The 144,179-nt window shown below is 40.4% G+C and overlaps 5 protein-coding genes across 6 annotated transcripts in view; 2 read left to right on the top strand and 3 right to left on the bottom strand.

The window, feature by feature from the left end:
- Positions 1-10,669: 10,669 nt before the first annotated feature.
- Positions 10,670-82,422, bottom strand: LOC140368304 (RIMS-binding protein 2-like). The gene is given in 23 exon segments (XM_072455281.1): positions 10,670-11,419; positions 14,025-14,195; positions 14,974-15,045; positions 15,200-15,300; positions 15,379-15,547; positions 24,849-25,015; positions 25,836-25,958; positions 26,247-26,337; positions 27,155-27,301; positions 27,516-27,674; positions 28,138-29,337; positions 29,899-30,050; positions 30,989-31,012; positions 31,132-31,947; positions 32,731-32,840; positions 32,910-32,989; positions 33,077-33,184; positions 33,186-33,232; positions 33,856-34,012; positions 40,044-40,136; positions 43,976-44,069; positions 51,487-51,567; positions 82,217-82,422. Coding segments are annotated over 20 exon segments (4,209 nt in total). The 5' UTR covers positions 40,134-40,136; positions 43,976-44,069; positions 51,487-51,567; positions 82,217-82,422; the 3' UTR covers positions 10,670-11,194.
- A 1,243-nt stretch (positions 82,423-83,665) lies between these two features.
- noc4l (nucleolar complex associated 4 homolog) lies at positions 83,666-87,768 on the bottom strand. Its single transcript, XM_072455282.1, has 15 exons — positions 87,543-87,768; positions 87,345-87,465; positions 86,548-86,654; positions 86,335-86,442; positions 86,114-86,263; positions 85,936-86,038; positions 85,815-85,849; positions 85,690-85,740; positions 85,488-85,599; positions 85,332-85,392; positions 85,149-85,259; positions 84,903-85,066; positions 84,731-84,813; positions 84,005-84,118; positions 83,666-83,914 (listed from the first exon to the last, which is right to left on the bottom strand). The coding sequence occupies exons 1-15, from the start codon at positions 87,693-87,695 to the stop codon at positions 83,798-83,800; spliced, it is 1,590 nt and encodes a 529-aa protein (XP_072311383.1). The 5' UTR covers positions 87,696-87,768; the 3' UTR covers positions 83,666-83,797.
- Positions 87,769-88,582: 814 nt separating this feature from the next.
- Positions 88,583-90,567, bottom strand: pus1 (pseudouridine synthase 1). The gene is made up of 6 exons (XM_072455283.1): positions 90,297-90,567; positions 90,016-90,227; positions 89,805-89,942; positions 89,629-89,731; positions 88,850-89,550; positions 88,583-88,773 (listed from the first exon to the last, which is right to left on the bottom strand). The coding sequence occupies exons 1-6, from the start codon at positions 90,343-90,345 to the stop codon at positions 88,741-88,743; spliced, it is 1,236 nt and encodes a 411-aa protein (XP_072311384.1). The 5' UTR covers positions 90,346-90,567; the 3' UTR covers positions 88,583-88,740.
- Positions 90,568-93,153: 2,586 nt separating this feature from the next.
- On the top strand, positions 93,154-112,484 carry atp2a2b (ATPase sarcoplasmic/endoplasmic reticulum Ca2+ transporting 2b). Its single transcript, XM_072455292.1, has 23 exons — positions 93,154-93,749; positions 94,433-94,450; positions 94,533-94,615; positions 95,488-95,592; positions 96,567-96,705; positions 102,260-102,340; positions 102,966-103,051; positions 103,129-103,284; positions 107,578-107,719; positions 107,792-107,958; positions 109,017-109,105; positions 109,286-109,388; positions 109,464-109,595; positions 109,683-109,802; positions 109,888-110,106; positions 110,255-110,378; positions 110,474-110,685; positions 110,779-110,999; positions 111,079-111,281; positions 111,356-111,441; positions 111,517-111,650; positions 111,754-111,871; positions 112,025-112,484. Exons 1-23 carry the CDS (start codon positions 93,632-93,634, stop codon positions 112,295-112,297), a joined length of 3,129 nt encoding a protein of 1,042 aa, XP_072311393.1. The 5' UTR covers positions 93,154-93,631; the 3' UTR covers positions 112,298-112,484.
- A 3,579-nt stretch (positions 112,485-116,063) lies between these two features.
- Positions 116,064-144,179, top strand: part of bcr (BCR activator of RhoGEF and GTPase) — a 107,614-nt gene continuing 79,498 nt past the window's right edge. For both annotated transcript variants that reach the window (XM_072455289.1, XM_072455290.1), the window contains exon 1: positions 116,064-118,439. In XM_072455289.1, the coding sequence (XP_072311390.1) occupies positions 116,828-118,439 (1,612 nt within the window). In that variant the 5' untranslated portion in view covers positions 116,064-116,827. The remainder of the gene's footprint in view (positions 118,440-144,179) is intronic.

Consider the following 144,179-nt stretch of genomic DNA (forward strand, 5'->3'; position numbering starts at 1 on the left):
GCGCCTGACTAGAATCATGGGTCAAGCTCTGGAAAGTGGTTTCCAGCTGCTGCATTGCAGTTTCCGATGCTTCTGATGAAGTCACGGCATATAATCTAACATCTTTCAACCAAAACTTCACATGTTGAACTCAACTTGGGGCTCAAAGTCTCAAATATAAACCACATACAACATGCATAACAAAACACGTCTGTCAATGTCAAAACTAGCATGCCATTGATATTTTGTTTGCAGAGGACATTTTATAACATTTTAGGTGGCACAAACCTCATAAAAATGACTGGAAGGCAAAGGCAACACATTTTGAAAAGGATGTGACAAGTGCAAAGTGCCTGTTGCAGTTGCAAATTGCGACCGATCAAATTGCATTTTGCTGCCCTAACATGGTCTGAGGCTCAACTTTTCATAACTTCATCAATTTTTTCCGCATCTTGGTCGTGCTCTCCATTGTCTCTATGACTGAGCAACTATGACAATAATCTGAATGGCAAGGTGAGTGCCAGTGGCTGTTGAGAGGAAGGTCACTCTCTTTAGTGACAAATGTGCTTTAATGAGCAAGAGTCCGAGAGTCAGCTCCATCCTGCGCTGTGTCCACTGTTTTATTACCACAGCCAAGGTGACAAGGTATTATGCATGCAGGCATTACCAGACAATAAACACTCCCTCATGGCAGCACAGCCTAATGAAACTAAATAGGCTCCTTAGAGAAATATTTAGGCAGCTCTAAATGCCAATAAAACTTTCAAGGACTAATAGAATATGTATCCACTCTAGCGACTAATCTGATTTTACTGTACACCGCAGCTAGTGTTTTCAGTGCTGCTTATTATACCTGCATTTTTATTTATTTTTTTCATTTTGGGCACTTTGTGTTTTGTTTGTTGTGTTGTTTTTTTGGCTAGCTCTGCATATTAGAGCTGACAAAGGCAGAGGCCACCAACTATTGAGTCTGGGAACCTGCCCAGACATGCAACCTGCTGCTGGCACCATTAGTCAAAGAGAGCAGACATGACAGAGAGGAAATGCTCTGGAATTACACTGTCAGGAGCTCACAAGCTTAGGAGGGCGTTTATGAGAACCGAACAGGTTAACCTAAATCAGTTTAATGATTTATTGATTCAATTTATAGAGGAAGCGGTTCTTCGATGTGTGGCAAACAGATTAATAGCCGGATGAAATACAAATATGAACCAAGCCAAAGTAAAGAATCCACACAGCAGATAATATATGCTCTGCAGTTGCCAAACATCCTCTACTTATGTGAATCTAACAGGCAGAATGGAGGCTCACTGTGTTTGTGTACGATTAACGTAATGACTGGCAACTTTAAAATCATAACTATCTGGAACTAAGACTACTTTCACACTATACTTTATCGTTGTAAAAGTCCAACTGAACTTAACAGACTGGTTTACCGAATGCCTTATAATGCACATTAGTGATGATCGTGTTTTTTTCGAGGGTCCCACTGTTTTGGTGTTGTCTGACCTGCCCCAGCTCGCCCCCTCATCCAGGCCTATTAAAGGTTAGGCTGCGTATTGATATGCAATGTATCACCTGAAAGCTCTTAACTGGTGACGTGTAGGATCTGCACCTGAGCAATGAGACGGTTCAACAAAATGAATCAGCACGAATACCGTAATAATGATTTTTACAAGGAAGTGAGAGTTTGCGCCCTTCCTTCGCACCCCTTCTCTCTCTCCCGCTCGTTCGCTCACACGGTGCAGTGTCCCGGAGCAGAGCCAGATGTGAAGGAAGGCAGACACAGGTAAATCAGCTCACACAGAGATCTCACAAACAGTGGGGACAGAGATGAGTGGACATGTTCTCGATACGTGTTTTATTACAATCTGACTCAAATTCACGGAGAAACAAATAGACATGACTAAATGCAAAGGCACATGTGGACGTGCGTTACCGCGGTCAGCAGTCTATAACCGACCCATTAAAGTATAATTTCTTGCCCCGCCCCAACCTGATAACTCATGCACATGTACTGATACCCTTTTATAATATTCGTTAGACGTGCATAATATATGGTAATAAAGTCGGAATCGCAATTTGAGCCGGTGTTATCAGATACTACTAATGCTACAAATATTTGGATAATAGACTGCCCTCAGCAAAGCCCAAAATATGACTGTAGGTCTTTTTATAGAATAATCTTGTCGTACCTGTAGTTTAGAAAGAACTCTATAATTCACTTGTTTTTGTGTTAGTTCATATTTCACTTTTCTTTCAAATCTTACTTTTACAAATCCAATCGCAATGCTTTAAGTCTTGCAATGTGTTTATTACTTTTTATTATTTTTTTACTTTCATCCTTGCAGTAATGCTCATTTTACTTGTGCCCTATATACATAAAGCTTAATACTACTATACCAGTATTCATTTCTCACCAATATGAATGCATGTTCTCTGTACCATCTCCAGATTCAAGAGAGATTGCTGACAGACTAATTTTCTCTGCATACCACGTTGCACACTTCTTAGGACATGAAAAGAATAGCATCATTAAGCACGCGTGGTTTGAAGGGAAGTCCGGACAAATGTAGGTCACGGTTTTACTGAGGAGATGAGGGAAGAAGTGTTCAGATAACGCTGTACATGTGATGACTGTTCCAACAAGTCTTTGTTAAAACCTGGAAGTTGTGGATGACTCTTGACCCAGAGAGGCCATAGTGTGGGTCAGTGTGTGATTAGTGGAACTGTTAACCTTCACACTGTAATCCTTCTCACAGCTGGACTCAACTGTAGATGTGTCCGCTTTTTAATTGTCCATCAGCCTAACACTTACTAAACTGACCTTATCTGTCTATAAGTAACAACTAGGGGTGTCGAGATTGTTCGGTTAATCGATGATCGTGATTAAAATAGTTGTGAGAATCCTGTGCAACTGTGACTCATTTCAGTTCTATCTATATATGGCATGTAAAGTACTTTTTATCTGGCTGGTTATGTAACAATACAAGAATTAAACTGTGATGTTTCTTTTCACAGTCATTGTAACAATAACAACTGATATTGTGGCATCCTTACACTAATCAAACAGACTTCATCTGTCTATAATTGACAATACTGCTACAAGTACATTGTAGGAAACAAGCAGCATCATAGTGGAGGAGAGTGAGATATATTATATTTTAACATTGCATCATAAATGTGCTCAAATGTGCCTGTAAATGTCACAGTTCAGGTTCAAGTCATAAAGTGAACCGCAAAAGGGCAGAAATATTGTATAACTGTGTTTGGAAAATTACACTTGACGTTTCTGTTCTTTTTTTTTCCTTCTAAATCATGATCTCCTTGTGGTCATTTTTAAAATATACACTCAATATTATAATATTGCATATTACCGAAACAAGAAGGGTTTGGTTTATCTTTTGCGTTGTGGAATTTAATGACCTAAACTTTGTCAGTAAAGAAAATTGCAAGATCGTTACACTTAGATTTTGAAATGAGTTCTAACGGCAGCTGAGCTGGAGGTTTGTTCATCTGTTTACTGTTGCAAACAGGACACGCAAGTTGTTACTGAAGCTTCCAATTATTTCAGAAAACTATCCTTCCCTAGATCTACATAAGATGAGGTTGTACAACTTTTCTTTGTAAATCTCCGAATCATTATTTCTCATGGCGCCTTCTGCTTATTTATAACCATTTTAACCTTCATAGAGGAAATGGTGTCCAGAACATTCAACAGAGTTCAACAAATCATTTACAGTAGAACTTGAGACATTTTCAAAGTTTATCATTTCCATAAACAGTGCACGCTATTCCAGGCAACAAAACGGACCCACATTTTCATAGGGTGTTTTGGATGGTGATAAAGGAGATGAGAGACATAATAAGAATCTGAAGACTTATGCATTCCCAAGGCATTCTGTTTTGTGGTCATATAACTGCATTTCACTTGGGTAATACCATTTAGCGCTGCTGCTCGCCATGAGGCAGCCAGCCAGTCCTCTCACACCCCCAGCCAAGTCCTACCCTGCGGACACGCTCTTGCACTCACCGGCCAGAGATGAATCACCAGCTCACAGATTCTGGCCTCTGTTCCCTCCCTTTGCTGACATCGGCCAATGTTCTAGCACTGATGAAGAATGGATGCTCTTTGGGAAACGCCGCCGCCATAAACATCAGTTTTCTTCCCAGTGGGGCGCCTCTGATGAGTTAGGAGCCAGGTGGTATATTCTCCCACTGACAACGTGGCCTCAGAGCGCCGTGATGGACAGGGAAGAGCTGTGGTGGCACCTGCCTGCTGGGAAACACATTAATGTTGTACTGAAAAGGTAGAGACAGCCGTGAACTGCTCACTGTGTGATTTATACTTTTGTATGGACTATTACTCTCACCTGAGCAGCAAGTACGACTCCGAACACAAATGCAGGTGACAAGTCCAGTTAGGGTTCAACAGCATCGTATTTGATTAACTTTAGGCAAGGCAAGTTTATTGGTAGAGACTAATAGGTACACAAAGTAAGTGTTTTATAATACAAGAAAAGATGCAGCCAAACATCAACACTGACTTTGGCTATTTTTTGTATTAATGGGGAACTGATTTAAAGTCTTGTTTAAGTTCATAAAATCAACACTGAAAACTGGTTTGATTTTATTTTTTAAAAGACCAATTATAATCAAATACAAAATTTAATAAATCAGTATGAGGGAATAAAAATCTGCCACATCGTCCAGTTCTGCAGCTAAACAGAACTATTTTGAGCCCACATTTGAACCTTATCAACCTAGAGGCCTTTCTCACGTCTTCAGGAAGACTGTTCCAGATTTCAGCTGAAATGCTGATTCCTGACTCTGGCACCAGCAGGAGGCCGGTCCATGTTTAGTCCTGACTCTGGCACCAGCAGGAGGCCGCTCCATGTTTAGTCCTGACTCTGGCACCAGCAGGAGGCCGGTCCATGTTTAGTCCTGACTCTGGCACCAGCAGGAGGCCGCTCCATGTTTAGTCCTGACTCATGTGTGTTGTGCTAACATAGGGCAGCCTCGCCACCCAGATCCATTCACCTTCAAAAATGGGACTAAACTTTGACTAAACTCAAACTTAAACCTGGGCTGGACCAGGACTAAAGTAGGACTAGTGTAGGACAAATCTACATCATTCAAGGCTATGCACTCTCTGGAACAGTTCTCATTTAATTTGCACCAAAGTGGTCTTGTCAAATCAGTCGAGACCCTTCACCAGCAACAGTAGTTTTAATAAGATTTGGTTTTGATCTCTCACAGTACACAGTTGCATTCAGTGCTGACTTTGTTTCTATGTTTTCCACTCTATAGAATTCAAATTAGTATCCTTACAGCTGAACTGAGCTGTTGTGGAAGGAAGTAGTTAGCATTCAAACCTCACAGACAGAAAGTTGACCTGACCCGTGGGTTGGCTGTGCTTTTTGTGTGACTATTCTCTTCTTGCTGTGGGCTGTTATCGGGCAATGCAGCTTTCTCCTACTGTCCAGACACCTGCATGTGTGGAAGAGACTGCTGCCCAAAGTGAATGAATGTTAGAGGGAAGGCTTTTCTGTCAATCAATATTAGCTGGAAATGTCAAAGCTTTAGCCAAAGCAGCTGAAGTAGTTTCTATGGAGTACGAGGGAACCATCACATTTAATTGTTGAAATTTAAAATGGTGTTTTGTTCAGATGATTGTGATCGGATTCCTGTAACAATGTGTTTTAAGTAGTTCTGTCATTGTGTCATTCTCTGTTTCATGCAAACAGACACTTTTCAATATGAATTGTGATTAAAATGTGAAGTATTATTTTACTTATCAAAGAAAGTATGTGGATCTAAATGCAATTAGAATCTAAAAAGGGCCAAATTATGATCGCATAGAGCTTTAACTGCACATATACTTCGATAAAAGCTATTAAAATATGCAAATGTCTTGAGACTTAAACACAAAGTGCATTTAAAGGTTGCTGTACAGGTGTAAAATGTGCAGTGGGAATATTTCTGGGTCCACTGCTCATTTTTGCCCTGGAGCCACCAAAAAACACATTCCTTTTAAATGCCTTAACTCAGTACATGTGTGCACTGCCATATTCCAGCTTGCTGGACGACCGCAGTTTCAAAAGCGGTACAAATCCTTAGAGACTTCAAAAGGACACCTCCAGTTCATTCACTGGATTAGAATATTTCTACCTGGAAGATCCCCGCTGTGATGTGCTGTGAGGAACACGCGGGTCAAATGGACACAGAGCGTTAACTAGAGCTTTGAGGTTTTGTGTGAAATATTCAGGAAGGCCTGGCAGAGATGGATGGTGCTTTATGCGCCTTCTGGTGGAGCGGCAGGCAGGGCCAAGGCCAGTGATAAAGAGGTTACAAGTGGCAAGAAATTTAAACATCCACTGCTCCTAAGGGACTGTGCAGATGTACAGCTTGATATAGATGTGGCAGAGGGGAAATAGGGCCACAGAGGGGGTGTTTGGAGGGATGGACAGGCAAATGGGTGGTAAAGGGAGTGCCTCGAAACAGGTGCATTGATTTACAATTGGAGCCTTGTCTCCAGACTTGAATTTGAATATTTGGTTTTCTAGCATACATTTAAACACTGGAGACTTTTGCCTCTATCTCCTCAATCTGCCTGCTTCTTTTCTCTCATTTATGTCAACTTCAGGCAAATGCCATAAAACAAGGCATATGCTAGTGATGAGGAGTGTGCTGCCTCTACTCTTCCTGATTTGGGCGGTTTGAACGTGACACTGAGGTCTTGGCGTAGACAGTGGGTGTGCATCAATGCGTCAACATATCCTCAATCAGACAGCTGAAGACGCTGATGAATGCTTGACAATGAATACATTATACTTACACATATTTCATCCTGAATCCTTTTAGCACTGGCACCACAGCCCAGCACTCGTCATTCACGGGAAACTGAGAGTCACTGCTGCCCTCCAGTGGACTGTGGGGAATCTGCAGAGTCAAAAAGTCCTCAGTGTCTTTATGTTTTGTTTATCGTCATTTTTGTATTTTTTGTATTTTTTGTTGGACATCATCAGTGTGGAAATAAATTTTACTCCAGTTCTTGGTTGATAAACAATTATTACAACGATATTAATTAAACCAAAGATTAGCTTTCGAAAAGTTGTATTTCGACTGATTCATGCATGTTTCAGAAAATGCTCTTTTCCACGTCCCCTATCAACGCCCATATCCTTGTACTTTCTTGTGATTACATTATATTCAGAAAATACAGTCTTGTCACAAAGCAATTTTTCAGTTTTTCTTAAATGAAAATCTGATGTTTATTACAATGAAGTCACTTATTACAATGTCAGTTGTGTAGTTTTGAACAGCACGTCAATAGACCCGTTTCTGCTAAGCCATTTTAGATCAATATTGCGGTTTACAATTAACAAAACGTAACCATAGCTCAGAGTAAGCCTTAAACTTTAAATGTTTAATGTGGAATGATTTATTCACTGACTATATTAATCAATCTACATATTCTTTTTCTTTCATGATTTCTACATCAGAGGAAAATGTGCTAAAGCAGGACAATGTGACCTCAGAAGTTGCTGCAGAAGCTGAAAATCATTTGGAGGCTCTGTTCCAAAGTGTATTTGAACACAACGTCATAATGAGCCAATTATGCCTCATCACATAATTGACTTCATTTTTGCAGTCAATCAATCATGCTGTTTATACAGAGTGGAGTGTGAACCAGCGCTGTGTGACTGCACTGCATAATCAGCCTGCCATTACCGCTTTGCTAATTAATTTACTTCTGGTATAAAATGAAGTTCCAAATTGATGTTATTTTCACTTGATTTCTTTTCTTTTTTTTGTTTAGCTGACAACAAATATAAATTCAGCTGATTAGAATCATTAAATCGTTAAATTGTTCCTGAAGACTGAGCACCTTTGTGAATAGAATTGTAAGATACAGTAAACCGAATGAATAAAAATAGATGAAAACAAAATAATGAATAGCAGATAAGCCGAGACAAAATTAGCTTTTATATGACATTTAAAACGTTGGATTACCATAGAATGACATTTTAGTGACAGTGTGAAATGTGTGCCAAGTAACAAAACAAGCAGAGATCAGGCCTTTAAAAAATATCAAATTTTAATTTTGTTTATAAAAGTTGTATTTTCACATGCACACCCACACATATTGAATCACCATAAATACTGTCCTGTGATTTCTCTCTTCATATATATATTTTTTAGAACTGGATTCACAAAGCAAGCACATACGGTGGAGCGATACAGTTGATCTCAAAAGACACTATGGACAAACGTGTACAAGGAGAGGATTCAGTGCACAAAAAGGCTGCCGTAAAATCAAGTACAAACAATTAGAAAGTATATACAAAAAAGTAGTACAAAAGAGCTACGGCCAAACTCTCACTGCTGACTGAATGACGTATCGAGACGTTTACATTTTTCTTACTTTTATGACAAACTGATGTGGAAACAACAAAAAAGCTTTGGAAGAAATGACTTAAATACAAACCATTTGGCATCTGCGCACCATGTACATTCTCCACTGACTAAATCTTTCACTTAATTTCTATCTGAAAGAGGTTAACCCTGTTTTATCTTTACATACACTGTGATTCATCTTCTCTGTGCAATTTAACACATGGGTCAGCCCTAGATTACACACTCCACAGATTCCCAAAATGATTAAAGCTATGACTCAAGCTATTCCCTTGGCTATTTCACTCTCTCCTAAAAACGTCTTAAACCATACAGTTTTCACTTTACAATAGATTGCGCCTTTTCTTTATAAAATAAACATTTGCTTTTCACAGTTATGCCTGTATAATCTTACACGTCAAAAGAAAAAGTACAAATTCTTCAAGTGAATGAATGTTTGGGCAGTGTTTTAAGACTTGACGTCGCTGAGGTGACGTTTATTTCACATATTATTTTTATTTTTTCATTGGCACTGTATGACATCGACGGTAAAAACAATGAATGCGGATTTTAAGTTGCTAAAGGCTGAATTTTAAACCTTGGTTAATTGTTTCCTAAATGATGCAATTAAATACCACTAACTTTGACACTATTATGATTGTTGTCCCTCTTTTTTTCTCCACATATATTATTCATTTAACAATAAGCCATAAGCATCACTGGCAAAGTGCTGTTGTTATGGCTCACTTTCCCCATTCTTTTGCTCTTTAAAAGTTAGTCAGTGTTTGCGATCAGTGATTTAATATGAAAAATTGAACAAATTCATGAAATTTCCAGAAGCTGACATGGACTTTGACTGTAAGCTCTGCGGCCTTCGTCTGCTGCAGCATCTCGCCAAGGAAAAGAACGAGAGCGGGTCAACTCCGCTCCCATCCACCATGTCAGCCGAGTCACCTCTCATATTTCCATAGCCACGAAAAAATAAAATAACGCACACACATCTACCAAACTTGATCCAACTCAAATTTGACTTTAGGAGACACTTCGGGGGGAAAAAAAGCGCAGACACAACCCTTTTGACATCTGTGGTTTCTTCGAGGACTTACAGGCTCTGACTTGAACTAGAGTCAACAAAAGATGCCTGTGGAGGTAGCAGCGCGTCACTACTAACAGTGGCCTCTCCACCTCCGTGGCCTCTCAGAAAGGTGCGCGACATGAACTTACATAAGACACGGCAAACAAATTCCCACCAATCAACGCCCACCTTTGTGCGATAGGAAGATAGATGCACAGTTAAGTCTGGAACTAGGCGTTTGATGACAGCTCTGACAGCGACAGACATTTAGGCGGAGAGCGAGAGAGTGCGGGGGAGAGCGAGGCGACCCGTCACTGGAGGGGAAGGAGAAGATGCGGTAAATCAACACTGTCAACTGCAATTAGATGAGGAATGTCACCATCTTTTTTCTTTTCTTTTTTTCATAAAGGCCACAGAGACAGACTGAGCTTGTCTGGCGTTCTGCTCCTGCTTGAGGTTAATGCCCAATTTTCCCCTTGTTTACATCAAAAAGCTCTCTTATAACCACATAGACGTACACATTCCCTCCGTCCACAATGCTACCTATTGCATCAAATAAAGCCTTTGTGTAATGTTAGCAGCCAGCATTACTTATGAAATGCCTTGAAATAACTGAACTTCGATTTTCTTTGCTCCAACATTTCATTTAAAACTGTCTTTGTATTTATAACTAGGTAATTACCCTGATTCAAATAAATTATACAGTAAAAAGAATATAATGGAGGGGAAAATGCAAACTCAATTGACAAAAAGTTTGGACTTTATAAAAAGAGGTAAATAAATTGAAACACTCCCAGTAGACAAAGAACAAAACCGTTCTCGTAAATGTTTACAATGTTTTGTACTTCAGTCAAGTCATTTTATAGTAGATACTTTTCACTTTTCCTTCAGTACATTTGAGCACAGGTATCGGTACTACTGCACTTATTGTTTTGACTGGACAGAAAAGTGTAAAGTTTTGTATTATTTCTTTTTTTAGTCTGCCTAAAGGTCTTATGTTCAAGCCCCAGCTTTGAGCAAACAAAAATAAATACATACAATTCACTAGGATTGATTCTTATTGACTTGACAAGAAATCAGTACAATTCTTTGTCAAAATCCCCACATTTAAAGCTTTTAACAGTTTTCCAAATCTTTCTTATATTTTTACTCTAAATGTTTTAAATGGGTACTTCAAAACACTTACATAGGACATTTTTTTACAACTTTTACTTGCTCTTGTAAATGTACTTTTACTTAAGTAACACAATTGAGTACTTCTTTCACCACTAATTGCTTGAAAGTTGTTCTTGTCATGTCTATGTGCAAAAGTATGGTCATTAAGACACAAACGTTTATCTGCAGTGTTATTAAAACAATATCTATATTTTATTGTTCTGATTATGATCTAATGTGACTGAAATAATCTTTTCTTTTAAACTCCCTTTCCTTTCCTTTAAACTTTCTCCAAACCTTTTGTAATTGAGTTTGTTTCTAGTATGTCATGAAAATCCTAGTTATTTATCTTTTATCCTTTTTAAGTCACTCACATCACAGTAACATGTTCTTCTGTCTAATTGCAACTTCTGAGGGAGAACTTCATCGAGTTTGGCACGCTTCTGTACAGAATCGATTGATATCCGTCACCACCACATATGAAGAATTGGTTATATTGTAATAATTCACTCCATGAGACGACTACACTCTGCTGTACTGATTGTGTCAATGCAATGTACAGAGCCCATAGAAGTGCAGCGTCTTCTCTCATTTCACAGGGGACAGTCTCTTGAGCAGCTTCTTCCCTTTAGACAGCAGTCCTTTCTTCTTCCTGTTCAGATCTTGCGGGTCTCTGGGGTCCATGGGGAGGTGGCGGCCCCGGGTTGGGCTCAGGGGCCTCATGGTGCCCGGCAGAAGGGGGCGCACTATGGGGGACGGCGCTCGGACGGGTGTCGTGTCGTTGGTGACTGTGTCGGTGGCTTCGGTGGGAACCTGAGGAGAGAAGCAGTGGGGAGGTGCGGAGGCAGAGCAGGCGGGGATTACAAAGGAAACGAGATTCACAAGGGTTTCCTCATCAAAAATTATACTCTTCCCAAAGATAGTGTTCAAACCTTTTGTTTAAACTGCCCAGTCGTACATCAATGTTTGAGTTTTACAGCTCATATGGATTCTCATAAATGGGCCTTGAAGGTGAAAAAGTACTATAGAAATACACTATAATCATAAATAATGATAATAGTAATAATAACTAACTCTTATGGACCTAATAGGCCTCTCGCCAGCTTGTGGTTCTCAGGCCTAATATAATAATAAATGTAATGAGACGTTATGCTCTAATGTACCCTATGATAGGGCTGCACAATTTCAGAACATTATTTAATCGCAATTGCAGTTAGATTTTCAATTATATTTGAACAGTATCTCATTATTAAAAGTTCACATTTTAAACATTTTAACAAAAAACACTGGAATAGACTCTCCTGTATCTTAAAATATGTTTGTACAGATCTAAACTACAGATTTAGCAGATTTTATGCAGAATAAGACATAAAGGATAGTTTGTCGTTTGGGAATGAAATTATGGTACGTTTTGCATCAATTCAAATTTCGATTAATCTTACACGTCTTCTGTTCCTACAAACCTTGTAATGTTGAGCTACAGGATAATGGCTATAAAAATAGTTTGTTCCTTTAAGAGACGAGGCATATAAAACAATTGAAACGATGATTGCACTTTTGGCCGGTTCAGAATAATTATCTGATGCTTGTACATTTCTAAAACCACAGTGGCTCTGCATTTTTCATTTGTAATCTTTACACATGAATTCACTACCCTGTCTTTAATTACATTCATAAACAAGTGCTTTAGTTCAATTGTAATAAGTCTACACAGATAAATGTGAGAAACTATTCTACACTTAAAAATCAATGACATCAAACCGCTTATTCCAAATAGGGCTGCACAATATGTCCAATTTCATGAACTGCAAAATCCAGATTAGAACAAAACAAGCAGTTTACTATTCATTTGGTGTAATCCCTCATTCATCCAGACGTGGTCCACAGCAGAAAAGCTTCAGAGGTAATCATCTGGACAATATTTATATAAGCAAGACCTACCTCTGAAGCCTTTCCCCCTATCTACAATATGGATTATTGCATCACAGTTGTCAAATATTATAGACATAAAGATGAAAGAACAAAAGAGTGCAACTAAAAAGAGTAGGCAGCCCTCATTGTATGTTTTTTAGCAAGGTAGTCAACATAGATGTATTTAATATCTCTGTATAAACAGTATTAGTGGTGTGTCCATCGTTATGGGTAAGGAGAAATATCATCACTCACAGACACTGTACATAACGCCAAAGAAGAGAGAAAAGTCAAACACTGCACATCACAGAGCCGGAGACTTTTACCATTGTTTAGCCACAAAGGGAACATAAAGTACAGTCAATTACAAAACAACACCTAGCAACACAACTGTAGATACCAGTCTTTTCTTCTAATGCATGAGCTAGATGTATACAGTAGATCATTCGAAATAGGCGTTTAAATTTTGCTTAAACAAAAACACAATCACTTATTGCAATGGTGTTTTACAGGACGTTTGTGACCACCAGCCGTGTGCATTAGAGCGAGTCGAGTTTGGTATCTCAAGTTGCAGACAGAGCCACTTATGGTGTGAAATGAACAATCTTCCTCTTTTTTTTTTCTTTTTCTTTTTTTTGCCAAGCAGGTGGGGAAAAACCAAAAAATAAATAAATCAGATGTGGCAGCGTAGTCACTGTCGGTAAAAAACCCACACCACTATGAGAACTCAAAATAACCACGAAAACAGCAACAACACCAACACAAGGACACGGAGAACAAAGAGAGAGCTTTTAGTATCCAATTCTCCTTCCTTTATTGTTCTCTTATAACAATACAGAATGGATGCCTCAGCGCTGCGGTTAGTTTAGTCTGTCGAGCTCAGAGCAAACATGGCAAATCCACTGACAACAGGGCTGAAAAATAGATTGTTTGACGTGTGTGCTATCTACATCAAGAAAGAAAGCCTTTTTTTTTTTTTTTAAGGAAATACAGCCAAGAAAGATATAAAACGTATCAAGTTGTACTTTTGAAAAAGGCATGCTTCCTCTTTGATTTGTGTTACTGGATAGCAATCTGTGATAAATAATAATAAATAACTTATACACAATAACCACAATTCAATTTTGTGTTTCAGTGCAAATTCTCTCGCGTCAGAGCCTTTTTTTTTCCAAGTCCTCCTTAACCAGTGCTACATGCAAAACTCATCCACAAAGCGTCTCTCTGTCCGTGTCAGGCTTTGCTTCGTCCTTGTCTGAGACTCAGAAAGGGTTTTGATTGGATTTTCGTCCCTCTCTTTCCGAAGGGGGCCGGAGGGGGAGGGGAGCGGGTAGAAGTAGTAGCAGTAGTAGGGAGAGGTTGTTAGTTTGTAAGACGAGTCACCACTGTCACCACATGGACAAACAAACACAATGAACAGCACACAGAAGCGAGAGACGCAAATCAAGAGAGAGGGCGGAAGATGGATGGACACAGGGCCCTAGCGCTGAGAGCGGCGATGATGATGTACCCGTTTGCCCTCCGGGACCGTGCTGCTGAACGAGTTGTTTGGGGGCCGGTTGTTGGCAGGCTCTTCCTGGGGGTAGTGGGACGGAGTATCGGTCAAATACACCTCCACGTCATCAGGCACTTCTTCCAGGAAGTTAGAAGGAACCAAACCACGGTGGCCATTCATCTCGCCCTGGAAATACAGTTTACATGAGTCCATTTTGGTTGAGCATAATGGCATTGTAATATATTTCAACATAAATCTTCTACTGAAAGTGTTTTTCAAACTTCCTATAAGTGATCTGTTCTTTTCTTCTGTATCTACCTCTGTATCTACCTGCGTTGCATCAATGAAATTTCACCATGTGGGACAATAAAGGAATATCTTATCTTATCTTATCTTATAATGTCCAAATAATTGTGTTGTTAAACGTTACTATAAAAGTCTATGGGAAAAACAAATGTGTACTTCTTCTCGCGGTGGGCGGCCACTGTTGAGCTCTCTACAGAATGCAAAATGTGTTAAACAACTTATCAAAAATAATGAATGTATTCGAGTATGTTAATAGCATATAGTCAATTACAAGTCATAGGGAGAAACATAAAAAAATCATTTCTCAAAAAGGGAAGTGGGAAGAAGTATAAACCTATTGAATGCCACCCCTTTTCCGAGTTCAAAACTCAACTAAAATCATCCAGATTCCAATTCATTCATATCAAAACTGTTAAAGTTAGGTACACTTTACACCCTGCATTTGACCCATCCTTTAAAGCCACTGGCTGGTGCATTCTACGAACATGTGGAAACTCAATCATTATTTGAGGAGCAACACAGATGTAAAAAAAAAAAACTGCATGAAGAGTTCCTTTAGCTCCCAGAGGCAACTCGTCAACAAGGACAGCTTTCAGTGCAAGAATGAAATAAATCTCTCTTATCTAAACAAATTCAACTCACGCAACACTTTACTTACATAATAAAAGCCATCTTCATCAATGTCTCCATACACAGCAAGGATATCACCAGCACAGAAGGTCAGCTCAGCCTATCAGAAAACAAGAGGATAGGATTTATTGACTAAATAAATAAGCCTTGACTGTATAGAATTGTTACTAATAAACATTTGAGCTTTGCTGCAGTATACGTTTCTATATGATAAATGGAAAAAGGAAATGTCTGATTAAAGTACAGAGTATTACCTCAACATCAACATTAGGGGAGCTCTCTCTGGGGTCATAATCATACAATGCTACCATTCTTCTTGACGCCTGGTCGCGGCGAAGGCCTTTTCTGTTGTGCTCTTTAGTAGCAAAACACACATAAATATATATTCATAACTGAATTTAGCTGCATCTGTACAGTATGACTTGATTGGTACCTATTCGATCGACAGGGGTGCTGAGAGGGAGGAAGCCCTGTTTGATAAGCTGGTCCATGGTCTCCTCGTCTTCGGCGCGGATCTCTGACACCATGTTACAAGGAATGAGCCCCATTCGGCCCCTCACCTCTCCTCTGTAGAACCCATCCGTGTCTTTATCACCATAGATCTGGGAAACGTTTGAAAAATGATCAGACAATACTTAAGATTTTCCTTTTCTTGGCCATGCCCAGTGAGGTAGATAAGATGAAGGTTAACAAATCTAACACATCTAAACATAATTTGATAGACCTGAAACAAATCAGTGGGTTGTGCTAAAATAGAGTGATCAGCTTCATTATTATGTACAAATGGTGTATTTGCCCAGCCCAACATTAAATAATGTACATTCTCTGGTATACATCAACATTATGAAAAATAAAGCATTCTGGTGTCTGTGAACGGCACGTTCATTCTTTTTTAATTTTGTTCAATAAAGTGTCAGATTTCTAGAGACTTCCAGGTGAAAAACACACCGTTGTGTTGCCCATCCAGAGCTTATGTCTGGCAAGTGTGAGAGCTCTGAAGTTGTAGAGGTCGATAGCGCAGACAGAGATTTCGCATGTCGCACCGCACTGCGCATGCGCATTAAAACAAAAAGCAGCATGAACGCGACAGCAACAGAGTCACAAGAGTCGCCCTACGACCAGTTACGTTACCTGTGGGGAAGTCTGTCCCTTCAGTGTGAATGTAAATCCTGGGTAAGGATTCAAAATTGGATATGTAGATGAAATCTGACACATAGTTTCAGCATTAAACTAATACAATAATTGCTGCCTTTAACCAAAGGCAGCATATGGCCAGTATATGGGCTGTGGAAATAATTTAGAAACATTATAGCATAATATTGAAAAAAATAACTGAACTAGTTCATTTTTTGGAGCTGTGAAGTTAGTTAAAAATTTTGAATTATGAACTATGAACTGAACTAGTTCATTTTAAAATGTGTGAACTATGAACTGAACTAGTTCATGTAGAAAGTGAACTTTCCCAACACTGTGTTTAGAAGTGACACCGAGGAAGAAGAATTCAATGGATTTAGTGATTTGGGGTAAAACTGATGCTTTGGTAAACTTGTTAGCATGTTCTTTATGCTATAGTTATCTGAATAACTGTTAATATGTTACGTTAACATACCAGACACTTACCACAGTTCTGTCTGTGCCTCATGTAGCTGAAGGTGTTACGTTAGCATACGTACACCTATTCACCATGTTCTCTAATCTGTTAATATTTAGGCCCGAGCCCCAGCAGGGCGGAGGGCCTATTACTCCCGCAACTGTCTGACCAAACATGCGGGCGCAGCCCGCATGTTTGGTACCCCGTCGCCCCTGGCAAGTACAGTGAACTAGCCCATGCCGAAGGCATGGATCATGCATACTTACTCCTGCTATGACAGAAATAGTCAACAATGAGTGAATGGGCGTAGCCCATTCACTCATTGTTGACAAGAGCAGCGCGAAGGATTCCATGGCGGCATCGGGAAGGCTTAGAGCTTTCAAACGATGTATAATTTGTTGTTATAGTGGAAACGGCTATATTGTTTTTGCTAAAAATATTATTAGGCCCGAGCGCCACAAGCTGGCGAGAGGCCTATTAATCTCGTAAGGCCGTGCGAAGCACGGCTGCGAAAGTGCGCACGTAGTGCGCACGAAATCGAGCGCGAAGCGCTCGCCCACTTCCACACACTCACTAACGCACTCCTTCACTCATGCACGCCCCGTGCATACTAATTAGTAGTAGGAAAATGGAACATTACCGTTGTAAACGGGCGAAGCCCGTGCAAAAGTGCGCACTAAACGAGCACTTTACATTGAGTGCTAAACGAGCACTAAACGAGCACTTTACATTGGGATATCCCCATATAAAGCACTCATTTGCGCTAAGTAGCTCACGAATACGTTCCCCATCTCTTGCATGTTCCGTGCATATAAGCATGTAATGCAAAAATTGAACATTATTACTGTATAGAGGGCCAAAAACACAAAGTGGGCGGAGCCCACTCAAAATTAACGAAAGTACCCGTCAGTGACCAGGGACCCACACCATGAGGTAGGAAAGCGCGAGCGCTTTCCGAAAATGTATAGTTTATGATATTTGAAAAATGGGAAACATTGTTTTCGCATCGGAATATTATTAGGCCCGAGCCCCAGCAGGGCGGAGGGCCTATTGCTCCCGCAACGCTGCCGAAGGCAGCGTTGCAACTGTCTGACCAAACATGCGGGCACAGCCCGCATGTTTGGTGCCCCGTCGCCCCTGGCAAGTACAGTGAACTAGCCCATGCCGAAGGCATGGATCATGCATACTTACTCCTGCTATGACAGAAATAGTCAACAATTAGTGAATGGGCGTAGCCCATTCACTAATTGTTGAAGCGCTGCATTCCTTCAAAAACCCTCCTGGCATTGTCCCGTATGCGAGAATCCATGCCGCAGGCATGGGCCATGCTTGTATCTGCTCAAATCAATGGAAGTCCATGGGGAGTGGGCGGGGCATCCCGACGGAATAGGGAGTGACGAGCGCGTAAGCGCTCGTAATGATGATTCCACCCCATGGCGGCATCGGGAAGGCTTAGAGCTTTCAAACGATGTATAATTTGTTGTTATAGTGGAAACGGCTATATTGTTTTTGCTAAAAATATTATTATTTTTTTTCTTGTTCTTCTTCAGCGCTTTGATCTCTAATTTGACCCCCTGAACATGCTCAAAAACTCACCAAACTTTGCCCAAAATTCAGAATCGGCGAAAAATTTTGTTTTTTCTGGGCCATTTTTTTTTTCGTCAAAAAATGGCGCGACAGCGCCACCGACAAAAGTCAAAATACATTGCGCCTATGGGAGACGCCCCGAGGTCAACTTTGTCGTAAAGCTACGAAATTCGGGACACGCATTCCTCTTGTGAGGACAAAAAAAAAAAATCATTGTGACCACACCCCCAGACTTACCCTATGGCCGCCATCTTCCTTAGAAAATGAAAACACGCTGTGTTAGCCATTTTGTTCACGTCAAACTTTGACGAACTCCTCCTAGGGCGTTTTGCCCACCAACTTCAAAATTGGCGTACGTCCTCTGGACAAGTGGGGCATCTAAAGTTATCCAATTTTTGGAGATACCTTTTACGGTCTGTGTGCGGCGCAGCCGCAAAGTTGGACAACTTATTTAAGAATATTGCAGGTCTAAAAATTGCTCCCATTTGATCAAAACCAGTCCGATTATGACCAAATTTGAATCAGTTGTTCAACTTTCTAGTTTGGACAAGTTTATGATGACAAAATTGAAATGGGCGCGATAGCGCCCCCTACAGAGTGACCTTTAAATTAACATTGAAGGTCAAAAATTAGTTTTACCAAAATATTCTAAACTTTACCCAAAATTCTATTTTGGCGTCCCGATCAAAAAAGCCAATCAGACAAATGCCTTAATTTTTACGGCGTAGTCGTAGCGATGACATAAACTTCCCATGTTATCCCTATGGGAATACCGCTAAATCTCTCGAATATCAACATTTTTCTGTTTCACACTTTAACGAACTCCTCCTAGTGCGTTTTGCCCACCAACCTCAAAATCGGTGTACGTCCTCTAGACAAGTGGGGCATCTAAAGTTATCCACATTTTAAGGATAGCTTTTACGGTCTCTGTGCGACGGAGCCGCAAACGTTTCCCAGAATTCGGACTATTTGGCCTTCAGAGTGGCCTATAAGCAATAGAGTTTTTCCAAATGACATGATATTTTGAACAAAATTCTAATTTGCCATCCTGATCATGAAAGTATGAGAGCCAAAGTCATATTTTGTACGGCGTAACCGTAGCGATGACAGAAACATCCCATGTTATCCTTATGGGAAAATCGTTGAATCGCTCAAATCACCACATTTTTACGCTTCACACTTTAACGAACTCCTCCTAGGGCGATTGTCCGATCAAGTTCATATTTGGAGAATATCATCTACACAAGCGGGGCATCAAAACGTATCCATATTTTGATTCTAAGTGCTACGGTCTCTGTGTGGCGGACCCGCAAATATATGTCAGAAATGGGAAAACAGCAAAATCTCTAAAATGACCACATTTTTACGCTTCACACTTTAACGAACTCCTCCCAGGCCGATTGCCCGATCAAGCTCATATTTGGGGAAAATCATCTACACAAACGGGGCATCAAAAGTTATCCATATTTTGATTTTAAGTGGTACGGTCTCTGTGCCGTGGAGCTGCAAATATACTGTCACAAATGGGAAAAACGCCAAATCCTTGAAATGTTCACATTTACGCTTCACACTTTAACAAACTCCTCCTAGTGCGTTTGGCCCACCAATCTCAAAATCAGTGTACCTCCTCTAGACAAGTGGGGCATCAAAAGTTATTCAAATTTTATGGATAACATTTACGGTCTCTGTGCAGCTGAGCCGCAAACTTTTCGCAGAATTTGGACTATTTGGCCTTCAGAGTGGCCTATAAACAAGAGTTTTTCCAAATGACATGACATTTTGCACACAATTCTCATTTGCCATCCCCAAAATAAAAGTATGGGAGCCAAAGTCATATTTGGTAAAGCGTAGCCGTAGCGATGACAGAAACATCCCATGTTATCCCTATGGGGAAACCGCAAAATCTCTAAAATGACCACATTTTTACACTTCACACTTTAACAAACTCCTCCTAGGGCGATTATCCGATCAAGCTCATATTTGGGGAAAATCATCTACACAAACGGGGCATCAAAAGTTATCCATATTTTGATTTTAAGTGGTACGGTCTCTGTGCCGTGGAGCTGCAAATATACTGTCACAAATGGGAAAAACGCCAAATCCTTGAAATGTTCACATTTACGCTTCACACTTTAACAAACTCCTCCTAGTGCGTTTGGCCCACCAATCTCAAAATCAGTGTACCTCCTCTAGACAAGTGGGGCATCAAAAGTTATTCAAATTTTATGGATAACATTTACGGTCTCTGTGCAGCTGAGCCGCAAACTTTTCGCAGAATTTGGACTATTTGGCCTTCAGAGTGGCCTATAAACAAGAGTTTTTCCAAATGACATGACATTTTGCACACAATTCTCATTTGCCATCCCCAAAATAAAAGTATGGGAGCCAAAGTCATATTTGGTAAAGCGTAGCCGTAGCGATGACAGAAACATCCCATGTTATCCCTATGGGGAAACCGCAAAATCTCTAAAATGACCACATTTTTACACTTCACACTTTAACAAACTCCTCCTAGGGCGATTATCCGATCAAGTTCATATTTGGGGAGAATCATCTACACAAGCGGAGCATCAAAAGTTATCCATATTTTTATTCCAAGTGTCACGGTCTCTGTGCGCTGGAGCTGCACATTTGACCGATATTTGTCTTCATTTGCACTGGTTAAGCACAGCATTGTACATGTCCAATGTGTCACTGTCTTAGTTCTTAGACAATTGCGTTAGCGCCAACTCTGTAAAATGCAGAGAGAAGAGTCGGAAGGCCGGCGGCCCGCGAGGGCCGTTGTATGCCGCTTGCGGCTTTAATTTTTCTTGTTCTTCTTCAGCGCTTTGATCTCTAATTTGACCCCCTGAACATGCTCAAAAACTCACCAAACTTTGCCCAAAATTCAGAATCGGCGAAAAAAAAATTTTTTTCTGGGCCATTTTTTTTTTTGTCAAAAAATGGCGCGACAGCGCCACCGACAAAAGTCAAAATACATTGCGCCTATGGGAGACGCCCCGAGGTCAACTTTGTCGTAAAGCTACGAAATTCGGGACACGCATTCCTCTCGTGAGGACAAAAAAAAAAAATCATTGTGACCACACCCCCAGACTTACCCTATGGCCGCCATCTTCCTTAGAAAATGAAAACACGCTGTGTTAGCCATTTTGTTCACGTCAAACTTTGACGAACTCCTCCTAGGGCGTTTTGCCCACCAACTTCAAAATTGGCGTACGTCCTCTGGACAAGTGGGGCATCTAAAGTTATCCAATTTTTTGAGATACCTTTTACGGTCTGTGTGCGGCGCGGCCGCAAAGTTGGACAACTTATTTTGGGATATTGCAGATCTAAAAATTGTTCCCATTTGATCAAAACAAGTCCGATTAGGACCAAATTTGAATCAGTTGTTCAACTTTCTAGTTTGGACCAGTTTATGATGACAAAATTGAAATGGGCGCGATAGCGCCCCCTACAGAGTTACCTTTAAATTAACATTGAAGGTCAAAAATTTGTTTTACCAAAATTTTCTAAAATTTACCCAAAATTCTATTTTGGCGTCGCAATCAAAAAAGCCAATCAGACAAATGCCTTAATTTTTACGGCGTAGTCGTAGCGATGACATAAACCTCCCATGTTATCCCTATGGGAAAACCGCTAAATCTCTCGAATATCCACATTTTTATGTTTTACACTTTAACGAAGTCCTCCTAGTGCGTTTTGCCCACCGACCTCAAAATCGGTGTACGTCCTCTAGACAAGTGGGGCATCTAAAGTTATCCAAATTTTAAGGATAGCTTTTACGGTCTCTGTGCGACGGAGCCGCAAACGTTTCCCAGAATTCTGACTATTTGGCCTTCAGAGTGGCCTATAAACAATAGTTTTTCCAAATGACATGATATTTTGAACAAAATTCTAATTTGCCATCCTGATCATACAAGTATGAGAGCCAAAGTCATATTTTGTACGGCGTAACCGTAGCGATGACAGAAACATCCCATGTTATCCTTATGGGAAAATCATAGAATTGCTCAAATCACCACATTTTTACGCTTCACACTTTAACGAACTCCTCCTAGGGCGATTGTCCGATCAAGTTCATATTTGGAGAATATCATCTACACAAGCGGGGCATCAAAACTTATCCATATTTTTATTCCAAGTGCTACGGTCTCTGTGCGGCGGCGCAGCAAATTTGACTGACACTTGTGTTCATTTGCACTGGATTGGCCATGTCCAATGTGTCGCCGTCTGTCAAGTTCTTTTTTTATTCAACACACAATAAGGGCGCCATCTTTATCAAGTCGAAAGCGCAGAGCCGGAAGGCCGGCGGCCCGCGAGGGCCGTTGGATGCCGCTTGCGGCTTTAATTCTTTCTTCTTCTTCTTCTCGGGACCAACCCCCCCTATTTTTCACCCAGTGAACATTGACGAAAAGTCACAAAAATGTTCACACCTCTAAAAATCGTGCCTCTCTACATTCTGGCTATTTCCCTTTTATAAAATAAAAAAAATTGGCGCGTCCCCAAATGTACCCCAAATGTACCAAAAATGCATTGAGAGATGGGAAATGACCCAAAAAAAATCTGATCGTAGAATCATGAAATTTGGCGCAGAGGTAGATGGTGACAAGAGAAGTAAAAAATATTATTACGGCAACGCCGTCCGCCCAACCAAATGTCGGCCATATTGCTTCAAAAATGGCTAAACATGACTTCGGAGTTTTTCCAAACGTCGTACTTTTACGAACTCCTCCCAGGGCGTTGGCCCTAAAAAGCTGAAATTTTGTGAAAATGCTACTGAGGAGTGGGACATCAAAAGTTATCCAAATTACATTGATACCTCTCACGGTCTCTGTGCGGCGAAGCCGCAAACTGTAGCTAGAATTTCAGAAATCTCCCATATTTTAAATTTCTGCCGTTTGCGCAGATAAAGTCCGAATTGCGTCAAATTAGAATCAGTTGTTAAACTCTTTGCCCTAAACCTACTTGAAGTGAAATAAATTCATTTGGCGCCACAGTGCCCCCTACAGATTTTATATGGAGGTTAAATGTTTAGTTTTGCGAAATTATATGAAATTTGACACACAACTCAATTTTGGCATCCCCATCAAAAAAGTCAATGAGACCCATGTCATAATTGTTATGGCGTTGCCGTAACGATGACCGAAACCTTTCATGTTATTCCAATGGGGAAATCGCCAGAACATGTTTACACTTTAGACCTTCACAAACTCCTCCCAGGGCATCAGCCCTATTAACCTGAAATTTGGTGAGACTCATCTTCAGGGGTGGACCATCAAAAGTTATCCACATTTTCATTCAAAGAGTCACGGTGTCTGTGCGGCAAAGCCGCACATTTTGCCAAGAATTCAAAATAAAATAGCTTTTTGATGGTAAAACAAAGGGGAGAAGATGTGACAGCGTCACAGATTCAGCAGTAGGCGTAACAAAAGGACAATTGGGGCGCGTTAGCGCCCCCTCCTCTTGCGGCGTGGCGGCGGTGTGGCGGCGGCGTGGCGAGGGCCGATCATTGCCGCTTGCGGCTATATTTCTTCTTCTTCTTCTTCTCGGGACCAACCCCCCTATTTTTCACCCAGTGAACATTGACGAAAAGTCACAAAAATGTTCACACCTCTAAAAATCGTGCCTCTCTACATTCTGGCTATTTCCCTTTTCTAAAATAAAAAAAATTGGCGCGTCAGCGCCCCCAAATGTACCAAAAATGCATTGAGAGATGGGAAATGACCCAAAAAAAATCTGATCGTAGAATCATGAAATTTGGCGCAGAAGTAGATGGTGACAAGAGAAGTAAAAAATATTATTACGGCAACGCCGTCCGCCCAACCAAATGTCGGCCATATTGCTTCAAAAATGGCTAAACATGATTTTGGAGTTTTTCCAAACGTCGTACTTTTACGAACTCCTCCCAGGGCGTTGGCTCTAAAAAGCTGAAATTTGGTGAAAATGCTACTGAGGAGTGGGACATCAAAAGTTATCCAAATTACATTGATACCTGTCACGGTCTCTGTGCGGCAAAGCCGCAAACTGTAGCAAGAATTTCAGAAATCTCCCAAATTTAACATTTCTGCCGTTTGCGCAGATAAAGTCCGAATTGCGTCAAATTAGAATCAGTTGTTAAACTCTTTGCCCTAAACCTACTTGAAGTGAAATAAATTAATTTGGAGCCACAGCGCCCCCTACAGATTTTATATGGAGGTTAAATATTTAGTTTTGCGAAATTATATGAAATTTGACACACAACTCAATTTTGGCATCCCCATCAGAAAAGTCAATGAGACCCATGTCATAATTGTTATGGCTTTGCCTTAACGATGACCGAAACCTTCCATGTTATTCCAATGGGGAAATCGCCAGAACATGTTTACACTTTAGACTTTCACAAACTCCTCCCCCTCAGGGCGTCAGCCCTATTAACCTGAAATTTGGTGAGACTCATCTTCAGGGGTGGACCATCAAAAGTTATCCACATTTTTATTCAAAGAGTCACGGTGTCTGTGCGGCAAAGCCGCACATTTTGCCAAGAATTCAAAATAAAATTGCTTTTTGATGGTAAAACAAAGGCTTTTCTTCTCTATTATGCATGTTTTGGCTGGTGCGACATATACTCCGGAAAATACGGGTACTTCAATCTAAATATTACTCAAGTAAAGGTGAAAGTATGATTGATTGATTGACAAAACAAAATAAAGAAAATATAATAAGAGATGGGAAGGATTGTATTGTACCCTGATGATCTGTCCCTCTTTAAAGGGCAGCTCCTCATCAGCGGCGTCTGGATTTGGCGACATAGACAGAGGATCATAGTCAAAGAGGGCCACAAATATCCGAAATGGCTCCTCAGGTTCAGACTCGTCATAATAAGGTGAGCGGCGATCCCGGTCCCTATAGCCATCTGAAACATGATACAAAACAATGACTGAACAACTCTTTGAAAACTTGAAAACTTTTGTCAATTTCAGTTTATTCGTATATTATATATGCATGCAAAGTCATCACTATTATAATCATTTTAAAAAACATAACTAAATGCAACTTCTACAGTATAAAAGGCACTTGATTACCAAGAAACGTCTTTACATTCAATACAAAACAAATGAGCAATCAGACAAACAGTGGTGCACACTATTAACATATTTAACTGTATTATGGGGACAATATCAGCAACACGCAAGACACATGCAAGTGACACAAGGAATCTACTGATAAAAATATATAACTGTGTCACTTGCAAATAAACAAGCGAAACGTGAAACTAGATGTTTTATTGTGATGCTTCAATTACATTAAAAGCAGTAGATGTCTTCTGCATCACCAATAAACATCATAAGTATACTCCTTCCTTATAGATTCTCTGTGAATGCTGGGTATTGTCTATTGCCAGTATATTTCCAAAGCATGCATGACTGATCCAGTCACAGGTGTGGTGCAGTTGTACCACCAGGGAATGGGTTAAGCAGGCATCTGGAGTTTTAGTGCAGTGAGGCATTCTTTGTGCATGTTTCATCCACAACTGTGGAAAATTCATCCTAAACCACAGGACTAGCTTGCCAGTGGCTCTATCAGTTCAGTGCAGTGTAGTCATGCTGTAACTGGAAGCATAATAATACTATTTATTATTCATTTGAGGCAGGCACTGGCATGTGCCCACAGCTCCTGGCCTCTACTCGCTGTGCTGCAGTGCTTAAATCAGGACTGTGGGCAGTAGGACGTACCATGGGAAGACCTGGCACTGCCCTTGTGCCTGCGGGAGGAGTTTGTCCTGTTGCGGCCTTTGCCATAGTAAACATCGTCAGTGATGGGAGTCAGAGTGCCCTCACTATTCTCAGAGGTAACCTCTACAGGAAACACCAATCACAGTGTGATTACGTCACAGAGAAAACTTCAAACTTCCGACCAAAATATGCTAATGTTTTGTGTTAACTCTAAAGAATCTTGACTTGGACTTCTGAGTATGTAAGTACTTGTTTGTGTTCACCATTTTGACTGCATAATTTTCTGCATAGCAATGGTATGAGCATGGTTCATAAACACACAAAAAGACAAAAGGGTTTATGAGAGTTTACACACAGTACAACACTATGGAAGACATGTTTATCTGATCTGTCCAAATTGTCAGTACTGACCAATGGAGGGCACCATGAGAGGCCGCCTCTGAGGACCAGTGGGATGGACTCTTCTGCCCGGCTCCCGGTCGTGTCGACCTGCATTGTTTCCCTGGAAGAGAGTTAATCAAGAGAAACATTCACAACCACACACATGTCACTAAGGACTGTGGACATTCAGTAGCTGCACAGTGTGTGTGAAGAAGCACTTTGAGACAAACTTGTACATACAGTGTTTAAACAAACCATGCAGCGCATACAGGCAGGCACACTGAAACACAGACGCATACGGCAGACACAAACACAAGCACGAGCCTGCAGGAAATTATAGCAACAGTCAAATACTAAAATGTTTGCAATATTGTAAATGAATAAAATAGTGACAGTCGGCTGTGTTTGATGTGAAAATCCATGTGTCTCCTCTGTTCTTTTGCCAGAAAATGTATCACTGTAAGAGAGCCATGTCCACACTATTTTTTCATGTAACACTTTTCAATTAATAAATCAAATAGTAAGTATATGAGGAACAGTGAAATAGTTCCGTGCACAATGTGGACATGGCCATAATCTAATTAAGCATGTTCATCTCCTCTGAACTTCTGGAAAAGCATGCAAATAAAGCATTCACTTTTCTATTGCAAGTATATTATCACCACCTAATCCATCTGCCTTCTTAATTGTATGGTATATGTTCCATCAATGGAACAATCGCACTAAAAGAGATAACTCAAACTAGAATCTATCTCAAGCCTTTCAACCCGTTTTTAGCAACCAATTAATATGCTACTTCTTCTTGATAGAAGTACTTGGTTCCCAAAGCTTCATAAATCAATACATCTAAGTATTAGTCAGGGCAGCAGTTTATAGTTAAGAGTCTGTGCCATCACAGTAAAGACTGTTGGGTTGAGAGTAAGTGCAAACAACAGCACCTTGGGCGTGTTGTGCGAGTTGCGCCGGCGTCCCTCCTCCAGCTGCATCTCAGAGTATAGCTCCTCCTCATCCTCTTCCATGATGTCAGACAGGTCAGAGCCCCGGCTGCTCTCGCTGTGATACTCCTCATTGTGACTATAGTGAGGCTTTTGGCAGTCACACAAACAAACACAAACACACAGACATCATTGTGTAAGTCCACAGAAAACCATGCACACAATAATATGAGCGCACACACAGATGGATACAGGAGAGACGCACAGAGACAGAGGGTGAAATCATGCACTACCCTGACATGCACATGCCCACACTCAAACACAGGAACGCTGCACAGACAAAGTGCATCAGTACTTCTCTTACCGGCCTGCCCAGCTCTGATCCTCTCAAGAACTCATCCACTGAGGGCCCCCTCCTGCGGCCACGTCCAAAGCCTTCCTCATCCTCCTCCTCTTCATCAGAGTGGTGCGGATGAAATGACTGACCCTGCTCTCCGAATCTGCCAGGCCTTCTCTCCCCCTGCTTACATAATACAGAAAGAAAAAGGTACTTTTTAATATTTCGATTTTCAGAAAGAAAGAGGCACTTTTTTATATGTTTAATTTAATTTTTCATCAGATATCATGTATTGCAGCTTGGCTTTCCACAGCTTAGATAAGTAAGTATTAAGGATTTCATGTGAAGATAAAGGAGAGGGGAAAGAGGGGTCAGAAAAACATTTCACCCCTGTGTACATTGTTTATCCCTGTCACCATGAGACTTTAGATTAGCAACAGAGAGTTTACATTTCTATGACATATTTATGCCTATGACATAGGCCTGATATATATATATATATATATATATATATATAACTATATGTTTTTTGTAAGCTGTGAACTAACCAATAACAAAGCAAGTTAAAGATTTCCTTCAGTAATTTCAGTATATTTGATAAACCCTAATTGCATGTTTTCGTTTTATGCCATTCATATTTAATTCCAACCTTGCCACTTTCAGCTGCCACTCTTTGTGCTGCTTCTCTGGCAATAGCTTTGGCAACCGTGTCTGGGATAAGAGTCCCACGTGGCTGTGGTAATATCCGCTGTGGAGAGGGCGATCGAGGATTTGGGTGGGGAGGGGCTTCCAGTGTGTGGCCTTGGAGTGGAAGAGGCTGAGAGGAGCGTTGTGGATCCCAGCAAGACTGACCAGGTGGAATAGCTCCTCTGTGGTGAGCTGCCGGATCTTTGGCATCCAGGTCTCTGGCACTTACTGGTCTCTGAGGTACAGGATGAGGCGGGTGCTGGGGGAGCAGAGGCAGTTGGTGCTGGGGTCTAGGACCTTGGTGCGTAGGGTGTGGCTGCAGATGCACTGGCTGGGGATGTGGTGGTCGCATCTGGACATGTGGGTGGCCTCCGGGATGAGGAAGCCTGGGATGTGGTTGTGTGTGGGGAGGGTGAGGTCCCTGCGGTGGAGGGTGTGGGCCTTGAGGTGGAGGGTGAAGACCTTGGGGCAGTGGTTGAGGGCCCTGGTGATGGGGGTGAGGGCCCTGAGGTGGTGGGTGCGGCCCCTGGTGTGGCGGGTGAGGTCCTTGGGGTTGTGGGTGAGGGCCTTGGGGCGGAGGGTGAGGGCCTTGGTGAGGGGAGCCCTGTGGTGGAGGATGAGGACCTTGGGGCGGAGGGTGAGGGCCTTGGTGAGGGGAGCCCTGTGGTGGAGGATGAGGGCCTTGGGGCGGAGGGTGAGGGCCTTGGGGCGGAGGGTGAGGGCCTTGGTGAGGGGAGCCCTGTGGTGGAGGATGAGGACCTTGGGGCGGAGGGTGAGGGCCTTGGGGCGGAGGATGAGGGCCTTGGGGCGGAGGGTGAGGGCCTTGGTGAGGGGAGCCCTGTAGTGGAGGATGAAGGCCTTGAGGTTGTTGTCCATGTGGCATAGGAGGTCCGGGAAGTTGGGGCTGGGGGTGAGGGAGGTGTGGTGATTGGAGGTGGGGTGGGGCGTGTGGTGGAGGGCCTGGGTGGGGGTGTATGGGTGGTGGCAGGGCCAGTTGAGGGGGAGGCACGAGTAAGTTGTTTGGAATGACAGCGACTTGGGAGTCCAGGGACTCTCCCTGTAAAGACAGTGTCCGGACGATGACTTCCCGCGCCTCCAGGCACTGGATCCTATTGAGCTCAACAGCGACATAGTCGGCCATTGGGAACATGACCTCAGCAATCTGAGAGGGAAAAAAAAAATAGTATATATATATATATATATATATATATATATATATATAAACAACAAAAAGCATATAACTAAATCATTCTGATGTTCAAGATATCAAGATGTGGATTTTTGATCTTTCTAAAAAATAAAAAAAGATTCTGTCCACTAGAGGGTGTAAAAGGGTTTTCTATTTTTTTTACACACATGAGTTGTACAGATGAGGAACCGCCAGCAGGAGGCAGTGCACATTTAAAAATCTGGTAACATGCCATTCATACTGTGTGTGTGTGTGTGTGTGTGTGTGTGTGCTTTAAAGCATCTTCTGCTTTCACTGATGTAATATCATGTTGAATCTTTTCTTGTTTTATCAATGTTGTTTTTAGGTAGACAAACTTAACATGAAAATAGCCTTGACTAATTCTGGTACATTTACAGTGGTGTTTATTAATGTACACTGTCTTAGTCAAATAGAAAAATAAATACATAAAATAAACCATGGCCATGGGTGTACAACCTGCTAATAAAGAATATTTTAATACTTCTTCCTACCTGCAGACTCTTGCTCACTAACCTTCTGTCCTTTTGTGCAGACAACGTAACCAATGACATTTGCCCCATTGGAAGTGCCAGTGGGGGAGAGGATTGGGGGCTTCCAGCAGACTTGCAGGACCCCTGGAGCTTGTCCACAGTGCACTTGGACGTCCTGGGGTGGCAGAGGGGGGCCTGCACAGTCAGACAGCACCCATCAAACATACATATTTCAGGAGCTGTTTTAATTGTCCTAACACATATCGAGACCCCAACTATTGGGTGACATGTTCATCCAAAGAACAATTGGGGGGATAAAACCATGCACAGGACAACTTAATGAGTTACTTTATGGGTATAACATGTACAACAAACATGAATATCAACAAAACAATACATGCTGCCTTTTGAGTTAAGATCTAATGTTGAGCTTCACAATGGGTCTAATTACATTTCATGAAAACTTTGTAATTTTGTCACCAGTAATTAGTAGATTATTGCGTAGTAGGTAAAATAAAACTGTGTTAGTAGCAGCTGTTTACAGAAGTGCACATTCAGATTTACTGCTGTACCAATTGAGCTTTAGTGCTGAATTGCATCCTCAGATTTCTGAACAATGAGGTCTCAAGGCTACACTGAAAAAACACTGTTGTCACTGCATGCAGGACACAATCCAGTTAGACTAACTAGAGCCTGTGCTTTGTCTCCAAGTCTCCTGGGTCACTGGATAAAACATGCACATCAGCATTCATGCAGAAGCTAATGCACACAGATACAAAATAGTCATTACTGTGTTTTAAGGTTGAAGATTGAAATGACACTTTTTTCTTTTTCTTTTTTTCTTTTGGTGTTTGCTCATTGCAAATACAACATTTGTAAAAAAGTAGCAGACCAATTTGAACAAATCATTATTTATCAAGATAACTATTTGTACATGCATTAGTTTTTTAGTGTGCCACTTTGCACAAATGTGTTCTACATGTGTTGAAGCAAAAGAATGGCCAAATCACAATATACAAGGAGAGGGACCTCTGTTGCAAGCAATACACCACACTAAAATCATACTACTTGCTATGTTTATTAGAAAATAATCTAGTGCTTAACCCAGGATAAAATGTATGATTTATTCTGACCTGTTCTGCAAAATACAATAGGACCTAGACAGAATACACAACATACATGACAAAGTAAGACAATGTTCTGTGAATGTACTCCAACACTATAAAGCAGTACACTGCACCCACCATAACTATTTTATGTTTGGATCATGACAAACCTGCTGCTTGTGTGCAGAACTCCACTCCAGCTTCTTTCCTCTCTCTCTGCTCCAGAGGCAGTTGCCATGGCACCTGGTGCGGCTGTGCCACCACAATCACTTTGTAGACTGTGTGGGGCTTCAAGTTGTGAAAACGTAATCTATATTTTCCAGCCTTTACCACTGCATGCTCCACCCCATCTAAGAACACTGTGTGGGCATAGTTACTGTTGCTGGGCAACCAAGAGAGCTCAGCAGTGTCCCGCTGGATGTCGTCCACCCTCAGACCAGAAGGCGCCACCACAACGTTGGCCCCGACCAGCAAAGTGCAGCGCAACTCATCTGAGAAGCCTCTGTCAGTGACACACTGCACACATACACGATGAACACAGCCATCAAGGTCTAACTTCTCCAGAAGAGACTTGGTCCTGCCGCCATATTGGATACTAGCACGAAGTTCCCCATCAACCAACACGTTGTAGCCAGAGATATTCCCCCAGCCAAAAGGCACTATCGGAGGTTCCCAGGCCACTATGACGCTACGTGCTAACTGCTTTATCAAATTAATCTTTCGGGGATAAGGCACTACATCTTCTGCCAGGTCCTCAGGGTCCAGGGCCTCTCCTGTCCCATTGCTACAGGGGACCAAGGCTTTGCACGAGCTCAGGAGGCCCTCCTGTGAAGCACAACTGTCCACTGCAGTAAGACAGAGGGCTGAGGTATTGTCCAGTGATCCCAGATCCTCTCCTCCTTCCCCCGTTGCTGGTTTATCTTTGTCCTGGACAAACTCCACAAAGTTGGAGGGGACCAGTCCACGTTGGCCGTCCAGCAGCTCTCCTAAATAGGTAAAAATACTTCTTTAAAAACATTCATTATATGTCATCTTACTTGGTTTAAGTGTATATATATTTTGTAAATATAAGCAATATAGATTGTTGTCAATGTTATGTTACATAATTTACCCTATCTAGACAATTCAAACTTTAAACATTTTCCTAAAAGGGCAATAGACCAAAATGTTTGTTTGGGAGGGAATGAGCTGGGATTGCCTTGCATATTGTAGCCAAAGTGAGCATGTCCCAGTAAAAATCATTCTTGTCTATCACTGTTATTTTGCCTGGAGCCACAGAAGGCATCTGTGTGTGCCTATGTCTTTGCAGTGTGTTCCGTATATGTGTACACATGATTAAACTGTGCCCCGCTGGATTAGTCATCAGGCTAAAAGCGACCAAGCTCCCATCTTGACAACAGCTTGGGCTGAAGTCTGCTTCTCTCTCCTTCGTCATGACACAAGGCTCCTCCACAATGCCATGCTACCTCAACGCCCACGGCTAATGAATCACTGCAGATGAGTTGTATTATGTCTTCAGCACAAATTGACGTCTGGATTGCTGGCTGTAGGGATTAGGATTGATTGTGACGGAGAAGCACTCATAACTCAAAGAGATAACTCAGATAGCACATCCATCACCATTTACAAAGGAGTAAATTAACAAGGACTATATTTATAAATTATGAAATGTGTAAGCGATTAAATAAATCAGGATTAATATTGTCTACCAGACTTATAGACCAGAAATCCAATTTCTAATCAAATTTACAAATACCTCTTATTCCTACCTTCATAAAAGCCATCATCATCCATGTTGCCATAAATATACAAATACTTCCCAGCCCCAAGTGGGAGTTCAGCTTCAGGGTGCTCATTTGGTCCATCGTATGGGTTATAGCTGAAAAAGCCACAGTAAATATTAAAAGATGAGTCTGTTTTTCAGGTAAACTAAAATGTTGGTCTTTACCTGTAACGGGCAGTGCAAAGGCGGACCTGTCCAGTGTAGCGAGGTTTGGACCTGGGTGCTGGTCTCGCCTCCTCCTCCATCTTCATATAAATGTACAGTACATGTTGAACAATGAAAGGGATCTAGAATCTAGAACATTCCTCATTTTAAAGAGATATTAAACTGACCTCGGAGGAGGAGGGTTGTCTTGGGCTGCTGGGCCGAGCCGTGGTCACGGTGCGCTCTTTGACAGACAGCAGATCTGGTCTTTGTCTGTCTCCAGTCTGAACAGCTCTTTGAGACAGGGGAGATCAGTAGTGGCGTGGCTGCCACACTCTCATTTCCTACAAAGCATGTTTCAGTCAGTCCGTATGCTTTAGTCAGTGTACACCTTTCCTCTTCAGTCAAATTGCAGTAAGCTTCCATCCTCAGAAGTTCCAAGCGTATACTATTCAATATGAACCAGAAATAAGCATTCAGAATACATACACGGTACACCAATGTTTATGTAACCCATAGCTGTGTAGCTTGCACCATGTGCTGATAGAATACTAATGTGTTAAATAGAACGCATGCCATACATCTGGCCAGTGATCTATTAGGAAAATATTGATCATGAATTAGTGGCAATCCTTTAATGGGGTCCAGCCCTGGTCAGAAGAGGCCAGATGCTGCTGTTATGTGAGGCACTGGAGGATTAGTTCATTTTCGTCATAAGCCTTGTGATCAGATGTGATTAGGGATGCTCTTTCATCTTTGAGGGTCTTTAAAAGACTGCATACATTCTGCAGGTATATGACAACAGATCAGGAGGATACAATTACAGTAATAGTAATACTACCGTGTGCATCCAATGATATTTCAGTTAAAGTCAGACCCATGGCTTGTTTCCTCTTTTTATCGAAGTGAAGTGTCTGTAACAGGAATAGTGAACACAGGTCTATAACAGTCTTCTTGTGCAACTCACCAGTTTCTAGCTGCTGTTCCAGTGATGGGTATGTGGGATTTAATTTGAGCAGAACTGTGATTTCTTCTCGCAAACACAATTCTAGTAGCTCTTTGGTCAACTGCAGCTTTGTTTCACTCTGTAGGTGACATTTGTGCTTCGGGACATGTAACTTGACCTATGACACACAACAAGAAAACAAACATTAGATATTTGCTGATGTGAGTTTATCTTGATGCTGATTAAAGATAACTGCAGTGGGAATGAGATTCCTGCAGGGATATTTTAGCTTAGGACAGCATGTCGGAGGGAAGTGGGTTAATCCTAACATAGACTTGTACCTACAGTTGGTAATTTATAACACAGCTAAAACATGGTAACACAGCAAAATGTTAATGGGAATCGAGTATCTCTTAATCAAAGAACTGCAGCAAAGGGGTCAAGGAATTAGACTAGAGTTATAGTTACAAACCCAGTCGTATTAAATAGAAAAAATATCTTAAAATGGAAGTCCTAGTTTTTTGGACCTTCTGTGACAAAATGATACCCAAGTGACTGGGGAAGAGTTATAAAGGTAGTTAATTTGCTTTGATTATTTGCTTTGATTGAAGAAACATTCAAATGTTCCTGGTTCGGTGCATGCAGCATTTACTCGCACACCAAACCGGCACGCAAAGGAAAAAAAAACATTGATTCTGTCATTTTAGTTTAAGGCCATTTTAAACAGTGGCTACTGTGTTGGTGACATTGATGTTTACATGCACACCAAAATCTGATCATTATTGGGACCATGATCAGGAAGAAACCAGAGGATTTTGCTGTTTACACATCGTCTTAATCATTTTAAAACTCCAAAAATCTCTAGCCATCGCTGTAGCCAATGTATAGCATACTTAAACTGATTAAAAAGTAAAAGCTGGGATGTAATACAAATGAACACCGAGGCATAGACACTGCGTAAAAGAAATACCTGAGACATCCTGTCCTTAAAGTTCTTTCCAGAGCAAAGAAAAGAAAAAGTAAGGAAAAAATAAATAAATATGAATCACACAAATAAATTAAAACATTTAACATTTATACAGGGAAAGGGTCAACGTAAAAACAACAATAAAATTGAAAATCTGAATTAACTTATAATGGACAAATAACAGCCATAAACTGGATCTTAATCAAATGCTTGAGAAGGATAATGGCTTGACCTCACTTGACTTCACCAAAACACATCCTACAGCCATGAGAAAAGGAAAACTAAAAAGTAAAAAATTACAAGATTGAATGAAGAAGACATGGGCATGTTTGAAATTACACTGTTATGCTGCAATAAGTAAATATCTGAGTATCAGAGTAATGTGATGAGTTTTAAGGGAGCTTCTGTTTTTCACAAAAGGTCAAAGGCATAGTTCACAATTCAACCAGTCTGGTATATCAAACACTATCTATAATAAGACTTAGGACTGGGTTTATCATATCCCTGGTGCTATACTGTGATATACATAGGGATGTGCACTGCAGCAGATTTTCCTCTCAGTTGTGACAGAGATCACGGCTAAATGCCAAAGTGACATAAACCCACTGACTATGAAAGATAGTCGTGAGCACAAACAGAATTTATAACTATAACAGCCTGAAACAAGTACCGGGGTAAGTAAAAATACAGTCAAGCAGCCTTGGGTAAATCTCAGAAAAATATTCAGTTGTCGTCATCTGGTTTCATTTATAAAGCATGCGTACAGACAAAGATGCTATGTACGTTACTGTCCACGTTACGTTTGTGATCTATAAAAAGACAACTTGCCATAAAATGAGTGGTTCTGTCCAACAATGCTGAACTTTGTGCATTGGAGCTTTCAGAGATGAGGCAGAAGGTGATCTATGCTCAGAGAAGTTAAAGTTTTGTGATTTTGAGGCAGTTTCTGTGTCTGTGCGCACACTGTCAGTGAGAATTGCACATTAAGGTGCAGAGTTTGAGGACACAGCCTCACAATCCCATGTCAAGTTGTCTTTTTATAAATCCCGAACTTAACGTGGAAAATAAATCTACGTTACTTTTGGACCCCATTTTGTCCGTACCTTTATAAATGAGACCCTAGATGACGATAATAGAACACTCCTGGACGAATGAGGGATTAGGACAGTTTGGGTATAATTGTTAGCGCAACTTTGCTCTTTTATATCGTGATACAAATTTTAGGCAATATTGTCTAATGTGCATTGTCCCATTCAAATGTGTCCAATAAGATAAGATATTCCTTTATTGTCCCACATGGGGAAATTTCATAAATAAATCAATAAAATGATAAATAATAATAATAGTCTTGTCATGCCCTAATCAGACTAAATTGTCTGTACTGTACGACATTGCATGACTTACTTCTGGTTTGGATTGATACAATACATTGCCCAAGATTCTTTCGCCAGAACATCTTAGTAGAGTAGGTTTGGTAATATGATTAATATACTGTGGTAACTAAACAACTAAACGTGTAATCATGAAACTTGTGGTAATCTACTTCATTTCATGATGTAATGTTTTCTAAGACTTGGTTAGAAACCACCATATTACCATGAAGACAATTATCTAATATATTAGTTACTAGGCCATTTCCATCCTATTACTTTGTTGTAAAGTCAAGTGTGACCAATGTTAAATTAAAATGAATAACAGGGCAAGAAGTATGTCGTTGTAATCCCTCATTCGTCCAGGCGTGTTCCATAGTAGAAAAAGCTTCAGTTGTAGTCATCTGGACTCAGTTTGAGTCCAGATGTTCAAACTGAGTCCAGATGACTACAACTGAAGCTTTTTCTACAACAGGGCAAGAATACATTTATAGTGAATGTTTTTAAACTGCAAAATCCCTGGTTTTGATACCACAAAGATAATTAAAGTCACTTACCATGCCAATGAAATGTAATTTTCAACACAAGGTTTCTTTCAAATTAAATGAAGCAGTTGCACTCTCCAATATCTGTATAGAGGCACTAATGCATGAGCACCTGGGCTTGAAACCCTTTAATGTGGTCAAAAGAAAAATCATCTGATAAAGGCTATTTGCCAAAACGTAATCTAAAATAAACGTCTTGGACATGGGTGTTCTATGCCATTTTTATTTCAAGTTTCCTTGTGGTTTTTTTAAGTGACTTTTTGGTTTTTGGTTTTCAGAATATGTCAAACATAGCACCACCAACAACAACAACAACAAAAAGGTTTGTTGGTTTTTTCTCACATATTTGAAAATTCCCTTTTACTTACAAAGCAAATACGATTATTACATAATTATTCAAAATAATCCCTAAAGAAAATCAAGGATATAATAATTCCATACAATATAAAACAAAGAATAACATAACACAATAGTATCAGTTATTATTTGTTTGATTCAATGTCCTCATTTTTTCAAATTCAATAACACTTGCTTTAACTTTGACTTGCCCCTAAAATCAGCTGTATGTATTCTAACATGTTTTCTGTATGTTTGGATAGGGTCTTCCTTCTTTGCCATACCTCTACCAGGTGCAGTCCATCGCCATGTTCTGGGACAAACTCGAGCTGATCCTGTGGACCAACACACAAGAACACACCATGACAGCTGACAGTGTGATTACAGAGGCGCACGGAGAACAGACAGCGCACAGATGACGGCCTGTCAAACCAGAGGCTCACTCGAGGTCACTCCTCCATCACGGCAGTACACAACCAACAATAACTCCTTCATTTTAGGACATTTGGACTTTAACAAGTTACAAAGCTCAGGAGTTAAATTATTAAATGTGTTTGTAGAGTTATAGTTGAACATAGCTGAACATTCTTAGATACAAAACAATGAATGGGTTTAATAAACAACCTTGAAATGAATTCCAGAGCTAAGCAACTGTTTATTAGCACATCAAAGCGTGTACCGTCAAATCCAGAAGCAATTGAGGAGTATTAATGCAGCTTTTGTCAGAAAAAGGGTTTTTTAATTGATTGCTATTGTAGTTTTATTTTCATAAGCTGTAAACAGGCAAGGCAAGGATGATAAATGTGAGCATAAAAATGACGCGGGTTCGGTGTTGTAATTGCTGCCAAACAGTGTGCGTCACATTATATAAGATGCAAATGTATGCAAATGAGTTGCTGAATAAATAAAACACCAGAATTACGCATACTGTTATAGAATAGGTGTGATCAAAATGATGTGGTTAAACGGAGCTGTACGGCAAAAATATGAATCATTGTATAAGCAACAAGTATCTTGAATATTTAAAAAAAAAAAGTAAGTAATGTTTGTATCATTTTTGAGCCAAGCATCAGAAATGATGACGTTGTTAGAAGTTTTTGACATCTACCGAGACATTATAATATTAATTGGGTGTGTTCTTTTTCGACATACCAACCCGATTTACAAGGGCTTGCTGCTGTATCTAGATTCCTGCAATGGTTCATAATATCTTAAATAATTGGCAGATGTAACTTCTAAGGGATGGTCCTCTCATCTGCATGAAGTAAGTGCGCTCTGTCATTAGTTCTTTATCATCTCAAAACTAACTCTACGACTCGAGTGACATCACCGTCCTCTCTCCAAAGGGAGTTGGAGATGCCCACAGGCAGATCCACTTCATAAACCAGTTTAAACAGACGCAGACAAATCAGAGGCACCATTGGAAGAGGTTTAGACTCCACTACTCATTCTACGGTCCACAAGGAGCAAAACAGTCTTCAGACGATCAAAATTGGCCTCATATTCAACTACAAACAATGGAAAAAGAGCAATAGATACAAAACATGCAATGTTTCCAGCTGGCGTGGTGAACAACAGAGCTATCACTGTGGCGCAAGCAAAACCAAAGTGGTTTATCTTCTTGCAAATGTCTAAATCATATTTTTGTAAATGCAACAGAAAGCATCAATAGTTTGCAGTTTTCCAGAGCCTGGATCTGTTCTGTGGAAGACCAGGAGAAGAGCTCCAGGTAAAGCAGAGTCAAGTGTAATGCACCATAATAAGAAATTATATGATCCCCAGACCCCCTTTAGGATTGTGATTTAAGCAATATATAAAATTAAATAGCCTATATATATTTATTAAAAAATAAATAAATGTATTTTTTAAGTTTGGGGCATTTCTGCTTAGGGCACCCAAAGGGCTAGCATTGGCCTGCATTAGTGGTGAAGTTGGTTTAAAGCAGAGGTCCAGAGAGTAGAATATAAGCCTCAAATGAAATGAGACAGTTTGATGTTTAAAGGTACACATGTAAGTTTTCTAGTTGAAGGTCTGTTAGTAAATTTTCTTTCAAAAAAAATTGCTTTGACTAGACTTTTCCACAGAAGCCTATAATATAAAGTCATCTATCTTTCATTTATCTAGCTAAAGAAGTTTTTATTTTATACTAAGGCCGCAGTTATTTTATTACTTGGTTTACGGATTTTTAAATGAAATATATTGAACAGGCAGATGAAATATAAATATAATTTCAATTAAAAAATGTGTGCTGCTCATGAAATTAATACAAAAATACAAAAAAGAGACCTACTGAATCAAGCTGACATTATATATTGGGATAGCGTACAACCATTGCCAACTGGATCTATAAAATGAATCCTTTATAAAAAATTAAAAAAAAAAAAAAAAAGTACATGAAATGACCCCCCTGTGCAATGAATTGGACTCCCAGGCGTTACAGTGTAATAGTGGAACACTCTGCCTTCAACAACCGGGCCACATTTTTTCCCCAGTCTGCCCCTGCTATCAAGGGCCCCCATTTAAATAAATGAAATAAAACCTGTGCCACACATAGAATAAGAGCTTCATGTGTCACAGGCTTTTCTTTTCTTTTCTTCCTACAGTTGTCCATCCATCTATATCTCTCTTGTAGGAAGGGCATCCGTGTCACTTGCAAAACAGGAGTTTGCCTAAGTTTGCCAAAGATGTAATGTGTGTTACAAAGCCAGACTAAAAACAGTGCTAAGAGCGCTGCTTTATCATGAGAAAAGTACATTCAAGCACTAAATCTAACTTCCAAAAACAATACTCTTGTGCAGCACTTTTAAAAGGTTCCTGACAATTTATTTTTTACACTTTTTATACTCCCAGGGAAAGTAGCAAATGACGGTGATTCAGCACAAACAGACCACTGATTAGATTCAAATCAATGGAAATGCACAAGTGGCACTGGCATGAAATGACAGAACCAGACCCCAAGACCCCTGTGTGCAAAAAGAAGAAAACAGATACCTTTTGCAGTGTATTTGGCCCCTTCTGCTCAGCCAGGGCAGGCTCATGCTCCGTGTGCAGCCTCTGCTTCAGCCTGACGGACTCGAGCATATGCTGCAGAGCCGAAAACAGGAAGTGGTCAGACTGATGGACATTATTAAGAGATCATTAAGAGGCTAGTACAGTGTACTAAACAAATTATCCAGTATCGACTGGACGCCTGTTCATTGATGTTTTGACTTTGATGGATTGCTAAGGCAGGGGATAGATCTACAGTAAATACAGATCTAAGAGTGTGAGGTTTTATGTTTTTTCATTTAGTGTAACTTATTACAAAGTAAGAGTCTTTTTCACAGAAGAAAATCCACTAAAATCTTTGTGGTATGTCATTATGTGTTATATATACCTTAATTCCAAACCAAAGACAATAAATTATCCTTCCACATCCTTTGTCTTGTATTATTATTATGAGCTAAAAAACAGCAAAGCTCCATCAGCAAACATTACACTTGTTCTTCAGGTATTTTTCTCCTGAATCACAAAGCTTTCAAACTTAATTTTGAGATTTTAAAAAAAAGGCTTGATACTCAACCCAGATTTTGAACAATGGTCATTTTAAAACATACTCTTTAAGAGATACTCAAAAAAAAAACTATCTTCGAGTATAGAATATCATATCTGATAACATAATTCTGAAGGAGCATCAAATCTACTCTTTCTTAAATTAGCTACGTCGTGACCCCAGTCCCCAGGACCAGCTGTCATCGCTTACAGGAACATGGAAGGCCACAGAGGCGTAAGGATAAAATACCAGCCCAAAGCTCAGCTACTCTGTTTCCTCCCTGAAAGATAAAAAACCCAAACTGTCTTCACTTCTTTGAGTGGCTTGGAGGTGTTCAGCTTTACATAATATAATCACTGAGAAGCTCAAAGCTGCGCAGCACTCAGGGCAAAGGCACCAGAGCACTTCAGCGGTTAACCCTTATGTAATCGACACGCACTTGGGAGGGTAGTCTTTTTAGGCCTCTGAAAATGTGGATTAATTAACTAAATACAACATTTCTGCACAAGATTGTGGTTGTATAAATATTAGATGTCAGAAAAGAACTCAAGTGTTAAAATCTGCAAAACATCGTAGAGATGAAAGAAACACTGTGTTGACCATAAGAAAATGTTAAATGCAAAACATGACTAAGGTGCATGAAGAAAACAAAGGAAACGTTCAACCATAAAACATTTGTCTTCTGGGTCTCTAAACTCTTGCTGTGGACACAATAAATGTATACCTTGTGAGTATAAAAGGATGACACATTCTGAACCAACAATCGTAACATGCAGTAGAATTACCTTTAAATTTGATTTTAAGATTTACCTAATTGACAGACTTTGGACAAATGGTTACATTTACGGTATGTTATAAGTGTGTCGAGGGATTTTTTGATGTTTTGCATATTATTTATTTGTTTGTTCACTCACTGTATTTTATGTTTTTTGTTTATAAGTTGAAAAAAAGCTCAATTAGTCTTGAGTACCCCCGTGAGCTTTGTCTTTGACTCTAATTATCCTCGTAACTTCCATACTTGTAATTCTAAAGTAGGTTTAAAAGCATACCGTCAAATATTACTAGTAGAATTATTGTTTTGATGTCCAAAGTGATCCAGTCGAAATCATTATGATGTAGCCTAGTCCAATCAAACTTAGAATATGCAAAAATTCCATCTTATTCTTAAATCAGAAATAATTATAAGTACCCCTGTGGCCGGTAAACACAATTTAGAGCCTGGTACAGGATAAAAATGTTTTAGTATTATATTATATGTTATTGCCTCTGTTGTTAGAGCATTACCTATTTGATTCATGTGCAATTACTGTGCAATTCATGTGCAATTCATGTGCAATTCATGTGCAATTACTGTTGTGATCACATGCAATGGTATTTATGTATTTATTTATTTATTTTATCTTTATTATTTTTCCCCTCCATCCCTTGTTGGGAAATGGGAGGTTTTGTCTATGGGAGTTTTTGTTTATAGGAGAGCTTCTACTGAGAGTGTTTTTCAAACTTCCTATAAGTGATCTGTTCTTCTGTATCTACCTCTGGATCTACCTGCGTTGCATCAATGAAATTTCCCCATGTGGGACAATAAAGGATTATCTTATCTTATCTTATCTTATTTGAGACGGATCAGCCAAGTTGGAAGTTAACAAAGTAGGAAATCATCTACATCAACTCCCTGAACAACAAAGTGAAGAAATGCAAATCATCCTCATGCTCCTCCCACAGAGCTGTGACAATGACCTGTTTATATAGCTTTAAAAAGTGTCCACTCTAAAAAAAAGAGCCCGTCCCTTGTGTTTTTGGCAGTTTCTTTCCAATCTGCGTCTTCCCTGCCACGCCATAATTTTCTGTAAAAAGTCTCTTTGTCTTCAGAATCAATACACAATGAGAAAGTGGCAAACCTTCCTTTACAGTATTGGGAAAAGGGTGAGTATTTTTCAGATGGCTGCATTCCTCTTTCAAACATCCTGACAAACAGACAATCAATAAGAGACGCAGGAGGCGAGGATTTGTAATGAGAGGAGCCGCTGTGTGTCTGATGACTATTGGCAGACCAGAATGCAATGAAAAACAAGCTCTCATCACCCCATGCACCAGAGCAATTATATCACTTTTATTTTAAAGTTTGAGCACAAAGGAAATGAATTAGTGTTGCAAGTTTTCAGGTGAAATGGAAAAGGACTTAGTATTATAACTTCAAAACATATTTCAGGGAATTGGCTGGAAATGGAGAGTTTTCTTTGGAAATGTATTGTAGGATTTGGGTTATTCGAAGCAGCATTTTTTGTGGTACAAATGTTTGGTGAACAGTTCATCCATAGTTTTTATAGTGTGAGTTGATCTGTGAAATACAAATCAAATCTTCCCTAAAGAGTTTGAGAGTTTGTGAGACTCTGTAGTTTTAGCCTCTGCTGTCAGATTGACTCTAATTGTGATTTTTTTGTAATATAAAGAGGAGTAAAGCGGGTGTTTGGAGGAATGGATTGATTGATTGATTGATTGATTGATTGATTGATTGATTGATTGAGTGATTGATTGATTGATTGATTGATTGTAGATTGAGCATTTGTCATGTCTGTTTCAAAGCTGAAGCCAAAATAAATAAGATAAGATTACGGGACCTTAGAAAGTTAAAAAGTTCAGACACAATGCATAAAAAAACATCAAAATGTTGTCAAACTTGTACCGACAATTTACTGCATGCCCGCCCTTCGCTCTCATCCCCCTTTTCACTCTGTACTTTCCTGCCAATAAAGCCTACGGGCCACGACATCTTTAAAAAAATAAAATGTTGTTCCTGGTTATAACTTTTACATGCCAAAGAGCTGGATAGTTCCCTTTCATCAGATGGTTGAAAAAAGGAAATACATGAAGACAATTTTGACTTAAGAGTTGTGGCAGAGTAGTTAGTGTCATTGCCTATTAGTATCTTAATAACAAATCTTAATAACAGGTGTTGGATACAGTAGCTTGTGTTTAAACCCTGTCATTGTTGCGTTTCATTGGCGTCTAAAGAGGAGATGAAGAGGTCTATTATAATGGCAAAAAATAACTATTGCAACTTTAACTATAGCTGGCAAAAGGGGGCTGTACCTAATTTTTACTGTCTTAAAACATGAAAAAAGAACTACCGGTGTTTGCAGCGTCCCAGAGTTGTTCCACGAATTCTTAAAGCAGCTTTATAATGAGGTGTAGACAGCACACAGGGGTCTTATTTTGACCCAAATAGGGTTAGCGGATTTGTATTTTACTAGTATGATATGTCTTTTGTTGTTGTATTTGTTTTTGTTGTTTTGTGTTTGTGCAGTGCTTTGGAAACTGTATCTGTTCATAAAATTTGATTATTTAAATCAAGTGGATTGAATATATAAATGGGCAAATGATAACAGCTTACCTTCACAACCCATTAAAGGTTCTTCACACAGTCTGGGGTTTCACTGCGTTACTATAGCAAACATCGGCCTCAGCTGCTCATCGTTGATCTGCACCTGTTGGAATAGAGAGAAAAAGAAACAAAACGTTAGCGACAAAAACAAAAGTAAAACACTGTCGCTTTAAATCTTTAACCTTTTGTCCATTTTCACACAAAACAGTCGAACATTTGAGCATTTCTAAGCGATTACGCTGGCTTTCTGTGGTGCAGGGTTGATGTGGAGCTCAGAGACGAGGGAGAAATTAACCAGCACATTCCATTTAGTGGTGATGAGGCAGAGCTGCTGACTGGAGATATGGCTCCACGTGTCTTTGTCAGGCATGGGCCCCAGAGGCTCACTCAGGCTAAAGGAGGCCCATAGGAACAAGCAAATGTCCACAGTCACACACACACATCATCCAATTAATTAACACAACTGATAAGAAGACGGCAATACCCTGGCAGAAGAATTTACAGACAGGTTATCTAACGTGTTCTAATATTAAAATTATATAATAATGCATACATGAAGTGTGGCTAAGAATAACTCTGCTGTAATATTTTGTCAGTAAAGAAAGTTTTAAGCTTCCAATTTGTCCATTTGTCAAAATTTGTTTTTAAATATCATTTACATTTTCAAGTTGTTGATGGTCTGGGTTATAAAGTATTACAATACATATTTAATTAATACATAAACAAAACGATGTAAAAAATATTACAGTGGCATGTAATCATACTAGAACAATATTTTGTGTCAAAGTGTAAAATAATATGGACAGTTGGAAAAACAGGAAAGATACTGATGATACATTTTAACAAGTTTAAAAAGTTTAAAGGTACATATCTCCATGGAGATGTTGCATTGTCTGGAATATTACCTAGATAAGAATTAAACGTATCTATCCTGTATTTATTCAATTACATGGAAAATACATGGAAAAATCTGTCTTAACATTAGTGAAATTGCCTCTCCACAGATCTGACCTGGCCTGACCAGCCAGTCCCTCCTACATTCTGTTCAAATGCAGAAGGGTCTGGAATCCCACCCAGTCGCTCCAATTTCCAAAGGGAGTGATTGACAGGCGGATTAACCAATCAGACAAACGCGTTGTCCAAACAAACACGGTGCCTTACGAGGAAAGAATAAAAATAACACAGACTGAGAACTGTTACCGACTTCTGCTGAGTCAACATGCGATGCAATAAACTCTGTCAATCTGAGGTAAATTAACTTATATATTTTGTTCTGAATGTTCCAAAAATATTTGAGAGACGTCTTCCGCATTTGAGAGACACGTGACACAAAGTCTTCTGCATTTGAGAGACACGTGACCCAAAATCTTCTGCATTTGAGAGACACGTGACACAAAATCTTCCACATTTGAGAGACACGTGACACAAAGTCTTCTGCATTTGAGAGACAGGTGACCCAAAATCTTCTGCATTTGAGAGACACGTGACACAAAGTCTTCTGCATTTGAGAGACACGTGACACAAAGTCTTCTGCATTTTAGAGACACGTGACACAAAGTCTTCCACATTTGAGAGACACGTGACACAAAGTCTTCTGCATTTGAGAGACACGTGACACAAAGTCTTCTGCATTTGAGAGACACGTGACACAAAGTCTTCCACATTTGAGAGACACGTGACACAAAGTCTTCCACATTTGAGAGACACGTGACACAAAGTCTTCTGCATTTTAGAGACACGTGACACAAAGTCTTCCACATTTGAGAGACACGTGACACAAAGTCTTCTGCATTTGAGAGACACGTGACACAAAGTCTTCTGCATTTGAGAGACACGTGACACAAAGTCTTCCACATTTGAGAGACACGTGACACAAAGTCTTCCACATTTGAGAGACACGTGACACAAAGTCTTCTGCATTTGAGAGACACGTGACACAAAGTCTTCTGCATTTGAGAGACACGTGACACAAAGTCTTCTGCATTTGAGAGACACGTGACACAAAGTCTTCTGCATTTGAGAGACACGTGACACAAAGTCTTCCACATTTGAGAGACACGTGACACAAAGTCTTCTGCATTTGAGAGACACGTGACACAAAGTCTTCTGCATTTGAGAGACACGTGACACAAAGTCTTCTGCATTTGAGAGACACGTGACACAAAGTCTTCTGCATTTTAGAGACACGTGACACAAAGTCTTCCACATTTGAGAGACACGTGACACAAAGTCTTCTGCATTTGAGAGACACGTGACACAAAGTCTTCTGCATTTGAGAGACACGTGACACAAAGTCTTCCACATTTGAGAGACACGTGACACAGTCTTCCACATTTGAGAGACACGTGACACAAAGTCTTCTGCATTTGAGAGACACGTGACACAAAGTCTTCTGCATTTGAGAGACGCGTGACACAAAGTCTTCCGCATTTGAGAGACACGTGACACAAAGTCTTCTGCATTTGAGAGACACGTGACACAAAGTCTTCTGCATTTGAGAGACACGTGACACAAAGTCTTCTGCATTTGAGAGACACGTGACACAAAGTCTTCTGCATTTGAGAGACACGTGACACAAAGTCTTCCGCATTTGAGAGACACGTGACACAAAGTCTTCTGCATGTGAGAGACACGTGACACAAAGTCTTCTGCATTTGAGAGACACGTGACACAAAGTCTTCTGCATTTGAGAGACACGTGACACAAAGTCTTCCGCATTTGAGAGACACGTGACACAAAGTCTTCCACATTTGAGAGACACGTGACACAAAGTCTTCCACATTTGAGAGACACGTGACACAAAGTCTTCTGCATTTGAGAGACACGTGACACAAAGTCTTCCACATTTGAGAGACACGTGACACAAAGTCTTCCACATTTGAGAGACACGTGACACAAAGTCTTCTGCATTTGAGAGACACGTGACACAAAGTCTTCTGCATTTGAGAGACACGTGACACAAAGTCTTCTGCATTTGAGAGACGCGTGACACAAAGTCTTCTGCATTTGAAAGACGCGTGACACAAAGTCTTCCACATTTGAGAGACACGTGACACAAAGTCTTCCCCATTTGAGAGACACGTGACACAAAGTCTTCTGCATTTGAGAGACACGTGACACAAAGTCTTCCGCATTTGAGAGACACGTGACACAAAGTCTTCTGCATTTGAGAGACACGTGACACAAAGTCTTCCGCATTTGAGAGACACGTGACACAGTCTTCCGCATTTGAGAGACACGTGACACAAAGTCTTCCGCATTTGAGAGACACGTGACACAAAGTCTTCTGCATTTGAGAGACACGTGACACAAAGTCTTCTGCATTTGAGAGACACGTGACACAAAGTCTTCCACATTTGAGAGACACGTGACACAAAGTCTTCTGCATTTGAGAGACACGTGACACAAAGTCTTCTGCATTTGAGAGACACGTGACACAAAGTCTTCCACATTTGAGAGACACGTGACACAAAGTCTTCTGCATTTGAGAGACACGTGACACAAATTAGCGGCGGTGGTTGGACCAGTTCATGATTGGAGAGGTTTTTTGACGCCCCCTAATGGCCCGAATCCAGACCCTTCTGCTTTTGAACAGAATGTGGGAGGGACTGGCTGGCAAGATCTGACCAGTAGCTTCAACCATTTTGACACCCCCTCCTCTTGTTTCCATGGAGATAGAGTAGTGTAATTTCATATTTTAGAATATTCCATGCATACAGTCTATAATAATAAACATCTCAATTTAAGCAAGCAAGAAAAAGCCCTTCCACAAGAAAAGTTACATAGTGCACCTTTAAATCATCCATTGCACAATGTCACTATTTTTGGAATATAAAGTATGACGGGTTCACTGAATTTAATTTGGAATGAGTGCCCGGGGCAGAGCAAAAGGGAGTTTTCAAGCAATGCAGCTTTAATTATGTTGAAAACTGTTATTATTAGGCCCGAGCGCCACAAGCTGGCGAGAGGCCTATTAATCTCGTAAGGCCGTGCGAAGCACGGCTGCGAAACTGCGCACGAAATCGAGCGCGAAGCGCTCGCCCACTTCCAAACACTCACTAACGCACTCCTTCACTCATGCACGCCCCGTGCATACTAATTAGTAGTAGGAAAATGGAACATTACCGTTGTAAACGGGCGAAGCCCGTGCAAAAGTGCGCACTAAACGAGCACTTTACATTGAGATGACGACCGCGAAGCGGTCGTCATCCCCATATAAAGCACTCATTTGCGCTAAGTAGCTCACGAATACGTTCCCCATCTCTTGCATGTTCCGTACATATAAGCATGTAATGCAAAAAATGAACATTATTACTGTATAGAGGGCCAAAAACACAAAGTGGGCGGAGCCCACTCAAAATTAACGAAAGTATCCGTCAGTGACCAGGGACCCACACCATGAGGTAGGAAAGCGCGAGCGCTTTCCGAAAATGTATAGTTTATGATATTTGGAAAATGGGAAACATTGTTTTCGCATCGGAATATTATTCTTTCTTCTTCTTCTTCTTCTTCTTCTTCTTCTTCTTCTTCTTCTTCTTCTTCTTCTTCTTCTTCTTCTTCTTCTTCTTCTTCTTCTTCTTCTTCTTCTTCTTCTTCTTCTTCTTCTTCTTCTTCTTCTTCTTCTTCTTCTTCTTCTTCTTCTTCTTCTTCTTCTTCTTCTTCTTCTTCTTCTTCTTCTTCTTCTTCTTCTTCTCGGGACCAACCCCCCTATTTTTCACCCAGTGAACATTGACGAAAAGTCACAAAAATTTGCACACCTCTAAAAATCGTGCCTCTCTACATTCTGGCTATTTCCCTTTTCTAAAATAAAAAAAATTGGCGCGTCAGCGCCCCCAAATGTACCAAAAATGCATTGAGAGATGGGAAATGACCCAAAAAAAATCTGATCGTAGAATCATGAAATTTGGCGCAGAGGTAGATGGTAACAAGAGAAGTAAAAAATATTATTACGGCAACGCCGTCCGCCCAACCAAATGTTGGCCATATTGCTTCAAAAATGGCTAAACATGACTTCGGAGTTTTTCCAAACGTCGTACTTTTACGAACTCCTCCCAGGGCGTTGGCCCTAAAAAGCTGAAATTTGGTGAAAATGCTACTGAGGAGTGGGACATCAAAAGTTATCCAAATTACATTGATACCTGTCACGGTCTCTGTGCGGCAAAGCCGCAAACTGTAGCAAGAATTTCAGAAATCTCCCAAATTTAACATTTCTGCCGTTTGCGCAGATAAAGTCCGAATTGCGTCAAATTAGAATCAGTTGTTAAACTCTTTGCCCTAAACCTACTTGAAGTGAAATAAATTAATTTGGAGCCACAGCGCCCCCTACAGATTTTATATGGAGGTTAAATATTTAGTTTTGCGAAATTATATGAAATTTGACACACAACTCAATTTTGGCATCCCCATCAAAAAAGTCAATGAGACCCATGTCATAATTGTTATGGCGTTGCCGTAACGATGACCGAAACCTTCCATGTTATTCCAATGGGGAAATCGCCAGAACATGTTTACACTTTAGACTTTCACAAACTCCTCTTAGGGCGTTAGACATATTAACCTGAAATTTGGTGAGACTCATCTTCAGGGGTGGACCATCAAAAGTTATCCACATTTTTATTCAAAGAGTCACGGTGTCTGTGCGGCAAAGCCGCACATTTTGCCAAGAATTCAAAATAAAATTGCTTTTTGATGGTAAAACAAAGGGGAGAAGATGTGACAGCGTCACAGATTCAGCAGTAAGCGTAATAAAAGGACAATTGGGGCGCGTTAGCGCCCCCTCCTCTTGCGGCGTGGCGGCGGCGTAGCGAGGGCCGATCATTGCCGCTTGCGGCTATATTTTTAATTGAAATTGAGCTAATAACTTCTCCCCTTTCACTCACCATTACTCCCACTTACTAATAATGAGTTGCTCTACATCTTTCTTGGCCTTCTGAGGCAGTCTGAGTCACCCAGTGCTTTTATGCTTGTGTTCATCCCTGAGTCATCCCCACCTTGTCAGGGCACAGATGGCAGAGTTTTGCGTGGCACAGAGGAGCAGGAGTTTGGAGCCGGGTCCCTGGACATGTGTCAAGTCTGCTCCCTCTGTGAGAGCCACCATTAGCAACAGAGTGGCTGATCGGCTGCCATCAGACATGGCCACTGTCCCTAAGTTTGGTGCGACTAGTGTGTCGAGCGGGACATGTGAGGACTTGGACCGCTCGTGATGAGATGAAGAGAGCAGCGCGGAGAGGGAAAGGAACGCCATTGTAACTAACACATTTTGGTTTCACATTCTTAAAGGCGGTATGGACGATTTTTCGGCGAAGAACGCAGGCGGAACTGCGCATGCGCACTCCTCCGTGCGGACCGATACAACACACACGTGCGTTTGTTTATTGGCGCAACGGAGCGCATCGCATCGCTCGTCTCCCGTAGATTTCTGTCCACTTCTGCATCAGCTCGAACTGTCTTTCTCCGTCTTCATTTTGCCCTGAGGGAACTATATTATGATAGATCCATGCGCTTAGGCACGCGGAAACGTGGGGACGAGCCTGACGCGGCTGCAGGTGAGCGATAGGTGCGTTTTATAATTGATACGTGGCAGGACAAATGATTTATCCACGCCACAAGGAAATATGATAAAAAAAATTGCTGAAAAAAATTGTCCATACCAGCTTTAAGTATCAACTGTGATAACAAGTGTTGGGGCCATCCATCTCTTTGTTGGGGAATAATGCAATGTTTGGACACTTAACAAGGATAGCAGCAAATTGTGAGTATTGAGTGTTTGTCATGTGGTGCCGCTGTCCAAATCATGTTGTAGTTCAATCTGGGGGCGTGGCAGTGATCTAATAACAGCAAAGAAAGTTTGATTTGTTAAACATTACCAAATGTCAAAGACTCAAGAAGCTTTCAGATCCTAAAGCATCAGCAGATTAATTAAATGAATTAGTTTTTTTGCCCTCACAATTGATCACTATGTTCTATTCAATTTTATTTTGTCTCAATAAAACAAATAATTGTATATTTCTTGACCTCAACCAGACAGGCTTTTATTGCCATTAAATTACTGAATCTCAATTGATTTGTTTAATAGTGTAGCCCTATATTAACTATATATTACCCTCTCTGTTGCTGAATCTTTATGAGGAACATAAGGAAAGCCTAAATGAACAAACTCATTTAGAAACTGAATGGAACTGAACCCAGTGAGAACGTAAAACACTCAAACAGGTAGTAAGACAATATCTGTGTTTTGACGAACATTATTTTAGTAAAACAAATGTTATTATTTATTGCCATATAATTTCCTCAAGCATTAAATTGCATATTAATAGCACCTTGAGTCCAAGAGCGCATTCAACCACAGAATTATTGGTCTGTTTATAAAGATCAAATTGTATTGCTGCGATTTGCTCTAGATATACATTGCTCCTTAAATCCTACAATGTGAAACAAATCTACTAACAGAATGAGCTGTTTATTGATCGTTACAATTAAGTGTTAATGCTCTTTATTTAATCACTGCTTGAATGTCATACCTGGTCATAGTTTGAGGCCTTTAGGTTGTGGCTGTAGGTTCAAAAGGTTTTCCTTCCCCAGAGCAGCATGAATGTAGCTTTCTAAGGAAAAGAGAGCGAGAAGAAGTTGTGATATATGATCTTCAATTCAAAGGATTTCACACCACATTAAGCATGTGAGCCACACAGCGTTCCTTCATATGGAAAAGTCTTAAATAAGAGTCAGATGAAAGTGTCAGGTTAGTACTGGAGATCCCTCCCATCTCTCTGTGTGCCAGTGTGGGCCGCTAAGCTGTTCTTAAAGATACTGTCGGGAGCACAAAACCCACAGCTGCAAACTGTCTCCTTCTATTTGGATTAAGCAAAAGAAGATATGTGGCGAATAAGGAGAAGGGGCGGAGGAGAAAAGATGAATGAAGACCTAAGAAGAGAGGAAACTACTCAAGGAGCAAGTGCAGAAAGTGGAGAAGATGAAGTGATCCAGGAGTGTAGACATGATTACGCTGCAATTATGCAAAATAGTGCAATATGAAAGTTATAACAAAATGCTTGAACAAATAGGAGTTCAAAAGTGCAGGTTCATTATACATTTCTGGCTTTTTTTCAGCAATTACACAATCTTAAATCAATTACAGAATACTTAAGGGAAATAATTGCAGTAAAATAAAATAAGATAATAAATAATAAAATAAGAACAACCAAGAGTCGCCCGGTACAAGCAGAAATAGATGAACTTTTAATTAAGTATTTTCCATGTGTGATTTATCTTTTTAAAGGCCTGTGGATTTTATTAGACAAAAAAAGTAGCATGTTATGGAAGTGGAAATAGGGAGGACCTTCCATGAATTGTCAGACCCAGCAGGTAGGAAGGACTAAAGTAGGCCAAAGCGCTGCGGAGGGATTCAACTGGCCATCGTCCAACATATTATGCGTACATACTGTTCTTCAAAGCCCTATTTTGATCACGCTTCTGATTTTCATTTATGATTTATAATAGCAGTTCCTTAGTGTTAAACAGGAATGCCAACTGTGGTAGAAGTGAGAAGTACACGGGAAGTTAATAGAAAATGTCTACTGTCTAATCTTGTCAATCTAAAGTTCATATTTGTTCTGTTTGGAGCATGAGTGGTTGGAATAGTGGCTGGTTGCAAGAGTATTTTAGGCAAGGCAAATATTACACACTGCTTAGTAAGAAACTTGATGTGTAATGAGTGAAAATTATCAAAGATTACAAGTAGAATACATACATATTTATAATCATCCAACACCTTAGATTCTCTAGTTGTGTTCTTCAATGTGCCAGTGTAATCAGACAAGCCATTGTATCCATTTCACTTCAATTACATTTTTTGTAGAGCCCATAATCACAACAGCAACAAAAAAGACAGAAAGTTATGATATCCAAACAATGAAACAGTAATTGGTCAATAAGACAAGCTAATTCACAGGAAATAAGCACTGCAAGTTCCAACTTATTTTCCAGGTACATTATTGACAATGACAAACGTGCTATAACAATTAATTTACCAGAAGAAAGACTTTCTAAACTAATTGAGTATGCACTTTCCACTATATATCATCATCATCGTGTCGGCCGCTGTTCCTGTAGGAGCAGGACGCCATCACAGCACATCCATGTCCCAGAGCTCGGAGACAGCCAGCCTCATCAAGCGGAGGAGGAGGACGGACAGGACATGAGGACACGTGGAGGGACAGTTTGACTGCTCTTATTGTGTAACCCTGTCACCACTCCACATCACTGCAGAGTACATTAGTGCAGTGTGCCACACCTAACCTCAATCCAACAGCAGCAGCCAACAAAGGTCTATCCTGCTTTGACTGTTAATTACACAGACAAGAGGCATCAGAGGTGCCAGCTGTGGACATGTCACCAGCCATAGCACCAGAGAGGCAAAGGCCGTGGGCGGAGACATAATTAAATGATGTAGGAGCTGTACAGTCGAAGAGGTGCTGCAGGAGAGTTATGATTGTGGGTTTGACTTGAAACATCTTGAGAATCAAAAAGGGGAACATGACGATGAAAAAGAGGCAACGCATTTACAAATCATTGGAATTTTCAGTACACCCTAGAATATTTGGGATCTCATATTAAACGGGCTGTACCCAATTGTTTTCATGTAACAAAGTAAAATCATTTTTTCCCCAGTGTAGATATATTATAAAAGCAGCTCTTAGAGTGAAAATTAGTCTATTGTGTGCTGTCTGCATCTAATAATAATAGAGCATTTTAGTCTCCACAAAGCAGGAAGTGCGCTGTTAGCATGCTAGTTGTTGTTAGCAACATTATCGCGAGCAAAACTTGCTCTGGTGTGAATTCAGAATACTTTAGGCAAGTAAGCAATACATAAAGACAGCTGTAAAGAGTTTAATACTAACTAGATCTGTTTTCACGTTTTTCTGGAAAGTAAAGGATACAGCACCTTTAAGTGGGAAGCACTTTGATGATAGAGAGATAATAGAAATAAGTATGATAAAAAGCTAAAAGAAATGCTCTTGAAAATATATGTATTTACAATGTATTTTTTACACGTTCACAGTGGGTTTGGGGCCTAGGGGGGCATTTCTGCTTAGGGCACCCAATTGGCTTGCAGCAGCCCTGGACTGGATAGTGTTTTGTTTCCTTATCATTTTAACAAATAAACAGTTTTACAATGTATCAATACACACTATTCTAATATTGCATCACTTACAAAGAACAATTGTGCTATTACCCAATTTTAAAAATATCTTCCTGTAATTCCGTTCTTATATACACAGGTAACATTTGAAGAGTCATAAACTAATCTGGTCTATATCCATGACAAATTACAGTGGGACTGATGACACTAAATGCCACTTTGTACTAGTTAACTCCCCCTGTGCTAAATGACAACTCCAAACACAAAGGAAAACATGACAAATGGGAATGACCTTTTATTGGTGTGTTTTTATGGGCCGGAGGATGATTTCTGCAGCACTTCCTCACACCTCGGCTGAATCACACTTTCACAGTTCTGCTTAACACTCGCTGACATCGCGTAAACAGTGGGCGACACTGCAAAAGCAAGGGACCCACATGCGTCTCTCTGCCAGATCACTGAAAATCCTCAGTCAACACAAATAAAAAGGGAAGCCGCTACAAAAGATGAATAATATGAGACACAGAAGCACAGTTCCATTATAAATAAATAATTCTGCATTTTGAAATGTCAAGAAAAAGAGAAAGGAGTGGTAGCCAAAGCCTGAGCAAAAGACAAAAGATTCACTTCTGTAAAACAGTACTAACATACGGTATAACATGTAAAAGTCTCTGTTACACAAGCACAGGAGATGCTTTTCCCAGGGCAGTGTCTGAATGCTGTTCACCCATGAATAACACAATTATGACTTAATTTCATTTGTGTATCTGCTTCTGGTTATTGTTACATGTTGAGCTCAACTCCATCAAGTCATCCAGGAAAAACTGCCCTATCATGCTTTATGTCAAATGAAAGCAGAGTTAAACCTAATTATGTCAATATAGAAAAGGGCAAACATGAAGCATATTGACTATTTTTTCCCTCCTGTCTAATGTATGGATTTTGAGATTAAACATTCTAGCTGATTGGTTGAAGTCAGTTGTTTATTATTTTGCAGCCTTTTGTGTAACATAGGTTGGAACATAGGTGTGAAAATGCAGATATAAACTCCATATGTTCCTGTGCAGGAGGTATAGCTGACAGGACTGATTTTTTTTAGCCAGCACTACCGCTGTCTCTCTCAGGAGGGTCTTCATTAATCAAATGTCACAATGGAAACACTTTGTTCCACTTAACCGCGGGTGGGAAGTCTCTGACAACATCTGCTGTCATTAGGCCCACTGCTAAGTCACAGGCAGGACCTGCAGTGTGGGGGCGCCCCAGGGCACTGTCCTCGCGCCCTTTCTCTTCACCCTTTACACTGCAGACTTCAGACATGACACGGGCAGCTGTGTCCTGCATAAGTTCTCTGACGACTCTGCCATCATCGGACTCATCACGGACGACGATGACGCGGAGTACAGAGGACTGGCGCAGGACTTTGTGGACTGGTGTCAGCGGAACCACCTCCTCATCAACGCGGGGAAGACCAAGGAGATGGTGGTGGATTTCCGCAGACGCCACCCCACTGCCCCCTCACCAGTGAACATCCAGGGACGGGACATTGAGAGAGTGGACTCATACAAGTACCTGGGTGTTCATCTGAACCACAAACTGGACTGGACTCATAACACAGACGCACTGTACAGGAAGAGCCAGAGTCGGCTCTACCTCCTGAGGAGACTCAGGTCTTTTGGAGTGACAGGGCCACTCCTGAAGACCTTCTACGACTCTGTGGTGGCATCAGCCCTCCTGTATGGTGTGGCCTGCTGGAGCAGCAGCATCACAGAGAGGGAGAGGAAGAGGCTGGACAGAGTCATCAAGAAGTCCAGCTCCGTCCTGGGCTGTGCTCTGGACTCGGTGCAGGAGGTGGGGGACAGGAGGGTCCTGGCTAGATTCAAATCTATGCTGGACCATGAGTGTCACCCCCTGCAGGACACTCTCTCCGCTCTGGAGAGCAGCTTCAGTGAGAGACTGATCCACCCTCGCTGTGTCAAGGAGAGGTTTCACAGGTCTTTCCTTCCTGCTGCTGTCAGACTTTATAACAAAAACTGTTAGTACTGAACACCCGCAATACTGACCTAACCTAATACTGATGTGCAATTCTGTCATATGTGCAATTACTGTGAAATTCATGTGCAATCTATGTGCTGTCGTGACACATATTCATGTGCAATTACTGTCGTGATCACATGCAATGGTATTTATGTATTTATTTATTTATTTATTTGTCTATGGGAGTTTGTATTTATTTACAGGAGATCTTCTACTGAAAGTGTTTTTCAGACTTCCTATAAGTGATCTGTTCTTCTGTATCTACCTCTGTATCTTCCTGCGTTGCACCAATGAAATTTCCCCATGTGGGACAATAAAGGAATATCTTATCTTATCTTATCTTAGTATAGTATAGTATAGTATAGTATAGTATAGTATAGTATAAAATGTTGTATACAAAAACTATAATCGAAGAGACAAGCTGCTACTAAGGTTGTCAAAAGTTTAAAAAAATTACAAAAATAGGCTTTTCCTGAACAGTTTTATAATGATCTTGAGCTTTATCAGATATAGTATACATAAAGATAGTTTTGTGTTGAATTTTCTTTTTTATAACCTTTTAACTTTTGTATTACCATTGTGGTATTAAGTATTGAGCAATTAGCTCATTAGCATCTATATTAAATTCAAAATGTTTGTGAATACACTGGCTCTAACAGCACAATCGTAAAGGCTAGCCTTGTTTAATTTAATACAATTATGGGTTTAAAAAGCTTTTACTGATGCCAGCAAGTTTAAAACTTTTAAATTTCATATGAAAAATGCAATAGTAAAAGAGTTTCCAGGCAGTAATATATGGTGTACCCTTGTCAAAGTTTGTTTCGTCAAGACAATGGACAAATAGAGTCAGCAGCGATCAGTTAAACCTAATTGTCTGTTCAGCACTGTGTAAGCAGTCAGCACCACGGACAGCTCAAGCCAGGTCTATTCTTTTAACACTCGATCAGCACTGTACAACTGTGATCTCAAATACATACTGTACATTCACATTGTTTTCATTCCAGCTGCATGGGGTCACAAGCCAGTGTACCTTGATTTGTACCAGTTCTAAGCCTGGACAAATGGACAGAATTATTCTGACTAAAATCTATGCATTTAGATTTGATCAGGCATTTAGACAAGATAAAGAAATGTTATTGTTTTTTTTTTGTTAATTCAAATGCTAAAAAGTGGTGCTGTATGAAACAACTATTCATTTCTAAATAAATTGAAACCGTCTACTTGATGGAGGGCACATGAGCTGCAAACACCTTTCCAGAGGTTAGTGCTGGAGGGGCATGTCTGGGTGTCATGGGCAAGTAGTTTACCAGTGGCGAACCACAGACTTAACAACATTATAAGCAATATATTGATGTGAAAATGCTCTGAAGGTACACTACAGTCTGCCAAGAAGGCCAGTATTTGGCTCGAGTTCAAGTGGGATTGAAGTTACACGTTCTCTTGTGAAAAGACAAACATGCACTAAGCCCTTCAGAGGACAGACCGTGTATATATATATATCTTCTTTTATGCTGCACAGAGGACCTTGGTATTGCTACACAGAAAGACTCACTAATTACTTGAATGCACTGTTCATTCTGCCTGCATGGTGCAATAATATTTCAGCATAATACAGATTTTGTCACCATTAGTGTTGTCACGATACAAACATTTTAAACTTAATTTTGATACTAAAGAATAAACATGCTTCTGAATACCGTTTTAGATAGCACAATAATAATTAAGAATGCTCTTTTAAAGTCAAGGTTTTATTGTTTATTTATTTGTTTATTTATTTGTTTATTTACTTATTTTGGATGGGATTATAGCAAAGGGCTCATTTCCATCCGAGTTCACTCTCGCAACACACTCATTCTCATTCATATACCAGCATACTATTGTTTTTACGTAGTGGTAAAGGAGGAAACCAGAGCACCCAGAAACAAGAGCAAACCCCTGCAGATACAGGGAGAACATGCAAACCCACGCCTGGGAGTCTTACTGTGCCACCATTTTAGAAAAGAGAGTTTTTCAACACAACAGAATATGTCGGTGTAATCCCTCATTCGTCCAGGCGTGTTCCATTGTAGAAAAAGCTTCAGTTTTAGTCATCTGGACTCAGTTAGAAAAAACAGAATAGTTGTATTTAAGTGTTTATTTATTTGATTTACTTTATCAAACATGATCTTTTTCTATTTGTGATGAAGCTTAATATAATTCTAAAGCTGCTCAGGTCCTGTTAAAGTGATTTTTGATTCTTTTGACAACACTATCATATATGTTCTAATATTGGAGGAAAAGGGTATTTTTAAAGAATAAGCAATTTGAAGGGTTGCAATTAGCAAAGCACAAAGACTGCAATATTTAAGTTACATAAATTCCCCTAAATAGTCTGAATATGTATAAAGCATGCCAACTGTGTAGTTTAGACCTCTACAAACAAAGGGATAGGGTAATTGTTCATATTATAGTCGTCTCTTAAATGTTTATGTTGTTGGACATAAGACGATATGGTGATAAAAAAAATAACCTGAAAAGATCCTGTGATGATCTGATATTTCGGTGATATTGTCATATCACGATTCAGTGCTTTTCTGGTCAATGCAGCTCTATGATCAAACACAGACTTTTCCTCATATGCTCTGAGTGAGTGACAGCTGGATTTAACCAATCACAGTGAAGTGTGAACTCTCAGAAGCAGTAGATGACTTATATATATATATATATATATATATATATATATATATATATATATATATATATATATTCATGTATAGCATTTCACAAACAGTGAGATTCAATTTGAATATAAAAAGAAAAAAGTACGAACACAGAAAAAGTGACTGGTGTGATTTTGGGAAGAGTTATAAGGCAGATATGTAAGTCATAAGTCTTGAGCAGTGGGAGCAGTTTTATTTAAGAGCAGGTCTGTCGGCAGTGGACGCAGATGGCAGTGAGTAATGCTGATAGTGAAGCCTGTGCTCCACTCTGTGTGTGCATACGAGCATGAATGAGTTGCATAAGTAGCATCTCCAGCCATATATCAGCCTTAAGCCTTTGTGCAGTGCGTTTTAAATCTCCCGTCCCCAGGATCCGAACTACAACCAAATGTATCCAAGCAGCAACTATGTCTTCCATCATAAACAAAATATATCATATTTCTGTAGAGGAAGCATAACAGAAGACCAATTTAAGTGAACTCCCATGTTACATACTGATGGGAAAGTAAATAGAATCTAGAAAATGTGAAAATGAAAGTCATGACTCACTCCTGCTGATTTAATAACGTAGATCAAGTGAGGCTTGAACAGTAGCCCCGCCCACGTCAGAGAGACATTTGTATAATCTTCAACACATTCACCATAAGTTAGGAAAATACTTTTGGGAATTCTGTGGAGTCCAAGGAGAAGCAGGGGGAGGCAGGGAAGAAATTGGGGAGGTACTGAGGGGCGTCAGGGGTAGACAGGGGGAGACATATGAGTAGGCCCAGAAAGGAGACAGGAGAGGCAGTAAAAGACTGGGGATACCAGGGAGGACGGAGGAGACAGGGGAAAGGAGGAGACAGGGAAAAACTGGAGGAGACAGAGAGAAAAAGAGGAGACAAGGAGAAACTGGGTTAGACACGTGGGTAAGCACAAGGGGAGAAATACAGGGGGGAGACAGGGTGAGGCAGGGGAGGCATAGAGGAGACCAGGCCGGTAGAGAGACAGGGGTTAGCGTCAGGAGAGATTAACTTCTACACAATCTCATTCACCAGCGTTAGACCTCCTCCATTACTTCCACTGTTACTCATACACGCTCAAAGGCAGTGCAGAGGTAAGAATGGACTATATTAAGTGGAGAACTCGATCCCCAATTCAATAGCAAATGCAATGCCACTTAAAAACCATGAGAACAAATCTCATGTCTCTTGCCTACTGTATGTTGCACATAGCCACTTACTGAGTTTTATTTCATTTATTGTTTTCTGTTCAACCTGCACAATGTACAGTCTGATAGCTCTAGGTATATTTCAAAAATGATTTGTCTTGTTTTTATTGCATGTATCTATTCTCCTGCTGTTTTAGAACTGTGTGTTGCAAAACTGGAATTACCCCATTGTGGCACAAATAAAGGTTTGCTTATCTAACATGTTCTACTCACACCTGTTAATGTCATTTATAACATGAACTTAACTCCAGGGAGAATTATAACAAAAACAGCCACTATCTTGGCAGCTTACAGAAAGGTGAGCAACAAAATGATTGCAATATAACACAGACTTTATGGGCTACCATGAAATATGAGTAAAACATGCACACCTGTGCAGTTTGATAAAGAAAACGCCACAATCATGTCACATCATAAAACAGTGTCATCTGCACATCACGCTCTCCCCTCAAGGCCTCTCTGTTTCCTGGGCAGAGTAGACTTTTTCATGTCTATTGTTTAGTCATTATAGGTCAGCAGATACAACAGAGAGAGCACTTGTTTCTGTTTGGCCAATTTTCATTTTCAAATAAACCCTCATCATGCTTCTGGAATGATCTATGCCAAACAAGCCTTCGCCAGCTCACATTCAAATATAAGCAAGATAATGTCCCACAATAACACCCAAATATCTTGAAGACAGCCAGTGAAATGAGTAATAGTCTGTCGACATGTCAAGCGACAGACACAGACTTGATCAAGTTTTACTATTATAGGTATTAGGTCTTACTAATTTAGGTGCAGTAAAAATGTTTAAAAAATTAAGAACTCTTAGTATTAAAGTACATTTCTCATCAGTTACAGTGACCAATAACCAATAACCATCAAATGATAGAAAATATAGTTGATTTAATTTGAACCATCCCACAAAGTTGGGTGATAATGTTGCCACTAACAGTCAACAGATATCCGACTTTTGTCCACACACCTTTATGTTCAGTCTGGCTTTATGAGAAAGTCTCTGTATTTAACCTACTGCTAATCTGTGTTTATCATCTTTGTTCACACACTGTTGTGCTGTGGTGGTGCTCCAGCTGCACATGGACTGCCCCTCCGAGGCAGACGAGTGTCTCCTGAGAATGCATTGCTCCTTAGGGCACATCAGGGCAGAACCGTGTGCATATTGTACATACAATCTGGAGACATGCGTGTTGTATGACCACGCTGCCTCAGTCAGCAGTCACATCGATGACATAACAAGCTTGATGTGAAGAGAACCCATAGTTCCCATGAGACTCCAACACCGAATCAGAAGATGGCAGAGAAGTTCCGCATGCTGCTAATAAGCATCCATAGGAACCGGTTTGGGATTACTTGTGCTCGGGTGGACTGTCACATTATGCTCACTTGGAAAACACTTAACACAGAGACAGAAGCCTACAGCTTGAAGAAAATCCATACAACTCCTCAGTCACGCACACTAAAAGCATCACTGTGGGGATGCTCATGCTGGCATGACCCGGATCTCCAGTGAAAACACACTGCAAGAAGAGTGCTCAATAATTCACATCTGACCCCATTGCACAGTTGCTTAAATGTACAGTAGAGGAAGTACAACTGGGGTTTCCTTTTTATGGTGGATTAACAGAGGCACTTGCTTAAAATGCAAATGAACTAAGGAGATTATCACGCAAAAGATGATATATAAGGTTTCTTTAAAATTGTATAAAAATGAATATCAAAAAAATAAACATCAATGGGAAGGGCAATGTGATGACGTGATGAATAATTATAACTACATTCAAGTCATCATAACCTTTGTAAATAGATAGATAGAATAGATAGAAGATATTAATTTTCAACAATACAATACGTTTTATGTTTGGGTTAATTTGCATCATGCTGCAGTACTGAAACAATCAATGAAAACAATTTAATGAGCTTGCTATCCCTTTTTAGAGGAGATACAAGGTTTTTAGGAAAAGGAGGAATAGAAGTATGTAAAATTAAGTAACCAGGACTATACATAACACAGCCGGTATTACAGTGTTTATAGCCATGGCTAACAATAAATAAATACGTAATAATTTTAATTGCAAAGTTTAGAAAGTTTAAACTGTATTTTATTGGCAAAAAGGACATTGTAAACATGAAGATTTGGATTAGCTTTAAGACCACTTGACTTCTTCAAACTTTTTGTAAAAACAAACAGCTTCAGCTTCTGTTTGTTTGGTCTGAGCAGTTCTGCGTGAGCCACAGATGGCAAACTCTCTTCTTATGCAACGCTGCTCTACAGATATAACTGGGAGTCTGTGGTCTCTGGTGGGTCGGACTCAGTAGCGCAGAGCAATAGGTGACAGTTACACGAGCACGTGTCCTGTCATGTCATGGGGATCTGAACAGGACTGGCCCGTCTGACATCGCGCTGCCTTCTCTTCCCCTGCATCCGCTTTGCCCTTGCTCTTTTTGGTCAACTGAAGCCTTTTGCCCCGTGTTTAATCATTCAAGAATCCCAGATACACAAATACTAGGGACAATGTGCGGGAAGAGGCGGTAAAAACAGACAACTCTATGGAGAATGGTGCAACACAGGTGTATGATTCAATAATACAATAAAAACAAATCTTATGAATATTTGAAGAATAACTGGGAAGGAAGGATGCACCAAGCAGAGGCCCATGGAGAGGCTGACGTGAAATAACTGGGGACATTATGAAGGCAATTTGAGAAGTGGAACGAACCGGCTTTTTATCAGCAGGCCTCCTCTGTGCCACAAAGCTCACCTGGACTCGCTGCAGACTGGTTGTGGTTTGCTGAGATTACAGAGAAAGTCAAAGAAGAAGTAAAAGGAAAGTTTAGCTTCAGCAGCGTCATGCATGTGTCAGAGGCCAGTGTGATTCAGAGTGATGTCACACGAAGCCTGCATGTGCCACTTCAACATTTGTTTGTTTCTATATTCAAATCTTTGCATATTTTTGATGATTATCCAATCCAAAAATAATAATTAAAGTATAATAGATACATAAAAAACCCTAATACAAACAGAGTAAAAAATTGAGTAGAGTAATAGCCTTCAATAAATTTTAAAAATGGAATACAAATCAATAAAAGAGAACGACACAACTCACACAGTGTTAAAAGCCAGAGAAAAAAAGTGGATCTATAGTATGTATTGTTCTACTGCTTTCATTTTATTGTGTTGACATCTGAGTACAAAATCCTGCAGCATAATGGGAATAGATCATTACGCTTCAGTGCAAGTGATGCAATAAGTCACAATTGCTACATTATTGTTCGGCTGTATTAAAAAGAAGAAGGAAAAAAGAAAAGAACTGACAGAAAGATGGATTTCTGTGGAAACAACCCTGACAGAGTGATTTCAGACTGACTTCCCATCACTAATGGGTCTGGCCAGCAAAGCCACTACAGCAACACACAGGCTGTTTCATGCCGTATGTTATTAGAGCTGAAATAGTCCCAGTATGGTTCCTGTAAGGTGTGTTCATCTCCCATTCCATTCTACATTACAGTTATCAACAACAGCTAATGAAATTTAAATATTTCCTTTTGGGTTTGTCTGAAGAGGTGGATGTTACATCTATTTTTTTTTCATAATATTGAAAGTTGTTTTGAAGATATGCAATATTCGTTCATTCTTTTAACGGCTGCTGCTCCTCCTACCGGCAAAGTAATTCACGGTCTGGTTCGTCGCTCAGCTGTAGTCTCACCCATGTCAAGCTTTTCCAAAATGCCTTCCAAAAAATTTGCATCAATGATGTCCGGATGATTTCTTCTAATCTTACTTAGCGACATTGTGACTTCTGGAGAGCTTAGCACACTGATGAGCTGAGTTCTGGACTAGGAGCTTTGCTGGCAGGAGGAGCAGCCGTTAGTTCTCCTCAAACGATGCGTGAATTTGAATATCGAGCATATCGTTTGTGACTAAAAATGTTCAGAATAGTGCTGATTTGAAATTAAAATGAAGAAAGTTATGTTGTGAGCTTTCAAATAATGGTGTACGGTGATATTTCTGCACTTTTGTGATGAAGTTGACAGACATTTGTTGGATATTTTAACCTCAACTGAATCATTACCGAGATAATCCAAAACAATATTGAGATATTCTTTTTTGTCAATATCGCCCACACCTTGTTGCGTTTTAAAAAATTGCACAATTCAGAATCACTTGATATCTAAAGCTCAGAGAAAACACCATGGAGATGATAAAAACCTCCTTGATTTAGATTAAGCAATGCACTTTTCACAACTGTATTTAATTTCATCCTAGTTTCCAGTATCGTTCATCGCTCTCCAACCTGCCCCACCCTCTTCTTCTGCTCGATGTGTTCTCCTCTGCAGAGCTATGTTTATTAACTTTAATACAACTTCTGTGTGTCTTGAAAAGCTTTTTCCCCCTTTTGCTACACCCGAGGGCTAAATGGCACCGCGTTTTAGTCAGGGATCAATACAGCTCCCTCACTCGTCCTACTGTCGTTGTTCCCACATACGCCGGGAGCATGGCGTGGACATATATAGACTCTACTACACACTGGGTTAGGGGTGGTGTGGTTGCTATAGTAACAGCTCTCTTTCAGGTATGAAGTGTCAGGATGATAAAAAGTAGCAATGGACACAGCATATCTGATGCCCTTTGAATGGTTTGAATGTGAGCTTATACAATGGCATGCAAAAGGGACACAAGAGCTATAATGTGCTTTGTAAATCAGAGTGGTTTTCTTTGGACTCTGTGGCTGGGTGTAGTATATGGGGTCTTAATAAATAATAAATTATACAAAATTTAGTCACTGTGTCGTGTAACTGTTAGGGCTAAGAAAAGACACAAACTATAGATATATAAACACACTTGTTGGTGTCCGCAAGAATAAGATGACATTTTGCTACGGTTTGTATTAAATTAATTGATAAATGTTTTGCTAATGCATTTCCCATTTATTTAATTTATTTTTGTGATCATTATTTTCTGTAAAAGCACTAGTGTCACAATACTAAAATTTAAAACTTGATTTTAATTCTAAGGAATAGGCTTGATGCTCGATCCATATTTCCATACCACAATGAAAATTAAAAAAAACATTTTCTTCAACTTTGCCATGTGGTCTTATATTAATTATGAGAAAGCACAAGATCATTCTAAAACTGTTAAGGAAAGGTCAGATTTTGTTCTGTTTATGTGTTTGTTTCAGCATCTGTAAACTTGTTCAAGAAATATTTTTAGTCGAGTTTTAGTATCAATTCTGATTTTAAATACAGGCTTTTAGTTACAATGAGAAAGTATTAAGTTAAAACGTGAACATTTCCATGTTATAACGAGTCAAGGGTTCCATTTTAATGATGTCATTGTCTTGTTTTAATTACTTAATTTTCTTGTTATAACGACTTTATTTTCACGTGAACATATTTCGCTTATATCCATCTATTTGCCGTCTGCAGGAGAAGAGCCAGGCACTTTTCATCTTGCTTATGTTTAATGACACACGCACACACACTGAACATGTGGGCCTAGGTCTACATAATGAGATCTTTTAGACGTCCCAATTCATCTCAAGACAGAAGCACACCTCCAGAGCATGTTGCAACTCTGCGTTGATAATGCGTCTTGTAATCAGCCACGTAGGCTCTACCAGACAGGAGAGGAAAGCATGAAATGAGGGAGTTGGGATTCAAACCCATAACACCCGGTACACTTGTGCTGTGCTCCAACCACTCAACCACAGGGCAGCGCCCTCTGGAGTTTTCTTGTGGACAAGATGTTCCAATTCTAATTTCTATGCATGTGACACTGAAATAAGCATGACTTTCACCTGCCGATTACGAACAGATCAGGTCCTCCTTAAGTGACTTTTCAACAATGGATATAAGCTAAATATGTTCACATTAAAATGAGAAAATAAAGTTTAAAAAAGTGAAAATAAAATAAGTATTTCCGCAATATAATCTAATGTAATGTAATTACAAAATATGATATGTGTAATAAAAATCCTATTGGGGCAAATTAGTGATAATATTAAAAACAATATATATCATAAATATTAATAATGCATTAGTCTTATGTAGCACTTTTTCAGACACTCAAAGTTGCAATTTGGTGCATTATTCATTCACCCCGCACTCGATGGTTGTAAACTACTATTGTAACCACAGCTGCCCTGGGGCAGACCGACGGGGGCATCCTTTAATAATTACCAAAACAACCATTATCATTTAACTGGCTGCTGTAAAAAAAAGGATAAAAAAGGATAAATCAAAATGTGTGTAATGTATAGGAACATAATGTGTAGTAAGCATGTCAAATTACCAAATGTTAGAGTTACAATTAAGAATTGTAAGAAAAGACAAAATAGTTTAGGGCACATTAACCAAACAACAGTTAAATCCTTCATTCAAGCCTAGTCTCTTTATGAAAGCAAACCTTTTTTTTTTTTGGAGTATATATATAGATTGAACAGTTCTTATGATTATATTGTGACCTGAACAATCACAATTATTGATTATCCAAATAATCTTGACATGCCTAATGTGTAGTTGTTTATATGTTGCAGATACTAAAGAGACAGCACGTCCAATTATGCATTTTGATTAGCCAAGAGGACATTGTCAGACTTTAAAGATAATAAGAGAGGAGTTAATCCTCCATGAGACTCAAAACACAAGTTTAATTTTCCTATATCTCGCCTCTTTCCCTCCCGCCCTCTGGCATCTCCCTCAGAATCAGTTGGCACAGTCACCAAGCCTGCTGCATGGAGATGAAGATGTGGGCAGAGAAGAGGAAATGGAACAACCGTGTAAAAGTTGCCAGATCAGAAATCAGAGTATGTAGCAGAGCCTTGAATTACAGCAGCAGGAGCGACAAGAGTGAAAGTCCCAATGGAGCAAAATGCAGCAAATATGTCTGAAGCAAGGCTGCCTGTGTGTTACGACATGTTTCTCTCCTGATCTCTCACTCACCCACACAAACATACATTCAGACATATGCACAGCAGAAAGCATATGAGCTGTGTCCTGTTTGTCATTAAACATAATCAACTGACATCCAGGCAGCGGAAAACAAGGTATTTTTAAACAAGTCATGAATCTTCTTTGGTGTAATTAAAGTGTTTTTATCAATCTAATTTGTAAAGGCCTCATAAAACGTATTGCTAAATCAATAGTCTAACAATTAGTTAAAGAAACCTGGCAGTAATTCTTAACACCAAATTGAAATGCAAAGTATATTCAGTAGCCTTCATATCAGAAAATACAAATGTACAAAATCAGGAGAAACAAAGCAATATGTGTTATTGAAATATATAAATATTCTCTAAACCAGGGTAAGACTGAACAAGGTGTCCACCACATTAAACTTGAACTAAACCAGCATGTAATTCTCTAATTAGTAATCATCAGTGAGTTAAGCCGCTAAGTACAACATGAAAGAGCCTGATACCACCATGCAGTCACACATCGCATCAAAACTGGGACTAAAACCAGATCTAAGGATGAAACCAACACTAGAACATGGCCAAACCAAGTCTACAACAGAACTAAACCAGGACCAAATCACAACATATTCATAATTACAGAATTGCTTAATATTTAGTGATTGGCATATACCAAATAATCAAAATAATGATATCATTCTATTACAACAATTCTAATCAATGTATATAAATGTACATATTTGATTTTAAATCGGTCAAAGCTGGCGTGGAGACAAACTAATGATAGCCTCTTAATGTCAAGGTGTAGTCCATAAACTACAGAGCAGTTTGAATACATTTTAATACAAAACAACACATTGGTATCAGATATATAGTGTAGTTGGCATATATCACCTGATGAAAACGTATCACTACTAATCTTGACATCCCAATAACATATAGACGGCTGTCATACTTCACCAAAATAGTCTGTTAGGATGTAGTCATGAGAAAAGTCCACCTTAACCCAGCACTGCCTGTTTGTATGCGGACTCACACCCAACAACACACACCACAGCGCGAGCCCCAGAGCCTCTCCCTCATGCGCACGAGTCGACCGAGCGCTGTGCTGATGAATACGCCCATGTCAATCAGCCATGAGCGGGTTAATATTCATCTCCAACACCTGGCATCCTCTCAGCAGCGGGGGGGGGGGGGTGAGGAACAGGAACAGCTCAGGTTACCATCACCACCGGGGCTGATAACGCACCGCACGCACGCACCAAATCAATGTGACTGACAGAACACGAGCGCGCACGACTCCCTAACCATGTGCGTGCCATCCGTTCTCCTCCTTACAGCTTCCACGAGAGTTACAGCATCGGGGCAGACAGCGGGGGCACTCCCTTATTATCAAATACCTCGCATCCTTACGTTCACATGATGCCACCCTCCATCCATTGTAGCGTAACCCCACCCCCGCGCAACACTCACACATATCTCCAAACAGGTGGCACTACTGCTGCTGCTGCTGCTGTTGTCAAGAAGCCACACATAAGCCGGGCGGTGTGTTTTTTTTTTTTGCCTGGTCCCAGGTTGAGAGACACTAAACTGAGAGTACCAATCCTCCTCCTCTGCTTGCTCTCTGTGGACGTCTGTCGGCGACTGCAGCAGCATCAGCATCAGCATCAGCATCAGCATCAGCATCAGCATCAGCGGCGGCATACTGCCTCCCCCCCCCCCAGCTGCTTGGCTATGCTAACGCTGTACAGCACTATTTCAGGACTGGACAGCGCTCGATCACGGGCGGCGGCGGATGGCTCACTCGCACGCGAAGAGAAGAGGGAGGAGAGCAGCTGTTACCGTTGATGGTGGTGGCTGTTGGCTCGAGCCGGAGCATCCCGGTCCAGGCGCAGGCAGCTTCCGATCTTCTCCCCGCTCTCTGGGTGGGGAATTGTCAAAAGGTTGGCTGCAGCAGTAGCAGCAGCAGCTCTTAGGCCTGCCTCTCTCTCTCTCTCTCTCTCTCTCTATTTCTCCCTCTCTCAGTCTCTCTCTCTCTCCCACTCTCTCTCTCTCTCTCTCTCTCTCTCTCTCTCTACACTACCTCCGCCCCCTCACTACTCTCCCTCTCCCTTTACTTTCTCTCTCCACCCCAAAAAAGACACTCCTCCTCCTCCTCAGCAGCCTTCCTCATCCTTTTTTTTTCGTTTTCTCCCCTATATCCCTCCTCTCTCTGTGTCTCTCCTCCTCTGCTCAATTTCCTCTTTTCTCTCGTTGGTTGGCCCGCGTGTGCACTGAGCTGCGCAAATCCACTCTGTTGAATTAATCAGCCAGCTCCGGCGCTACAAGCATTGGTTAAATCGTAGAGATACTGTTAAGAGAAGCCCTCAGATTGGTACGAGGGAGAGAGCAGACGAATGGGAGTCGCGCGCACAAATTAGGATGGCCTACGCGTTCTGAGATGTGTGACTGCCAAAATAGCCTTGATGATGTGCGCGTGAGTGACGGTGGCTGCAAATCTTCCCCTCCCATCGTAAACTGCTCACGATTCGTGTGTCAGTGTCAGGTGATCTACATCTACTGTATTTATGTGGTTAGATGCCACTTTGCCATAAGCGCCTTATGCTCTCAGCTGTAACATGTATGTACAGGGGAATTAGTGAATCTAAATGGCCTGTTATAAATTCATGGTAGCAAGGTTGTCTGTCAGTGTAGGTCAGAGCAAGAATTAAAAGCATGTACAAGGTTGTCTGCCACAAGCTCCAGACTGCCACAACTTGTAGTCTAAATAGGAAGGGTGAATGGGTAGGGAATGAATGAATAGTAGGGCTGGGCGATTTAGAGATACAAATGTAATTGTAAGCTCATCCCTATGATGAGAAAAATGCTATTTTTGTGATTGACGATTTCTCGATTTATTGCAGCTGTCTGTTCAAACACAGACACTTTTCCCCACCCACTATTCCAACTGTTTAGCCTCTGTAAGGTGCTGAGTGAGTGACAGCTGGCTATAACCAATCACAGAGAAGTGTGAACTTTCTAAAATGAGCTGTTGATTTTATTTACCTCAGGCAATAGCGAACTATAGACGGTAACTCAAACTATGAAAGTACTAAAAGTAATCCATCTCAGGCCGTTTCCAAATGTAAAGTAAAGGACTTTTACTTTTTAATCATGTTAAAAATGTAGTGGAATAGAAAGCTGCCAAATGCAGTGAAGAAAAAGTCAAAAGTATCCACTGTAGAAGTTACTAATAAAGTCAAGTACAGATTTACTTAATATTTTTATTTTTGTACTTTGTTCATTTCAACCAGTGTTTATTATTATTGCTCTGATGACTGATTGTTGAAGTGTGTGTGTGTAAGAGTAATGTTTCACACTGTAACACTTCATTAATGAAGTTTACCAGAGCTCTATAGATTCTCTTCAGCGAGGCATTAAAGTACTTCCAGCATCTGAAATGTTGTGGCTGCAGACTTGAATGGGAGAATACTTAAAACACTTTGACCATTAACCATTTAGAAGTGCGTACTATTGTATCAGTGTGTTGCTACTATGCACAAAAATATGCTACGCGAACAGCCTTGTTTGTGTGAAAATGTGTTACATTTGCATAAATTCTCAGCATGAATTTGGTCTTATTCAAGCATTCATTTTTGGTTTCGCTCTGTGTCTAATCCTCGCGGTTTCACAGTTTTTAGCCTCCAACTACAACATAGAATGGACTTGCTATCACACTGCCTACACTGCCTTGTCACAATGAGTAATTATATCATATTGACATCAGCTTATGTGCGGGGGTTCAAGTGAGTTTATGTGTCATACTGCAGCCAGGCCCCCCAAGTAATTTAATCCTGTTAAAGGGATTTTCAATTAATCCAGGAAGGCCCTACATTTTTTGACAGTGCTGTATTTTTAGATGCAACAGAATTTAAGTGGTGAAATTATCCAGTGTGACACGAGAGTGATGCAGAAAAACTATTGATGCTTGCAAAAATTGAGTTCATGCATGGTCTGGCGTCTGTAAATGAATGTCTAGAAAATAATTTTGTTTTGGCTCAGGTAGAGGTGTCAGAAAAAATACTTGCCCTAATATTGCAATACTTTGAGTCTCGATACTGGTATCGGAAATCTAGTATTTTAATATTTTGATGACATGATGCGTATAAATGAGGCTGCATTTTTGCATCGATTTCAGTTTGTTATTGGCAATAGTGGTTAAAATTGGTAAATTCTGCCTGGACAGTAGAGGGCAGCAATGTATCTCTAAGCACCTATTGTGTCAAATCCTGCCACACAAATTAATACTTTAAATTTGTGTAATTATACGAGGTGGTGATTTACTCTTTTTGGAAACAGGACTTTATGTGCCCAACAATCACTGAGATTGTTCTGTAGAAAGTGTCCATAGTCCATTAATGAGACCCAAAACAGACAAAAATAAAATAATTATTTGAATTATGTGGACATAAAAAATATAGAAAATCTAAGAAAAAGCAATAAATTGGTCTTGTTGTCATTATTGGACTAAATTGTATCGAGTATCATGAAACATGAAACCTGTTACATTGTAACACCAGATTAGAGCCAATGCACAGCTCTCAGGAATTGCCATTACTCCTAAATTATCTTTTCAATTATCAAATCTCTTTTCCCTCATGTCATCTGCCCACTAAACACAGCATCTATTCCCCATCCCTCCTCTGAAAGAAAACTTAGTTTTGGCTTGAATGCGGACTATGGACTTTTATAATTATGTTGATTTAGATGATGGACTTGAATACGTATAGACATTAAAACAGCTTGAAAGCTCAAAGAACATACTGCTTGAAAACAGTCAGATTTATTGCAAAAACGTCAGACTCCAGCTTAACTGATTCATATAATCATTTAAGTGCACATATTTCCCTCAGCAATTTGAATCCAGAAAACAAACAACCTTTGCCAAATTAAAAAGCCAAACACAGATGCACTATAGTTTTTCTACTATTACTATTAAATAATGCATACATTTGTGTTGCTCTTTTGAAGCTTAGCAAAGCTCTGAAAGTGTCAGAATAAGAATCAGACTCAGAATCATGCACATTGTATACTGTTTTTGCCCCTCCAAATAGCTCCAAAAACAACTGCACACTCAAAATTCACATGGACTTACTATGATCTCAGACCATCTGGAAGGAAATATAGTATCACCGCTGAAAATGCAACAGGTATAAAAACTAATTCATACCTCAGCCTATTACATTAATTAACAACATGGACTGACTGTGCACTGCGTCGAGTATGAGTGACTTGTTTTATGTAATATATGTCCTATACAGTACCGGTATGTGCTTTGTTTACCTCATGACATGTCCTGTTTATATGCAAATGACCAAATGCTCCATCCTCCTCATCATCCTCTCCATTCACAGACAATAAAGAAATCCTGAACCTGAAGTGTACCGTAAGCGCTGGTCCGAGCAGGGTTAGAAGCCTTCGAGGTTGAAGGATAAGCTCTCAAACGACTCAGCCGCTGTGTTTAGTCGTTTGGAGTATATTTTCTTGACAAAAAATGGCATGCGCTCATTCCTCAATCCGTCCTTCTTACACAACAAACTCTGGTCCTAAAGTCTCACCACGGTCCAGTGCGAACTTTCTTTCAAATTTGCTGTTTTATTTTATTGCATGACCCACTTTTCATCATAAATGTATTATTAGATTTGTTTTGTGTGATTACAGGCTGTTTTTCTTCCTTGGATTATTGTGGCTTTAAAGCAAACACAGCAGCCCCATGCAGCCTCTTTGTCTGTGACCAGGCAGTAAAGAGGTCAAACAGGAAGTAGAAAGAGATTGGAAAGAAAACAGTAAGGTGCGATTGCTTTGCGAGGACAGGGAGAAATGGCTGTGGAAAATGTTTTGGCTTTGTGGCTGAACTGAGGGATTGTAATCACTAAAATAAGGGTTCCTTTTTACAGATTGAAAACAAAACTGAAAGATTTTGAGTAAACAAGGTCCGTACAGAATGTTAAGATGAGTTTTTGTGCTTCATAGTTCAGAAACACAAGATGGGGTTGCAAAGGGGCAGATTCCAGGAAGATTTTCCCATAAGGATTTTAGCTCGGGAATTGAGGATTTTTTTTTGTATTAATTTTCTGCTGAATGTAAGTTGTTGACCTTTATATAACAATTTCTTACTAATTTGAATGAACAGCCATGCTTTTTGTATATACAAATCTAATCTACATATAATACAATAAGTGTTGCGTATGTGAAACTACATACAAATATTTAAAACAGTACTTTGAAGTATTTTGAAGCTTGATTATCTTAGTAAAGTGAATCCTAATCATCCCACTCCTCTTTAGGGTCACTTTTCATCTTGTTGGTGATTTATGTCATTTGTTTTATTTGTGATCCCACAGACATTAGTTCAATTGTGACTGATCTTTGTCAGTTCAAGGATGTTTGCGACAACAACACCTGAGACACACCATGAGACAAACAATTAGGCAAGGCAAAGAAAGTTTATTTGTAGAGCACAATTCGTAAGGCAATTCAAAGTGCTTCACACAACAGGAAAACAAGCATTCAAATAAAAAAACAGAGAAGATTGATGAAATCCTTTCAGTCATATGCACAGATAAACAAAACTGTTTTTAGCCCAGATTTCAAAATTGTCACAGTAGAAGCCTGTCTCACACCTTTATGAAGCCTGTCCCAGATTTTAGCTGCATAGAACTGAAACGCAGATTCCCCATGTTTAGTCCTGCACCAGCAGGAGGCCGGTCCATGTTTAGTCCTAACGCTGGACACCAACAGGAGGCCGGTCCCTGAGATAATCAGAGTTCAAGACATAGTTCATATGGAACTAACATGGGAGGGGGCCAGTGCAGAGACCTGAGAACAGGACTAATGTGATGGTACTTCCTGGTTCTAGTCAGGACCCGAGCAGCAGTGTTCTGGATGTACTGCAGCTGTTTTACAGCTTGTTTGGAGAGACCGGTGAGCAGGCCGTTACAGTCTAATCTACTGGAGACAAACGCATGGATAAGTCTCTCCAAGTCTGATTTAGACACAATAGGGTACCTTTGATTTTGGCAAAGTTCTTAGCTTGTAAAAATCTGGCAATTTTATTGATTCGATGTGGCTTTTAAAGTTCAAGTCCGGGCCCATTATTACTCCCATTTATTAGAAGATTTATAACTTGATTTGTTGGGTTTAGAGACTGGAACTATGTTTCTGTGGGCCAGAGACGATGATTTCAGCCTGAATTTACTAAGAGAAAGTTGTTTTGCATCCACACAATCTGTTGGATGCAGTGACAGAGTGAATCCACTGGTCCATATTAATCTGCTGTCAGTTAAACCTGAGTGTTGTCTGCATAGATGTGATAGGACACATTTTTGCTGCGTATTAACTGACCTATCGACAGCATGTATCGGTTGAACAGAAGGGGACCCAGGATTGACCCTTGGGGAACCCCACAGGTCAAGGCCATGTGATCTGCGACAGTTACTAATCTTAACAAAGTACTTCCTGTCTTCCGCATAGGACTTCAGATAGTAAAGTTTAGTTGACAAAATTGCTAACTAGTTAACTACTAAAATAATCATTACAGCCTGAGGTAACATAGTTCATGTTCCAGCAAAGATGGTGATCATATTTTCCAGTTAAAAGCTACAACACATTAAACAGGAGAACGATTAGCCCAGTTTGTTTCTTTTCATTACAGGATGATGTCCAGCATGGTGAGACAGCGGTACTATTAGTGGTATTGATTAGTCGTTGTCCTTAGTCCGGGGCAGCCCGTATCATTATTGGCACCAGCTGGTGGTGGTACACAATTGTTGCCATAGGGACAGTGTCCAGGGAGACAGCTGTGGCCTTTTAGCAGCAGCCACAAAGAAGACAGAAGGTCACTCCTCACCTGAGGTACCGCAATGTCTGTCACTGCTGTTCCCTGGCAACCAGGTCAAACTTTGTATTTTTTTCACTCCAGGGTCAGTCCACCTTCAGCATCAAGTCAGAGAAACCAAGATGTGCCTCTGGAGAAAGCTAGAAGAACTCACAAAGCATGACAATTAAGACAGCAGCTTTTACTTAGGAAATAGATACTTTATTCATCTGCAAAGCCCTTGTATTTCAAACTAATTGATTTGTCAACTGGAAAGGCTCACAAAAAGAGCATACTTTCAATGCTAATTAATAGAGAAATAGCACTAGCAAGTGCCAACTCAGCTCTAAGTCATACCGGACTGAACTAGACTGCACATACTGACTCTTTATTTGACCGGACAGTGCAGCGGGAAATGTGAATGAGACTGGAGAATGGCATGCAGCAAATTGTCAAAAGCCAGATTTGAACTCACGACGCTGCTGCCAGCTCCACATGCCCATGCACATACTTCTCAATGTCTTGGGGTTAATGTCTCCAGGTCCCAGGTCCTGTACTGATGGTAAATGAACTTCTCCTGCATTAGAACTTCCACCTCATGCTTTTTCTTTCTGTCTGTGTCCGGCTACTTAAATGTATTCTACAACAGTTGTTATCACAATGTTTTCTTACTAAACATGCAGCTACATAATATTGACGTCAGAGGATAGCAGCCGGCATTGCCAGAGCAGATGAAATAAACTCCAGTGACATACATCATCTGAGTGTACTGATATGTTTACAACATTTTTGCTCAGCAGTCAATTCCAGGGTCAGTTTATCTTACCGGGGATTCTATATTCTTCCAGAACACACACTTCTCAAATACTTCTATGGATATCTGAATCAGTCACCAGTTTCATCTCTCTCAGTTCAGTTGTGTAATGGATAGGTAGATTGCCATTCAGGGAGACATATGGTCCGTCCATATCAAAACAAATATGGCTGACTATCAGGAAAAAGAAAATAAACTTTTTTTGTAGAATCAATGACTGTGTCTGTTAAACTGAGGTGAGAGAAATAATTTCAAACTAGCACCTATCGATACCAAGCTTCCCAGTTTAGTACAGAATAACATGCTGACAAGTCGTACAGAAGAATGTGTTGATATCTAATTCTATACTTAAGTAATTAATAATACTCGAAACAATTATGCAGCATTTTTATGTTTACACCAATTAGATCCAATTGTTTTTATTAAAAACTAAATAAGATATTAGAAAATCCCCCCAGAATTTCTGTTTGTATCTCTCTAAGATTAAATATTGTATTTTTCGGCGTTTCAGACTGATATTATGTCCCAAATATAGGCAATTTTTGTCGTCATTATCGCAAATAAAATAAAGAAGAAGTTTCAAATTAATACCTTTAATTTTAAGACTTTTTTTCCTATTCACATGTAGTGTTTCCTTCATGTCTAAATTGTCTAGGATCGCCTTATTTTCTGGCTAAAAGTAGTTTTTGTACCACGCTTAAAATTAACAAGCAAATCATCAGAACGCTAGTCTACTTTCTATATTGGGCCACAAATTTAAATCCCTTCTTGTTTTGCCACTGGGAGCCTGTGATGTTTGAGTGCATGGACAAATATAGAGAGCTTTTGTGAGCGAGTTTCTCTTGGTCCAGCAGATCCGTGGTCGAGTTTTTGTGTGCCTGGATAAGCATGATGCAGACTGTGAGTGAAGCTGTCAGTGGTGACAGTGGAAAGACTGCCAGGCTCCCAACTGGACTGCACCCAACAGTAACTGCAGAATATTAACCACAGAAGGACACACACACACACACACCTACACACACACACACACACACACGCACACATACAGAATGACAAAAATCGTATTGACGTACATGGCAGACGACTACATGTTTGCTATGGGGGCGGACAAAAGGGTGGGACCAGGGCCAGCTCTCTTACTGTGAATGTGTACAACATATCTCAGGCTGCCAGCAAAACACAGTAGTCTCTATAAAGCAGACCGTGATGTGTGCTCTAACAGGTCTGGGAGATTTAAAGACATCTTGAACAAACCGGTTTGTCTATCAGCCAATAATTGGTGTATAAATGAAGTTTAATTGAATGATAGTGGTTAGGGTTAGGTACAATATCTATCAATCAACATTATGTTAAATTGGGATATAGCTGCATTCATGTTTTCTAAAGACGTATTACATCATAACTGAAATTACACCATACTACAAAAAGATGAATCAATTTATCTGAAAATGAAACCTAACCTAATCTATACATATGCCATAACTGTTTTTGTTTTGTTGGGTTGTCATATTGTCTGTCATACCGTTTTCGTAATACTCAACAACAAAAGCAAGATCTTCCTTTTTGTCACTATCCCTTACCCCTTATTACTGGTGTTATCGCTGTTTTCATAACTATCAGTAGAGAAACACTTAAAACTGGTCTGCTCTGCGTGTGAGGGCCAGGTCACAGCTTTGTCCCAATTTGCTTAAACTAATTTCCACTGACTGAGACTTCAAACAGAAGCATCCATTCCACTTTGTCTGTTCCACTATGCCAGAGTGTCCACACTCACACAAATGGGCGCGTTGCCAGGACAAAGGCTCTCATGCCCATCCCTCCCAGACCTCACCCTCAGGCCTTCAAGGGACGACTCCACATCATTTACACGGCAGCATATCTGGGCAGCAAGACTAATCACAGTCAAATTAAAAACACAAATATAATGTTTGTAATTAGCATATTACAAAGCTGCAATTAGCTGGGTAACAATACCTCTTGCAATAGTTTTATATAAAATGTTAATGCTCCTGGACACGGGCTAGGACAAAGGGATGGGACAGATCCACGTGCTTGCTTTTGACATGGACAAAAAGAGTTGATCGCTGGTGAATCACACATTTTCAGAAGCCGCAGTAGCGAAAAGCAGTTCTACAAAAACAGCAAAAATATCAAATAAAATAAATTAATATGCACCGTTTATATATTATAAATTATGTATAAACACACAAAACGTGAATGGACCATACAATTAACAACAAAAGTCCAGAATTATCTACATTTCCTGTTTGGAAGATTTCACAGCAAGTTTCTGTTATTTCTAACCAGCTCTTTTTGCAGCGCTTTTAAAATATATACTTTTTTTATTATCTACAATATACCCAAATGTGTATTGTATCAACCATTTTGTGAAATAGCTCACACCTCTAATCTGCACTGTTAAAAGGGTGCCCTGTAAACTGAATGTTGATTTTAAAACGTATTTTGAAAATTCAAATCTCCATTTCAGTACTTCTATTTTTCACAGAAACAAGACTTATTCCACAGATGTGTCCATGTAGATAAAAACATAATTTGTTGAAAGGGAGCGTTATTATTGTGTTACAGATGTACTCGGATCTTTGGCCCAGAAGGAGACATGCTTTATCGTTATTTTCAGCCTGTGATTCAGAGAGTGTGAACAATGAGGAGCGGCTCAGGAGAGATTATGTGAGAGGGAAAAAGCAGGAAGTGGAGTGAGGGGGGTTTACCACATTTCTATTCTGCTGCTACTCGCGTGAACAGTAGAGTTTCAGTTTGGTGGATGGGAGAAAACTAAGCAGAAAAACTGCCAAGAAAAAAAAAACTCAGTTGGAATTTGATGTAATGACATGTAATGAATTAAATTGGAATATGAACCTCTTTAGCAGCGTATTCTTTCAGCAAGTTTACCAGTTTAATGCTCAGCGCGTTGGCTTCACCATATCTACTGATAAGCATGGCAAACAAACTATTGTTATGAGAGTCCATTGCAATGGTGAACAAAGCCAGGATGTCTACTAGTCTACAAAGAGTTGTGATTATGCCATTATTCACCTAACTCCGCCCCTTTAGAGAACGAGGAAAAAGCTAAAATATGCTATAAAGAAGGTTGATTTGTGTCAAATCTTCAATGTTCATGTGGCCAACAAGTCAACACTGCAATTCCCTTGGTGGCCTGAAAACAACTTTGTGTCTCTGTAGAACTTACAGCAGCCCTATGAAAGTTAATACATTCAGAAGGAGGATTACAACGGATGGCGGTGTTCTTGGGCAAGACACTTCGCCCACTTTGCATGTGAATAAGGTGTATGCATGAGTGTGGGTGTATGTTAGTTTACCCCAAAGCAGCCGCGGCTTACCAACACAGAGTGGAGCGAATGAATAATCACTAGTGTAATGGTTTGAAAAAAGAGTGTATGGTAGTATTATTATTACCATACAAAATACCGTACTCAAAAATCTAACAGCTATGCATGCAGTCCTGACCAGGCTCCAGTGGCATTAAAATATGAGTCAAATAGTCAAATGGGGACAATAGTAAGTATTCCTTAACATTACTATTCTACACTAGTTCAGATTTGGACAAAAACAAGCAGAAGATAAATAGATGTTTGCAAACTCTCTGGAGCTTTAGCCACTTCTGCCCGTGGCCATGTATTAAAGTCTTAGCTGTATCCTGCAGGGTCACTCACAGGGAAAGGATTATCAGGCCTGGAAATGAAGCCCGCGCTGCAACAGGTCTCCAGCCTCACACAGATTTGTTCTCCTCAGAAATATTCTTGATGAGAAAATGGCCTTTGAAACTGGATTTTCCCTCTGGCACAAATGAACGGAAATAAACTAGCGGTATATCTGTACAAAGCAGACCCTCAACATTATGCAAGGTCTGTGGTGGTTCATACGTGGGAAATGGACTTGGACATGTGCTAGTAACACAGGGCTGACAGTGACATAATACACACCAGAATTCTATCATCTATAACTCTATTAATTAACTTATTAGGTGTAGAAATATATTCTGGACCGGTTAATTAATTTTTTTATTCGCCACGTTGGATGATTTAATAATCTCTGAAAATTTTGGCCAACATACCCTTTATAAATATACCAATAGATTTCATCTGTTGAGAGGCTGCTCATGTTCAATAAAGTAATTTTAAATATCATATAGTTGCTTGGTTATGGTGGCCCAAAACATATTAACCAACAGATGGCCCTAACATCAGTTTTATCCTTCCTTTGTATATCAATTAGCCTGTTACTAGAACATTTGGTGCTGTGTTAAACACACCAAAGAGCTCAAATACACAGTGAACAAGCAGACTGTCTGAGGCAAAGCCAGAAACCATCCCCCTCAAATAAATATTCACAACAAACTTTCAGGCAAAATGTCAGTTTATCCGCTGCCAGTGCTATCAGCCAGTCCGACAAAACGGCCAAAACCACCTGCTATTACTGTTAAGAGCGTCCAAACCAACAAGTCTACAGCATTTAATATGGTGGACAGTCCAACACCAGACCGAGGGACAGATCTGTCTGTCAGTACTGTGGCTCCCAGCAGAGACACAAGATGATCCAATCAATTAGTACAAATTCAGAGAAAAGAGGATAACTAAAAACAACCTGAAATAGATGAAATGTTTCTGTTACAGCAGGTGGCACTGGTGATTAAACATTGTGCACAGAGACAATAACAGTGTAATAGCCTAAAGAAAACGCTCACATCACATATGGGTTAAGCAGCAGAAATGTAGCTAAAGCGACGGGACAAAGGATAAACCAACAGGACATGAAGCTAGTAGTGACTAAAAAGGATGTAGAAGCCAAGGTTAGATGACATCAACTGTTCTGTGGTGACAACTGGAGAGAAGTTCAGTCTAGTTTTAATGAAAACTTCAAAGGTTATGAATAACAAATATCTGATGTTTGGAAGAAATAATAGCTTTGAAGTTGGCCCAATTTATGGAAACCAGATTTATTTTAGGCATATTTATGCAGAATTCATAAGAAGCTAAATAAATTGAGTTTGAACCCAACATAAAATGAATTTTTGTTTATGTTTAATTTTTGATTCCTGCCGTCTATAAGTCATTATATCTGTAAATATTTGTATATAAAATCTAAGTGGAAAAATACATTATATACAAATTATTTTGAATGGAGAATAAAGTCATATTGAATATAGAAAAGACAAATGTTAATGAATACTGAACAGATTGGATAATTATGCCCAGTCTACTTGGACTGCAACTATGGGATGTCAAAGTTATTTGAAACAAAGGAGTGACTGAACAGATGTGAGTTGGCATGATCGTGCCTGGTGTGTTACATTGTCTGACTGGAGCTGGAGCTGGAGCTGTTCTGACAAGAGCTTTGTCATGATGTGTGTTTGTGAGCAAGAGGAAGTCAAACCACAAATGTGAGTGAGCTCATTTTCCAGCTTCACTGATATGCAAGTACACAACATAAAGACAAAAGACAAGACTGAGTTCATACATAGAACAAGGATAAAAGGGGAACAAAGCCCTTTTCTAAACAGCACAGTCTGCAATTGAAGAGCAAAGGGCCTGCAGCAGTCTATATCTGCTTTGATTCTATTCAAATATAATTTAGGTTCATCTTGCGTTTGTGGATTAACTAGTTCTTTGAAACTTTCATATTTGCTGTTTAACATTCAATTGACTTTCCTTTAGGCCTCTCATGTTTAGAAAAATGCAAATTATGGACAAACGACAAAATGTAATTGTAAAACGAACTGACACAGCAACTGTCTCAATTCCACCACATTGGCACCGTCACAGCTTTGTAAATTACGATGTGAGTCTAAGAGGAGCCACATCCAGAGGTTTTGTTCCTTGTGGCATTTGGGTGACATTTAGAGATCTCTGTTACACACAGTTCCAGAAATACGACACAATCACTGCATGTATAGCAAAAAACAACTGAAATTCACAGGTCAACGTTCAAGCTCAAAAATAGTAGAATATAAAGTAGGGATAACACAGTGGAATAAGGTTAAAGTGAATCTAAAGTTGTCAAACTCTGCCACACAAATCACACAGTCAGTGTATTGAATTAACATTTAGAATAAGGATAATGTTTTGGCTAAGCAGATCATGTGGATATAGCTATTAAGAGTTTACAGCATTTAATCACATAATAAATGCCTTTGCTGTGATTTATGGCCACTAAAATGCTTACACTAGTAACATACTTTGCGTGTGTGCTCATGGGTAACTCAACAACATTTAGTAAATATTGAAAGTGTGGCACAATATTTCATCCGTGCTACTGGAAACCATCAATATTCAGCTAACCCTGACTATTTCAACCAGAAAAGGCTTACTTTATTGCCATCTGCTGCTTGAAAAGGGAACTTACACTAACTAAATTATGAAATCAAATCATCTGTTCACTGTGCAGGATATTTTACAGATGAGTGCAGATAAAGAAATGGACAGACATAAGGTGTTGGCTTTCTTTAAGAGGCGATTCATTAGAAGTATCTCATAATAATTAATGATAACATAGCATGCATAAGAGCCCACATTACACCCACAATGGCATATAGACAGTGTCCTACCTAGTCTTTGGTCCTGGTGTAGCTGATGCCTCTCCCTTGCTGCACGTCACAGACTGGAGGAGATATGCTGCACATCTCTGAGTCCACGTGCTCACATCAGACCTGGAGAGCTGGAGTAATGAGCAGGGTTTATTCTGCAGCTCCCTGACTTCCTCACATGCAGCAGCTGCACACGCCGCTCTTTAGACCCTCACACAAACACACACGACACATGGTCCCATCAAGCTTCAACAGACTCAGTCCAGATCCCTCTAAAACTCTTGTCCTGAGGCGTGTGTCTATCAGGGACAGAATATATCTTTACTAGTCTAAGTGGCCCTAAACACATATATAACCTATACATTTCTTTACATGGCAGAAATAACGTAACCTAACATCTTGCTTGTAGACAGACCGCATGAGCATCGTCCTGCTCTCTTCACCTCCTGTAAATCCCCGGTGAGTGGATTCAAATCAAATGAGCCAGGTGGTTTTACTGCGGTTACATCACTCATCTGTCGATGACTGTTGTGCTGAGGCGCAGAGCTGAGGAGAGATGGAGACACAAAATGCGTGAGAAGAGAAAGCTCACCGTACGCTCCGTTCTACTCTGTTGCTTAGCAACACTAGTTCAGTGCCCCCATCCGCGTTGCAACTTTAAAGCGCTGACATGCAGTTTACTGAGGGACTTTACCATGTGGAGAGGCTTCACCCAAAGAGCATCATTATTTATCTGATGTCCAGTTTCTGAAGGAAATTGTAAGTCCCTGACAAGAAAAAAACGGGTCTTGATGGAAGTGTTTCTGATCAGAAGTGGACTCAGCACGAAGGAGAACTGAGCAGTCAGTAAAAATCAGTCTAATGAAATGGTGTATTGACTAGTGTATTTCCCTGTCATTCCTGTATCATAGACTCGAGAGTTTTTTTTCCAAATTTAGAAACAGCCTTCAATGCATGTAGTAATATTTTGTAAAAAAAATACAAAATAAAAACTACATGAAGTGGCCAAACTTAACTCATGTTCCACTCCACAGGCAGGCAGCTTTCACTAGGATACACTCTGGTCTTTGTCATAATCCTCCTGTTACACACTGTCAGTTTATATTTGCTTACCATTCATAAATTAGCTATTGCTATTGAGATGAGAAAATCTAACAGCTCTGGCTTTAGCACATGACTTTGCATCAATGTAGCTGGCCAAAGTAATAATTCATTATATGAGCCATTAACAAATGCATCTTCTGTAATATATATATATATATATGCGCACTAAATCTTAAATGTCTTTAAGCCATAATTTTCAAGGGATCATAATATTGTTCAGCAGAATCTACATTTGTGCTTCCTCCATTTTCAAAATCTTAGCCATAGGTTTAGGGATGCCATCTATTAGGGTGGTATATCTATAGTCAGTAGGTAGTTTTATTAGTGTTGATACAGAAATTAAATAAACACTAGAAAGTTATAAACTGTTTTTATAGTACACATTTATTTTCTTTAGAAAATGTCACTTGTAACAGTAACAGCAGATGTAGCTTGTTCTTCATAGGAAAGGTCCATGAAGGCGTCATGCATCGTCTCAGACTTCATTTGTAAAGTCTGTTAATCTAGACAGAAATGATGGTGTAAGACGTCTCTGCCTCCTTTCAGCAGCTGTGTGGCCGTTTCAAACTCGAGAGGTATAGTCTTCCTCTGTGCTTTCAGGTCCTTCTCCATCAGCTGCGTTACAAAGAGAAGCATAACTTTCAGGTGACAGCTGTAACTAGAACACAGAATTTGGCAATAAAACATGTTAATATAGTTCAGTACCTCAAAAGCCGTCATCTCCAGTAGTTCATCAATGTCGTCCTGTTGTTCAGGCAAACGTGTATTTATCAGCATCGCCATTTTGGCCACATCGGGATGGTAATGTTTTTGTAACGTCTAAAAAACAGACCAGATTTTACATAAAAATGAATTCAAGATCAAAAATGTATTTACAAAGCACTTTTCACACAAAAATAAGATAATAATGTAACACAAACTGCATTACAGTCTATTAAAAAAATCCCACATGCCTTGCCTCCCAAAACCGTCCGACCAAAAACAAACACACACACACACACACACAGAAACTGGCACACACACACACACAGAAACTGGCACACACACACACACAGAAACTGGCACACACACACACACAGAAACTGGCACACACACACACACAGAAACTGGCACACACACACACACAGAAACTGGCACACACACACACAGAAACTGGCACACACACACAGAAACTGGCACACACACACACAGAAACTGGCACACACACACACACAGAAACTGGCACACACACACACACAGAAACTGGCACACACACACACAGAAACTGGCACACACACACACAGAAACTGGCACACACACACAGAAACTGGCACACACGCAAGAAGACTGCCATGCTGATTTATTCCACTGCCATGCTGATTTATTCCACCCAAATAGCGGTAATATGTAAATATTATTTCACACACTTTAGATGAACAGAATGCATCTTACCTTTATTTCCCACAAGCTGCTCTCTAACGCACACGACTTGGCAGGATCTTCTTCATCCATGTTATATCGATCCTCCGTTAATTCTACCAGAGATGCAGAGAACACAAGACGCACAGCTTGTAGACATAAGACATCATCATTGCGCAACAATCTGACAGTAAATTCTCGTCACCATCTTGTGAGCTGGGCTTGTGAATGAGAATTCTGCACGAAGGGTGACGGCGGATCAGATTGTAAATGAACGGCAGGACTATGAGAAGGGCAGTAGGTGGCGCTGTGAGAGCCAAGCGAGCGAGGCGTTTGGCAAATGCGGCCACAAGGTACAAAGGCAAGTGACTGGGGACAAACAGAAGCACAGTACACTCGTTTATATCGACAGAATATATAACTGCATGACAAGACGTGTATGTGACAATACCTTGAGCTGAGAAAGAGGTTGGCTAAGTGGAAAAATCTTGCTCTATATTTGACATGAAAAACCGACGGGTCAAGGAGATTATACAACTTTGTGTAGAAGTCGGGGTAATCTCTGTAATAAAAAAATAATCGTTGAGTCCTTCGATGAAACTAATCCTGACAAATTAAGCACCATTATACTCACAAGTTATGATGATGTATGAGAACAAACAGGCCATTTAGAGCTAGTAGACTGATGGCACCGCCTTTGGAAAAAGAAAATACAAGCATTGAAACGGTTATGCAAACTATATCTGTCTTTAAATGATTTCTTGCGTCTGGTCTTGCGTCGAACATTTACCGACGTCATAAGCAGCAGTCAAGAAGTCGATCATCAGAGTCGGTTTGCTCATATGTGGCAAAATGGAGTCGTGCAAGATCACCAACACCCTTTTATACATATTGGTCGGAAGCTATAAGAACGTGAAATTGATATGGGAAGAAATAAAGAATTAAGAAAGAAAAATGGTAAACAAAGGACTCCGATTCATGTAAACAAATACCTTGTATTTCAGAAATCCTAACCACAGTTTCTCAAACGCTCGTCTGTGCTCCTGTAAAGAACCAACAGTTAACAAACAGGATAATAACATTCAGCAAGAACACAAGTCTATGGTGAAACACTTACGTTCAGTTTGGCAGCTTTCCAGTCTTCATGTTTAGCTAGAAAATATTATTTAATACATTTAGCATAATAGGCTTTAAAAAACAAGAGACACATTTTCAAAGAGGACTAAAAAGGGACCTACTTTCCTGTGTGACCATAAAGTTGGTGAGTTCTGACTCATTACTCGACATTGCGATGTTTGACATGAGGCTAAAGACATTGTTTTGATACACGGGTAAAGGCACCTGAGAAAAACAGAAAAAAAAACTGAATTAGGTTCATGTCAGGTAATTGAGAAAAGGAGTTAGAACGGCGCTTACCCCTTTATTTTTATCCATGATCTGTGTTACATTGCCACGGATGGAGTTCATGACATAATAGCGCACGTCCGCCATGTCGAGGAACTCCTGGAACCTGGACAGCAGCATCGTGTTGTCTGTGGTCAGGGACAACAGTCGGACCACCAACAACTGAGTGAGAGAAATAATATACAATAGTGGAAACAGTTTTATACACGCACACACAAATGATACTTTCCTACCTGGATCAGCTCTCTGGGGAAGCTGTAATGCTCACTCCAGTCCAAATCTTCAAGTGGATGCCGACCTTCGCTTTCAGCAAACTTCATGAGGCAACAAAGCGCACCTTCCTGTATTTGGCAAAATGACAATTCAAAAATCAATCAATAAATAAATCTTTGGTACAAACGTCAAAAGATATTAAGCTTGTTACTCAAAAGTGACAGGAAAATAACCTTGACGTTGTATTCTTCATGCTCAAGGAGGTCAAAAAGTATCTCCTTGCAGCTCTTGTAACGGTGGCACATGAATATCTGATATTTTTGCTGCGCAGTAAAATCACCTGTAGAATAAATAAATGAGAAATAGATTATTTTCCCCCATTATTTATGTTAGCTTACAATAATTGTGAATATAAGTAAACACAAGAGACAAAACATAACGTGTTTGGAATTCCTAGACAAAAATACAGTGAATTGTAAAGAAAAACATTAGTAAAACATTGTTTGAGGGTTTGTGCAGTGGTGGAAGAAGGGCTCAATTTTGACCTACAGACGTAAAAGTCTCACATAAAGTCTTATTGAAGTACATGTTTAAAATGTTACTTTTAGAGTACAAAGTAAAAGTATTTAGCCCCGATTTTTGATAACTAAAATGTGGTGAACTTGATAAAGAAGTGTCCTAATTTTTTTGTCACTTAGTTGTTATTTCAATGTTTTCAGACTATTTATACTATAATTGAATGCCAAACATTTAGGCAAAATAACTCCTCAAACCATACGGAAAGCACTTTTAACTTTGCAATCAAATTCAAACAATGTAGTTGGGTAGAAATGTCAGATAACTGCTCTCAGATGTAGTGAAGTCAACGTAAATCGTATCCACTATAGAATGTATTGAAGTAAAGTACAGATGCCGAACATTTTCACTTAACTACAGTACTTTTACTCAAGTACCAAGCTACTTTCCACCACTAGGTTTGTGGCATAAACTCGCACCAATCATCAAAACTGACCACTCCATCAATACTGACCACTCAACGCCTCCTCTTCCTCAGGCAGATTCCCCTTGTGCAGATCCTTTCTCTCCAATAAACCACAGAACAGTGCGTCGCAGGCCTTGATCGCACCGATGACATCCTTTCCTTTATTGGACTGAAAACAGAAAGACGTGGAGCTGAATGCAACACTGTGGAGTTGTGTCTGTCACTAACTTGCAGCTGAATTCTTACCTGAAGCAGCTCCAACAATTCAAAAACATCGTTGGCGTGTTTTTTGCTTTCAAGTATGCTCTTCACCAAAATATCTGGGTCTATCTTAGCCTTTTTCGTCTTTTCTGTACCGATTTTGGCAGAACTCACGTTGCGTTTCTCGGTCGACGCCATGTTTTCCTTACAAACGGCGCTACGTTCAAAGACAAATTGTATAACTCACGACATCGTTAAGAAGAAAAGTTAACGTAGAACCGGGCGATGACTAATGAAGCAGATACTTGTACTGTATTCATATAAAGCATGTCGCCCAAACTGTGGATTATATTTGCAACCTACATCATGTTAAATTGTGTTTAAACTTCCATCTGGCAAAAATTCAGTTTTGGTCCTACCGCGAACGCACCAAAACTGTGGTGAACTTTGCAGGAGTTGTGCCACCTAGTGGACTGGAGTGAACATGACAGTCTGTTCAGGATGGTCAGATCATGGATGTACTCAGGGTCAGACCTAATAGATCCATGGGTCAGACCCCGAGCTTCAATGTTTTTTCGAAAACATTTAAGTTATTGGCGCGACTAAAAGGTCCTCCTGGTCATATTGGTACAGAAGTGAGAGGCACAAAACGAATTGCCTGTACAGAATGATGGTTTCCTCAAGTATTGAAGTTTGTACTCCTGGATCCTGGGCAACAAAACTTTCAGCAACAGCCCAGTATAATATTGAAAACATCAAATTACTAATGTTTTACAGGAAATGTCCCAAAGCAGTCATTACATAGGGATCAGGAACAAAATGTGGGCCCCCCAAAGATTCCCAGGGGTTTCAAAAAGCAAAAAAAAAAAAGGTCCAAACGAGACTGCTCTGATTGAAAAGGCATGTTGATCGCTTTTTTCATATTTACCGTTCTATAACACCTCTATAAACCATAAAACAATACAAAATTTCCCCCAAAAGACAGTAGCTTTTCAGGTAAGAGAATGATGTGAAGGTTACCAACATATTAATGGGGCAAAATAGATGTCGCCGAGAGAAAAAGGTTGGGAAACACTGCTCTAAAGCATACACAAAAGTGTTTTATTTTAGTTTGAAATCTTTGAAGATAACAATTACATAATTCATAATAAAATCTGAAAACATGTATGCAAAAAGAACAGTTTTGTTTTGGTATTTTTACAAACAAAATATTTCTTTTTTAAAGTGAAAAAAAAAACATGATCTAATCCGAATCATTTTGTACCTCCTCGCTGACCTGCAAGAAGAAATAGAGCAGTGGTTAATGAAGCATTTACACTGAGAATCGGAAGAGAATACAGTATATAATATACCTGTTTTTGGTCGTTGTTTTCTTGAGAGCCTGTGGCTGTGGCTTCAAAGTCATGTATAGGTAGAGTGCCCATCCAGCTGATCATTGAGCCTTCCTGACACTCCGTTTCTACAATAGAGGGATAGATGTGTGCCTCCTTAAAGGCCTGGATTGCCGCTTCCTCTTGGTCCCATTCCAGGCGCTCATGCAGCCCGTCTCCTCCAAAGCGTTTGTTGTACCTGTCAAAATGGACTCGCTCCAGTACCAGTCCGAGCCCGGGCGCTTTCGGTACGTCCACCTTCTCTTTCCCCCAGCTCCGCTCCATCACGTCGTCTGCGGCATAACCTTTGACCACGGCGATCACCAGGCCAATCATCTTGCGGATCTGGTGCATCATGAAGCTCTGCCCTCTGACCGTGATCTCCGCAAATTCATGATCACTGCAGATGAAGGGCTTTCCACAAGACATCTGCGTGATGTAGCGGCGAGCGCTGGGGTCGTCCGATGCCTTTTGAGACGTGAAGTTGTGAAAGTTGTGCGTGCCTTTGTAAAGCGCGAACAAGCGGTTTATGTTCTCGAGCGTCTCTGGACTCAGCCGAAAGACCGACGCCTTTTCAGTATCGTAATCTTTGGAAGCAAAAGCCACAGTTGGAAGTGTGTAGGAGTAGGTGCGCGCATCACAGTTGTTTTTGGAGTTGAAACCTTGAGTAACTCGTTTAAGACCTGCCAAAAAAGCATATTTATGATGACGAGACTCGTGACACAATGAAATAAAAAAATAAAGCTCAAGATATTGCCTACCCAGAACTCTTATTTGATGTGGCAAATGCTCATTCATCTTCTCAATGATGTCCTCAATTAAGCGAACCTTCAAGGACACAACTTGACCTGCGGCAGACACACCCTGAAAAAGAACTTGGATGAACTCAAATACCAAAAGTGATTTAAATATTATATCTCACGCACTCCCTCCCCACCTTGTCTGTTCGGGCACATCTCTGAAAAGACATCTTCCTCATGTCATCGCAATGCTCTTGAGGGATGCAACCAGACTTCACAAGTGCCGTGACCAGATCATCCTCAATAGTTCTGAACTGTGAGTTTCCTGGGTTTCTCTAAAGACGACATTTCCACATGGTATGAATAGAAAGTGATGACAAAAACAGCATGTGGCCAATAACTGTTTACCTGCATGCCATAAAATCCTTTCCCAGAGTAGGCAATGAGTAAGACCACTTTCTTTTTGGGATATTTCCTCTCATCTTCTATGGAATCGTCAGTCTTGAGCTTTTTGGCAACAACAGTGTCTTCATTTTCCTCATTGATTCTTTTCAGCACTTTGTCTGAGGGAACACTTTGAGACACTTCACTCATGTTGCGGATCAATTTAGAAAAAATATCTATGAAGAAGAAACACTATTCAATTGGTGAATACTTTGCACAAACACAATTTGAAATTGAAGTCTTACCTTTATTCCTGAATCCTAAGGCACTAAGGAAAGGTCGAACACAAAACATTCCACGCTATGGCATGATGGGGAATTGTTCTGGTTCACGTAAACCCCGCTAAAAGAGGGGAAACAAACTTACGCTGTGCATTGATACCACGCTCATACACTGTCTTGTATTGCTTGAACCAAGACTGAGAAGAAAATAAGCTAGATGCACATATCTTCTGTCAAACTAAACCATGATATGTACAACAGGAACACACATGGCTGCGGTTACCTTTAACCCCGGATGTAAAATTGCAGTAGTTCAGTTTTTTCAACTACGTCACGCGCCACAACGTGATGGAGTTTCCCCATAAATAAAATATTCATACAGTCATGGGTTTCCCTCAATGGCATTGGAAAAATTTCTTAATGACCTAAGGCATTTACAACTCGCTCTGCTCTTGATCTGAATAAACACAACTGTAAATATGCCTTTTGTCCACAGGAGGGCAGCAACACCCGTAAGCAAAACCTGCAAAAGGCAAAAGAGAAACCTAGATTAATAATTACACACACACACACACACACACACACACACACACACACACATATATATATATATATATATATATATATATATATATATATATATATATATATATATATATATATATATATATATATATATATATCAGAAAAGGGTTTATTGCCATTTGTCGATAAACAAAATTCACAGACATAGGAACTTGTCCTGGTGATTCAGTGCAACACAAACAACAACACATTGAACACTGTATATAAATATACATATATTCCTCAAACTCACTTCAATCACCCTCTTGAAAATGCCACCAGCACTCAGAAAATTTGATTTAAAATGACCTATATCATGATCAAGCTATAACATATTAAAAAAAGAAAATAGAACAAGTCCCACATCTAAGACAAGACTAAAGGAATAAAGTTGTACAAGTAATTTAAAGATGCCCTTTTTGATGGCTGGTCCACCTGCTTTACCCATCCATCCATCCATTTTCTACCGCTTGTTCCCTTTTGGGGTCGCAGGTGACTGGAGCCTATCCCAGTGACTTCGGGCCTTAGGCGGGGTACACACTGGACAGTGGCCAACTTGTCGCAGACCTGCTTTACCTCATGGAAAAATATGTTTCAATCCATTAAATGTTCCACAATATGGCAATAAACGTCTTCATACAATTATTCACCTATATGTGTGTTTTGGATTACGTGTGGGATTTTTTTACTTGATGAAACATGTAGGAATAAGTACAGGTGTAGTATGTTTTTGAAAAAAATGTGTCCAGTTTACGGTTTTTTGAAGAAGAAGAAAAACAACTACAACTTAATATATTTTTACAATGGAACACTCCATTGTAGAACACAGATCTGGTCTGTAACTGCATTACCTTGTCCCAGCTTGTCTTGTAGAAAGATAAATACATTTAAAAGAAGACAAAAACTACTGAAGACCAACAAAGTTACACAGCAGTGGTAAACTCAGGCCCTTCAACAAAAATGTAGACAGTGTATGTTACAATGTAAAATGTGGATACATAATGTCGTCATCCACAAAGTAAAAGTTGTAAAAGCTTTCTGCCGGGCTTGTCATTGTTCACAGTGTAAAATATGAATTGCCACAATACATTCTGAACATTATTTTATGATATAATTCCAATTCAAGATCTATTTAATCTTAATTACAGATTTAGTTTGGTGTAGTTTATTAAGATCCCCATTAGCTCCTGCAGTTGCTATTCTTCCTGGGGTCTCCTCAAATTCATTAATATATACCCCACCAACCCACACACACTCACACCCCTAAACACACGCACACACACACACACACACGCACACACACACACACACACCCACACACGCGCACGCACACACACACACACACGCACACGCCTCACACACACACACACACACATACCTCTCTCACACACACACACACACACACACACGCCTCACACACACACACACACACATACCTCTCTCACACACACACACACACACACACACGCGCACGCACACACACACACACACACACACACGCCTCACACACACACACACACACACATACCTCTCTCACACACACACACACACGCACGCACACACACACACACACCTCACACACACGCACACACACACACACACACGCCTCACACACACACACACATACCTCTCTCACACACACACACACACGCACGCACACACACACACACACGCACACGCCTCACACACACACACACACACATACCTCTCTCACACACACACACACACACGCGCACGCACACACACACACACACACGCACACGCCTCACACACACACACACACACACATACCTCTCTCACACACACACACACACGCACGCACACACACACACACACCTCACACACACGCACACACACACACACACACACGCCTCACACACACACACACATACCTCTCTCACACACACACACACACGCACGCACACACACACACACACCTCACACACACGCACACACACACACACACACATACACATAACTCTTGGGCGCTCAAACCGCTCCACCACGGTAAGGTGTTGGTTCGAGGGGGTTCACAGAGTAATAAAGGGGATTTTGTTGTAACAATGATTATTATTAATTAAAATACAGTTTACAGCCGTTAGTCAATATCTCTCTTGGTCATAAGTGCTTCACTTTGTGTGGAGAAGGTCAGGATATAAAAAGATGTAATGAAAAGCTCAAGCTGAGATGACGCTCTCTCATGTTTGGGTTGAGGGCGGGTCGAGAGACAAATCTCTGGCGAGAGTTGGATTTCCGCTGTGTTTGACCAATGAGCGTCTTCCACATGCGGACACTGCAAACCGCACCAGGCGCACGCGAGATCTGCAGCGGAGCAACGCGAACCGGAGAGTCGCAGCACGAACGGAGGAAACGGAGCTGCCACAGACACATGTCTAATCATTCTAGAACCAAAAAGACTGTAGAGTAGCGCGTGGGGACAGAGCACAGTTTGTGTATTCACTTGGAAGCTTCAACGGCGATTTTTGTGTTAATTTTGTTTAGATTAGACAAGGTTAGTGAAGCGGAGCAGGTGATCACAAGCAACACTGTGCTAGCCTGTTAGCTATTATCGGCTAACACCGGAGCGGCTCGTTACTCCACTCATACACGCAGCTCTGATTGTCGTTGTATCACGCTTGCCCCGGTAAGAGCGGCCGTTTACACGTGTTCGGTAGTGTTTGGTGACCATCGGTGAGTATTCGCCCGGAAACCTGGCTTGACGGTGCAGCAATAACAACAGAGCCGTGACCGACCGCCGGGGACGTGCGCAGCGGTGTCCTCAACTGGCCAGCATCATGGACAACGCGCACACCAAGTCGGTAGAGGAAGTTTACGCCTTCTTCAGCGTCAACGAGAGCACCGGCCTCGGTGCGGAACAGGTCCGGAAGCAGCGGGACCGATTCGGAACCAATGGTGAGACATTTGTCTGCATAGTTTGGCTGGAGAAAGACACAAGCCAAGGCGTGTTTAGCTGACTGCTGTGGGTTCACGGCGGACGTCATTGATTACACAAAGAGGAAGACTTTTAACCCGTGAAATGCCGTCTGAGTTATGTACACCAGATGGATAATCAATGTTTGTGGCTTTATGGAACCGTTACAGATTTGTAAATAAATTCATTCTGAATTCGGTACTGGAGGTCAAAGTCCAGTGGAACATAATGCGATTGCAATAGAGACATTGGGATAAGGCCCAAATGTGTGTTTAGATAAGAGATGATTGTACAAATTAACATTTTTATATAGGCAATTAAAATGTTTTTTTATACTTCCCTAGAAAATAGCTTAGGAAATCTTGATGCTTCCGTAGTTTCACCATAAAATATACTTTTTGCAAAACATACTTTGTATGAAAAAAAAAAAAAATCCAGTGTTTTGTTCTAGAAAAATCATTTTACATCTTTTGTAATAGAGAAGCAAACTGACATTTAAATTAATTGTGTTTTTAAATACTATAACTATTAACATTTAGGTTTTATCCTTACATTTAAAAAAATGCCTGCATTGAACATTCTGCATTTTGAAGAGTCTGTACTCTGAATGATCTTATGCTAACGTGGTACATTTGTCTTTGTCTCTGATTTGTACCATCCGCAGAGCTGCCAGCCGAAGAAGGTATATATTTTCAAACTAAATATTCATCACCACGACTTTAACACTGTCAAATATCACTAATCTTGTATTTATCGCATTCTAGGAAAGTCCCTGTGGTCGTTGGTTATTGAACAGTTTGAAGATCTCCTCGTCAGGATTCTTTTACTTGCTGCTTGCATATCATTTGTAAGTACTACACAGGTTGGATCTATTGCGCACTCATGATGTTGGCCACAGATGAAGCGGGTGTTGACAGTAACAATGGATAACTGTAAATGCTGTAAATCGACCAACGGGAGCATGACATGGCAAAAGCTCTAGAAATGATTGGGATCAAATACTGTGCAAATACTCTATACTATTTATAGAGTGATACTAATCAACACCAGCTTCATGAGTAAAAATATGAATGAATAAACATTCCAGTTACTCCAAAACTCCCTCACGTCTCATTTATGAAGTGTGCCCTTCTGACCTCAGACCACACATCCTGAATTATGTGTGACTCCATTTGCTTTTACGCATTTCTTGTGTGTCAGCCGATTGCCCACAGGCCAGAAGTACAACTATGTTCATGAAACCAATGTGGAGGACACTGTTTCTATTCCACCATAAAAACATATCAGTACCAATCACGAGAGCATATTTATTCAGAATCTGTGTTGTGGGGTGTGTTTTGGGTCGAGCTTGGCGCTCAATTGGCACAGATTTCTGAAGTGAACGCTCTCACTTCTTTGCGTCCCTCGAACCGACTTTCTCAGACGTGGCCTAGTTTCTGATGTCCTTGTACAGACATGGTTATTAATTGAAATCTATTTATAAAACGCCGCTATATATTTAAATAATGACGTAAACGACCTAAGATCTAAAACACAATGCTTAAAGAATACTTATTACTGCATGGTTTAAAAAAACAAACCAGCATTGGAGCAAACAATGAGCAAAATGACAGCCTTTTGTCCGGCACTTTTCGCTATTGTATTGAGCTAATATTTCTCATTACCTTGTTCTATTGTCCATTTTGAACATGCTGTTTTTTCCCTGTCTCTGTGTTGTAGGTACTGGCCTGGTTTGAGGAGGGAGAGGAAACCGTTACAGCCTTTGTGGAGCCTTTTGTTATCCTCCTTATTCTAATAGCTAACGCCATCGTCGGAGTGTGGCAGGTAATGACACAGCTGGACTGTTATTTAAAGACTTCAGTTCACAACCAAAAGATCTGAGCATAGACAGAGGTGGATAATAGTTAGATTTGTATTACAATTGTACTTTTCAAAGTTCTGACACCATAATTTTACTTCTACGTGAGTAATATCACTGTAGGTTTGAAGTAACCTTCAAACGTAACTCTTGAGTAGAGCTTTGGTTACTCTTCCCATTGCGAGTAGCTTTGTTACCTTACTGTCAGATGATTTGTTTTTGTATTTTTTCTGTTGAGTCCTTTGAAAATACCAGATTTCTTGCCCTTTTAAATGTGTAGTCAATCTTATTACATTCATTCGTAAATCATAAATCACATTTTAAATACTTATTTTTTTACTCTTGAGTGGAGTAATTATTTGGACTACTACTTTTAAGTACACATTTTTGCTTCTCTTCCCCCCCTCTGAGAATAGAAAATATGCTTTTGTGGTGAATTTTAGTGGTAACAGTCATGTTTAAAATAAAAAGTGTACTTAAGTTAGTTGTAATGCTAGAGGAACAAAAACTAAACACTCTTCGTTGCCATGCTGTATAAATCTCATAAGCCACTCTTCACTGGCTGCTGTCTCGTAACCTTTTCCCCTCCATCCCCGATGCTGTTCCTCACAAAGACTGAAATATCCTGGGGTTAGGCACATTATCTTGCCTTGTATAGCTTTGTATAGCTGTGTGCTGCCGCCGCCGCCACACAAGGAGCTGTAGTTCTAAGCCCAACGTGCACAAGAATTGAAAAGAGTGGAATGAAGGCTTGAGATAGAAAATAAGACTGAAAGTCATGAAAAATGTCCTTTTTTAAAAAAAAGAATCAGAATTATTTTGTTTAAGGAGACTGAAGGATGAAAGGATTGCCGACCTTCAAATAGATGGTTTATGTTGGGGTTCATCATTGTGTGCTCTGTGTGTATTAAATCCAAATCATTTTCTTGCTTTTCTTCAGGAGCGAAATGCTGAAAACGCCATTGAAGCACTGAAAGAGTACGAGCCAGAGATGGGCAAAGTGTACCGCCAGGACAGAAAGAGCGTGCAGAGGATTAAAGCCAGGGACATTGTGCCTGGCGACATTGTGGAGGTAGCAGGTAAGACGTGCTCTGCAACATTCAGTGGATACATCTTTGTTTATGGCTTGACTGTCCTATTGACCAAGCAGCATTAACTGATATTCCAACTATACATTAAACACGTTGCGTGATGAATTAAAAGCTTAGCTGATCCTTTTATCTCGACTATGTCTGAATGCCTATAAAAGAACTGACTCAAATCACCTGGTAGTTTGGATTTTGGTAACTAATTAAAATAATTCAAAGTGGTTAAACTGCACTGACTGTTACACAATTGGCTATGAAGCTCACCCACATCCTGTTCCGTTCCCATGACAATCTCAGGATGATGATAACAAACGATTCACAGTATTATACTGTGAGAGCAGAACCTTTACTCGGGTCCATGTCTAGAGCAGTGTGCTTCTGCACGGATCTCCTTTCAAAACGGTAATTTTGTATTCACATTAAACTATTTATTTATTTTATGTCGACACAAAAAGAGTCATGCGACTTTGGGTTAGATTGTTTGTTCCTATGCTAACTAAATTACATTTGTCGCATAGATTTCCATCATTGTATTTGTTGTTGTTGTCAGGCAAATCACATTTACCTCCAAACTAAACTAATAGCAGTTTCATTAGATGTATCCATCCATACTCTAGCTAATTACATCTGCCCCTCATCCCGGCTCATTTATGGGCTGATGAATAGTCTTTACACTTGAGTAGAGCTGTGGTGTTCCTTATTGATACTAAGTGAGTTGTTTTTGTAAGATGACCGGTGCAGTGACTGGACCAAGTATCCTGTAAGTAAGAATGGTGTGCAGTTTCAATTAAAACAAATGATGCACTATGAGAAGCTGACTACTAATCCTGTGCCTGTTTTGTATTAATTATGGAAAGAAAGCACCGGATGTGAAGTTTGGAAAGGTTAATATGACAACAATTTGTGCTCCAGAGCTCCTTGTTCTGCCTTTTATTAAACGGTGTGAGTCGGCCTGTCTATTGTCACCACTTAAGCTGTGGCTCTGCTTCTCTTTTCCCTGCGTCAGCTGTAGTCTTCAGCACTGCATGTGCGTGTGACGCCTGATCACAGAGCCGGCGCAGTGGCTATTTTTGCAAACAGTAGATTATTGGAGCATGAACGTAACACAGACGCAGTGCACGGTTTGTGTTTATCAAGTTTGATTTGTGACGTCTCTTCATAATTTAAAGAAAGGCTTCCATGAGGGGTACACAATGTTATAAAATGTCCCTTTGGGCTTTTGGGCCCTTTATTTGTCTCACTAACTTAACTAAACTTCCTGTAATCTCTTCAGTTTTAGGAGACCTCACACGTTGAGCGAAACAAAAACCAACGCTCTGATAGTTGCAGTGTGACAGACTTGGATCGGTGTAGTATTGTTTGCCGGCCTGTCTCTGGTGTATTAGTGCCCTTTCTCATGGGAGCAGATAAACCTGATAGAATCATTTGTTCACACAAGGGCTACAAAGTCCAGGTCTCAACGAGCGCTTTCTGTTTCAGAGTTGGCACGAGCCGCTCGTATTGTAAGAGTAGTAGTTCATGTGGCAGTGTATTTTTACATTTAACCTTTTTAAATTCTATCATAATTATTCTTAAAAAGTTATGGCAGGGAGTGACTTGTTTTTGTGTGTGGTGCCTAAATGTGGAATAAGCCTTTCTGTAAAATTCTAATCTAATGAAAACAGCCTATATTCCAATCATTCCACAGAAGTCTACAGGAACTCCTTCAACAAAGTGTCTTCCTGCTTTCACATGCGTTGCGTCTTAATGTTTGTCTTGTCTCTGTTCTGCTCTTCATTATGTCGTGTGTGAAGCAGGGCAGTTTAAAGGCCGGCAGGTGATGGTGGTCAGCAGTTCACATTACCTTATTAGGCAGTGCAGATGATACAGCGCTGAACCAGAACCTTGCACCAGACGAGATAAATCCCTGAATTCCCTGTACTGACATGGGTATTGTCTCATTAGTTCGTTTTAGACCATATTTCTGTATTCTGTCTTTGAATCAACCTCACGATTCTTTCAAGGTCACGCACTCGCCACATCCCGACCCCGGTGGGAATCAAAGAACTTGCGTCACATTGTTTCTATTTTGGGTCAGTTGTGTTTAATGGGTTTTCCTTTCCTCAAAAACTGGACTCTTTATCTCTGCCCTTCCCCCCGCACCAGGAGCATGTTCGCTACCAATCAAAATAGTTTTCCCATTTTTGGACGTGTGTTAAGTCGAATCTGAAGCCCCTTCCCGTCTGCTCCTCTCTCAAACCTCTACTCCAAAGCGCCGCTGTGAAGAGAGGAGAGTATGTTTATGGCACAGCTGACACTGCTCCACTGTCCAGAGGGCTCTTAAGAGACGCTCTGTCAAAGCTTTATTGTCCCCGCTCCTCCTCTTGTTCTCTTGTGCTTTTCTTCACCACACATCTCAGGCTGCACAACTGAGGCTGATGAGCTTTAATATTGTAATGTGTTTAATTAAACTATAATGCAATTGAACATATATGGCTAAAACTACTGCAGACTGGGATTCCTTGATGACCTTTCCTCCTGTTAGATGTATTTTTCCCATTGTCTTGAATTGATTATCACAATTTTGTTATTAAAAATGAATGGAAATATTATTATTTCTTCTAAGTCTGAACTCTGCTCCAGATCACATGCTTTTACTGACTTTGGCTTTAGATCTCTCGACTAAAAGGACTTTAGCGTGCTGCCCAGTGGTCTAAACCACTGCACATATGCCAGATCGATTCCCGACTCCAAACTATTTGCTGTCTAAGTAAGCCTACGGGCAAAAAACATCTTTACAATAACAATGAAAAATTAAAGCCGCAAGCGGCATCCAACGGCCCTCGCGGGCCGCCGGCCTTCCGACTCTGCTCTCTGCATTTTACAGAGATGGCGATAACGCAAGAACTAAGACAACGACACATTGTACATGTACAATGCTGTGCTTAACCAGTGCAAATGAACACAAATGTCGGTCAAATGTGCAGCTCCAGCGCACAGAGACCGTGACACTTGGAATAAAAATATGGATAACTTTTGATGCTCCGCTTGTGTAGATTATTTTCCCAAAGTAAAGCTTGATCGAGCTATTGCCCACAGAGGAGTTCATTAAAGTGTGAAGCGTAAATGTGAACATTTCAAGGATTTGGCGTTTTTCCCATTTGTGACAGTATATTTGCAGCTCCACAGCACAGAGACCGTAGCACTTAAAATCAAAATATGGATAAGTTTTGATGCCCCGTTTGTGTAGATGATTTTCCCCAAATATGAGCTTGATCGAGCTATCTCCCTGGGAGGAGTTCGTTAAAGTGTGAAGCGTAAAAATGTGGTCATTTTAGAGATTTCGCTGTTTTCCCATTTCTGACATATATTTGCGGGTCCACCACACAGAGACCGTAGCACTTAGAATCAAAATATGGATACGTTTTGATGCCCCGCTTGTGTAGATGATATTCTCCAAATATGAACTTGATCGGACAATCGCCCTAGGAGGAGTTCATTAAAGTGTGAAGCGTAAAAATGTGGTGATTTGAGCGATTCTGCGATTTTCCCATAAGGATAACATGGGATGTTTCTGTCATCGCTACGGTTACGCCGTACAAAATATGACTTTGGCTCTCATACTTTTATGATCAGGATGGAAAATTAGAATTTAGTGCAAAATGTCATGTCATTTGGAAAAACTCTATTGTTTATAGGCCACTCTGAAGGCCAAATAGTCATAATTCTGGGAAACGTTTGCGGCTCCGTCGCACAGAGACCGTAAAAGTAATCCTTAAAATTTGGATAACTTTAGATGCACCACTTGTCTAGAGGACGTACACCGATTTTGAGGTTGGTGGGCAAAACGCACTAGGAGGACTTCGTTAAAGTGTAACACATAAAGATGTGGTAATTTGAGAGATTTTGTGGTTTTCCCATAGGGATAACATGGGAGGTTTCTGTCATCGCTACGACTACGCCGTAAAAAATTAGGCATTTTTGTGATTGGCTTTTGTGATTGGGACGGCAAAATAGAATTTTGGGTAAAGTTTAGACAATTTTGGTAAAACTAATTTTTGACCTTCAATGTTAATTTAAAGGTCACTCTGTAGGGGGCGCTATCGCGGCCATTTCAATTTTGTCAGCCTAAACTGGTCCAAACTAGAAAGTTTAACAACTGATTCAAATTTGGTCCTAATCGGACTGGTTTTGATCAAATGGGAGCAATTTTTAGATCTGCAATATTCCAAAATAAGTTGTCCAACTTTGCGGCTGCGCCGCACACAGACCGTAAAAGGTATCTCAAAAAATTGGATAACTTTAAATGCCCCACTTGTCCAGAGGACGTCCGCCGATTTTGAAGTCGGTGGGCAAAACGCCCTAGGAGGAGTTCGTCAAAGTTTGTCGTAAACAAAATGGCTAACTCAGCTTGTTTTCATTTTCAAAGGAAGATGGCGGCCATATGGTAAGTCTGGGGGCGTGGCCACAATAATATTTTTTTTTTTGTCCTCACGAGAGGAATGCGTGTCCCGAATTTCGTAGCTTTACGCCAAAGTTGACCTCGGGGCGTCTCCCATAGGCGCAATGTATTTTGACTTTTGTCGGTGGCGCTGTCGCGCCATTTTTTAACGAAAAAAAAAAAATGGCCCAGAAAAAATCTAATTTTTCGCCGATTCTGAATTTTGGGCAAAGTTTGGTGAGTTTTTGAGCATGTTCAGGGGGTCAAATTAGAGATCAAAAAGCAGAAGAACAAGAAAAATAATAATAAAAATAATAATATTTTTAGCAAAAACAATATAGCCGTTTCCACTATAACAACAAATTATACATCGTTTGAAAGCTCTAAGCCTTCCCGATGCCGCCATGGGGTGGAATCATCATTACGAGCGCTTACGCGCTTGTCACTCCCTATTCCGTCGGGATGCCCCGCCCACTCCCCATAGACTTCCATTGATTTGAGCAGATACAAGCATGGCCCATGCCTGCGGCATGGATTCTCGCGTACGGGACGATACCAGGAGGGTTTTTGGAGGAATGCAGCGCTTCGCGCTGCTGTTGTCAACAATTAGTGAATGGGCTATGCCCATTCACTAATTGTTGACTATTTCTGTCATAGCAGGAGTAAGTATGCATGATCCATGCCTTCGGCATGGGCTAGTTCACTGTACTTGCCAGGGGCGACGGGGTACCAAACATGCGGGCTGCGCCCGCATGTTTGGTCAGACAGTTGCAACGCTGCCTTCGGCAGCGTTGCGGGAGCAATAGGCCCTCCGCCCTGCTGGGGCTCGGGCCTAATGACCCAAGTATAAGATTAAGAGATGACTGAACAGCCTTAACCCTGAATGTAATCTGAAGGTCATTTGTTTTAATAGACTTGTGAACTCATAATGGACAGTATATGTTGACATCCTGACTGCATAAGTGCAACATGAATCATATTGGGAGTAGGACATGTTATCTTTTCTAGGATGTTCAGTAGAACAAGAACTGCATTAGCATCTCGTAAACGTTTATGGTCACTGTGACATTACCACCAGTTTGTTTTTGTGTCAACAAAGGCTTACGCACAGTTTCTCATCCACAGTTGGAGATAAAGTGCCTGCTGACATCAGGCTCTGTTCTATCAAGTCTACCACACTGCGGGTGGACCAGTCTATTCTCACAGGTAAAACATTTATATAACTTTACATTAGTTCTGTAGTCCACACGGCTTCAGTTAAATTGTGTACACAGCAGAGACATGTGGTTCAAATGCAGTGTTTAAATGCCTTGTGAGTTTGGTTGCTAGGCTTCCGCTCTAACAATAATAATGTCAACTCTGATGAAAGAAAAGATGAATTAATAAATCTGTAGACATTGAGGCAGGTGTTTAGTTTAAGAGGTGGAAATATGGAGTGTGACTTAAAGACCAGCTTTATGGGAATCTAGGTCTTAAATCTCTTGTCGTTCCACTGCCTTAACTGGAAGAAAATTCCAGGAGCTATTTGGGAGTTTGAGTTGATTTTTACCGTTCTCTTCCCCATTCATGGCCGTGACAGATACTATATCTGTCAAAAGCTTTGTGCCGTGCTCCATCAGAGGTGTGGAGCTCGCACACTTCATTAGACATTTGCACTGAGCACAGGGGCTGATGGAGCGTTTCAGAGGCCGTCTGTAGTCGTGGTAATTGTCAGGTCTGTTCAATTGGGTAGCGAAGCCTTTTCCATTACATCTGCCTCAAAGAGCCGAAATAGGAACCAACAACTGTCGTTTCACTGTCGTCATCTCATATTGTACTGTCCCTGCCTCAGGAGAGTCTGTGTCCGTTATCAAACACACTGACCCAGTGCCTGACCCACGAGCCGTCAACCAAGACAAGAAGAACATGCTCTTTTCTGTAAGTGATCATTTAAAGCAGTTGTACCAATGATCAGACTACCCCTCATGAACATAACATCATCACTTCTGTCTCAGGGCACCAACATTGCTGCAGGTAAAGCGGTTGGTGTGGTCGTAGCCACAGCAGGAAACACAGAGATTGGAAAAATCCGGGACGAGATGGCTGCTACAGAGCAGGAGCGCACACCCCTGCAGCAGAAGCTGGATGAGTTTGGAGAGCAGCTGTCAAAGGTTTGTGTATAAGGCAAAAATTATTCTTGATCCTAAATCATTACATATACTATACTATACTGTTCTCTGATTTGACCATATCTAAGCTATTGCACTGAGCTGTGGAGAAACAACTATGAAAGTTAAATCACACTAATGTATTGTTTTTTTTTTTTAAATCAAAGATACTCAAGTTCAGTAACCTAGAATTCTACAAACTTCACAAATTATGTTCAGAGTACAGCAGAATACAGACAGAAACCAAGATGGCACCGCCGAAGGCTGCCTCGGCGTGTTGGTGCTGGTTTTGTTTTAGTAAATTGTGTGTCTGCGTGCTCTTACACCCGTGAAGAGCTCCTATCCATCCGGACCACAACTCCTATGGATACAGTTCCAGTTCTTTTTAGCATCGGCTGCAGAAATAGCTATTATTTTGGCTAAAACCGTGAGACGCCGGAGAAGAGGAAGGCGCGCTCGTGCGGCTGAGGAAGCGTGGCACACGTACGCCCTTACCTGGGATCTTCCTCTCCAACGTGAACTCACTACCCAACAAACTGGACGAACTGGCGTTGCTGATGAGACAAAACCGAGACGTTTCAGGATGTGTGCAGACTATTTCGGAAATCCAACCCTCGAAAAGCTGCTGGACCAGACGGTGTCACCCCGGCCACCTTAAGACACTGCGCAGGCGAGCTGGCCCCTGTCTTCACTGGCATTTTCAACACCTCCCTGGAGTGCCATGCCATGTCCCAGCCTGCTTCAAGTCGTCCATTGTCCCTGTCCCCAAGAAGCCCCGGATTACTGGACTTAATGACTACAGACCCGTGGCGATGACGTCTGTAGTCATGAAGTAATTTGAGCGCCTGGTCCTCCCCCACCTCAAGTCCTTCACCTCCCCCCTGCTGGACCCCCTGCAGTTTGCCTACAGAGCCAACAGGTCTGTGGACGACGCTGTCAACCTGGCACTCCACTTCATCCTGCAGCATCTGGACTCCCCGTTGTTTGTGGACTTCAGCTCTGCATTCAACACCATCCTCCCTGCTCTGCTCCAGGACAAGCTCAACGTGCCTGACTCCACCTACAGGTGGATCACTGACTTCCTGACAGATCGGAGGCGGTGCGTACGGCTGGGAAAGAATGTCTCAGACACGCAAACTATCAACACAGGAACTCCACAGGGCTGTGTACTTTCTCCCCTGCTCTTCTCCCTGTACACAAACTGCTGCACCTCCATTCACGACTCCGTAACACTAATTAAGTTTGCGGACGACACCACCCTCATCGGTCTCATCTCGGACGAGGATGAGTCTGTCTACAGGAGGGAGGTGGACTGGCTGGTGTCCTGGTGCAGCGGTAACAACCTGGAGTTCAATGCCCAGAAGACGGTGGAGATCATCGTGGACTTCAGAAAAGTCATAGTCCCCCAGCCCCCCCTCACCATCTCAGACTCCCCCATCTCCATTGTGGACTCCAATTCCTCAGCACCACCGTCACCCAGGACCTCAAGTGGGGGCCCACCATCAGCTCCCTCATCAAGAAGGCCCAGCAGAGGATAAACTTCCTGCGGCAGCTGAGGAAAGACAATTTGACAACGGAGCTGATGGTGCAGTTCTACACGACCATCATTGAGTCCATCCTCACCTCCTCCATCACCGTGTGATACGCTGGAGCCACAGCCAGGGACAGACAAGAGACTACAGCTCATTGTGCGCGCTGCTGAGAAGGTGCTTGGCTGCAGACTTCCATCTCTGCAGGACCTGTACGTTTCCAGGACTCTGGGACGTGCAGGTCGGATCACAGCTGACCCTTCTCACCCTGGACACAGACTATATGAGCCACTCCCCTCAAGCAGTAGGCTACGGTCCATCCGGACCAGAACCTCCCGTCACAAGAACAGTTTCTTTCCCTCTGCCGTTGGACTCATGAACACTGCCTAAGCACCTTGCACTCACTGCACTGTTCACTTTTTATTGTGCTACATATTTTATTTATGTACATATCATGTCTATTTCTAACTTTGTCTTAACTTTGCTTACCTATTTTTTATATATCCGTTAGCTATTCATTGTCCATTGTTTTGTATTCATTGGTCAATGTTTCTTGTTTGTGTTGCATCGAATCACCAGGACAAGTTTCTATGTTTGTGAATTTTGTTCATTGACAAATGGCAATAAACCTGATTCTGATTCTGAATTATTTTCCAAAAAATAAACGACAGCATAACTTCTTCCTTACGAGCAATGTCAATAAAAATAGTTTTCCCACATTTCGAACAACAATGAAACACCTCTGTATCTTTATCTGTTGTAATATTATGGAATGACTTGAGTCTAGATGAAATTTAAATAGAAATATGAAGAAATAACAATGGTTGTTAAGTTGGATAAGTTTTTCAATGAATTATTTAATGCATTATTAACGTGCAGCGGGAAACCAAAATGTTAAATTAGGAAAAGGGGAGGCATTAGATAAGTTATACTTCCTCCCACTCCATTTGAACATGTGAACTTACAGCTCTGTATAGAGCTGGGTTGAAAAAAATCGATTTTCCGATTTTTAATCGATTCGCATATTAATGACAGATTATCGATTCGTACGTCCAAAGATCGATTTATTTATTTTTAAATTTAAAAAAAATTACAATTTAAAAAAAGTTTCAAGTTTTTTGGGAAAAATGCACAACGTTTACATTTTATACTTCCAGTTTCAGTACTGGCAGTGTGTGAGCAGTTTTAAAATAAAAATGCTTTTGGTAGCAACCGCTTTTGGGTGAATTCTTAATTATTTTCAAGCATAATAATGCACTGGTTAGTGTCCCAGTAGGAATCCACTGTTGCAGATGTAGTCACCTCAATGATGTCCTCCATTTATTGTCCTGAATTATCTTTCTTGAAGGTAGATTGACCCTTAACCTTTTCATCAGTCTTCCATCAGTAACTACCAATACTTGTAAGATTTGCTGTTTAATATTGATATAATACTAGTTTTAATATGTTGTTTCTCTACACCAGGGGTGTCCAAACTTTTTTCACCAAGGGCCGCATTTTGAAACTAAATCGGGGCAGAGGGCCACAAACAACTTGACAATGTCGAATTTGTTGAATGACAAAGTGAATCATTCTAAATTTTGCATTTGACGTAATTGCGATGAGCCTCCACACCTTGAATTAGATCTAGAACATTAATTTTAGGTTGGTATAACATCAATATGCCTGAATTTTCACAATTTCACAGTAAATAGTACTACTTGTTGTTTGGGCCGACATAGCAGGAAGCTGGAGGGCCAACAAAAAATTGTCTGAGGGCTGCATTTGGCCCCCGGGCCCTAGTTTGGACATGCCTGCTCTACACAGTCCAGTCATGAAGTGAAGGAAACGGTTCAAATACATTTTTCATTTTTGATAACATTAACCCCCGGATCGAATCGAAATCGGATCGAATCGGAAATCAGATCGAAATCGGATCGACTCGGATGGAATCTGAGAAAATCGAAAAAATAGATTTTGAAACGTAAAAATCGGAATCGATTCTTGAAATTTGAATCGAAACCCAACTCTAGCTCTGTAGCATTTGTCAGTTGGACTTGTTTGTTGTTTTCGTTAGTGTTTCAACCTTTTGGGGAGTTGGGTTCCTCTGATCATTTTACAGCCAGAACCCTCCTGTTATGTAGAAGAAATACAAGAAACACATGTTCATTTCAAATCAGTTTATTAAAACCCTAACAATACATGACAAGCAGTCATGAGAAACTTGGTACAAAGTGTGGCATTTACGTTTACTGACAGTCCGAAACGTAAATAGAGGATATATAGCGATACCAATTTGGTTCTCATTAAGTCTAAGTGAGGGAATACATAATATGGACTTGCAGACTCTAAGAACACAAGCTGTGGTAAATTTTGTGGTAATGTCTGCCAGATTATTAAGGCTAGTTAGCCACACAAATACCCAACTTAAATATTATTTAAACTCTATTTGTGTTCAGTTTATTCATTTCTCCAGTTTAGTCGCCCCATCCTGGGCCCTCTCCTCCCTAACCATTCTGGATTATGCCTGACCGTAACCTAAATTATTCTATTCTCTGACTCAATTTGGGTAAATTTATTCTTTTTAATGTTTCCATTTTGGTTATTTTGTCGTTTTCAGTAGTCTTTCAGCGTTTTATTTGGGGGATTTTTGTTGCTTAACTCACATCACGTGTTGTGGGGAGTTTGGTTCCTCTTATCATGTTTGAAATAAATTAACTAATTGTGTGTTCCACATCTATTCATTGGTGCACAGCTGTAGCTTGGTTTGGTTATATATTGTATCCAGGTGATTTCCATCATCTGCATCGCAGTCTGGATCATCAATATCGGACATTTCAACGATCCTGTCCACGGAGGCTCCTGGATTCGTGGAGCTGTGTATTATTTCAAAATCGCAGTGGCTTTGGCAGTGGCAGCGATCCCAGAGGGTAATTGTCTGTTCTAATGTTGTCAGTGCAGGTGACACAGTGCTCCTGCTGACTTTCCTCTCCTTCCTCCAGGCCTCCCTGCGGTCATCACTACATGTCTGGCTTTGGGAACACGGCGCATGGCCAAGAAGAACGCCATCGTCCGCAGTCTGCCCTCAGTGGAGACGCTGGGCTGCACCTCTGTGATCTGCTCTGACAAGACTGGCACTCTCACCACCAATCAGATGTCCGTGTGCAGGGTAAGAACAACAAAGTTGATCATTGTATAGGCAGAATTATAGCCAGGTCTGATCATAAGATGCAACAAGGACACAAAGCTCAGATCAGATAGTTTTGTGCAGAGGAAAGCAGAAAACCCTAGGAGTCTGAAGGCAAGTGAAAGACGTGAGGCCAAAAGGAAAACGCTAAAAATGTATATTTTATGAAACGGGATCTATATTCCTTATGCATCTTGAAATATACATGGATATCCCTCCTGCTTAGGCAGCATGCTAATCAGTTTGCAGTGGTTAGTCACTTTCAGCAGCAAGAGCAGTTCATAACAGACCTTGTAGCGAGAGTGGATATTTTAATCCATATTCATCCATTTTACTAAATTGCGCCTGTAGTTTGTTTGAATGCCATTTTGACGCCCTTAAAGTGGTCATTAAACTTTGTTTTGCTAACGCCACAGATGTTATACTAGCAAATTGAGCTTTTACAAAGTCAATCTAGAAGTTGATTCGCTTATTTTTTATTAACATCAGGTTCCAATTTTTGGCTTCTTGAAAGTAGCATCTGAATGATAAACTCATTTTGGATTGAAGTTTTTAACAAATACACTGAACACTTTTGTTTTTGCTCCCATTTTTCATGAGCTGAACTCGTATAGAGATATTCCTTTTCTTTTCTATAAACACAAAAAACCCATCCCTCTCATATTGTTCACAAATTTGTCAATCTCTTACTGCACATTTGATCTTAATAATCCATCCCAGTGTGAGGTGGGGTGGATTATTAGTAATTGCTCTGTAAAACCGATTTTGTGTTAATAGAAAGTTTCGCATCTTTTGTTTTGCTCCCATTTTTCATGTGCTAAAATAAGTGTTGCATATAAAGTTCTGTTCAGTGTATATTTACACTGAAAATGACATTTATGAGCCATGTGTAAAAGGCCTTTAAAGCTTTTGCGCATTGTGTGATATGACATATACTGCCACCTGTTGGCTGTAGTGAAGTCCTGCAGCTGCTGTTAATACAACTTCACAATCTGCAAAGAGAAGTAGACTACTGTCCAACACTGTCGTTGTTTCTGCAGATGTTTGTACTCGACCAAGCAGAAGGCGATCACTGTTCTTTGAATGAGTTCACTGTGACTGGATCCACCTACGCCCCAGAAGGACAAGTGTAAGTGTAATGAAGTCATTTAAGAATCAGAATCGGAAAAGGTTTATTGCCATTGCTAATAAAGATAATTCACAAACATAGGAACTTGCTTTGGTAATTCGGTGCAACATAAAACAATGATAAAAACACTGTCTTATGATTTGAAATGGCCAACTGATCCTTGCTTTTGCTTGTGTATAGCTTCCATGATGGCAAGCCTGTCAAATGTTCCCAGTACGACGCGCTGGTGGAGCTGGCCTCCATCTGTGCACTCTGTAATGATTCATCATTGGATTACAATGAGGTTTGTAATAAAGTACATTACCGTTAATATTGACGGGCTTATTGTAAATAAAATATTGTTTCAATCTCTCTGTAGACCAAAGGTGTGTATGAAAAAGTAGGAGAAGCGACAGAGACGGCGCTCACTTGTTTAGTGGAGAAAATGAATGTGTTCGATACAAGTTTGATGGGCCTGTCCAAAGTGGAGCGCGCCAACGCCTGTAACTCTGTATGTAACAAACCTCCTCATTGTTCCACAGCTTTGGCATTCTGTATGTAGACCTCATACATGTTCTTGTGCTGTCCAAATCTTCAGGTAATAAAGCAGCTGATGAAAAAAGAATTCACACTTGAATTTTCAAGAGACAGGAAATCTATGTCTGTTTACTGCACTCCGAACAAAGCCCGCTCCTCAGTTGGCAAAATGTTTGTTAAGGTGAGCCGTATAATTTACCTGTATTCATAGTTTTTTTTTTTTTACCTGTCTGACCTTTTGTATGTCTTCATGTGTCTTCATTCAGGGTGCTCCTGAGGGAGTGATTGACAGATGCACACATGTTCGTGTCGGCAGCAACAAAGTGCCAATGACCCCTGTCATTAAAGACAAGTTGATGTCCGTAATTCGAGAGTATGGAACTGGAAGGGACACACTGCGTTGTCTGGCGCTGGCCACTCGAGACAACCCCATGAGTAAGGACAGCCTAGCACTGGAAGATTCGACTCGCTTTATTGAATATGAGGTGAGATACATATTTGGGATCCAACTTTAACTTATTGTCTTTGGTTCACCATCACACAATCAGTCAAGCTTTACAATCATATATTGATTTAGTGTCCCAAAACCACCTGGTAGTTTGCTAACAAATTCAATCTGGTCTTTGTCCCCAGACTGACCTGACATTTGTTGGGTGTGTGGGCATGCTGGACCCTCCTCGAGCTGAAGTGGCAGCCTCAATTAGACTTTGTCGTGTTGCAGGAATCAGAGTAATTATGATCACAGGGGACAATAAAGGTATGCATCCATAGTATTATTGTTACATATGGAGAATAAACTGTTGTTGCCTTGGGCCAGACTTTCATATTTGTACACTTTTGTGTATAATGCAGGGACCGCAGTGGCCATATGCCGGCGTATTGGCATTTTTAGTGAAGATGATGACGTATCCAGCATGGCTTTCACCGGCCGAGAGTTTGATGATTTGTCCCCAGCAGCACAAAGGGAAGCTGTGGTTAAAGCCCGCTGCTATGCTCGTGTGGAGCCATCACACAAATCTAAGATCATTGAGTATTTGCAATCCTATGATGAGATCACAGCAATGGTAAGCAAACTGATGTTGTTTAGAAAATCTAAGCTTAAAACCAAGTTGTTGTTTAAAAGGTATTAATCCTGTTTGTTCCTATGCTCCTCCCAGACTGGTGATGGTGTGAATGATGCTCCTGCGCTGAAGAAAGCCGAGATTGGCATTGCGATGGGCTCCGGCACAGCAGTAGCCAAATCTGCTTCTGAAATGGTTCTCGCTGACGACAACTTTTCCACAATTGTAGCGGCTGTAGAGGAAGGCAGAGCAATTTATAACAACATGAAGCAGTTTATTAGATACCTGATCTCCTCAAATGTAGGAGAAGTTGTCTGGTAAGCCTCAAACTTTCAGCCTCTATTAAAAAGTAAACGCCATATGAGAGTTTCTACTATACTTTTTTCCCATCTGCAGTATCTTCCTCACTGCAGCGCTCGGCTTTCCTGAAGCTCTTATCCCTGTCCAGCTGCTCTGGGTCAACCTTGTGACTGATGGTCTGCCCGCGACTGCTTTGGGCTTCAACCCACCTGACCTGGACATCATGAACAAGCCTCCACGCAACGCCCGGGAACCTCTCATCTCAGGATGGCTCTTCTTCAGATATCTGGCTATTGGATGTGAGAGGATTTTAAACTCTGTGGTTAATATTCTTCTTTACTGTGTCCTAATGATTTTTACTTATTTGAACCAGGTTATGTGGGTGCAGCTACTGTTGGAGCTGCCGCCTGGTGGTTTGTAGCTGCTGAAGATGGTCCAAGAATCACATTTTATCAACTGGTTAGCGGAATTACATTTTTAATGTTGGGCATCCAGAATGGTTTCTTAAAAGTTTAATTTTCTTTTGTGTCCTAGAGTCACTTCTTGCAGTGTGGCCCTGAAAATGCAGACTTCGATGGCCTTGACTGCAAGATCTTTGAATCGCCATATCCCATGACTATGGCCCTTTCGGTGCTGGTCACCATTGAGATGTGCAATGCTCTGAACAGGTAAGATTCATTATGACATGGTCAGAGCAGAAGAGTTTCCATTGATAGTAAAAGTGTAGTGTGAATTAAGAGATATTGCAACATGTTCTCGTGTGTCTGTCAGTGTTTCAGAAAACCAGTCTTTGATGCGCATGCCTCCCTGGGAGAACGTGTGGCTGCTGGGAGCCATCTGCCTCTCCATGTCTCTACACTTCCTCATCCTCTACGTCGAACCACTGCCTGTGAGGAGCCCATTCTTTACTTTGACATGCAAAATACTGGTTGTTAATTTGTACCCATGTTGTGTAGTGCTTTTATTAATTTAATTACAAGAGTCAGTAAAAATACTCATTGTTACCATGTTAAAGTCTAAACTTTGCCCTATTTTTTTGTAGATCATATTTCAGATCACCCCTCTGAATTTGATTCAGTGGCTGATGGTGCTGAAGATCTCACTGCCTGTCATTTTGTTGGACGAGTTTCTAAAGTTTGCTGCTAGAAATTACCTGGAGCCTGGTAAAGAGCTGGAGAAGCCAGCCAGCTCCAAAGGCTGTGCCATGTGTGCATGTTTGGAGGGCATCTCCTGGCCCTTTGTGGCCATCTCCCTCCCACTCATCGTCTGGATTTACAGCTCCGACACTAACATGGCCGACATGTTCTGGTCCTGACTGACTTGAGCACAACCTCCATTTTCCCTCTGCCCCACATCACCGCCACCACTTCTCTCCTCTCTACCCTTTCCCTGTCTGCGTAGTTAGTTGGTGTGGATGTGTTTGTAGATTTTAGAAAGAGTGCCTGTGTGTACGAGAAGGACCAACTTTAATTAAACATTATGAATAATATTCAATGTTAACATTAAGAAGTCACCCACTGGATTTGGGTCAGGATTCCACCATATGTGGGTGGATGAGCGTGATAGACTGTCACTCCTGAATTAAGGACTTTGTTGCTTGGTTAAGGGTTAAAAATAATAATGTCAGATCTTTTTTTCTTAATTGTTTTAATAATTTAGCAAATTATAACTTTGATTCACTACACCCTGTATATTATACTGGTTCATTTTAATTTACAAAAAGAAATCTAGAAAATCAACACTATTTTATGCAACTTTTTTTTTTACAGCTTTGTAAATTGTTTGACCAGCGTGGCTTAGACAATACGCCTTGATTTGTTTTTTGCTTCTTCTAATGTTTACCATTGTGTCTTCAGTATAAACTCAGAGGTGAGTGTCAAGTGGCAGATCGCACTAGGAAAGGTTTGGGGGTGTGAACGATTTGAATGTCTCTGCTAAAAGGAAAAACAAAATCTGAGAAACAAAAGCCGCATGTCCTGTGACCAAGCATGAACTTTGTGGTTCTTAATTCTTAATTTAATTGTGTATAGATTTGACCCCATAATAGAGTATAAATTGACTGATGTTTTTTACTCATGATTTGAAAAAGCCAGTTTTTCTGCACTGGGCAGAGCACAGCTACCTCAATACGATACCATATTCTGCTCATCTCTAAAGGCTTTTCTTCATGGCGTTTTATAGTAGACAGTATAACATTTGAGGTGTGCCCCTTTATTTGTGCAGAAAACGGAACATAATCAGTTTTCAATTTTAATATGAATTTTTTTAGTTTTATGACTTGTGATCATTAACTGTGTTTTGTCCCGAACTGGTGGAGATGTGTTTGCCAATTCTCTCCATAATGCTTGATTCAAAGGACATGTAACAAATAGCAAATAATATAATTCCAAATGATCATGAATTCTACCCAAGATGTATTGTTTTTTACTATAAAGAAAATACACTCATGAACCCTTTGAATCAAAATGTTTGCTGTCGTCTTTTAATGTGTGGGGTTTTAGACAAACTTTTGCTTCTGCATTGAATACTTGAATTTAAATAATGGACAGATGAATGCTTCAGTTTGGCTTTATAAACTGACAAATTAGTTTGTTGGATCTCATGTACTTTTTTAAGAAGACTTAAGTGTTTGTTGTTGTGTTTACATAGAGGACTTGAGCCCATATAATTAACAGCCAGTTTTAGAATATTTTTGTCACGTCTGTGTGTCCTCAAAAGCATGCTTTTTGAGCCTAGTTTGTTTGCACTACGTGTTCCACTTTACAACTGTGTGCTTTCTTCCCCAATGCCTTCCATTGGCTCACCTGCCGATAGAGTGAGTATACACTGAGATTGTTTCTTTCTTCACCTATCACAGTGTGCTGACCATTCATGCAGTACTTTTGTAATACTTGCTATACTTAATATAAGTTAATTGCCAAATTTTACATAACTGAACAAATAAAACAATCATAAGTCATAAGTTCTTCCTAAGATTCAAGTAAAATGGAAAGTTAAAAAGAAAAAAAAATCTGATTTGGAGAGTGAAGAAATGTCTGAACAATGAGTAATAAATATTTGAAAAGTAAAATTTCAGTCTTTTAATTAACGATTTTAACAATTGTCCTATTAGTATGAATGGCATTTCATTTGACTGTCACCGGCACCGACACATTTAATATTGTATCCTTATGTGATTTATACATTGAACGTTTTCTCTGGTTTCCAGGTTGGCTCTCATAAACTTCACAAGCTTTACCAAGTGGGTTCAGAGGTGGGACAACATCCAGCCAGCCCTTTGACTCCTCCAGCGCCGTGATCAGCTGTATTTATACCCATGTACAGTTAGAAAGAATATTTAAGGCTCTACGTGCTGTGTGTACCTTGACACAACACATTTATACCTCTGGAGTTTGTATTTAGTAGACATGAGACCATCCTCCACACTACTTGCATGAAGAACATAGTCCATCTTCCATGGTAGCTTGCGGTGTTGACAATTTTTTAACTCTGGGTCTATGGTCTTAGCTGTACATTGGTGTAGGTACAACTCATGCATGTGTTTCAGCTGTATCTATTTGAAATTTCTATTTATAAAATATATTGTACAATATTCACGGAAGATTTTTAGATGGTTATATTAATAGACATGGAACACAGTTTTTCTTGTAACAGTTTGGGCAATTTGCACAATAGGTCTATAAAGATAAAGAAGTGGCTCGTGTTGAACTTGACTGCTCTGTTTTTGAAGCTAATCACAGCCTTTACATCAGCTATTGATTTCATTTAAATACATTAGTCGTTTACAATCATAACAGAGACACTTGAATTCATTGGTGTCCTGCAATACTACATGGTTCTTTTGCCTTTGTTTATATAATATGTATCTTTATTAACTGCTGTAAAACTGTGATAAAACATGAGGCCTGTCCAAATACTGGCACTGGGTCAAAGTATAATTTGTAAAGTGTTGAGGGGATCATTATGGATAATGATTGTAGTGCATTACTAAGGTTGTGGAATCAGGTAAATAAAACAATTTCAAAGTCTTTTCATTTTAAACTTGCAGTATGTTGTGTGTAAGTCTGTATGGATGGATTTATTCTGAGCCTATCTCTGCTACAGAAACGTATCGACAGAAGAATAGCATGTACCTATATTACCACAGCCCTGTTTTCTTTTTACATTTTTGACAGTAAATCCATAATCCTCACCTGCATCCTGGCCCTTACTTTAACCATAATCTCAAAACCAGTCCCCAAATTGGAACTATAATCATAAAAACAGGCCCTAATCTTTGCCTTAAATTATGGTTGAGATAAGAGACTGAGTTTTGAGATCAACCTAAATTAAAGTCCTTATCTCATAACAAGGCCCTGACTATAACAAAGGTCTCTTAACTATATATTCAGATCTATAATCCCTGTGGCAATATAGAGCTGACCCCTTATTATAGGCCTAGAATAAATGAGAGAAACCTAATCATATAATCCCATTTGCTGACTCGGAAATGTGCAAAATCACAGCATCTCACCAGTATTGTCAGGTTCTATATTGGTATTGTCTGGACAGCCGTTTTAAGGTCATCTAAATGTTAGCCTTTATGTTACCACAGTAGTATCTCACTGGTTTTGTCATTAACAGCAAGATTGTGTCTGTAGCAATGACATCACCTATGTAGAAAATGCGTTGCAGTTCCAGATCCGTCCTCTGAGCAGCAGTGTTGAGCCTCACCAGGGCCCCTGGAACGTTACACCTGTCAAACCCGGCGAGACAACTGCACGAAATCAAACACACAGCAGGATTATTCTTGCATTTCATTCACGTATTTTGTATGTGGAAAGGATACACACGGACATATATTCTGACCACTAATTTGATAGTTGCATTAGTGCACAAATATTGGTTGTTTATCGGCCTACTGCAATAAAGATTAACAATATCACTGTATAATTCTTCGACTGAACGATTTATCTTGGTAAAATCCCATTTGATTGGGTATAAATGAAGAAGTGTGAACAGGACCAGGCGGTAGTGTCTCTTTAACCAGCAGACAGGCCCTGGTGGTCCCTCCCATTCTTGCAGGGGCCAGTGGAGCTGGCTTGAGATGGGAGCGCACTCAGCAGCACCATCGCGGCAAAAGAAACGTTCCAAAGCCGAGGAAAAACAAGGTGAAGACTGAGAATGCCGCTCCTTCGCCCGGGAAAACGTGGGATAAAGAAAGGACTCGTGAAACGCTCGTGAATGATTCCGCGTGGGTTTCTCACGTAAGAAAGTCAGATGCTGGCGTCGCTCGTGTTGAGCGCTTTTCATTCTCTCCTTGAGCGCGGCTGTACAAAGGCGCTCGCGCTGAGGCGCCCGGGATTAATGTCTTGTGAATGAGCAAAAGTGAAAGGCAAAAGGAGGATATCTGGGCACATTTGGGAGTGAGTAAAACAACGGGATTCAATTTGCACTTGCTTTTTCTCACTGGCCGCTCTTGAACATACCGTAAGATTATTTATTGGTCATACTTGATTTTCTCCGGAATAATGCTTGAAAAGGACGATCAGAATTCTAATATTTTTTACCCCTTTGGGCCGCCCGCAGTCCCATCTATTTATCTGACTGAACAGCAGCTGCTTTCTCTGGAGGAGAATGGGATGTATTGTCGCGACTGCGCAAATGGCAAGTGTAAGCAATTAGGCTCTATATTTGTAAAAGGGTTTCTTAAAGGAATCTTATAAGCACAGCTTGTGCATCGCAGCCATAGCTCCGTATTGTAGATTGTGTGGTTACTTGACTCCAAAAGGGACAAACTGCATCTTTGGCACCAACCCTCAGTGAGTGAACCAAGGTCGGTCACTGGAAAAAGATTTGGCACAACATGGTGGAGCCGGTGGGTTTCATTGAAGCGTGGAAAGCGCAGTTCCCTGAGTCAGAGCCCCCCAAGATGGAGTTGAGGTCTGTTAGTGGGATTGAGCAAGAGCTGGAGCGGTGTAAAGCATCTATTCGGAGACTAGAGCAAGAGGTGAATAAAGAGCGCTTCCGCATGATTTACCTACAGACTCTTCTAGCAAAGGAACGAAAGAGTTATGACAAGCAGCGGTGGGGCTTTCGGAAGACCCCTCTGGGTGAGGGCATGGACGCAGCCTCTAACCAGGGAGCAGAATGCCAGTCCCAGCAGCCACATGTACAGGAGACTGGGGTAGTCGGGATGGGTGTAGGAGTAGTGGGCTACAGCACTGTGGGACCAATGGAGAGGAGCCGTTTCCAGCCTGTAGGTGATGGAACTGGCAGGACCAAACCTCGACCCCCACCCGCGAGAAAGTCAGCATCCCACGGAGACGGACTCGAGTCTGCATTTGACGTGCCCATACAGGTTGAGTCCACCTCTTGTGACAACTTGGATGGGCTTTCTCCATCTAAACAGAGAGGTGGAGGCATCACCGTCTCCCCAAGAAGACCAGTACTCCCACCTCCTGATAAGGATCTGCCCATAGACCCCAAGGACAAGATGGGCATGGGGCTGGGAGTTGCAGCACTTCGATCCAACTTTGAGCGGATCAAACGGGCCAACTCTCACTCTGCTGGAGATGTAGCCAAAATTCAGGATAAACCACCTCCACCGCCTCCTCCCCCGTTTTATTCCAACATGGAGTTCCATCATGACAGGGGTCTGGTACGGGTCAATGAGCGAGAGGTGTCCGACAAGATGAGCTCATTGGGCACCCAGGCCATGCAGATGGAGAGGAAAAGGTCCTTGCACTCCCTCCCGGGTAACTTAGCAACTGCCGCCGGAGATCTGCGTCCCAAACCGGTTTACAGAGGGCGGTCTACAGAGAGTACCTGTGGATACGACGCAGAGGGCGAGGACGGAGAACCCACGCCGAGACATTTAGCGAGAGCAAATGGGGGTAAACCTCCACCTCCTCCCTGGCAGCCCTCAGATTTCCAGGCCTACTCCAGCGTCTACGTTGGCGGAGTCATGATGGGTGAAGGAGGCAGCGATGGCAGAGGCGGCGGGGGTGGGGTCGCCATGAGGGACCAAGGCACTCAAGACGACCACCTGCTCACCTGGCCCCGCCGCTCCTACTCGCCGGGAAGCTTCGAGGACGTGGGCGGAGGCGGGGGCTACACGCCAGACTGCAGCTCCAACGAGAACCTCACCTCCAGCGAGGAAGACTTCTCCTCGGGACAGTCCAGCCACGTGTCTCCCAGCCCCACCACAGCATTCCGCCGACCCTTCAGGGAAAAGAGCCGGTCGCCTTCGCAAAACTCCCAGAATTCCCAGCACTCCTTTGACAGCAGCAGCCCGCCGACGCCGCAGTCCCAGAAGAGGCACCATCACCGCCAGCACGGAGGCCCTGTGGTCATGTCCGAGGCAACCATCGTCAGCGTTCGCAAGACGGGACAAATTTGGCCCCCTCCTTCCCACCATGACCTCATGCCCCACGGTAGAGCGTCGCATGACAACAGTTTCCATGGAGACCACCTAGGTGAGTGCTTGCTGTTGTCTTTTATCTTTGAGTGCAGGTGGGCTTGAGTGCAAAAGGACACCGTTGAGCCCACACACAAAACCTGCAGTGCTCGTTTGCTCTTCCGTGGGTAGAAAAATGAATGGAAGTTTCACTAATGCAGTTTGTCATGGCTTCCCAGGGATCTTTATGGCATTTATACTTGCAATTTCCAAGCCATGTCATGCTTTAAAACCGCAGACTAGCTTAATGCTGGTTATTGATAGTGTCATTTTGTGCGTCCACGTAAACACTCAGGATTGTGTGTCCTCTCTTTGGCCTTGTGTGGGAGACAGATGAAAGATACACCTCTGCTTATTCCTGGAATGTCAGTCGGTGATGAACAATAATGCCCTGAGTAGTTTTTCTTAAACAAATCCAGCAAGTCATGAAGAGTTTAGCATTTGAGTTACAGGTGCGCCTCTGCAGCTTTTACCTTACAATAGTTGGAAGCCTGGCAGGCTATTCCAAACAAATGGCTGCAGTGTATCTAACCATTAAATTGTACTCTTCTGCCAGGGGCCCTATAATAGAAGCACAAGGTGTGCAGCTTGTAGATAAGTACAAGGTTTTAACTAACTATAGGCTTCGAGCTTCATACACTTCTATAGTGTCACAGATCGTTTAGTGCAACATATGATTGCATGACATAATATATACATTTTTTTTCAGACTTTGATTCCATAAAAAAATGCACAAGACCGACAATAACAATACAGTTATACAGATTGTTATGTTGCTACAGAAAATATAACGATGGATATTATTTAAACTACTTAATGCCACTGACACAATATGTCTTTATCTTGTTGTTAATCAAGACAAATCCTTTCCTAAATGTACAACATCATTAAAGCTATTTTGTATCTGTTATGAGTTGTAGAAGTTATCTATGATAAATACCTATCTATTATCTATGATTAATATATTGAGTCTCAACAAATACAGTTCCATCTCATTTATTGAACGAAAAGTCGATACAGTGACAGGCCTAACTGTCATTTGGAAATTTGAAATAAATATTTTGATTATTTCATATATAAATTACTTAGCTTAATCAATTTACACCCAAAAACACGAATATGAACCGGAAATGCACATTATAACATACTACAGCTCTATAAGCATTTTACTCTTCTGAAATTAAAGTTATGCGGTCACTCTGAGGTTGTCTGTTGTTGAGAACAGTTTGCTTCCAGTGTATTGTAACAGATTTCAAAGTAATATCCCGCTGGACCAGACGGACTGCAGGGTCCTGGCATTAGGGGCGTTCACCAGCGCCAGCATAAACAGCAGAACCGCACAGTTATAGTTGGCTACTCGAAACAGATCAGTGGGGTCAAACAACGTCAAACCTGCCAATTTCTTTATTACCAGACCAGTGCCATCCTCCTGCTTAAGTGGCCTATGCAAATTTAGCTTATTGTAAAAAAATATAGTCTATTTGATTGATAGCTTTATTGTATGTTTGAATTGATAGTTGTATTTAGAGGGGTGAAAAATATTGAAATTTAGTATTGTTTATTGTTAATAATGCGACAAAAATAGAGGATTAAAAATAAGAATGAAAAAAAAGTATAATTTAATATTTCTTTACTCTTGTAATTTAGTTTATGTACATGTTTTTTTGTGTTGTTATGTGCACATTTCTGTTGAATTGACATAATGATGTATGAATATCGTTACCGGAATACTCTATGATATTTTTGTCTATCACCCATCCCTAATTATATTTTAATTTCACTTGTGAACTTTTAATACTATCTGTGTATACGTCAGTTTAAGTAGTACTGGTGGTACTACTTACACACATGTAGTACTCTTACACACATGTTGTACTTTTACGCAAGAACGCAGACACTCGCAATGGCTTCAGCCATTGCATATTATCTAGTATATTTTACTGTCATCCACTAAAACCTTATACACGATTTTGACTAAATACCAAACAGAGCTGTGTGCATTTAAAATTCACTTATTTGATACAGCCCCTGACACCGGCCCCAGCTGAATCTGCTAAAATGTTTTTCCCAGACAGGATGCGCTCATCATCGTGTCCGGAAAACCCAATCGGACATATTTGCGGTGAAAGCAAAATGCATTATCTCTTTTAATTATCCTGCCTGATCAGAAGTAATAGGCCCAACACCACTAACGCTTAGGAGACATTTTCTTTTTTTCTCCCTCTCCGGAAGACAGTTTGCAGCAAATGGTTAATTCCCCTGCTGCTGTACGTGAAGGATTATCAGTCTGACTCTCTTTCTTTTGACATTTTTTCCACCACAGTGAGCCCTGCAGGGAGGTGTACAGCAGGGTTAGAAGTGGGGTCAGATAAATGGACCATAGAAGGGGGAGAGGAGGCGGTGATGCTGCAGACGATGACGCGTTTAGTGGGATAATCTGGAATTTGAACAGAAGAAGTGAAACGCTGGTGGTTGGACACCCCACGGAGAGGTCTTAAGACGAGACCAGAGAAAATGCACTGTAGCTTTACGTTCATGGCCAATGTGCACCTCAGTCAGGGCAGCAGGACGTTTGGACTCGAATTGCCATTGTGTAATCCAAGCACTACTGAGATTTTATCAATTTGAAAAGCATGGAATGTACTGGTGTAAGCTTTTGTCATTAGCAACTGGTGAGCTTTTGACACTCTCCTAATGCGTCAGTAGCTCAGTTAGTCGAATGTTTGAATCCTGCTCCCAACATGAAAAATAGAGGACAAAAAACCATCTGTGGTCCACTTGCTCACAGGTTGGCGTTGTGATTCCTGGTTAACATTGTTGTTGTGTCCTTGGGCAGGACACTTAACCTGGCTCACCCGCAGTGTCAGCGTGTGAATGTGTGTTTGAATGGGTGAGCGGTTCCTTGATGTAAAGCGCTTCGAATGGCTTGAAGGCAGGAAAGCGTGCTATATAAATGTGACTGTTTACCATTTCAGTCTGTTTTAGAATTCAACTGAAGAAGTAGAATAGATCTAGTGGCGCCATATCTGTGGAGAAGAGGTCAGAGGAGCCCAGACAGGTCCAGTTTAACCTGTTACGATATCATTTTTTGAAGTGTGATATTTATACAGAAATTGGCACAGTAAATATTAACTTTGACACTACTTCACACAATGACCCTAAAGCAGAATAGATCCAAATAACCGTATTCTAAATGTACTGTATTGTTAGAAATATGAGCAGCAATAAATTCATGTCACAATGAAACACTTATGTCGTTATTGTTGATATGAGTCATAAGTTCCTTAATTCACTGGACTCTACAGCACAAATCTTATCGTTCCCCACAAATACAAAAGAAAACATACTCCCCATAAATACTGGTCCCATTTTTTATTATTTGAAAGATAAGTCAATATAGTAATTACATGACAGGTCCATCTCATGAAATGCCTCTTGTTACAGTCCAGGTATGTACAGTAGATACTAAATACCAAAGTACCAAATGTACCTATAAAGTGGTTGCATATTTCTATTTTAGCTTCAGGTGTGCCTTTAACACCCAGAGTACAGTGCGGAGAATGTGCTTGTGTTGTTTTGCTGGGAGGTGAGTGCAGATAATGACGATGAGTGGGCCGATGGAGTGAGGAAGGACTGAAGGAGGCAGGGCACGAGGCAGAGCTGTCGTTTTGCGCTCTGTTGCTCCGGGATGCGGGGGCTGCAGAGGAGCGCAGATGGGAAGAACTCTCTCCCGTTGCGTAACAGAAATTCACACAAAGGCACATACGTTTTACACTTGTACCTCCAGGCGGCTGTGCTCAAGCGACCGCTGCAGGTACTGACTATGGAGGAAATGGCAGTGGTTAGTCTGGAGAACAGGTGGGCGATATTGACAAAAAATTATATCGTGGTATGTTTCTGTGCATTATTTCAATAACAATATTTTACAAATGCATCTGGACTATGCTTAAATGTGCCTGTAAAGGTTCATGTATGGTACATAACGTGAATGGTTTAATCTCCTGGTCATTTTTAAAAGTTGTAATTGTAGACGATATACTCGATATTATCAATTTTTGATATTTCCCCCACTCCTAGTCTGGAGTAGAGAGTGTGGAGAAACATCAGGCTAGGATTAAGTGAATATAGTCACAGTACATTGACAAACATTTCTTTACTAGAGGCATATTTGATTTGGCTTGCTGGTTGGAAGCTTGAGTACCCAGAGAGGAAGATATGGGCAGAACAAACTGTCATTTTTGACTTAATTATTGAGCAAATGGCTTTACTCTGAGATACTCCACCACTATGCATATACATTTAGTGTACTTGAACAGAGCTTTGAACACTTGACATCCATCCATCCATCCATTTTCTACCGCTTGTTCCCTTTCGGGGTCGCGGGTGACTGGAGCCTATCCCAGTGACTTCGGGCCTTAGGCGGGGTTCACCCTGGACAGTGGCCAACTCGTCGCAGTTATTATAAAGATGTTATTAGCAATGCAAGGAAAACATGTGAGCACATACAAAGTGAAAATACAGTTGCAACGAATGGCTTCCAGCATGTGAGTTTTCCATAAGACAAGACGTTTATCATGACTGACAGCCCTTTGGAAACTACTCATCGAGGATAGCAGCTTTTCAGCTTTTATTTTTGTATTTTGTGGTTGCAATCAAGCACAGTTGGTCTGACTAACTCTGAAAGACTTATTTTAGTTACTTGGTGAGAATTGTGGAAATAAAGCCTTAAATTGGGGTATTTTGTGGTTGTGTGGAGTCTCTATTTCCTCTCTCTTTGCCCAAGTTGTGGCAGGGGCTATACTTGGCTGTATGATTTACCCAATTCATAAAATGTCCTACTTATGAATGACAACTTGGGAATGTATCTAGCATGTTTTGCTCTGTTATCTGCGTGTTAAATGGGATGTGTACGGCTGCAACTAACATCACACATATGAAGTATTTACAATGATTACTGGTCGACATGTTGGCCTTTGTGTTGAAAGTGTCCTTAAAATACCATCATAGACTTTTGTTCAATGTGAATTTCAGTGCATTGCAAGAGTTTATATATATATTTTAAGATTTGGGATGATGTTTCTTTAAGACGGGCTACTTGAAAAACACTTAAGGCAGAATCTGTGAATGGTAGCTCGCCAAGTCTCTATACTTTCCAGTGGTCCAGCCGGGCACAATGACCCTCTTTTCACTGGGAGAAGGGAGGAGTACATAGCCCTCCTGTTGGCCGCGAAATCCCAGGTTACCTCAGGCCTGCCGTGGTGGAGCGGACGGAGCAAAGGCATGAAAAGAGGGTGAGAAGAGGAAGGAGGGGGGTGAGTGAGCCTGCTTTCCTCGCCAGCTGGGTGCTCCTCAGCTCACACTATTGAGAGGCTGCAACCTGCTCTGACCCGTTATAATGGCACATAACCGGTCCTTTGTCAGCAGGGGTAAACTAACAGCAAAGGTTCACATATGTGCATTATTTAAGCATGTTGTTAGTCCTGTCTAGTATTCACAATGGTATTCAAGGGTTTTTTAAAAAGTTATTTGACGCGTGATTGCAAAAGGACTAGGACGTTTTGGACCAAGTTGCTTTTATCAGTACAGTTTGTGTCAGTTACTTTATTTAAGAAGCAGTCTATTCAATCGAAATGTATTCATAAAGTGCTTTAAAAAACGAGGTTGGCCAAAGTGCTGTACAGATCTCAATATTAAACAGTGAAAAACTAACATGAACAACAACATGAGGAATAGGTGAACAAATTCTTGAAAAAGCATGTTTTGAGACTTAAAACATGGATGGTGACGATCTATGACAAATCCAGAGGAAATAGCATTGTACAATTAGCAACCATGACCTAAATTAGCACAATTAAACCTTTTAACTGGCTTTATTGCTTCTGCTTGCACTGTAGTGATGATATTTTCTGTCCAGAAGTATTGCAGCCTACATATCCCAAGTTACAATACCTAATTGCAGACGTGTTCTTGCTTTGTTGGCAATGAATGTAGTGGTTAAACAGCCCTGGCCTCTGCCCAGCGAGAGTCAAACAGACGAGCTCACTTTAGTTTGATGTGGATGGAAACAGTGGTTTTTGGGATAGTCCTTGTTTGTGTGTGCTTCCTGTCCATTAGAGACGGACCTTAGGGTTTCTGGCCTGTCTGAGCTGAATGAGAGGACATGTAAACACAACGCAGTAACTTTCAAAAGCCGATTACAGTTTCTGTTTACCTCTTGCATCCTTTATTGTAAAGCCAAGTACCACAAAATCACCACTACTTCTAATGATCAGTCTGAAACATAGGAAAACTCATGTTTTTATCAATTGACCTAGATGGCTGACCACTCATCAGTCAGTTTTCAATTTCTATGCGCTTTGTGAAGTCGCGGACGACAAAACATTGTAAAAGCGGCTAGTGTTTTGTTAGAAAACAACAAGCAATAAGGTGTCATCACACCTCCACCTATGTCCCTTTTTATTGTCACAGTAAAACAAGATGTGACTTTAGTTTAGTTAACATTTGACACATGTTTATCATTATTCATCATAGCAATATTAAGCTGAAGCAACCTACGATAGTAAAACAACACATCACTGATTGCTTCTTCACAGTACGTCACCGAGCAGGTATAATCGTGGTAGCGAGCTGTGGTATATATATTTATTTTTATCATTGGGCAAACGAGAATTTTTAGAGCAATGGCGTCTTAAATGCATGAGACAGGAAACCATTATAACATAGTTAAAAGCCCTTATGGTGTGAAGAACAAAAGTTTGTGTTCTCTCAAATGTATTCTGACACAAAGGGTTGGATATATTCACCAGACGTGGGCCAGCAGTTGAAGTTGACAGCTCCAACAGTATTTTGACTGCTTTGGACTATGGAGTGACTCGGGAGTGTTGGTGATTTACGATGATTTAACCCAGTATCACAATATCAGTAGTTAGAGCAATAGCAAATGGCCGCTTCATATCACACTTATCTCGTGTTTTGTGACTCTACTTGACATTCATTGTACAGTTTCATATTTGTCTTATTTGTTTGTTTTAGTGTATGATTAGACACAATGTTAAACATTGGCCTATTACAACAAAACACATTGTACCAAAACTGTGGGACGGCTGCTAAACAAACCAAGCACTTAACTGAACTGTTTCCACAATGGTTTTTCATAATGCGGTTGCTGGCTTGTGGCTGATCACTCCAGGGAGGATCTTTTAAGCTTTTAATGTTTCTAATTGTGCTTTTCTCTTATATTATGAAGCTGTTTTTGTAATGACTTTTATCTCTGTAGCCCATTTCTCCGTGTCTCTTCTACTTTTCACAATTATACATTGATTTTCACATTTACTTTCTTTAGTGCCTTTCTGCATGGGTCCATTTAATGGCGCCCTGTTCGGTGTAGGGAAACGGATCAAAGTGCTTACTCCCCCGTTTGCCCCGGAGCTCGCAGACAGTGTGTGAATGTCCATGAGGCTTGGACTGACGAATGCTTATAAAAACTACACAATCAATGCCAAATGTTGGCCTGATTCTTGTCCGCCGCCGGATATGTCCTCATGTCTCTGCTTTGGTCTGTCTGCCCATGATGTTCAGACAAATTAAAAGCTTATGTAGATTGATAGATCACTTTAAAACAATGTCTTGAGCTGGTCTCTGAAGATTCTGCAAAATGTGTCTGTAAATGTCTTGGTTGAGGTTCAAGTATTGCACAAAACGTTAGTCGATCATAAAATTAACCCCAAAAGTGAAGAAATTGGCAAACTTTTAATAGTTTTTAATTGTAGGCAAGCAACTGATGTTGTAATGTTGCATATTTTCCTTTTTTTTTTTTTGGCCTAGGTCCCTATGTCATGTCAATTGAAGGTGGACTGTAACCTTTCTGTTGGTTGAGGGCATGCTACTTGCTCGTCACAGGTCATATCTGTGTAGAGGCGATCCCTTGGATGGATGGAGATGGATGAATGGGTTAAATTTTGTGGAACTTCCCAGGCAAAGCAAAAACATTTCCATGGAAACAAGACGGAAACAACCCTTCACCATAAAAGATACATTGTGTACCATTTAATTAAACCTAAACATTACATGAGTGCTGCAGTGGTAAAATGATTTATTGTTTATTGTCTTTTATTTTATTGTCAACCAATTACCTTTCCTTTCTTATTACATAATCACTATAAAATGGGACACAATACAATGACTTTTTACATTTGCGAACAAATCCTCTAAACAAAAAAAAGAAAAACAATATTCAGATATTTATTTATTACCCACCTTAGCTACTATTCTATAAAGAAGCAGTGTTTTCTTTTTTAATAATTGTTGTGGTATCGGAATTGGAAAAAGTTTGCAAGTAAGGGAAATCGAGACACTACTAAACAAAACCTGTTACTATCTCACTGTATCTGTATTGCTTCTCACCTGGTCCCAAACTCTCCTTGGCTACAAAAGCCCCACCACCCATCCAACCTCGCCTTTCACCTGGTATCTCCCATAGCTAGGATGCACTGGGTCTCAGCGTTGCCGGGACTTATTGTCACATTAAAAATCAAACAAACCCGGGGCCCTATGTAAAAAGAGCCCCCCCTAGTGCTATTTCTGTAGTCACATCATCACACAGATGGACAAACAAAATGCGAGTCAGGCCCAATCTGAGAAATGTGATTCATATTCCCTGTGAAAAGATAAAGCCCAGTCTCACTGAAACTAGTCTGAAACTTGCTGTGCTAAATGTCAGATCCTTATGTAACAAATCTCTCTTAATTAATAATTTTATTTCTTCTTATAATCTTGATTTTATGTTTTTAACTGAAACATGGCTTGACAAAAACACAGGAAATGTAGTTCTGATAGAATCTGCTCCACCCAACTTTAAGTTTGAATCTGAAACACGAGAAAACAAAAAAGGGGGTGGAGTCTGTGCTGTCTTTAGAGATGAAATAATTACCCGCAGGTTGTCTTTTGGGGTGTTTTCATCATTTGAGTATGTATCCTTTAAAATGGAGCTAAAACGGTCTCCATCCATTCTCTTCATTGTTTTATACAAGCCTCCCCAGCACTGCCAAAGTTTTATTGATGATTTCACTGAGATGCTTTCAGTCATATGCACAGACTTTGATGGTTTGGTCATTACAGGTGATTTCAATGTGCATGTTGATAATATTTGTGACAGAAACGCTAAAGAGCTTGATGCTGTCCTTGAAACCTTCAGTCTTACTCAGCATGTGAGAGGCCCCACCCACAGCAAAGGACACACTCTAGATCTCATAATTACAAAGGGGGTAAATATTTCAAATGTTAATGTGATCGATGTTGCTCTGTCTGATCATTTCTGTGTCTTCTTTGACCTGTCTGTTTCTCCCAAACCACCGGCTGGTCCTGCAGTTGTTCAGAGGAGACACATAAGTGATGGCACAGGTGCACTGTTTATGGAAATGATAAACTTTGAAAATGTCTCATGTTCTAATGTAAATGATTTGTTGAACTCTGTTACATCTAGTGTTTTGAATGTTCTGGACACCATCGCCCCTATAAAGGCTAAAATGGTTAAAAATAAGCAGAAGGCGCCGTGGAGAAATGATGATTCGGTCAGGGCACAGAAAAGGGAGTGCCGCAGGGCCGAACGGAAATGGCGCAAGTCAGGTTCAAAAAGAGATTTACAAAGAAAAGCTGAACATGTACAACCTAATCTTATGTAGAACTAGGGAAAGATATTTTTCTGAAATAATTGGAAGCTGCAGTAACAACTCGCGTGTCCTGTTTGCCACAGTAAACAGATTAACAAACCCTCCAGCTCAGCTGCCGTTAGAACTCATTTCCACATCCAAGTGTAATGAGTTTGCATTATTCTTTAATGACAAAGTTCAGGGCATTAAAAATGCTATAAATCCCACAATGCAAAAAATTACCCTAAAACCACCAAGACACTTAGAGCTAACTCACTTTGCACCAGTAACTGACAAAACTGTCCATGAGATCATCACCAGTCTGAGTTCATCTACATGCTGCCTTGATGTGTTACCCACCAAATTTCTAAAGTCTGTGCTGAACAGTTTGTTAGCACCATTCACTCACATAGTTAACATGTCGCTTCAATCTGGAACATTCCCAATGTCTTTGAAAACTGCGGTCATAAAGCCTCTCCTAAAGAAGAGCAGTCTTGATGCCGCAGTACTGAGTCATTACCGGCCCATCTCTAATCTGCCATTTTGGGGCAAAGTCCTTGAAAAGGTTGTTTACCAACAGCTCACAGATTTCCTCTTAATAAACAACTCATTTGATGTTTTTCAGTCAGGTTTTAGACCTCATCACAGCACTGAGACTGCTCTTGTCAAGGTGACAAATGACATCCGCCTGAACACTGACACGGGCAAAGCCTCAGTCTTAATTCTGTTAGATCTGAGTGCTGCTTTTGACACTGTCGATCATGGGATCCTCTTACAGAGACTAGAGGACTGGGTGGGCATCACTGGCACTGCCCTAAACTGGTTAAGGTCCTATCTGGAAGACAGGAAGTACTTTGTTGAAATTGGTAGCTGTGTCTCAGACCACATGACCCTGACCTGTGGAGTGCCCCAAGGGTCAGTCCTGGGTCCCCTTCTGTTCAACCTCTACATGCTGCCGTTGGGTCAGTTGATACGCAGTGAAAATGTGTCCTATCACAATTATGCAGACGACACTCAGATCTATGTTTCACTATCGGCAGGTGACTATGGACCAGTAGATTCACTCTGTCACTGCATCCAACAGATCAGTGTGGATGCAAAACAACTTTCTCCAGCTAAACTCAGACAAGACTGAAATAATCGTTTTTGGCCCACAGAAACAAAGAGAAAGTGTTAGCGGTCACCTCCAGAGTCTCGCTCTAAAACCTACAAACCAAATTAGAAATCTGGGGGTAATAATGGACTCAGACTTGAACTTTAATTGCCACGTCAAATCAATAACATCAGCAGCTTTTTACCATCTAAAAAACATTGCCAAAATCAAAAATATAGTGTCAAAACCAGATTTAGAGAGACTTATCCACGCGTTTGTCTCCAGTAGATTAGACTACTGTAACGGCCTGCTCACTGGTCTCTCCAAATGAGTTGTAAAACAGCTGCAATACATCCAGAACGCTGCTGCTCGGGTCCTGACTAGAACCAGGAAGTATGATCACATTAGTCCTGTTCTCAGGTCTCTGCACTGGCTCCTGTGGCTCAGAGAATAGACTTTAAAGCAGCTCTGCTTGTGTACAAGTCTCTCCATGGCCTAGCACCAAAGTACATCTTGGATATGTTAGTGCCATATGAACCATCTCGGACTCTGAGGACCTCAGGGACCGGCCTCCTGCTGGTGCCCAGAGTCAGGACAAAACATGGGGAATCTGCGTTTCAGTTTTATGCAGCTAAAATCTGGAACAGTCTTCCTGAAGATGTGAGACAGGCTTCTACTCTGACAATGTTCAAATCTAAGCTAAAAACAGTTTTGTTTAGCTGCGCATATGACTGAAAGGATTTTTTCTTTGCACTCTTCTCTTTTGTTTGTGATTTTATTAGTTTAGAAAATCAGTTGGATTGATAATTTTTAATTTAGTTAATTTTATTGTAGTTAATTTTTATCTTTGCACTCTTCTCTTTTGTTTGTGATTTTATTAGTTTAGAAAATCAGTTGGATTGATAATTTTTTATTTAGTTAATTTTATTGTATTTCTGTTTCTGTAATTTCTTTGTGATTTGAATGCATTTTTCCTGCTGTGTGAAGCACTTTGAATTGCCTTGTGTATGAAATGTGCTCTACAAATAAACTTGCCTTGCCTTGCCTTGCCTTGCCTTGCCTTTGGGCAGGGCGAGGGGTCAAATGGAGTCCAGTATATCATGTTTATTCATTATTTATGAAAGTGATCAGTTACAAAGGATCTGCTCCTGTCTCCTGGGCCTCTCCGGGGTCTCTGCCTTCACTCCCTGACGCTCTGTACATTTAAACCCCCGGGTTCTTTTTATGGGCTCACACCTTCACTGGATTTGCTCATTAAATGGCTGTAGGAAATGCAGTGTTTTCTGGAGTTCATCAACATAATATTTTTGTTTGTCTGTGAGTTTTTCTCATGTGTGAGTTTTTCTCATGGGCAATAGTGCTACTATCCATGAATGTAGCACGTTTTGGTTTTGATTGGACCAAAAGTCACTTTGACAACCGACTGTAATGCAAGTCGACCCGGAGTGTGTTCAGAATAAAGTCATCATCTTCTACAGCTCGTAACACAAAAAGGCACAGATGTGGGGCAGCGTGACTGTTGAATGTGTGAAAGGAAAAGCCATGTTGGAAAGGGACTGGACAAAAGAAATTGATAAAACGATTGAATGTTGTTGTTTTTTTACCCTTTTGTGCTTTCAATTACATTACATACAATCAACAAGCTGTATCAAATCTTCTTCCTTCATAGTTAATATTCTGCTCCAAATAACATGCTTTTACTGACGGGATCAACAGGCCTCTTCATTAAAATAACTAGGATAATTATTGTCAATTTAAATGATTAGATCTTGATTCAATTATTTGCACAGCCCAAGTAGAAATGCAAACATCCTTCAGATTGTACAGTTTGTATGTAAGCAATGTACTGTATGAGTTGTGGGAGCTGGAAATGTAAAAGTATAAATGGGATTTCTATTGACAATAATGGGTTTTACTTTATGAAAAATGCAGTTGATTCAGATAAAGACATATTTAAAGATTGACTTAACGTTTAGAGATGCACCGATCAATCGGCCACCGATTAAAAAAGCCGGTTTTATGTCCAATCGGTGACCGGCCGGTCACTGTTGTAATTTCCGGTTTTTGGCCGATCAAACTGATCCGCATGCACGGTGCGTAGCAGCTCAACGCGCCCAGAGCAAAACAGCTAAAAACTAGCAAGACTCATTCAGACTGCGGCGGCCAAAGCGTCCAGTTTACATTCAAAGTCTATGTAAACGTGCGTCGAACACCTGCTGCGTTTTCCGCGGCGCGATTCCTGCTTTTTCTGCGTGGAGCGCGGCGCGTTCCGCTCTAGACGCTTTGACAGGCGTATAAGCTTCAAGGCGTTAAAATTGTTCGCAGCAGAAAAGTTCAGATTTGTTCAACTTTTCTGCGGCGAGGCGGCGCAGCAGCCAATCAGAGATGACATCATGCTCCTTTTTGTTCCTGCTCTGTATATATATATATAATTTTTATATATAGTTATTTATTTTTCCACAAAATAAATTACATTTTATATTCTAAAACGTGTGTCCTGTATACATGCATCTTTTTCATATAATACAGGGTAGTTTATGGGAAAATCAGTGGCTAGATAGAAAATCGGTATCGGAAAAAACGGTTTTGGCAGGTCAGACCTCCTTAAAAAACGGAAATCGGTATCGGCCAAGAATTTTGCAATCGGTGCATCTATTAACGTTTCGTGCTAATCCTGGAACGCATCAATCACAACATCAGATAAAAGATCAAACATTCACATCATCTTTTGACTTGAAGGTCTTTGCCTTACAATGTGAATATATGAACCATGCGTAAAAATGTTTGCAACGCTGTATAATTTTGAAAACAAAACACTTCATTTTCTATTTCGCTTATGTGGGATTTCTCCTAAGTTCTATGAGCTAAATTAGTCATGAGTCATAAAGAAGAAGCTTGCTTAAGTGGCCTGTAATGTCCCTCTGTAAAATCAACTACACATTATAACTCTGAAGTCGGATTCACATGGACATGAATATTCTATCAGACTCGCTCCACGCTGTGTTGTTTATGCAGAGGCTTTAGCGCACAGATGGAAGGAGGAGAAGAAAGAAAGTCTATTTTATTGATTCGGAGGGGAAAAAACAAGAGTTGCCCTTTCTGAGTAGCGCTTGAGACTTAACAGCAGATGTGAAGTTGTATTATTTACATTGTTTTTATTCTGCGTGAAACAGCTTGTTGCAGCGAGACTTTGTAACTGTAGCCTCCAGGATGAGATCAACTTTCATCCGCCTCGACCATGATGCCCTTTGGTAATCTACAATATCTCTTTTATGTCACTTAATACTAGGATTCATATCCCTTTTCACTTTTCTTTTTTGGTCCTAATTTTAGCCCAGTTTGAGTCTAAATGCATAATTTGTCTTGCAGTAGTCTTGGTTTAGTCCTGGTCTTTAAGCCCAGTTCAGTCTCAGTTTTGATGTGTTGACTGTGCAATTGTGGCGTTTTTCAAGGGTTTGCACATGTTAGATTAAAGAGTTTATTTTTCTACATTGTCCCCTCAAATAACTAGACCAAACATAATCCGTCTGTAACGTAAACGCAAATGTTTTCTTGAAGTTGTTTGTGTTTGGGGCTAGGGGGGAATGGAAGGGTTTCGTGTTTGCCAAATAGTTTCTGATTTCTGATTGGAAGGCATTCATGAAATTTAATCACTGAAACAATTAGAAGTGTCCAATTCATCATTCATTTGACAGACGTTTCACATGTGTCTGATAATTAAACCTCAACTAACACGCTCAACGACATGCTTTAACTCATTTCTGTTGGATTGACATAATACCCTCTGACCATCGTCTGAATAAGGCAAATGCATATCGAGAAATTCTTTTTTGTCAACGTCAGCCCTGAACCCAATACATGCATACATTCTTCCTGCTCTTTCACATCAACGCTCGCCTCCTTTCTGAGTAATTGTTGTCTCATCAAACAAATGCGGTGACTGTGCAGACTCTACAACCTCCTTCATGTGAGTCAGGAGTTTTGACCATTCATTCCCCCCAGATCACCACGATACCGACGTCTTCTCTTGAAAGTAGTACTGCAGCTTGAACATACCATTTCAAATGCCTGGACAGATTTGGACTTTACACGACCACATATTGGCTGCTTACTTTCATGGCGCTGCAGCTGATGATTATTTTAGTAGTTGACAAGTCAGTAATTATTTTTTCAATTAGTCGACTATTTGTCAAACAATTATTTCTATTGTGCATTGAAACGTTTTTTGTAACAGATTATTACCACATGCCGGTTGAAATATGGCGACTGAAGACCATTGTCAGTGAACAAAATCCACAAACTAGGAACTTGACTCGGCAACATAAAACAATGAATAATAAAATACATTAGTCTATTATTGATGAAACTTGGAAATGTATTATTATTTATAACTGTTTGATTTTATAATTCCATTCTCTCTGTTATTAATAGGTATTTTATGTGTTTTAGAGTTTGTATAGTCCAGTAAACAATTACGATGATCAAACTAGGATTATTTTTAGTTGTCTAGTCGCCTGCAGCTCTCTCCGCCCACATCTCAAGCCGCTCGCAAACTAAACTGCTTTTCCAACTCAACCTGCACTTCAAGCAAACACCTAAGACACACTATTTGGGTTGGAAATGCTCAAAATAACTCAATCTTATCCGAGCTGCTTTACATTCTGCACTGCAAATGATACAAGTTAGAAGATCAAGCACCTTTTAGTCACTCGTTTCTCATTTAGAAGGTAATGCGCTCAGGCAGTTTATAATTCTTCAGCGGCTTGTGCAAACAGCGCCGCTACAGAACGACATAAAGACTCTGGCTGACTTGGAAAGGGCCCTGAGCCAAATGGTCGAAGTAAAACTGCTATTTATGCCTCCGTTGATGTTAATAACACATCTGCGGACATGTTATGTAACACTTGAATGTGTTTGTTGGCAACATTTTGACTAATTGAATGAGACTTTGTGTCACTGAATGTTTACTGTTGCGTGAGTCAGCGTGTACAGGTAGATTAATCACTGCTTAATATAAATGACTTATTGTAGATCCAAGTATCTGGTAAAATGACAATATGTGGTGAGAGCCTTATAAACTGCACAGCAATGGAGTAACAAAAGCTCAAAAGTGGTGCAATTACTCATCTCAAATAATGGGTTGAGCGTATAATGGCATCTTTAGACCAGGAAAGAAGCATTCACTGGACTTGTACCATATTTCCTGCTCACGTGTTTGTTACTATAAAGAAATCTAAACTGTAGAGCCGTAAGCGTTTGGTTGTTCAGTCGATTAATCGGTTGATGGTATCCCAGTTATTTTATTTAGATTAAAAGGATTTATATGGGACTCTTCTTTGCTCCTTTACTTTCCTCTCTTGTTCCCGTCAGTGTCGTCTGACCACTGCTCCACTTTTGCATATGTGTCTGTCATGGCACTGCAGCTCGCTGCCATTTGGCCCACTCTATAGATTTACAATGTAGGCCATATTTTCAGGAAAACTGCTTTGTTTACTCATGAATGGGTTTGTTAGTGTGTTAATATGTGTGTAGTGAGTGATTTTATTATTATTGAGCTATAGAGCTATTGTAATTATTTTATTGGGATTATATTGGACTTTTATATACCACAGCAAAAAAAGAGGGCATGGAGCGAGTTAGCTGGAGTTGAGTGATTTTACAAATAAACATGCTCTTTGATTTTGCCAGTGCCACGCCCCTTTTATATCGACTATTCAATGCACAGAGCTTGTCTTTAGTTGATCACACCCCTGATGTGTATTGTGTGATCTATGGTTGCACTGTTTGTTCTAGATACAATATTTTATGCCCTTCTAAACTGTCATTTATTATTGCTTAACTGTATCCTGCCACCAAAGGAGTCATATTACCAGCACAGACTCTGTCAGTGCCTCCAGCCGGCCGTATGCACACACCATATGCTGTCTACACTGCAATGACAGGTGAAAAGGCGCTCTTCAGTCCCACCTGAAGGACTCAATGCTAAACAAATATTTACACTCCAACTACTCTTAAATACGGTTACATCTGCAGAGGTGACGTGTGGTGCCAATCCATGTTGTTTGCAGTCGGTGACTAAGCTTTTTAAGGGTAAAGTATGTAAATTGGTGTTAGGTTTTGGTTCAGCCCACTGTAAATAGTGGATCCTGTTCTACAGGCTCTTATGTAAGAACATGGTATTTACCTATGACAAACCAGAAGTCCTGAGCAGATGATCCATGAAGGAAAACATGGGAAAAACCTCCTGGGATGAAAGAGGATGCTAGTACTGTTGAGTCAAAAGTGTTTTTTATCTGCTTCGTTGAGTATGCTTTTCTTTCCCTGCATTATTTCCGTATGTCCGTATTTCACGGAGTAGAGATGTCAAATTTTAGACGAACGATTATATGAGAAAAAACACCACAATTCACAATTACTGATATATCAGTCAGTTCTTAATTTTCTTAATTTCTGTTGTATAACATGTTACCATTCCTCTAGTATGTGAACACCTTTATGAACTAAAACCTTTTGAATGATAAACCGCACTATTATAGAAAGGGAATAATTTAATTTTGCCATTATTTTGTAGTTGGATTTATATTGTATTATACCTGAATAATCACGGTCAATCTTGACAACCCTAGTTAACGTAGGAAGTTTATCCTGCATTTGACGATCGGGGCAATGCCTCTGAATAACAGTGATCCTCAGCAGCTGGAGCTTCGTGCTATAACTTACGGTGGAATCATGAGGTGCTGAAATGTAACAGTTCAATGGCTGTGTGTTTGAGATATTTTATGGCACTACTATGAAGTTTGATGTGCTGGCTCTTGATGAAGTGAATTGGCTGTGCTCCAGAGCCGAGAATGTTTACTACAGACACACAGCTGCTGCTTAGGGAAGTGTCATGAGATCTTTTCGCACAGTGTTCAACCCAAGACACCTTTTTCAAATCCAAGACTAATATTCAGGGTTTCAGGCTAATGATTCAGTCTTGATTTGAAGATTTCTTGAGGACTTTTCCCTATTCGCTGTAACATGACTATTGTCATGCCAAATCTTTCAAATCAGAAAATAATTATTATTCCTGAAACCCATGGATAGTACCGCTCGATGGCAGAGTGACTTGCACATATGCCAGTCTCCCTGATTCAAGCTTAGATTCAAGATTAGATTTGGTGAATTGCCTTCCCTCCTTTTCCCATTTCATTGTTAACTTTGTCTCCTTTTATTATGGGGCTCCATCTCCCTTCTGAGCAAAAGTGGTTACAGTGGATATCCACCATATCAAAGATGTCGTTGTGTCCTTGGGCAAGACACCCACCCACCTTGTCTATGTATCAACGTGACTCCGATGTAAGTAAGTAAATTTTATTTATATAGTACCTTTCACAGACAGAGGTCACAAAGTGCTTCACAAAACACAGAATAAAACAATAAAAACACAAAAAACTTACAGTGAACAATACATATACAACAATATACAGTAAAATCAGTCCGTAAAACAAGTGCATTTAAAAGGCTTGACTAAATAAAAAGGTTTTAAGCTGACCCTTAAAAGCAGTAACTGAGTCCAGTGACCGTAGGGAGAACGGAAGATCGTTCCAGAGTCTGGGGGCAACAGCCTGGAAGGATCGGTCTCCTCTGGTCCGAAAACGGGTGCGAGGAACCAACAACAGTTTCTGGTCCAAGGACCTTAGTGAGCGAGAGGGAGCGTACGGTTTAATCAGATCGCTGATGTACGATGGGACCTGACCATTTAAAGCTCTAAAAGTTAAAACAAGAATTTTAAACTGTATCCGGTAGGAGACCGGCAGCCAGTGAAGGGCTTTAAGAATGGGTGAAATGTGGGCCCTTCTATTTGTGCGGGTCAAGATCCTCGCTGCAGAGTTCTGGACCAGCTGCAGACGAGAGAGTTCCTTCTTGTTAAGACAGGAAAACAAGCTATTACAATAGTCTAAACGTGAGGACACAAATGCATGAATTATAACTTCCAGGTATTTTTGAGACACCATTTTCCTGAGCTTAGAGATTTTCCTCAACAGCTTGGAGTGGTGCTCTAAAGACATGTCTTTGTCAAAGACAACACCCAAGTTTCTAGGACTTGGTTTAGCAGTCTGGCCTAAAACACCCAAGTACTGGTTTATCCCTGGAATGGCATCATCAGGGGCAATAATCAGAGTTTCTGTTTTGTCAGCATTTAGCTGCAACGAGTTTTGACTCAGCCATTGTTTAATTTGCACTAAACAACTGACCAAGGAGTTCAGCTTCTGGATCTCAGAAGGTTTAGAAGAGCAATAGAGCTGAAAATCGTCAGCGAACAGGTGATAGGACACATCACTAAACTCTTTAATGATCATTCCCAGGGGAATTATATAAAGCAGAAATAAGACGGGACCCAAGACGGAGCCCTGAGGAACTCCACACAACAGATCAGCTGAGTCGGACATTATTTGGTTTGCAGCAACACTAAAGCTCCGACCGGATAAATATGAGGAAAACCAATGAAGAACTGACCCCAATAGTCCAATCAGGTCCCTCAGTCTGTTCAACAGGATATGATGGTCGACAGTGTCAAAGGCTGCAGACAGATCCAACAGAACTAAAACAGTGCATTTTCCAGAATCAGCAGACATCATAATGTCACTGGACACTTTCAACAATGCGGTTTCTGTAGAATGATGTTTGCGGAAACCAGATTGAAAAGAGTCGTGAATGTTTGACTGATCAAGGAAATCTGACAATTGTTCAGAGACCACCTTCTCTAGGATCTTGGACATGAACGGGAGCTTTGATATGGGTCTGAAACTTTTGGGGTCTGTCGGGTCCAAGTTTGTTTTTTTCAGTAAAGGCTCAACTATGGCATGTTTAAATGGACCAGGAAACACACCAGTATGACTCGACTTGCAGCCTTGTGTCTGTCAATCTGACCTAGGGCAGTTGTGGCTGCAGAAGTATAGCTTAAAACCACTTACAATTAAAAGTCTATCTTGAGCAGTCATCCGTGGTCGTGTTGACCACTTTCCCACGTTCACTTATGCACTCAGCTGCCCTCTTTTCATGTGTTCAAATGTGCTGGCACCAACACATTCCTGTTTTATCAGTAAGTGATCCAGCCTCCTCTGGTCTGACCTTGTGTTGTGAAAACATTAAGAATGCATCTAGTGTCCTGAATAAGCCACAGCCTTCTCCCTCCGGCCTGGCAGAGGGGAATCATTTTATCTGCACACCAGAGCCAGCCATGTTAATAACGGCATTGATCCTTTCCACTTTTGATCGTTCTAAAGCAATTGAGGTGCTTGTTTTAGGTGCCATGAATATCAATTGGTTGTCCAAAACTTCTGACTGAACTTCTTGAAAGCTATTGTAATGAATTAAACCTCACACAACTTATTACTGCTCTGACCTGAACTGACCCTAAAGACCCACTTAAAGCAACATCACTGGACATTATCTTAAGCAACAAGCCTCAGAATTACCATTGTAGTGGTGTCTTTCCTCTAGATTTTAGTGACCACCAGGCTTTTAGATAGGATTAGAAAACACCCCGTCCAAATAAATTTGTCCGCAAAATGTACTTAAAAAATTTGCCGAATACTGAAGGCCAAAATTATGATCACACTCTGCCATTTAGGAGAGGTGTATCACGCCGTATTTTCCGACGTTTTAACTAAATAAAGCGGCGCTTTTAGCGCCTTCTTTCGTTTCATTCTGTCAACTTGAGTTGAAGTGTGTCATTTGACAGATTAAAATAACCTTCCCAAATCCAGCGCGCCTTACCTCGTATCGGCGATCTTCGTCAATTTAATGCGGTGTCAATGAAATTCTGTCAAAGTGCGTGAAAAAAACGTGGAGCTTCGGGAAACGCGGAGCTTCGGAATTCTCCGGAATAGGGCTCGACAGCCAGTCAGAGCCAAGCACACAAATGTCGTCGACCAATCAGCGCAAATTCATCATGCAAATTTTCACTTGTAAACAGTAAACTGTCATGGCGCGGACCGTGCCGGACTATCGCCAAACGCTTCCCAGCCCGATTTAATGATAATCCCTTTTTTTCTAAGATTTATTAATAAAAATTACCCCGTCCTTGCACTCGAAAATGCCCGTCTACATTTCAAAAAACCCCGTCCAAAATACGGGAAGACGGGCCCCTGGCTAAAAGCCTGGTGACCACTGTCCTATTGGGTATGTGTGGAACACAGAATATTAGTATTCAATCCAAATCAAGTATAACTGTTAGAAGGTCCTATAAACATTTTAATGAACAAGCAGTTTTTTTTTGTCATAAGTGCAATAAATATGTCTCTACTGTTTGTAAAGCCAAAACATCTTTCTACGGCAATTCTGCAAAATGTTGGCAAACAGTTAAATCCTTATCGCAAAATTCTACTCCCTCTTTACCAAATGAAATTATTAAAGATTCAATCAGCTTGATGACAAAAAAATATATTTGTGATTGGTTTAATCAGGACTTTGCTGACACTGGAAATATCTTTGATGCTGCTGCATCTGTTGTTGCTACTCAAATACATGAGAATAGACCTGATGATCAGGTATTTTCCCTTAAGCCCTTTACACAGTATGAAGTATTAAATATGTTGCTCTCTATAGATCCATAAAAGTCCACTGGAGCTGACACCCTCGAACCAAGGTTACTTGTTATCAGCCCCACTAATAGTAAATTGTTTAACTCATGTTTTAATCTCACAATTCACACTGAAAGTCTCCCATTACTATGGAAAACTGCTTTTGTTCTCCCTTTGCACAAAGGAGGCCAGAAAAATGATTTGAATATTTTCCTTCAATCTCAAAACTATCCTGCCTAGCAAAAACTTTTGGAGAATTAATCAAGTGCATATTTTCTTAACCAAATATAAAATTTTAAATAGCTACCAGTCTGGCTTTAGACCAGGGCATAGCACTATCACAGCTGCTACCAAAGTTATGAATTATATTGCTATTGTATTGGATAATCATAAAGAGTGTTCTGCTGTTTTTGTTGTTTTGTCAAAGGCCTTTGAGTCTGTGTAGATCATTGTATTATTTTGGATCATCAGGACGCTATTGGGTTTGATACAAATTCTAAAAAAGATTTAGCAGATTACCTCAAAATTGAGCTCAAGCTGTTCCTGCTGTTGGCTTTGAATATGATTTTTTTTTTTCTTTTTTATCTTAATGAAGGGGTTCCTCAAGGCTCTGTCCTTGGACCTCTGTTATTTACAATTTACATAAACTCAATTGGGCATACAGTGATCCCTTGCTATAACGCGGTTCACTTTTCGCGGTCTCGCTGCTTCGCGGATTTTCATCATGCATTGTGTTCTGCATTCTGATTGGCTAAACAGTCCCTCCGCGTCTTCTCTACCTGTGTGTCAATAACGTTATGGATTAATATGTACACGTACGTAAAACCGCTTGCCAAATTGAAGTTTGAGAGCGCGCGTGTGAGCTGCGGGACACGCCGGCGAGAGCGGCACGTGTGAGAGGCCGGTGAGAGCGCGCGTGTGAGCTGCGGGACACGCCGGCGAGAGTGCGTGCGTGGCGCGCGTGAGAGGCCGGCGAGAGCGGCGCGGCGCAGCGTGTGAGAGGCCGGTGAGAGCGCGCGTGTGAGCTGCGGGACACGCCGGCGTGCGTGGCGCGCGTGAGAGGCCGGTGAGAGCGCGCCTGTGAGCTTCAATGTTTTATGGAGTATTTCATTGTTGTATAATAACTGTAAAAAAAATAAAGGTTTCTACTTCACGGATTTCGCCTATCGCGGGTTCGTTTTGGAGCGTAACCCCCGCGATAAACGAGGGTTCACTGTAATCTAAAAGACCGTAGCATCCACTTATATGCAGTTGATGCAATTCTGTATTCTAAGGCACCTTCTTGTGCACAAGTGATTCAAAATATTCAAGAGGATTTTCACTCCATCCAACACAACTGTGTCAATTTGAAATTATTAATGAATTCAAATAAAACATTTTTTTTTGCTGTTTTCCAAAAGACACTCCAAAAATGTATCTATTCTTACGCTCAATGGTAAAATGACAGAAGTCCCCATTACAAATACTTGATCCTCTGGATCGATGATAAACTTTCCTTTAACAAGCACATACAAGAGCTAACAAATAATCTTTAAACCAGAAATAAAACTTGTTTCCCCTTAATTGTAGAAAACAGTTAATCCAGGCTACATTTCTTTCAGTTCTAGATTTTGGTAATATTATATATTCTACAGCAGCAGTGTTAAAACCTCTGAACTAAGTTTATCATTCAGTTCTAAGGTTCATTACAAGAGAAGGAGACAGAACTTACCACTTTATAGTCTAAAGTAGAATGGCAATCATTGGATGCAAGACGAGAACTGACTTTTGTTTGTGTTTAAGGCTCTAGTTTTTATTTTGCCTGATTATTTATCCTGTGTTTGTTGTTTATGTTGTGGTGTTTTAACAGGGTACCCATGAAAACAAGTTTTCTCATTGGGTTTTCCCTGTAAATAAATCAAATGATTGAATAAAGTGAATCCGACTGTCTGGGTCACATGATCCTTTAATGTATTCAGGGGTATTATAAATGCAAGTACAAGGACTGCATATAGAAGAACTGAATACATTGATTTTTAGTATATTGTGTGAAGTTGAACTCTACATTTAGGGAAATTTGTATCACTTTGAACCCAATATAATTGTCATTTTAATTGTTATATTTTGCGGATAACATGTAAACACTTACATTTTTTGCTTAAAACAGAAGTAATTTTACTTACTTACTTAATAGGTTTATTGTCATTGAAATCATTTGTAACAATGGCTTAGAGCTAGGGTACCTGACCTTATATCTGTAAATTAATTCATTTTGTGTTATAAAAGCAGAACTTTGTGACAAAAAATGGGTCGCTGCACGCTGTCTGCACCAAATTATAATAAAGTATTTTATTTTAAAGCTGCCCTGTGATTGGCTGCGCTTTGGTGGTCCACTCCAGTTTCACTATCTGAAAAAAGCTCTTCTAAAACTCTTCACATGCCTAAAATGAATTAATTTGGGATATTAACAAAGTTCCAAAGGGTTTTTGAGAGCAAGGGACTTGTTATACAGATTTAAATACTTACCTCCTCTTTGTGGTGTGAAAATCAGTTACTTAAAGTGTGTATCCCGTTGTTTGAAGAGCTCCAGACCTGTAATATTTCTAAACGTTTACATGGTTTGAGAGCTTTGGGCAGCTCTGTTAAACGGCCTGTGAGTGTTTCTGGATGTGAGAAAAGTGCAAAGTATGAACCGTGCGCATGCCTTTCCCATTCAGCGTAAACAGAATCCTTGTGACTGATAATGGTATAATTGTCACTGCATGTTCACAGTTTCCATGGTTACTTCGATTGCTATTAGCACAATGTCTTTTACCGCAGTGTCTCCAGTTGTATTTTATTGAATTGAAGTCTCATGGCTTCGCTAAATGTTATTATTCGCCACCATTGACTATTAATTACTTGTAAACTGTGTGGTTCTCAAACTTTTCGAGGCTTTTGTTCTTGCAATTTGTTAGACATCTTTGGCATTTTGACGGTATAATTACAGCAATTAGTATTCAGGGGGTGAGGGTACGAACCCACCAGAATAAACTGCGGACAGAAACTTGCAAATGTGAACAGTGTTGAATATAAAGCTTGATTAATTTCGGACGGAAGGTTTATGGAAAAACAGCCATTAGGCCAATTTTTAGTCCGACCGAGTTTATTCAAAAAAATTTTTTTCAAAATCTTATGTGAGTAAACAACAGAAGAAGTTTCAAATTGGTATCTTTAAATCCAAGATTTTATGTCTTGCCTTTAAATTCCTGGCACAAGAAGCATTGTTTGAAAATATTGTGATATAAAAGCATTTAAGGATGTCAAGATTATTTGATCATTATTATGATTATTCTGGTTACAATTCAAGCATAAGAACAAAAATAATTATAATTGTGACAATTTTAGAAGCAAATTTAAGTATTTTCATTTTAGTCCAAAAAAAAGTAAACCTCAATGTAAAGTGCTTTTTGATCTGGCTGTTTGTGTTTGTGCTGGACACATACTTTAAGAATGGTGCTGTTTTATACAAATTGTAAATCAAAGTGAAATGAAGGGTTCCACTGTAGTTTGGCCATTGTGTCAATAGTCGTGACTATTTTCAGGCCCAAGCCGAAGGTCGAGAATTGTCCCGGCGAGGGACTTATGGAGTAATATTGTTTCGGGGAGCTTGAAAAAACACAAAAATGTAGTTGTAAACAAGGACAAATATGTCCATGAGTTCTAATTTTGCCATGAAAACGCCATGAAAAAATGAAAGGCGGCTCAAAAGTGCCACTTCAAAAATCAATTAACATGGGAACCTGATGCCAAAAGAAGTCGCAGTAAAAATATGACGCTCTTTCCAAAAAATAGTTCATGTGAGGACATGTAAAAAATGGTCATGCTTTTAGCATTTTCTCCTACAGTTTTAATTTAAAACACTTACAATTTAAGCACTAGACACATAACTAATGGGCAATGAAATGTTATAAATTTGAAGCTGATACGCTTTCGGGTATGGTCATTGTGAATTTTAAACAAAATCAAAATGTCTGGATTTTTTTTTTTTAAATACACGTTGTAAACATTTTTTGTATTGGAACATGTTACTGGAGTGTTTGTGAAGATTTCCAAGCTGAACAAAATAATGCAAAAGTAGTGGCTATCTAGGAATGGCTCTCTAGCGCCCTCTCCAAGTTTGATATTTAACAAGACAATCTATTGGTCATAGACAACTGAAATAATAAGTATAAACAGTTTATTTTGTGACTGGTCACAACTTGAGTTTCCGTTACTATTATTTATTTTTATTTTGCCTTCCACTATCCACCCCGTTTTTTTTTTTTAATTCAGGAGCAGTGAATTTTTTTTTTGGATGTCCAAGCGATGCAAAATAACTCCCTAGCACCATTTCAAATTTCAAAATACATTACGGTAATTTTCGTTACTACACCCCTGTGCAATTGGAGGTAGTTCTTTTGAGTTTTGCTACAATTCCAAATGTGGGCGTG

This window comes from Eucyclogobius newberryi, unplaced genomic scaffold, assembly GCF_026437365.1.
Source record: "Eucyclogobius newberryi isolate DKJ021-1_F unplaced genomic scaffold, fEucNew1.0.hap1 SCAF_2, whole genome shotgun sequence".
In the NCBI taxonomy this organism is placed as follows: Eukaryota; Metazoa; Chordata; class Actinopteri; order Gobiiformes; family Gobiidae; genus Eucyclogobius; species Eucyclogobius newberryi.

What these genes read in the sequence shown, in the direction of transcription:
- noc4l (XM_072455282.1), bottom strand. Translation starts at nt 87,695, where the DNA reads ATGGCGTCGACCGAGAAACGCAACGTGAGTTCTGCCAAAATCGGTACA. An exon ending in GGAAAGCTGCCAAACTGAAC is followed by an intron (nt 85,741 to 85,814) that starts GTAAGTGTTTCA and finishes GGTTCTTTACAG; the next exon opens with GAGCACAGACGAGCGTTTGA. An exon ending in TAGGATTTCTGAAATACAAG is followed by an intron (nt 85,600 to 85,689) that starts GTATTTGTTTAC and finishes ACGTTCTTATAG; the next exon opens with CTTCCGACCAATATGTATAA.
- pus1 (XM_072455283.1), bottom strand. Translation starts at nt 90,345, where the DNA reads ATGTTTTGTGTTCGACCTTTCCTTAGTGCCTTAGGATTCAGGAATAAA. An exon ending in AAGGATTTTATGGCATGCAG is followed by an intron (nt 89,943 to 90,015) that starts GTAAACAGTTAT and finishes TGTCGTCTTTAG; the next exon opens with AGAAACCCAGGAAACTCACA. An exon ending in ACATCAAATAAGAGTTCTGG is followed by an intron (nt 89,551 to 89,628) that starts GTAGGCAATATC and finishes CTTTTTTGGCAG; the next exon opens with GTCTTAAACGAGTTACTCAA.
- atp2a2b (XM_072455292.1), top strand. Translation starts at nt 93,632, where the DNA reads ATGGACAACGCGCACACCAAGTCGGTAGAGGAAGTTTACGCCTTCTTC. An exon ending in CCATCGTCGGAGTGTGGCAG is followed by an intron (nt 95,593 to 96,566) that starts GTAATGACACAG and finishes GCTTTTCTTCAG; the next exon opens with GAGCGAAATGCTGAAAACGC. An exon ending in GGACCAGTCTATTCTCACAG is followed by an intron (nt 102,341 to 102,965) that starts GTAAAACATTTA and finishes TCCCTGCCTCAG; the next exon opens with GAGAGTCTGTGTCCGTTATC.